Here is a 119044-nt window from a genome sequence, read left to right as displayed (position 1 = left end):
TCATATTCAGATCATGTTTTCCACTGTTGAAACCAATCAGTGCTACCTGATTCACCCATTCGTTCCACGCATCCTGGGTTTTTTGGGAAGCATGTCGAAATCTGTAGGTCTCGGGTACATTATTTTCACTTTGGCGACGATAAGAGCGCGCCTTTTTTCCAGTTCTTCCACAAAAAGTTTTAATAAAATTTTAGGATCTTCATTTTCTAAGAATGTTGGGTTGTCATTCAGACTATCGTGAATACCGACACTTACCGGTACATTTGCGCATGCACAGATGTTTTTGCTGATGTCAGCATAAATTAATATAAATTATAAATTGATGCTGATGACGTCACAGATTTTTCGTGCAGATATTACACGAAGTCATGGATTTTTTGCGGGGGTGTCGGGGGATATATGGAGAAGCGGTTTGTTTACGTTTGGACCCCAAAACTGTGTATTGAACCATCCCCTAAAACGAGGCTATTGTGAATATAGGCTCAAAATGTAGCAAGAAACGGATTTAGATAGCTCCGCCACCCGCCATCTTCAATTTACATGGGCTTAGTGATCCTTTTACAAGGCATGAAAACAAGAGAACGGCGCCAAATTGAAAGTAATAGTGATTTGGTCAATAGGTGAAAAGGCAGTATAATTTCTCTAAAAGGTAGGTAAAATATGAATTCCAAGTAAACTTACACCTTACCTGGATATATTTATAATATTTACATATACTTAGTATGTTCAGGGACAGTCGACGGACGACGACGACAACGTAAACAACAACAACGTAAACAACAACAACAAATCCCGAATTCTCCTAATCCGACAATTCCGGGAATACCAACATTCTCGAGCATGCGCAATAGCAACTAGCGGGAATAATGCTGACATCAACAAAATTTCGAGTATGCGCAATCAAATACTGGTCTAGAATCTTTTAGTTGAGATCTATATATAAATAAATGAATACACACACCGTGAAAGAGTTACACGCTATCGATTTTTTGCGGGGGTGTCGGGGGATATATGGAGAAGCGGGTGGTTTACGTTTGGACCCCAAAACTGTGTATTGAACCATCCCCTAAAACGAGGCTATTGTGAATATAGGCTCAAAATGTAGCGAGAAACGGATTTAGATAGCTCCGCCACCCGCCATCTTCAATTTACATGGGCTTAGTGATCCTTTTACAAGGCATGAAAACAAGAAAACGGCGCCAAATTGAAAGTAATAGTGATTTGGTCAATAGGTGAAAAGGCAGTATAATTTCTCTAAAAGGTAGGTAAAATATGAATTCCAAGTAAACTTATGTTGAATAATATTTGTTATGGTTCTGAAGATATATTTACTTCACAATGTACATACATAAATGTTTACAGTCAGCTTATATATAGTCTTTACATGGAACTTGCTAGAAAATACTAGTATACAAGAAAAAACGTCTAGTAAGAAACATCAAGAAAGTTCCAAGGTATGTTGTAGAGAGTTCAAGTACATATATACATGATGCAATGTCCATACTACATGAATGTTCAAGAATGTTCTGGAATGTTCCGTAATGTTCCAGTAAATATCTGACTAGAGTGTCTGTAATTTCAATAACTTACACCTTACCTGGATATATTTATAATATTTACATATACTTAGTATAGGCATAAAAAACATAACATAACCAAAACAGGTAAAAACAAGTATAAATATAATTGTGCACTACACAAGATCTGTCCAAACTTAAGGGGACACATCTACCGTTACCTCCACGTAAACAGAGAGTTATAAGACTTTACACTGTAAGCCACACGTAAACAAAAAGGTGTGTGCTCTGACGTTTAAAGATAAAACGAATAAGACATGTGTAAACGTTATGTAATCTCTGTACTTTTTTTAGTGCAAGAATGGCATCTGATGATCTAAGCCCCTACCAGGGCCTTTTAATATGAGAATCGGGAAGCCCATCGAGTTTCCCGGTAGAGCGGGGTAATATCAACTCGAGTTTATATGTAAATTTTTCATTTTCCATCCCGGGTTTATATAAGAAAAATTGGCGGGAAATTAAAAGCGGCGGGGTGTATATGTAGCATCAACACAAAGAAGATAGCGATACTGTTCATGCTTGAAACAACTGTGTTATTACTATTAATTATTTTTTAAATTTTTGAACAGTATTACATCATTTCTGACCTATTTAAATATTATTGATTCAAATAATAAAAAAAGAAGATATATTACGAGGTTATCATTTACTTCCCACACACTTGAAACAGGATAAAAAATTAATTTTAGATCATTCTCAATTATAATTTCAGTGAAACCTGGTGTTTTCAGCATGCTTTATGATCTTGTTGTCTTTTATTATAAATACACAATGATACAAAAACAAATATATCCATTGATTTCCATTAATAGTGATAATTATTTGCTTCTCTCAAGCAAACATAAATTTTTTAATACTTTGCCACCGGCTTTTTCTGTTTACATGGACAAATATTATACCGGGTCACTTGTCCGGGATCTCGGTTGAACGACTTTCCCGTTGTAACCGGAGCGGGAGGAATATGCACCATATAAACACGATTTTAATTTTCAGCGTTTTTCCGCCAATATCCTAGATCTCGGTCATGCGGGATATCTCGGTGGACCGAGTTTCCCGGTCTCACATAAAAAGGCCCTTAGTGGTGTTTTTATCTCTTTCCTATTATATCTAAATGCAGATTCTTTATAGAAATTTCCTAATTATCATTTACAGCCATTAGCCAAAGGAATTTAAATCTTCCGTAAAAGATACAAACGACTTTCTTTCTTCACTGCCTCTGCATGCTTTACTTTGTACTGTTGACGTAGCCAGCCTTTATCAAAATACTTTATATAATGATAGGGTTGGCAGCTGTTAAGAAAGCTCTAAGTTTCCGTGAGGATAAATCTATTTCTCACTGAATTGGGAAAATGTGTCTTCAAAGACAGTGTTTTTGAGCACGAAAAGCGTTTGGGCAAAAACAGGAAACTGCAATAGGGACAAAAATGGCACATCATAAACCATATTGTGTTTATGGAAGATCTTGAGGAGAGATTTTGAGGGACACAAGACTTCTTAGTGTGGTGGAGATATATTAATGCTCTGGCAATAGGGGAAGGAATCTCTAAAAGAATTTCTTAAGCACATAAAAGCTGCCATTCCACAATTAAGTTTACAACTGATTATAGAGATAGGATAATGTATGTTCAGGGACAGTCGACGGACGACGACGACAACGTAAACAACAACAACGTAAACAACAACAACAAATCCCGAATTCCCCGAATTCTCCTAATCCGACAATTCCGGGAATACCAACATTCTCGAGCATGCGCAATAGCAACTAGCGGGAATAATGCTGACATCAACAAAATTTCGAGTATGCGCAATCGAATACTGTCCCAGAATCTTTTAGTTGAGATCTATATATAAATAAATGAATACACACACCGTGAAAGAGTTACACGCTATTGCGAGAACCCGTTGACTTACGCGCTATTGCAAGCTACGCAAAGCTGACCTTGTTGCTTTATTGGAAATACCTCCACGGCCTGTTCCTGCTCACGAAGCATGTACACCAGATGCCTTGGATATATTTGAGCGTCAAGAGATGGCAAAAACCCGTCCTATTAAGAGTAAGATTGAGCCCCGGCTCCCCACACCCGAAGCTATAAGTACTTTTGAACGCCAAGAGATGGCTAGGACACGTCCAGTGGTAAAGAGTAAGCTGCGAGAGTGGTCTGATTGGCTTGTGGACTATGTACCGGAGGGTATTAGAAAGCCGGTGAAAAGTATATATGCATCAGCAAAAAATCGCATACTTGCTCTTTATGATGGGTTAAGACGGGTGAAGTTGAGGAAGAGGCAAGGGAGGATCATGCTGAAGACGAGCAACCGAGAAACCGAAAAAGCAACGAGAACCGGAGCAAGACTTCACGCCCCAGGAACATAAGCATGCTCACCATGGAACCTTTTGAAGTTTCTGCATCCCTGGCATAGACGGTACGGATGTCGATGGGTATTTAGGGATGGTGAGATCACACGTGAAAACCTTGGTTGAGAAGCAGGTTAAAGACATGGTGTCTGCTAAGGTGCAGTGTTCCCTCTGGATTCTCTGGAAAAAGCCAGTGGAGGGTTCCAACGAGTTTATCGAAGTCGATAAGGTCTTCCACAGCAAAATTACACCGGTCTTCTAGGGTACCCTCGTGGACGAGACGCTGGATACGATGTTTGCCCAAGTCAGGACGCATGTGGAGAACCCAGCGCTGCCCAAGAGCGGTTTTAGCATCAGTCGAATCATGCACCTCAACGTGCACTTCCACAAGCTCAGGCTGACGAGGGGTTCCTCATATATTGAAGCACGAAAGTGGATAGCCACCAAAAAGACCATCATTAACCCCGTGAACAAGGATGAGGAGTGCTTTAAGTGGGGTATCATAGCTGCTCTGCATCATGAGGATATCGGTGATCATCCAGAACGCGTGACCAAGCTGGGACCCTACACGGAGCGCTATAACTGGCAGGGCATCGAGTTCCCCACAAGCATCAAGGACATCCCCAAGTTTGAGAAAAACAACCCCGACATCGCGGTAAACATCTTGTACGTGACGGGGAAGACTTTCAATATCCTGCGTTCAATATCACGAACGACAAGAAGACCCACTATATAGCCTTTAAAAATCTCTCACGGCTATTGGGTAGTGAGACATCGAAGAACACGGCAAAAATGCACTTCTGCCTGAACTGCTTACAAGCCTTCCCAACAATCGAATCGCGTGATAAGCACTATGGCTACTGCAAGGACAACGAAGCGGTCAAGATCACGATGCCAAGCGAAAAGAAAAAGTGGCTCTACTACAAGGACGGTCAACAGCAGTTCAAAATACCATTCGCCATCTATGCAGACTTCGAGAGCCTGTTGATTCCAATGAAAGAGAATGCGAGGGAGACCAAGACGAAAAAGTTGAACAAGCACGTACCATGCGGCTGGTGCACATATAGTACCTTCGCCTATGACGATATATCATATCCTTTGTATAGATACCGCGGTAAGGACTGTGTGAAGATGTTCGTCCAACATATAGAGGATAAGGTAGAGCGTCTATACAGCACCTACCACCAGCATGACATGCTGCCTCTAACGGATGTGTTACAAAGAGAGCACGAAGCGGCAAAGACATGTCACATCTGCATGAAACCTTTCAATGATGACAACCGCAATGTCAGAGACCACTGTCACTACACGGGGCTATACAGAGGCGCTGTGCACAATCTCTGCAACCTCAAATACAAGATACCAGGCCACGTGCCGTGATCTTCCACAATCTCTCGGGGTATGACGCCAACTTGTTCATCCGGGAGCTCGGAGAGAAGTATGACACCCAGAATATTGGCTGCATCGCTGAAAACACCGAAAAGTATATCTCCTTCAACGTAAAAATCAAGGTATCCCTTAGATGCATGGGATATGGTGATAGTGAAACATACAAGAAGATCGAGATCAGGTTCATAGACAGCTGTCGCTTCATGGCATCAAGCCCGGAGAAATTGGCAAGCAACCTCATCGGTATAAACGCCGCAGATATGAAATGTCAGCAATGCGCAGATACATGTCTGGAATTTCAGAGCATCGAGGCCGAGTATGTGGCAAGCTTTTGGTGCAAGACTTGCGGCTCGAGTACCACGAAGCAGCTAGACATGGAGAGGTAAAAGCAAATGTACCAGCCATGGCAAGGTTCATCGACGGGGATGATTTCTTCAGACTGATGCTTCGAAAAGGTGTCTACCCCTACGAGTACATGAATGGCTGGCGATTCAAGGAGACAGAGCTACCTCCCAAGGAGGCATTCTATAGTAAGTTGAATATGAAGGGGATCAGCGACAACGACTACGAACACGCGAAAAAAGTCTGGAATTTCATCACTCCGAAGGGTGCTGAGGTCAACATGGGAGACTACCACGACCTGTACCTCGTCACAGACGTCCTGATATTGACTGGTATCTCCCAGAGCTTTTGAAACGTGTGCCTGGAAAGCTACAAGCTCAACCCTGCCCATTTCTACAGTGCGCCTGGTCTCGCCTGGAAAGCAGCGTTGAAGTATACCGAGATCAAGCTGGAGCTCCTTACGGACCCCGACATGCTCCCGATGTTCGAAAAAGGTATTCGTGGAGGCATAACTCAAGCTGTGCACAGATATGCCAAAGCCAACAACAAGTACATGGGGAGCAATATGATCCCAATGAGGAGTCTTCATACTTGCAGTACCTCGACGCCAACAATCTCTACGGTTGGACCATGCGTCAGGACCTGCCCACTCATGGATTCAAGTGGCTTTCGATTGTTGAGGCCTTTACCCAGAAGCGCATCAGCAAGCTCGTTGCTGACAACAAGCATGGTTATATCCTGGAAGTTGACATCAACTACCCTGAAAAGCTACACGACAAGCACAACGAGTTACCCTTCCTGCCAGAGCGTAAGGTGGTTCACAGGGTCGAAAAGCTGATACCAAATTTGGAACACAAGCAGAGGTACGTTGTGCACATCAGAGCCCTTCATCAAGCTCTAAATCATAGGCTCGAGCTCAAGAAGGTATACAGAGTGTTCCAGTTTAACCAGAAGCCCTGGCTGAAGGGCTATATCGATCACAACACGGAGCTTAGAGCCGCCGCCAAAAACGAGTTCGAAAAGGACTTTTACAAGCTAATGAACCTCTCGGTGTTCGGCAAGACTATGGAGAACCTGAGGAACCATCACATCATCCAGCTAGTCACGAATGAAGCTGCCTACACAAAGCTCGTCATGAAGCCGAACTTCAAGGGTGGGAACTACTTCAGCAGCCACCTCATGGGCGTGGAGATGGGCAACACGGAAGTAAAGATGAACAAGCCGGTGTATATTGGCCAAGCCATTTTAGACAACTCGAAAATCGTAATTCTTTCGTGTACCACATCAGAACAGAGGACTTTTACCGCGATATTGCTGATGATGTCGAGACACGTTTCAATACGAGTGCCTATAGCAAAGATGATGGCAGACCTCTCCCCATTGTCAAAAACAAAAATGTCGTGGGCTTGATGAAGGATGAGCTAAACGGTAAAATCATGACAGAGTTCATCACCCTGAGAGCAAAACTCTATGCGTACAAGAGTATCATGAAAGGGGGCGGCGATGGCAAGGCGAAAGGTGTGAAAAAGGGTGTCACGGCCAAATCCATCACCTTTGAAGACTACGTGCGCTGCCTAGAGGATAGCGTTGACATATACAAGACCTGGGTCTGTATCCAGAACAAGGGACATCAAATCTATACGCAGGAAGTGAACAAGCTGGCACTCAATAGAGCAGACGATAACAAGATCGTGCAACCAGACCAGATCACAACGCTCGCCAGAGGTCATTATCGCTTAGTGGCAAATAAATGATGGAAGCCTTGTTACTAATCGCTATACTCCTACCGTATGCTTTGATCATGTTCGGTTATCTGAAGTACAGGAGGCTATTAATAAATATGTCTAATCTCGCAGAGATATTCGATGAAGTCGATACACCAGCAGAAGACTTTGAGCAACGTGAAAAACCTATCAACAAGCGCCAGGATTTGAAAGATGCACGTAAAGGTAAACAGTACTTGCTGCCGAAGAAGTGTACAGAAGCCTTCCTTGACAAGGCCTCACCCGAGGTGATCGACAAGATACATTCCGATTTCATCAAACGTGAGCTCCAGGAGAAGGGAGAGAAAACTGCCAAAGCACTGTCAACCCACGCCATCACCATGTATGCCAAAGCTGTCAGCAACGTGGTGCCCCTCGATAGTCCTGAGGCTCTACGTCAAGACCTGTAAGAGGATCCAATTATCCGAGAGTCGATGGCTGATCTGGGTATATTAGTCTATTCAGCTTTTGGTAAGTTTCTCAAGCCTATTTTAGTCGCTGCGCATACTGTAAACCACCGCCAACTCTCCATGTCCAAGGTAGTTGAAGAACGAGATGATGAGAAGCAAGAAAAGAATTGGAAACAGTCTATCAAAGATACGCATGGACAATCGTGAAATACTAGATAGAGCAAACAATGAGGTCCTGTGCAAACGCAGAATACGAGCGCGGTATACGGACTGGTGTGGTGTTTACCGAGACTGTTACGCACGCGGTCTAATAATTTTGACACCAGCGGCTGATAGATTCCCCACCGCAGCATGTAATTTAGTGAGGGCTCCATGGATGAATGCGATAAGATACGCTGGCAAAGAAGTTTTGAAAGCCTCCTAGAGTGATTTGTTACAAGGTTTACGGCTTATAACAAATGAGTGAAGAGTCTACTAACAAAGTAATTACCAAGAAGAACGAGGGTCATGTTGCTGCTGGCAAGAGACTTGCCGAATGGAACCGCAAGACAAAGGCCGACTTGCAGAAGAACCAGGGCAAAAGTACTTCGCAAGAGGGTCAGGAACATGATAAAAGTACTTCGCAGGTTCCTAACAGTGCATACCTTGGTGGAGGCATCGTTGTCGTTGGCTGTTGGTGGAGTCTACTACATTACACGGAAGCAGCCCGCAGCGGCTCAGCAGCCTGTCGAAACACATGCACCAGAGCAGCGTCAGCCTTCAAAGCCTACAACCCAGTCCGATATAGACTTTTTCAAGATGACATAATCATAATATAAATTAATTCTAATGTGACCCCTCAGCAGAAGGAGATTATATACATGGTATATGAAAGCGTGGTTGATCTCGGCTTTACTTTCGCTTACGCCATGAAAGGGAAAAAGTTCCTAGGCATCTCGAGTCCCAGTACCAAGCTTGATACAAGCAACGTGATGAAGATGGTGGCCTACTTCACATCAGGTAGAGGTTCATGAGAGATGGCGGTAGCAAAGGGGTGGATACCTGCCTCCATAGTACCAAAGCCGAAATAGACCGACCAACTCGTGTTTGCTCCTCCAGGGGCAAACACGAGTTAACATGGAAGAGGTTAAGAAATGTTCAAACTGTAAAAGGATCAGTTCACCAGATTCCTTAAAGATGATGAAAAATGGTCAATTGACAAAAATGTGTATTAAATGCCTGAATAGTCTGAAGGCGTCAAAGGAACGGAACAAATGTATCCCACACAAAAAACAAAAACACCAGTGCAAAGAATGTGATTTCCCTGGGTATAAGCATATATTTTTTCTAAATAAGATTCGCAATGCCCTAAGGTATGATACAGAGGTAGCCTCTACGGAGTACCTCGGGTGTGATATCGTAACATTTATGAGGCACATCCAGGCCCAATTTAGAGATGATATGAATTGGGGTAATCGAGATAAGTGGGAATTTTATCATAAGATCCCGATTAAATACAGGGAGAATGGTGTTGCTCCCAGCGTGGAGGTTCTATTATCAAGACTACACTATACAAATATGCACCCATGTGGGTAAGTGAAAATCAAACCAGGGGCAGCCGCTTCATCTCTCTATAAGCGCAAGGTTCTATCTGCTACCGGCACATAGAATAAATATGACTCTCGATATCGTTAAAGATCCGTGCACGAGAATCTTCACAGGACCCACCTCGTGTGGTAAGACCCAGCGAGTGCTGGACTTGCTCGAGAATTAGTACAAGAGTCACTTTCACAATATAGTGATACTCTGTCCAACGATCCGCTGGAACAAAACCTACCTCGATAATCCATCGCTGTGGAAAGATGACTGCGTGTTCCTCGTAGATCCCGGGGATCAACTTTTCTATTGGATTGAGCAACTATCAAAGCTCCTAGCGGGAGAAGAGAGTCTGTTTATCGTTGATGACATGATCGCTGATGAGACTCTCAACAAGCGTCGACAACCCCTGCTCGAGCTCGCTATTTCAGGTAGGCATAAGAAGCACAGCCTCTGGTTGCTAACTCAGTCCTACACGGCCCTACCAAAGAACCTTAGACGCCAAAAGAAACAGTTGTTCATGTGGTATCCCCACGAAAGGAGCAATATAAATCCTATCAATGAAGAAACCAACATGATCAACGATTGGGAGAGCATCAAGGTACGGCTGAGCAAATCCAAGCATGCGTGCTTGTATATGAGATTGGAACCCCCTCGGACCTGGAGGATTTTGGAGTAGCACTGTCCACATCCAACTGGTTGGAAATACTCTAAAAAGTACAAGATGAAAAATACCGTTGAGTCCAAGATAAATCGTCTTTTTAGAGCCTTTCCAGCCCGTTCTCAATACACCCGCCAGCAGCTCAGAAATAACAACGGCAATCCTAACGATATCTTCATAACACTCGAAGGACTCAGGTGGATGGAGGGTAATACAAGGGACCCCGATATTCAGGGTAGACTGCGGGCACTTATAGATGTATATCATTAGATGGTGCCCTGGGGTGGGTAAGTATTAAGGTGAACCTGTGGCTCATCTTAGCTGTCAGCAAAAATTACGAGCATCGTCCTTGTATATACGAGCCCCGGATCCAAAACTGTAAGATAAAATGTCTTGTCTTGTAGCGGTTGAATTTAACAATAGCAAGTCACATACCGTAACCATCAACGGTCACCCTTGGACTCGTGCTAAAGAAGTAGTACAAGGCGCGCTGGAGTATGAAAAAGATACATCTAATACCATCCACAACCACTGCAGTCGTGAAAATTATGCCCACAAGTGGCAACTGAGCGGTTCACCCGTAGCGGGTGAACCGGTGAAATGGCCATCCGAATCGCAAAATTACGACCTCCACATCAAAGAGGAGGGCATGTACGAGCTGGTGTTTGGAAGTCAGCAGCCCAAGGCGAGAAGGTTCAGGAAATACTGCTGCAGCACAATGTTCCCAAAAATCCGTGAGAAACTGCAGCGTCAAGCCATCGAAGAAAAAGATATAGCTCTGGCGCTCCTTAATGATGATCTCGAAGACAGGGATAGACAACTTGTGGTGTTGGATGACGAGCTTGCAGCACAGTGCCAAGAAAATGCAAGACTCGGAGAACGCTACGTGCCACATGCTCAAGATCCAGGGAAAGACAACGTTATTATAATTTACCACAAGCATACGACACCTGAAGACGATAAGTACCACCACCTCCCATACTACGGCGTCCGCGTACAAAAGTGTACTATTCCCACTAAAAGAAAATGGCTCAAGGATCAATACCCTAAGTCGGAGGAGATCGTGCTTATTGATAATGCTAATGGTATGCATGCCTTTAATAGATTTAAAAAGGAAGGGCATGTGGAGCGATACATATGCCATTTCCGGCTTATCGACCTTATTCAAGACGAGTTATGCGATCTAATTGCCCCAGTACCAGAGGACTAGAGCATGCACACTTTTTTTGTAGCTCTTATGAGCCACAAAAACACGCCTGATAGACGCTGCCTGACCACTTCAGCTGTATGTTAAAAGGTAGTTAAATGTCAAAAAAAGATGGAAGCATATGTACAGAGCCAACAACTTAGAAACTTTTACGATAATCGGGTGCCCGTGCTGAGATGCCGCATCAAGGCAGGATCAACTACTGGTTATTGTTTACAGTGTTTGGAAAATTTTAGATTTAGGAGTGGGTCATACTACAAGGGGTTTGAATATTCGGATGATGACGAGCTTTTAGACAGAGTAGCATCTGGTGAAAAACCATGGGCGACAATCCCGGCGGAATATATAGATGATGATCTCGAAGATGAAGTGCTCGAGGTCGATATTGAAGACCGGGGTCTGCATAGCGTCTCCAATGAGGTGAACAGGCGGGGTGTGGTATGTTACGAGATTATCAAGGATTCTGAGTTAAAGCTCTCGGATCTGGCGGATCTAACAAAAATTGGCAACATACTCAAATTTCTTATTGAAGATAGACGCTTAGTTGACATCGACCTTGATATCGAACCTGATGTTATTTGCGGTATCGTCTATGGGTATCCGTTCTATACCGAGCCCCCTTTACTGTATTTATGGGATCCGAGTAATGATTTGGAGGATAAACCTTTAGAGGTACTCTTGAAAATACTCCTTACTAAGCCTTAACCTCCTGTGGCACCGACACATATCAACTCGGTTCTCCTGGTACAAGGGAACCATGAAAATGGTCTTCGGAATCGAGGAATTTACCATTGTTTTACATGCTCTGGAGGTACTTCAACACCCTCGCGTACTAGCATCAACTCCTCCGCCACAAAGCTTCGATCGGGCCCATCTGCCAAATTGTTTAACAGTCTTGTGCCTGTCACGATATGGTCCAGTCTATACGTTTTCTTGCTGCACCAAGCATCATTCGCGCGTCTTTTAGCATCACCATGCTCTTCGCCGGGTTGCAGGAGGTACAAGTATAGACCATCATCGGATAGAGGCTTTTCTTCGGGGTATTCTTGATTTGATACAAGTGGGACATCCTCGAGTTCTATCGCTTTTGAGGGTTTCATACATCATGGTTTTGGTGTTGTTCAAACTCTTGACAACAGTATACAAGTGTTTACCCCATGCACTCCTCTGTTCGTCAGTGACCAACTCTTGAGCATCTTGGGGTTTGAAGAGTCTCTCGGCAAGCATCTTATTATAGCTTTCGACGAACGCCGTAAAAGTGTGATGGTATTTGGTAGTTGCCCTCTTGATCTCGACACCCTTGGCCTCTGGAAGTTTGCTCACGTCTGATTTGAACTCCGAACCATTATCGCACTGGAATATACTCGGAAATTGTAAAGTTCCGGCCTTGTATATGTCCTTGAGCATGTCAGCGACTTAGCTAGCCTTTTTCGTACGCAATGGTCTGGCTACTTTGTACCTCGAAGCCACGTCGTTGCCTTTGAGGATAAACTTGTAGGTGCTACCATAGACTTTATCGTGGGGCATATAGAGCAAATCGAACTGGTGCATTTCGTTGGGCTTTGTAATTGTGAAATGTGGGTAGTTGATGCGCTTGGAGCCTTTGATATGTCTAAGCCAGAGCAGTTGACGAGTCAGCCAGTGAGTGACCTTGCCTGGATAGACCACTCTGCTCGGAGAGTAGTTTATTGGCTTTTCGACCAGTCCAGTGATGTTAAGGGATGTAGTAGATTTGACTTAGCTTTTCGGCCTCCTCTTCTGTTGGGATATGTGCTACGCGCTTTGCTGTTACTTTCGACATGTTTATTACATGTCGAAAAATGTTCTGCGTTGCATCTAGGCCCACTTGTACGCTGCAGAACCTAGAAGGGCCAGGGATCCTACGATGAACGTGAGCTCGCCGTCTTGTTGTTGTTTGGAGGGTATATAGTAGTCGGAGAGTTTCGGAGTTTTTTCAATAGTGGCAATATCGTACGAGCTCTTTCAAGCTTTCGCCAGCAAGATTCTTAAGCTCCCGCTGCTGATTATACCAATCGATCTTTGCCTGTCAACCACGTACCCACTGGGCTTGAGCAGCTTGAAGTTGTTCAATAGCTTTGTCATGTCGTTTACGCTCTTCTTCCCCATGTCCTGAAAGTTTGCTGAACAAAAAATTAGAGCCACTAAACGCCAACGCGTTAATCAACGCTCCTCCTGCCATTACTGCCAAGGTAGCCATGTTTATTTAGTACTCAGTGCTATGCCATCTGCCATCTAGGATGTTCAGCTGCGCATCTTGCAATAGATAGACGTAGCAGCGGATATACCCAGTTCCGTCAGCCTTCTTCGTCATTTGCAGCGTTATACCCTCACTACCCTCACTTGCAGGGGTCTCCCACTACCATGGAGGCTGTGATCAGGTGTCGACAAATAACGCATACCGCTCCATTAAGAACTGGCCGATGGTCATTTTGCTGTGTGCATCCCCGAAGAGTTCAAAGATCTGTTAGAGATGATCTTTTGGGAGCATGGCATGCGAGTAGAGTTTGTTTGGCTCGCCTTCCACCGTGATCGTGATCTCTTCGATCTTGGGGTTGTAGAACACTTCGTTGGCACCAGAGTAAGGCTTCACTTTCCCGGGATCTACGAACAATAGGAGTATACCTTCCAAGCTTTTTGAAGGAGTATCCATCTGGAGGTTATAGGATGTCTCGGCTTTTTTCATCATAACAACTTTGCTGCGGAGGATGCGTTCATAGGGTAGCGCGAGACGGCTGTAGCGAGACATCATAGCACTGCTAAGCCCGTCGTTTGTCACTTTATCAAACTCTAAGTTAATATTGGTAATTTTATAAGCGCCATCAGCTGGCTTAGCTGCCGTGCTTCCAGCAGCAGCCGTACCAGAATCTTTGATGATTTGATCATAGGGCGCAAAATGTATGACAACCTGTAGCCTGTCATATAACCCTGCTTGATAGAAAGGCAAGTCTCTAGTGAGTTCAAGAAATTTGCTGATAGGGATAGCAAAAGTATTTCCACATGCCGCCACGATCGCTTTTTCTTCATCATTTCCTACATGGTCGCTGGCTTTTACTTGCAGAGCCCTGATCGTCCCATCATTAGGGCTGATACCTTCGAGGATCAGGTTGTTCTCACGGTCAATTTTTGGGAGCCACAAGTCCTTATACACTGTGAGCACATTAAAATCGCTGATGTTCTGCACTTCGTGGCCGTTCAAGCTGATGCGAAGGTTCTGCACCAGGGCCTTGCCGATATTGCTAACAATGGTTCGTTTGGTGTTGGTGCCAGTAAGCTCCAGGTCAAAGAGGAGTTTGAGAGAGCCTGGGAAAATTACATTATCTTTACCCAAATTGGGTACGTCCACGTACAAATCTTCGTTCTGATTGATTGTGCTAGGGTTGTGGGAGACTTTGACACGTTGCCTCTTGGCTTTCATTACTAGCATGGTCTTTAGTTCCTTATGCGGATCAAGTTTGGTTCCGTGCATTTATTAATGGGTTGTAGAGGGTTGAATAAATGCTAAATAATCCAATATACGAAGGAGATGACTTTACGCCAGAGGAAGGCATTCAAGATCAGGATGATGATGTAACTTTTAGTGGACCTGACGATCCCCCTATCTCCACCCCAGCGCCAGAAGATCAGCCGGGGTCGAGCAGAGCTGGAGATCGTCTAGAGGATCAGATGTGGCAGGTGGTGAAAACAAAAGTCGACTCGCTTTACAAACACCTTGGTGAGGGGCTAGGACAGCCTAACGCTAAGCATTGCGACAAATTTGAAGCACGAGGTAATCAGCTCATCTACAAAGGCATAGACAAGGGCATAACGCAGACCGAAAATATTGATATAGAATCGTTGGGGGGGGGGGGGGGGGGGCTGAGAACATCCTGAGAAAAGTCTGCTCGACACTTCGTTTGGCGATAAAGTCCTCACGGATCGTGAAAAAAGAGAGCTTCATTTCTATGTTCAAACGCTCCAGGACGACTTGAATAACGTGAAAAGTAAGATGATCTTCTACGATGGCGAGCTTTCAAAAGCAGATGACAAAATCAATGGGTCCAACGTATCAGAGGAGCAGCAAATTATCTGGGATGAGGACCTCGATAAGGCCAGGAACAAACTTGAAAAGCTACAGGATGGTCGAAATGTGGCAATAGAAGAACATGGCCTCTCTGGAATCAATACCCAGCTCAAAGCGATTAAAAATACACTCATGAAAATCGCTGGGGACGACACGTCTCTGACCGAAAAACTCAAGATCATATTCAAGGAACAGGGGATTACTATCGTGAGCATAGTCTCGGCTGTTGGTCTACCATCGTGCTCGCCGTCACTGGAGGTGGAGGTGCTGCCGTAGCAGGTACTGGAGTAACTGCTGGAGGTGGTGGTAAGGGTTTTGTACGGAAGCAGCTTAAAAGACTCGGAAAATTTCTGAAGTATCTGGCTGCCAAAGCAGGTGCAGCCCTTCCTGGCATCATTGGCACAGTTGTCTCGTTCTTCTTTAAAGTTGCGGCGAGAGTTGTCGAATTCGCGGCTCGGCACTTGTACCTGGCCATCGCTGGTGCTGTGGGTATTGTTGTTGCGTATGTGGGTAACAGGAGCAAGAGGAGTGGTAAGGATCGATGAGAGTTTAATTTGTTGATCAACAGATTAAACTTACTTCAGCCAAACATACGCGAGGATCAGCCCTACTCCTGCTGTAATCAAGGCAGCTTTGTTGTCATCATGGGCTGCATCATCTCCGGCTCCGTCTTGACGGATAAGGTGATCATGATTTTTCGCGTTGCCAAGGCGTTGGTTACTAATGACCCCTATTTCATGATTTTGTGCTTGATCTTTGGTCGACTCGCTAGCGTTAATCTGCAGGTTAACACCAATAGAGAAGTAATCCTTGCTGATGAGGATCTTGTTCGTGAAATTTACGACATTCCCGATGTGAAGGCTCATGTCACTCGGGATCATGTAGACACCATGAGCTATGATGACTGAAATTCTTCTTCTTCTTCTTCCTCTTAATTTATTAAACGTCGGAGAAATAACTATGTACATATAGCTTCCTGATATAAAAAAATAAATAAATACATACTTATAAATATACAGGAAGCTAATCAAATCCGACAAAAATTTGTTTATAGTTTTATGAAAAATGTATAAAAATTATGAAAAATTATTTAAATAGACCGAGTGACTGAAATCATACTCTTTTAGTTTCGTTTTAAATTTTTTAAGGCTGTTACAACTTTTCAATTCGGAAGGTAAAGTATTCCAAATTTTAGGCCCCAATGAGCGAAGACATTTTTCCCCAAAATTTTTAGTATTAAAGTTCAATGTTTTAAGATTATTTAAATATTGACTTCGTACTGGCCTGTTTGTTTCGCTGCGTTGAAAGATGTCTAACATAAATGGCGGATTTAAATTATTAAGAGATTTAAAAATCTCTATACATAGATTTCTTATTTGCATAATTTTCATGTAGTTACTTTTGTTCTTGCTAGAAATGTACTTTTCTTTTCTCTCTGAATATCCGCTATCTACAAATTTTAGGGCTCGCTTATGGAGTTTTTCGACCCTAGAAAGTGATTTTGAAGATGAGAAATTCCAAATAAGTGGACAGTAGTTAAAGTTTGAATACACAAAACTTTCTACTAAGACACTCTTAGCTTTAAAAGGAAGTATGTTTCTAAATCTATACAAAGCATTTAGTTGCGCAGATGCTTTCTTGCAAACCTCATTTAAGTGCTGATCAAATCTAAGGTTATTGTCAATTTTAACTCCTAACAGTTTGACTGTGTCTTGCGAATGTATGTTTTTATCTCCGATTCTTATCAGTTTACTACTTGTGTTTTCTATCCTATCTTTGCTGATAATAATGCATTGAAATTTGTCAGGGTTAGCAATCATTTTATTTTCATGTAGCCATGCTAATGCCTGCTCAGACTCACCTTCTAAAATTTTAATGAGGTTTGGAATTGAATTGGAAAAGCTTGACAATGTATTATCATCAGCATAGTTGTGTAGGTCACTTCTGGTTATAAAAAGAAAAATATCGTTAAGAAAAATATTAAAAATTATCGGGCCTAAGATTGATCCTTGCGGCACACCTGAAAGAATTATTTGGAAAAGACTGTAGTGTCCGTTTATACGAGTAGATTGTTCTCTATTTGTTAGGTATGACAGGACAAATTTCAGGGCATTAATTTCAAATCCATATGCCTCAAGTTTAGGGATTAGTAAATCATGTGGCACGCAATCGAAAGCTTTTGATAGATCCATTAAGACTGCACCAACCACGTAATTTATATCAAGTTTTTTTTCCATTCTTCTAGTAAACGAATTAAGACATGCTGTGTGTTATAGGTTTTCCGATAGGCTGACAAAAATATTGAAAGTTTCGATTCTATGAAAGACATGATTTGATCCTTCATTATGTTTTCATAGAATTTTGAAAATACATTCAACACACTCAATCAACTTTGGATCTCGCGTTATTGAGCACGTCTTGGAATCGCCTTATTTCCTCGCCCGTGTCGCTAGGCCGGAGGATCAGATCCTCAAAAGTCGTCAAGTACAAGCGTTGCGCATCGATTGAACTACCTTGATTGCCGATGATGTTGGACCTCGCGTTAGCTTGGCTCTGAAGTATGAGGTAAGCGTAAAATCTTACGCTTTGGGAAAGTTTCTCTATACCTATGTGCGTGAGACCCTGGGAGGTTTCGAGAATCCATCGACTCCATGAATCTTTATCGAAATAGCTCGAGCCGCTGCCGGGGTAGTCTTTGCGAATAGCTTGCCAGCTACTGAACAAGGTTTCGTTCCTCCACTCCCTCTCGCTGTCGCTTACCCCAAATTCACGTGCTAATTGCTGGAACTTTTGCATGTTGAAAGGGTTGTTGAGACGGCGGAATCTATCAGAACCCGGTAGAGAAATGTCGAGATCTTGAAGAATTTTACGAATCTGGAAATACACGTGGAAGCGGTAAACGGAGCCAACAAGAGGTAGGGATGTGGTTAGATGCTGCATAGAAATACCACAAGCTGAAATTGCGCAGTAGATAGCAAAATTGAGCTGAGTGGACCAGAGGCTGAAAGGGTGGCTTTGCCAGGTATTCAACACCGCCCCAGAGTGGAACTCGTAGTCGACGAAAATGTCTAGAAATTTCACCATGAACGAGGACCCCTTTGCGTCAATAAAAATGTCTTGTATTGAGAGATCATCTCCCTTGAGTCTCTTGAGACTCAAGGGAGATGATCTCAAAGGCCCTTAAACATGAGTGCTATACCCATGTTTAAGGGCATACTTCGCGTTTGGATTATACGAGTAAATGTTCATGTTTCTTTAAAGAAACATGAGACAGCTGTATATAACAGACATTGCTAACCCCACTACATAGGCCAGGACACGAAGATCGCTCTAAAATCGATCAGCATTCGACCTACGTGGCTGAATATCTACAGTAACAACGATTTTACTATCCGCAAGGTAGGACCCGATCAGACGGTTACTCGAATTGAGATCATGAACGGTTTGTACAAAATAGAGGAATTAACAGCCATTGTAAACAGCCAAGCGGAGGGCAAGATCAAGATTTTAGTGTTGAAGAACGGACTCTGCAGACTCCGTGTCAATGACGGGTACACGGTGGTGATTCATCGACAACTGCAAGAGCTCTTGGGTCTACCCTACGATCCCGATAAAAAATACTATATGAAGTATACCATAGGTTACGACTTGTTTGCCCCCAGTTAGATGAAGATGACTGCCTACTGGATGGGAAAAAATCCAAGATATTAGCCCTGCTTCCTACCAAAGAGCTAAACGCTTGGGGGATATGTTGACGTGGAGTTTTGACACTCCTGTGTACCTTCCCTTGAAGGGCTCGACCGATCGTCTCGAGTTCATGCTGACAGACGAGTATCACCACGATAAGAATGTTTCGCCCGTGGGAATTACTATGCACTTAACCATAGAATAAATATGACTGACATTGCAAAGCTTTACCCGCCTTTACCTTCTGCACCTCCGGAGGGTACGCAGGAGGATACTTCACAAGTCTATAGATTGAAAAAAAATTGAAGAAGTGGAACAATACTTGCGAGATGACATTAAAGAGCGTGACAAGCTCGCTAAGAAGTTCAAGATGCATGGTACGTGGGTTCGATACACGGATCACGGGTTTCTAGCGGTAAGTGTGATAAATTCAGGCGTTGGTATTGGTAGCATGCTATCTGGGATAGGTGTACCATTGGCCGTGGCTATGGGTGGAATTACGATAGCCGTAGGTCTAGGCCAAGCGGTTCTACGGAACGCCGGGAAGAGGCTAGGTGTCAAGAGTAAGAAACATGAGAGCATCAGACTACTGGCGGAGACCAAGTTGAACTCTATCGTTGACTTGATCTTGAGAGCTATGGACAATGGTGTTATTAGCGACTACGAGTTCAGCCTAATCATAAGGGAAAAGCAAAAGTACACGGTGCTGAAGAAGCAAGCCCGACAACGAACACGCAAGATCGTGGACTCGATCAATGAACGGGAGAGACAGCAGCTTGTCGCGCAAGGTCGAGAGGAGGCTAAGGACGAGCTTCTGAAAAAACTTCAATCTGCACAGTATGTCAGCGGTACTTAGAGGAACCACCTGCTTATTCATAGATCTAGTGTGTTGATTACACACTAGACGATTTCGAGCACTTCTCCAGTATCATAGTCGATGACAAGGCCACCATCATATACGAAACGCCGCTGCTTTTCGGTGAGCTGTCTCGAGTATTCTTCGAGATTTTTCTGCCAAGCTATCCTAACGCAAGGTTGACAGAAGGGACCGTCTGTCTGTGTCGAAACGCACTTGCGGATCGCTTTGAGAAGAGGACCACCATTCCTAGTTGGATAGTTACGGATCTTTAGTGCTTTCGCTTCCTTTTTCAGTCGGGGGACGTTCATGTTTGTTTTGATGTGTTAGATCAACACACCAAAACCTCTCACATCTAGTCTAGTACGACGAAGCTTTCCTCATCGTCGTCAGAGTCGCTAAGGCATGAGGTGGTAACATAAAACTCAATATCCTTTTACTTGCTCTCTTCGAGGTATGTCTGGAGATAATAATTTTCGCCTTGCTTATTTATGCCGGCGGGCTTGATGATAGCCTTGCACTCGCAGCTGTCCTCCGGTACCTTTTTATTGTGGAAATCGGTCTTGATTTTAACTTTCTACTCCTTCAGCTTGACATTGAGATATCGCCCTTTTTTCAAGGGAGTAGTAGTGAAGCAATGACCATCGAGGGACTCCACCTTGAACAGCATTTCCTCATATTTTTCCAGCCATTCGGGGTGGTTGGTGAGATCAAATGACATGGTGAGCGCAGACCCCTCCGAGTAACGCGAGGCACCATTGGAATAGATCTTTCTGGGTGTCTTGATCAGTAAAGGAGCTAGTTTGTCACTATTTTTATAGGCAATCACGAAGCGTTCATCTTTGCCCTTGTTTGCTAGAACAGGATCGCTTAGCATGATATTTTCAACTTTTACTTCTTCGATATTTAATGGTTTCGCTTTGGCATAAAATTCCCTTGATTTAACAGTCTCGTTACCGAATTTGAACATCCTTTTATTTGTGGAGAGAAAATCCCAACTAGGGCTTAGTACAAGGACAGCTTCCACCATTATACGTGATGTGCTCTTGGTAACAGTACCAGCAGAGCAGCTTACCCTTTATGAAGAACCTCCGTCCGCAGGAGCATCTTTCGTAGGTGTCGAGCATCTTTTCGCAGTCATCGCAGTGTTATTTCATTTATTTACAATCATAAATATAATCCTCTAGGTCTTGAATTTTTTGTTCATTCTCCTTCTCCTTCTCTAATTCCGGTGATTAAAATCATATCACCTAGTTTTGAATTAGTATAACACATTTATTTATACTCATTCAAAAAGATTTTTCATCATTTATTCAAGCCGAGTATATGAATCTCACCATGGGTACACGTCCTGAGATCTGAAATGCTCCGGGACATATTCCAGTTGCGAGAGCATCCGTCTAACAGCCTTAGAGCACATTTCCAGGGTCTTGAAAGCTTCTGGGACATGCTTGAGAAGCCATGGATACTCTTGAACTGCTCTGGTACACATTCCTTGGGTCTTGAGATGATCCGGAACATGCTCGAGCAGTTGCAAGTACTGCCCAACCGCCCTAGTGCCCATTTCCCGAGTCTTTAAATGGTGTGGGGCATGCTCCAGCAGTTGCGAGTACTGCCCAACCGCCCTAGTGCACATTTCCCGAGTCTTAAAATGGTGTGGAACATGCTCGAGCAATTGCGAGGGGTATCCTTGAACTGCCCTAGTGCACATTTCCTGAGTCCTGAAATGGTGTGGAACAAGCCTGAGCATCCAAGGGTGCTTCCGAACCGCCCTGGTACACATTTCCTGGGTCCTTAAATGATCTGGAATATTTTGAAACCACTCCATCTTTCTTCTAGGGAAACAAAACCCCAACCAGCGATTTGGGGCAACCCTTTGATATTTGGGACTTTCTCCTACTCAATTGCGCATACTCGAAATTTTGTTAATGTCAGCATTATTCCTGTTAGTCGCTATTGCGCATGCTTGAGAATGTTGGTATTCCCGGAATTGTCGGATTAGGAGAATTCGGGGAATTCGGGATTTGTTGTTGTTGTTTACGTTGTTGTTGTTTACGTCGTCGTCATCGTCCGTCGACTGTCCCAGAACATACATTTTCCTATCTCTATTATTCCGATTAATAGTTACAATGATAAGTTAGTAGGGCAACAGGTACTCAGGGCAACAGGTACTTAGGGCAACAGGTACTCAGGGCAACAGATACTCTGGGCAACAGGTACTTAGGGCAACAGGTACTCAGGGCAACAGATACTCTGGGCAACAGGTACTCAGGGCAACAGGTATTTAGGGCAACAGGTACTTAGGGCAACAGGTACTTAGGGCAAGGAAACCTGAAAGAGATGAACTGTTGGAGATGCTTCTAGCTGCTGTCCTCCGGTCTTTAAATGGTGTGGGGCATGCTCCAGCAGTTGCGAGTACTGCCCAACCGCCCTAGTGCACATTTGCCGAGTCTTAAAATGGTGTGGAACATGCTCGAGCAGTTGCGAGGGGTATCCTTGAACTGCCCTAGTGCACATTTCCTGAGTCCTGAAATGGTGTGGAACAAGCCTGAGCATCCAAGGGTGCTTCCGAACCGCCCTGGTACACATTTCCTGGGTCCTTAAATGATCTGGAATATTTTGAAACCACTCCATCTTTCTTCTAGGGAAACAAAACCCCAACCAGCGATTTGGGGCAACCCTTTGATATTTGGGACTTTCTCCTACTCAATTGCGCATACTCGAAATTTTGTTAATGTCAGCATTATTCCTGTTAGTCGCTATTGCGCATGCTTGAGAATGTTGGTATTCCCGGAATTGTCGGATTAGGAGAATTCGGGGAATTCGGGATTTGTTGTTGTTGTTTACGTTGTTGTTGTTTACGTCGTCGTCATCGTCCGTCGACTGTCCCAGAACATACATTTTCCTATCTCTATTATTCCGATTAATAGTTACAATGATAAGTTAGTAGGGCAACAGGTACTCAGGGCAACAGGTACTTAGGGCAACAGGTACTCAGGGCAACAGATACTCTGGGCAACAGGTACTCAGGGCAACAGGTATTTAGGGCAACAGGTACTTAGGGCAACAGGTACTTAGGGCAAGGAAACCTGAAAGAGATGAACTGTTGGAGATGCTTCTAGCAAATTGGTAATTAATGTAACTTACCACCCTGCCTATTCGAAAGTTAAGAATGCTTTGTATGCTATTCATCTTCTTCTCACACCTGATCAGGAACACCGCGAACACCGCGATGTAATTTCCACAACTCCCATTGTAGGATGTAGAAGAGGTAAAAGCCTCAAAGACATGTTGGTACGTGCCAAGCTACCTTACCATTAGAAGTAAGGAAGTGTGGATGAAAACATTGCCGTGTTTGTGAATGTGTAAAGGAAACTAAATCTTTCTCAGACAAATCCTCTTCAGCTGTTTACAAAACTCAAGATAAAAATATGAACTGTAATTCTAGTAATGTTGTTTACTTAGCGCAATGTAAAAAGTGTGGCTTGCAATATGTTGACAGTACCAGCACAAAGTTTCTTCTTCGTTTTAACAACTGCCACAGGAAATACAGTTTTGACCTGTCAGGTTTCCTTTCAATCCGATTTTGAAAGGCCTGACCATAACAGAATGCAAGATTGGTCCTACACACTAATACATCAAGCACAATGCCTTACTTCTTTACGAAGAAAGGAATCCAACATAAGTTATACACATTCCAAGGTGTGGGATCTACTACGGATGGTGAACGTCAGTCTAGTGATTGCAGTGACAGCGAGGAATTTTAATTTTCTACCTATTGTCCAACTAGAGCTATAACCTGGTAGTGCTTTGGCGGTATTTTGTAATGTAGCGTGGATTTCCTTATGTTGTATTATTGCGTTTTAGTTATGTTACTTATCTATTGCAGTGAGAGTTTCCTTTATATCTTTCCACCTAAGTCCTTTATTATCTTTATTCTCTTCTCTTACTGTTATATTATTCACGATAGAACGGGCTAGCTTTTACTCTTTTCTTTTAATACACCGGTCCTTTATTTAGGCTCCCAAAGAACTTTTCTTTATAGCTTAACTCTGCCGTAGTGGCGATTTCTTAAACAAATGTCACACTATATTTAGACAGATAAGTTCACCGTAGTTAGAACCTTAATAAAATATATAAAAATCATCACGTGTACGAATTAAATTATCAGTAATCCTTTCTTAATTTTTCGTACTGCGCTGGGAACAAGGTTGCACTTGTTCCTAACTTATTATTCTTTGTAAATAGAAGATTGCTCATAGCAGAGAAAGAGGAGATATTTTATAAATTTCTAAAACAAAAGAACTCCTCAAATCAACAAAAACTTCATAAGCCATAGCTTTGTATTTCGAGTCTTATTTTCAATTCAACGCTAGTTGTTCGAGTTGTTCAAAGAAACAAAGGTGTTACATTAGGGTCAGTGAAGTATCAAAAAGTGTCGCCTGAAAACTATTCTATTATTCTAAACTCTTTTCTATATCACTTGAGCAACTAATTAATTGATTTAAAATTTGTATTATGTACCTACTTATGTACCTACTTACTGATTTCTTATAATTCAAAAGTATATCATTTAGCTGAATAAAACAATGATATGAGGGCTTTTCCTCGAAATATCCAAATTTTTTATTTCCGATTTTCATCTTCCAAACCCTTATCCCAGTCATAAAGTCTTGATACAATTTTTAACCCACGTTCACTTTATTCCAATGCACTCTAGAGTACGCCTTTAAAACGAAAGTGGGTCCCACACCAAGACGGGTAGGTTCACCACCACGACGGGTAGATTCACACACCACGACAGGTAGGTTCACACACCACGACGGGTAGGTTCACACACCACGACAGGTAGGTTCACACACCACGACGGGTAGGTTAACACACCACGACGGGTAGGTTCAAGCAACACGACGGGTTAGGTTCAAACACCACGACCGGTAGGTTCACACACCACGAAGGGTAGGTTAATACACCATGAAGGGTAGGTTAACACACCATGAAGGGTAGGACCAGTGTATATTGACGTTCAATTTCGGATTAAACGGTCAGATTAAACTAGAACAATTTTCCATTCATAAAAAGTTTTTAAAAAAATTAAAAAACGCATCAAAATTAAGGTTAGGGGGTTTAGAGCGTATAACAATTTATTTAATTTATTCGCTTACAACTTTTACCGGTTTAAAACCAGTGATGCGCGGGGTGACAATGTGTAAAGTTTTTCCCCATCTGGTTATGACCCGCTTATCCTGCATTTAATCATTTATCTGATTTTAAAAACAATACAACGCGTGGGAAGAGAAGGACGACCTGTTGTAATTACTGTCATCATTAAATATAGTCGTTAAAGCTTCTTAGTTTAATCGATTTCTATGTCTTAGAAACAAAAACGTTTTTAATTGTTTAAAAAACATCAAATCGAAACTTCTACAACTTTTGTTTAACATCTATAGTAAGACAAGCAACACGTATGTCGGAGAAACACAAACCTTGGATTCATCATTGTTGATAATCAGATCGCTAAAATGGAGGACAGTGGCGATGATTATCGAGAGTTACTCGAGAAACACCGAGTTGAAATTGTCAAAAGTTTGGACCTCGACCGCCAGTATATGCTAAGCCATTTGAGAAGTAAATTCGTTTTAGACGACGAAGACAGCCAAATGATTTTAAATGCTGGGTCAAGCAGACAGCAAAAGACATCGAAATTCATAGATATATTGGCTACAAAAGGACCACGCGCGTTTAGTTATTTTATACAAGGCCTTGAGATCGATCATCCACACTTGTATGAAGTGGTTACGGGCCAAAGACCTCTCGGTAAATGTAAGTAAAATTGTGTTCACGTTTTTTTGTTTACTAAACCCTTTCTAGCGAATTCGTGTTGTTTTTAGAAACTTTATAGAAATGTTTGTCAGTGAGTTTATTTTGATAAACTTTAATTGTTGATTTTGTAACATACACTTAAACGACAACTTTTGTTTATTCAACCAAAGAAATATAAATTTTCTTAAAAAAAATTCCAACAAATAGCAAAATATGATTTCCTGTCTGTTAACAAATTAAAATGGGAAGTTTGTGTTTTTATAATGGTACCTAAGCTATTACTACTTTGCAAAATCAAATTAGGGTTGTGGGTTGTTAAAAAACAAAAGTGATATCTAAAGTCGCCTTTGCTAAATCCCTTGGTTTTCAGGATACAAAAAAAATGGAAAAGAAACACAATTTGGGGGCGCAATTGATCAAGGCATTTTAGCCGACGCCTGTTCTTACCGGAGTTATCTTTTATCTTTTAAAAGTCGCATTATTCTTTAAGAATTACTAGGTAGATTTTGTCAATATCCTTTAATTTTTTAGCGCGAAATGCAACATTTTAAGACGAACCTAGCGATTGAAAACAACATCCGACATTTTTGACGAATTTAAATTCACTCGTTTCTACAACGAAAGTGATCGATTTTATCGGCATGAAACGATTTTGAAAACAGGTTTCAGTCCGATCGATTTAACAACTTTCGTTTTTGTTAGAAATCGCTGTTTTTGACAAAATTTTGCTTTGCCAACAAAAAGCGATTGGAATATCTTTGTTACACTCTTTTTTTATAAGAATTTCAGGTTAAAAACAATAGTTCAATGTTTGAACAATGGAGACATAATGTTTGAACAATGGAGACATAAGAATAAATAACTAGTCTGGTTAGAAATTTAATGTTTTACTCAGCAGCATTCTTTTAAAACACAATTCTAAGAGGTATGAAACATTTCGTGTAAGATTTTATTTAAATGAAATCACCAGCAGGGTGTCAGTAAGAATATTGCATTGAAGCCAGTGAAATAATAAAAACAAAACATTTGAAATATATCTGCTAGTAACAAGTTTCCCTTTTCCTGTTTCGGTTCAGGTGATTAACCTATAAATAAATTCACATAATAATGAAAAATCAACTACAGGGATACCTCAACCTTGAACCCAGGACTTTTTCTGAAACTCTGGTGATAAAAACAGAAAGCGAATTAGGCGAGGTTTATCTTATTTAATTAATTTGGTTTTGATGATAAAACCATCGTGTATAATGTACTTTCCCTTAAAATAACACAATGGAACGAAACTTGAAACTGATTTATCCTAATTAGAGATATAAGGCCGAAGTGAAATTAAGGCGAATTAAAATTCCACGTCGCAGTAAAAAGTCTGACCATTTACATAATGTTTACTTCAGGCTAAATTTAATTTTCAGGGAATGCACCGTAAAAGGCTGAATCTTTTGTGCGCGTGGATTAGGAAAACGCGCACTGATCGAAAATCGCATTTTACTCGGAGTAAATTGTGTATGTGAAAATTCGAAACTTGTTTTCACTGCAGTGAATTTGAAAGAAATGAAATGTCATCCAAAGTAAGTTTTACTTCACCCAAAGTGGTAAAAGGCTCATGTAAATAGCCATAAGAAACACGACGTGGACTGAAAAATACATCTTGTGTATTATCTCAAACTCGCAAGCAGCCAGGAAATTTGTTCAAGATAGAGAAGGCTTGAGGGAAAAGGGCAAACTCGTCCCCAGGTTTATTAGGTTTTTCTATACTTAGACGGAATCTGAACAAATCCGTCTAAATATAAAATTCCTCATAAGCCGTAGGGGCGAGGTTTTGATGCAGGGAATATAAAAATGACAATATATTTAATAGAGGAGGAGAGAAACAAATATGGTAGATGGTGCACATTGTTTGAGTTCCAAAGGATTGGCTGTCTTACATACACACGTCTGTGTATAAAAATATTATAGTTAAAAATAGAGAAAAAGTTAAGAATATGCCCATCTTGAAATTTTACTCGCATCCGAAATAGAATATAAGCATAAACAATGTACAAACTTGTATTCTATCATTGATGCTAAATGTCTTTTCTCAGATAGGAATAAGTTGGTCTAGCATAAATGTCTTAGCAAAAACGCACCCGATAACATGTTCCAACTTTATTATTAAGGAATTTCGCCATACTCTTGGTTTCAGCTGTGTCAATCTCTTCTTTGTTACCGTTATTCAATTCATTCGTCGATTTGTTAACCTACTAAATTGTTTTTACAGCTGAGCATTTTAAGAGAGTTAAACTGTTGAAACGAAACTAGTTAAGACAAAAAATTATTTTCTATCCTCTAATGAAAGAATGTTTATTATCAAGAAAATGTTATGGACGAGCTCATTAAACCAGAAGAAAAAAGATATATTGGATAAAGAAAATACAGACCACGCACTTTTGTTGAACACAATATTTTGATTTTGTGTTGAAAACAATAGACGTGCGCATCCATTCTTGTGGGACCATGGAAGTAAAACTAAATAAACAGAAACTAAATAAACAAAATATTTCTTTAAAAATGTTGAAACTAAAAAAGCTCGACCCCAGCACCTTTGAAAGCGCAGCGCCGTTGAGAAGTAAATAGTCCTGGGGATGAGGTTGGAAACTAGATAAGGGAATAGTTGGACAAACCGAAAAACAGTGCCTTTTGGATCTTGTGCTTCGAAAACATTTGTATGAATTTTAAAAATAATGCCACCCCATAACATCCCACCCCATAACATCCCATCCCATGACATCCCACCCCATAACATCCCACCCCATAACATCCCACCCCATAACATACAGACTTAGCAGATGATATTAACAGCATTAGCTTCATAATTTAGGATTAAAATTTCGTGCTTAGTTTTTTAGCATTTTAATTATCTTTCAGCTTTAGTCTCTAAAGAGGAATCCTGCGTCAGCTATTTTTTGTCATAGCTTTAACCAATTCTGTCTATAAAGCAAAAAGATGAATACTGGCCGAAGTACGCAGCTTATAGATCTATTACGATACGTGCAGAATTAGGAGACAAACACATGAAGTTTCCTCAGTTTAAACATTCCATGTTTTTAGAAAAGGAGAAAGTTTTGCCTATCAGAACAATTTATTACAATTGGCGCATGCGTTTGATTCACGTGACATTTAACAAAAACAAAACGAACTCCCCTTAAAAAATCATATAAATTGGATTTGTTAAGAAGTAATAACAGGTGCATAAAGTATACATGTCTGATTATTTTAAAGGGATAATACCACAGTACAATGGACACAACCTGCAATGTAGGTGAGTCGTTGTGGTATGACTGAATATAGTTTTATTCAAATCTTTCTTTTTTTGTTGTGTTATATCTCCATATAATAACTGTACCTTGTCTGTCGCACTAAATATTTATGCACAAAATAGTAAATAGACGTATGCACAATGAGCGAATTTCCACGAATTTTTCTATAGGCTAACGGGTAATGTTTATATGTTTTTCTATTCACCTTTCATTTCCAGAATTTTTATAGATACGATAGTGTGATAGCTACATTAGGGAAACGCATATTTGATGGATTATCTACGAATGAAAACAATTTCTTCATAAGTCCTTTAATAATAATAGTCGTATGTTGTTCAAAATGGTAACCACTTCTTTACTGTGTGTTAAGAATACACGAAATAGCGAGGCCCGGGATATGTGCAAAGGGACCAATCCGTAGACGGGATATGAGTGACGGACCAATCCGTGGACGTGATATATGCAGCAGACCAATCCGTGGGCAGGATATGTGCGACGGACCAATCCGTGGATTTGTCGCGGACAAACAACATGTTAATGTATCAATGTAAGGTGAAAACTGCCATAGTTGCGCTTATGTGATGTTTACTGTTGCAGATTGCTCAGATCGACAAAAACAGCATATAAATTCACAAAGTGAATAAATAAATACGAACATGATGATTCTCAAAACTAGAATATTATCTTTAGAAATGTTTATTCTTGTTTATTCAGATCCGAACACCACTCCATCACAAGTAATACCTTGGTCAGGTGAGACATCGTTACATGTATCATTTTTTATATTATTTATATTTTCAATTTATTATTATCAAGCCCAAAAACTCAAGCTATTACTTTTTAATATCGTCATAGTGTACAAAATCAAATTTCAGCGCGACGCACTCAGCGCTATCACAGTGTTCGTTGTTAAAACAAACAAACTCTAAATAGCGGCGATGCATTACAAAGTTATTCGTTGGAGAATGTGTCATAATGCATTTATGAGCTGTCAGCGCTCATAAATGTTTTTTAATCTCAGAAGCGAACAGCCAGGCGAAAAGCCCTTTCTAAATATTGCGCCGAGTTGAGCAGACGTGTCAATAAATTGAGGTGGACTTCCGTCACTTAAATATAAAAGTAAATATAAAAGCACATCATTCGATAGTGTTTGCATCCTGCCTGTGAAATGCAAGTTTTCAAAAACTCGCGAAGAAGTCTTCATAGAGTATAATAATCCTCCCCACCCATTCTAGTGTGTTATGTAGTTATATAAGGAAACATTAAAATAGAATTAAATGATTGATAGATCATTTTCGTCAACAAATATTACTTCCAAAGCCGCATTCATGTATTTCTGACACAAGGGCTGCATGTTCATTATTTTATTTTAAAAATTCACATAGAGGTGACCAAGAACATCATAAATTCCCAAGCTTTTTTTACTATTTTCCGCAATAATGACTCATGGGACAAGAGACCCTGGGACGACGAGGAAGTTTTTATACATATTTATATCGTTAAACATAAATATGACCGAAAACAAACATAGTAATTTTGACATAAATGCTTATCCAAAAACATGCTGCTAAAAATACATAGATGTGAATGAGACTTTAGGCTTAGAACAGGAGCGTGTAACGTTACCATGAAAAGTAAAGGTTTTTGTTTTTTACCAAATATGGTAGCAGACAGCATCAAACTTTTAATAATAGTGTCCTTGTTTACTCTGATCTGATACCCGTACCAATGCCACAATTGAATTAATGAAGCCAAGAATATTAAAAACCAATAGTTTATTAGTTAATTTCCATCATTAAAATGAGAACAATAGATGTGTTACACTCAACACTTAATACTCATTACACTTTTTTATTAAAACAATAAAACAATAAAAGAACGAAATAAAACAGTGGCAAAGCTAAACATTTATTGATATTCTATTTCGTCAAAAAAAAAAAAAAAAAAAAAATAAAAAAATAAAAAACATGGAAAAATATATTTCTTTAGCCTTAAAAGAAATTTGCACCGCACCAATTGCGATTTAGTGGTATTTGTACCTAAATTTTATCACATGATTGTAATGCCTTGAAAAATAAATTAAATTTCTTAATACTCCCAGGCTAAACATACATAGTTCTAATAAAAATAAAGTGCAATCTATTTCTTATTTTTTTATGAACAACTAATAATCTTGTTATTTAATTCACTATGGCAAAGGCAAGTTGTTGCCAAATATATAAGACAAAAGTAATGTTATCTCGTTGCCTTTGGTTACTAGCGACGGATACGTTAGTAAATTAAATATGGCTTATTTATATCTATTTGAGTTAAGTATGTGGCTTTTCATAACATTCAAACAAGTTCCATGCATGACATGGCTGATACAATTCAGTATCATCGCGAACAAGACGTTAGGATTTATAATTTTTATAACCTTTTAGCATTGTCATTGAAGTTATGTAAAAACTGTGTACAATTGCGGAACGATACACGAGAAGAGCACACGAAAGGATTCATACACACCCTTTAAAGGCCACTCAACATTTGCATAGACGAAAATTCAATTTGATGACGGTTGATAAAACAAATAGGAACGTTTCGCAGCAAAGCCATTTTTTATTTCAGTTTTTTGTTTCAGTTTTTTGTTATCCGTAAGCAAAAAGCTTACCTACCCTCTTGTTTTATACTCCCTATTAACCCCTGTTTTCCCTTTCTTTGTCAGTTTTAACCGATAAACAGTTGCTGGACTATGATCGGGAATATCTTGTAAAAGAACTCGCAAAGATGTCCGAAGCAAACACGACCATGGCATATATGCAGAAAAAGCTAATGACCGAAAAACACCTTGTCGAAAAGAAATACGAAGAACTTATGAACGAACGTGTCAATCAGGACGCTGTCATTAAAGACATGCAGGCCGAGCTTGATCGAAAACTCGAATCCTCAGTGAGAAAAACAGACGATTGGAAGGAATTGCAAAAATATGTTAACCATTGCCAAGATCTGACTCGAGATAGTGTCGAAAAAAGCAACATAATTATAAATTTACAATCCCGGCTTTTGGCTGTTACCGAAGATATCGAGAACAACACCAAGCGAAACGAAGAACTACGAAGGAAAAACGAAAGCCTTATGCAACAAGTACGGGATTTAACGATTAATTACGACTGGCAACGAACACAATCTAAGCGTTTATACGCGCAAGTCGATCAAAATAACGATGCTTTAAGAAAAGCCAACAGCACGCAGAATGAAACGTATCAATTGAAGTTCCAACTGGCACATGTTACTGAGGAGCGCGACGAAGCTCTCCATCGCATGAACGAATTTAAGAATGTTATGCAAGCTTTGAACGTCAAACTTGACATGTTGCAACAGGAGAAGAGTAGTAAAGAACTAACTCGTGGTCAGGTAAAGCTTTTGCCATATTTTTAAGCTCATTTTCGTTTAGCATAGAAAGTGTTCAGCAACAGTTGTACAACAGTCGCCGTCACCACTTAAATGGAAACACATGTTGTACAACAAAGTTGTAGCAATAGATTCAGGTCACACGATGAAACTGTGACATCAACTTATTATAAGAAATTGATCTACAAGGAACTTAGTGGCAGACCTACAAAAAAGAAAAGGAATTTTGAAACAGGAAAATATTTGCTCGTTATAAACAGCTTTAAAAGAAGGAAGTCTTAGTGGCTTATGAAATAGTTAAATAGTTGGTAGCACGTGGTAATTCTTATGGATTTCCGGTTTGCATGTTTGTGCATCTAGCAAAGAGTAGTGATTTTTAGTAGCTATTGTGAACAAAACACGTCATTAATTTAACCCAGGAGGATAGAAATAGAGAAATTTATATCTTCGTAGATGTAACAAACAAAAATCTTACGACGTGGAAGTATCCGTCTGTACTCAGATTTTCGCCCATCACACATATTTCCCACATTGCATTTCGTGCATCCTTGCCCGCGGTGGTAAATGTTTGAACGTGTTTTTGTAATGAAGCTTGTCAAGGGTTTAGTATTAATGTTTGCTCAATTCTTTTATTATCGCCAACAGATCCACTTGAGAAAAACACGTTAAAGAGTTAAAAGGCGAGCAAGGATGCAAACATTAATACTAAACACATTTAAACATTTACTACCGACTTTACTCAATTTCAAATCATTTATTAAATGCATGTGTTTTTACTGCAATTTGTTATCTTAAGGCCTAAATCACCCTCGCTCGCAAGGAATTTTGCCTTTTTGATAATAAAGAAAGACGGCCTTCATCTTTGTCTACAAAAGTTTGACCGCGGAGGTATATCAAAAGAACCTGCGAATATAACAGGGTGTCCGTTCCATTACCACCGGGATAATGTAGATTCTACACACCATCAGTGTTAACTTGTTTTACTTCTTTTAGGTATCTGAACAACACTTGCAGATGAAAGAAAATATAAATAAGCTTGAAGAAGAGCTAAAAGAGGAAAAAAACAGAGTCGAGTCGTTTCGACGTCGAAACGAAAAGTTGCGGCGGGAGATCGAAACGCACAAGGAACAACGCGATTTCTACCTCACGGAGAGAGAGCACGCAATAAGGAATCGTGACCAAGTCATGAAAGAACGTGATGAGGCATTGCGCTTTAACAAAGAGTTACAGAAATCCCGAGATGAGGCTGTGAGAAAGCAGATTGAAATGGCTTCTCAGTTTGAAAAAAGATCTGCTGATGCGGCTTTAGAATTAGGTAAGTGGCGTACCCATTGGATTTCATAACTGTTCCATTTAAAGCTCTATACACACTTTTTTTGTTATAAAAATATCAAAACTCTAACCAGGGTGGTTATTATTCTCATTTCTCTATTGTTATAAACAATAGACCTATTGTTTTTATATGTAGTCTCAACGTAATGTTCTTACAAAACGAATTCTTATAAGGGAGATTTTTCCTGCATCCTAAAAATGGGATTTTTGTTTACTTAGAAAACTTGCGGGAAGAGAATAAGAAAATGGAACTAAGTAAAATGATGTACCAGAACGACTTGAACAAATTAAAAACAGAATCAAAAGAGAGCAATTTAATTAAACCTTCTGATGAATCCTCCACTTTCAACTCCGATGATGAGACTCAAGAAGATGAAACGACGGTAATAAAATCTTTATTTTCAATTTTACTGGAAATAATAACTCTCATTACATGTAAAACCCTTTTTTGACCGGGGCGTTTATCGGGTTTGCTACTTTAAGTAAACTAATCAATTCGTAATGCATTTTGAAAAACAACAAAACTACAGTATACTCTCGTTAAGTGAGACCCCGGAAAAGTATTCCTTTGAACTTCCTTACCCTTTTCAAGCAAGAAAAATTTCGCTTAAGTGAGATCCTGGATAAGTAGGACGTCCGCTAAGCAGCACATTTTTTCTCCGTCCATTGAGTGTCCCACTTAACAAGAGTATACTGTACACTAAAATTGTGTTATACCTACTTTCTTTCCAGGGTGGATATAGAAGCAAGAAAAAAAGGACCTCATTAATCATTGTATAATTATATATTTTTTCATTTTAGGAAACCGCATACCCATGGAGGGATCGAACCAAAACAGAAGTGCTACAGAGTGCTTACAGAAAGCTGGACAAGAAAAACAAACCAAATCCACACCAACTGAAACCTTTGAAATACAGGGAGATGTTTATGGTGTACGATACACTTAGTGGCTTGAAGTCACCCGTCTCTGAAGTTATGGAGAGTCAATTGCTATTTACAGGCGCCAATGCTTCTGCAAAGGTGGAAAAGAGTGAGTTAGGCGTGACGAAAAAAGCTGACAAGAAGTCGAATACGAGACACCATTACCATACCATTCAAAACCTTTATCCGGTGAATACTGGGTACGATATGACGCAACATCTGCAGTACACAGCTGCTGAAGTACCATCCAACGGAGGTTTTTTATCAAAATCATTTGATGATTCGCAACACCGCAAAGTATCGCGACAACCTGCAATGAGTCCAGAATTATCCAAACGGAGGAGTGCTTCCATGCTACCGTTACCGAAGTCAGGTAATTTCTCAGCAAATGAATTGTTTGATGGAATGCCAAAAAGTCCAAAACCGGAACCAAGAGTAAGGGCTAATGCAATCGCTGATTCACGTAACACACACCGGAAATCATATCCAAACGATGAGGGAAAAAAAATGACGCGAAGAGCTAGTGAGCCGTGCTTGTATAGTGGTAATTAGAATTGTGAACGGTATTTATCTAAGCATGATTTGAGGAAAATGTAGGGGCGGAGACAGGAGACACATTTGAAAGTCCCGTTGTGTATATAACTGAAATTACTTGACAGTATTTTGTGATATTTATTAAAAATGTACTTTTATTAAAATACACTTATTCATAATAGGTCTTTTATTATTATTTTGTTATCCTGCTCAAAAGAATATCATTCAATTAAAATAATAGTAAAATTAGTTGTGATATGCCAAACGGAGCGCACGAATAGTACAATGCCATTAACCGAGCTCACGAATAGTACAATGCCATTAACCGAGCTAACGAATAGTACAATGCCATTAACCGAGCGCGCGAATAGTGCAATGCTATTAACAGAGCGCACGAATAGTGCAATGCCATTAACCGAGCTCACGAATAGTACAACGCCATTAACCAAGCGCGCGAATAGTACACTGACGTTTACTGAGCGAGAGAATAGTACATTGCCAATCATTGCCTTCTAAAATAGATGATAAGATTAGGCGCCTATTTTGAAGATAGACGAACAAGGATGACATGTGACTTTTCTATGCGATGCACAATTCTTCCCAACCGCTCACATATTAACAACCGAATTTTAGTTCTATAAATAACCCAACCAAGCACTCACCTTTTAACATCGAAATCATTAATACATTCAATTATTTTTAAAACCGTTACTATTTGGTCCAAAGGTTTTTCGAACTGAATACGCCACCCTTCATAGATTGGCTTTCCAAATAAAATCAAGTGGTAACATCTCACAAAAAAAACAAAGCGCACCCTCAGATAAGCGCATCAAAGTCTTACTATCACCGCTGATAAACGCATCAAAGTCTTACTATGACTGCTGATAAGCGCATCAAAGTCTTACTATCGCCGCTGATAAACGTATCAAAGTCTTACTATCACCGCTGATAAACGCATCAAAGTCTTACTATCACCGCTGATAAACGCATCAAAGTCTTACTATCACCGCTGATAAACGCATCAAAGTCTTACTATCACCGCTGATAAACGCATCAAAGTCTTACTACCACCGCTGATAAGCGCTACGCTTGATTACGCATTTTACGATATTTGAACTGACGTTTTGATTGTTATTGTGCAAACGAGTGAAATGGATTGTCTTACGTGCGAAAGCTGTACAAATAAAGTAACTTTTATTTTTGTCTCGTTCAGCCTTTCACTGTTTTGAATGGTACAACATTCCTATTTACTGCTTATGAAAAAAACCAACGTCGGTAAAACACTCTTTTATAGTTACAGTAATGTCGTCAGACGTCACGTCGGTTATCATAATTTGATCGATTAACGGTCTTTTCCAACATTCGCAGTTCGAATCTAATTGCTTTTTCTTCGGCATTGAGGTGGTTTTCTTCAGTCGAGAGGTGTTACTAACATGGTCTTTCAGTGTATTATCAATAGTTTTTTTCTGAGTGTTGGTAACACAGCTCTCCTTCTCTTTGTTTTCTAAAGTTTCATTAATGGTCAAGCAACTTTTATCAGGGCTTTGACCTTCTTCTAGCTCTTCTTTTATGTCGCTTAAGGTGTTTGTTAATTCTTCTTCACCAGAGCATACAGATATATCGCCATCTTCTTCCTCAACATCTTGTTCAAAACTTACGTCTTCCTAAATACAGACGGCAGGGCAGGTAATTTTTGATAAACATAAAAGAAACAGTAAGAAAATAAATTAAACAAAAAAAACGCAGTATGTTTTCTGGAGATTATGGCACAAGTCAAATTGGAAGAGCAATTTAAAAGTTCTTTTTTCTCTATCACTTTCTGAAAAAAATTTTCTTGCAGTACCAAAGAAATGAGTTCCAAGCTCTCTTTCTCAATGTTATAATTCACATAATTTTTCGTTGTCTCCGGAAAAAAAATGAGTACATTCGTGCATTCATAACGCGAAGCCAGCTCTGATGCGTTCACACATAAGTTATTGGCATAGTTTTTATTCCCCTGAACTAACTTCCCAGAAACTTTTTTATTTGCATTGACTGGCTAAGTTTCGTTTACTGCCAGATCAGGTTTTGTTCGAAAATCGACAAAAAACTTGAAGACAAGACAGGTGAGAATATACTCTATTTATATTTGTTGTTGACATATATTTTGTTAACGAGTGAATTGTTTTTGTATTTTTTGATTAGTAACTAGCTAGGTAGTGTTTGTGAACCATATCCACTAGCCTACTTAGCTCTGCTGTAGCTTTAGGCTAGCAAGCTAGATGTTGCTGACTTTTTGAGTTAATCAGCTCTAGCTGGCTATAATGTAAAAGTAAATGCAAAAAAAAACAAAAACAATCAGTGCTTGGCCTGCAAACACAGAACACATGCAGAGCGTTTGGTTGGTTGAACCCACTGATGACAGAGAAAAACTAACTAAGCGAACACTGCTAATTAGACGTACCACTCCTAATTAGCATAATAATCTAGCCTAAATTAGATGACGAATGCTTAATTATTCGAATCACCTACAGAAAATCGCTTGTGAAAAAGAACCAATCTCTCCCTTGCCTTTTCTAAATTGTGTACATAGCTACTACAGAGCCTACTTTAAGGGCAGAAATTTTCGCGATTTTGGCCCCTTTTCGTTAAAATTTCTGCGCAGTAAGAAATTTAACCTGAAATTCGCGAAAGTTATTTTCGCGAAAAATCAACTTTTTCCAAAATTCGAGAAAGTTTTTCCAAGTTTTAAAGGCCAAAAACTCCTAAATAACGAGGGCTCCGAGGACAAGGGTAGAAATAATAGAATCACAACGAAAAAAATAATCAGCCCGAAAAATGGCTCTAAAACTCTAACTCTAAAAATGGCTCCAAAGCACCACTCAATGTGAGGAAATCAGCTAAAAATCGAAAAACGGAAGGGTTTGAATATCTTCGTATCAGAAATTTCAAATTTCAAGACAAAAAACGAAGAGAAGAGGGAGGCAATAATTTGGTGAATTTTTTCTATATAATATTTGATTGTTATCCTATATCAAGAATTATTCGATAACAATACAATTTTTTTGCTGGACTCTCTTCTTCTTTTGTTGCTCAAAAACATTTCACGAATATCTCTACTCCCATGTCCACAATCTTGATCCGAAGTTGACTTTTTCTTTCTCTTGTTCTTCTTCGACGGTGTGGCGGGCATGCTAGATGACGGAGCAAGTGTCATCTTCTACAGGTTCTACATATACATATATAATTCTAAGTAGCCTGTTGTCAGTCTTGTTTGAAGCATTGTTAATCGCACATTTATCATGACATCACACTTGATTTCAAGTACACCTTGAATTAAAGGAGAGCGGAGGTAATGATTTGATGTCAGCTTGCATGGCATTGTGAAACATCGATCCAAAAAGTACTTTGTCACTCTTGTTATTTCTTTTGGCAAGTGTCTGTGTCTCCATTTTTATCAACTGTTTTTGTAACAAACCTGTTAAAAATATTATCTGGTTCGTAGACACAATCAAGTTGTTCATTCTCCTGTGGTCTAGTATTGCTACTTCTGGTTCTGGTAGAGCTACACGTTATATGTGGAATAGTGGTTTGTATATTTTTTGGAGTCATGTTACACAACTCTATCATGAAGACCTAGAAAGTGGCTTAAAGTTAGTTCACAAGTTGACAAATGATCATGTCCAACTGACACCTTTCTCTGTAATGAAAGTTCGTCTTGCCGCTCAAGTCCTTAGTGAAACTGTTGGTAGTGTTTTGAATCAATTCGGTCCACCTGAAGCAGCTGGTACAGGACAATTTGGTCTTATGATGGACAAATTTTTTGATTGTTCGAACGTAAAGAACACTGTTGAACATGAGTTGAAAAGAAAGCCATTTTTAAAGCCTTATGAGTCTGTTGATGATGTACGTTTTGCATGGTTGGATGATTTCCTTTCCTATTTTACATTATGGAAAGAATCTATTAAAGAGCGTGACGGAAACTTTACAAAAAATGCAAAATCAAATATGTTTATTTCTTGGCAGACACACGAAGGACTAAAAATTACAGTCAATTCAAGCAAAGAAGTTGTTAAATTCCTTTTAGAACATGGTGTACCATATATTCTTTCAGAAAGATTTTGCCAGGATGACTTAGAAAACTATTTTGGTAGACAACGTGCAATTGGATCTCGTCGTGACAATCCTTCTGTAAGAGATGTTGGGTATAATGATAATATCAAAGCAGTAAATTTAACATCATTGATGACACTCCATTACCGAAAAGAAAGAAGACTCAGTAAACCCAAAAGTTCCGGACATGAACTTAAACTGTCACAACGGCTATTTTTATAGCCACAAATTTAAAAAAACATTATTTTTTGGTTTCTCTTATTCTGAAAGACTAGAGATTGGCTTTTGTTGATGGTTCACTCTAGAAATGCCAATTTCATTTTTATTATGGAATTAGGGAGATTAAACCATAATACTACTCAAGGGTAAGTTTGTTTGTTTTTACAATTTTTTTCAACAAAGTTTAGTGTTGGTAGAATTTAATAATATTTACTATTTGAAGCTGCAAAAAATTACTATATAGCAGCAGCTATTTTTACTTGGTAAGCTAAGCCGAATAATGATTTTTATTAAGTGTGTGGCTATAAAAATAGCCGTTATGGCAGTTTTTAAAGTTCATGCCTGGAACTAAGTCAATCAGTGTCCCATGTCTGTGCTGCTGCTTGATTTCTTTATTTCAGTTCTCAGTGATCTCTTTTTTGCAGCCTTCTTAGCAGTTTCGTGTTTTTCACGTATATCTCTTGCATATGAAACACTCTGAACTCTTGTATACAACGTGAGCATATGTTCCAGAAGGTTTATACTGACTTCTTTGCTGACTTTTGGATCAACAGTATAACAAACACTATTACAGTTTGACAAAATAGAACAGTTTTTCAACATATCTTCAACAAGATCATGACATTTCAAAGTTGTGCTGAAATGTGAAGTTTTCGATCAAAATATTTTTTCACATTCTCGAAAAACATCTTCAATTTGTTTATTCACTCTTCACAATTCACCTCTGTCCCGTATACTAATGTCTGCGAATTGTCAGAGTCAACTTTTCACGCCTGTAAAATTAAAATAGCCTGCTTGTTGTAATCAGTACACTTCTTTGAGAAACGGAATTTTGTGTGAAGCTTTTGTACAATAAATCCAGCTATATATTGCAAACTTTTCAGCTCATTTTCAGTAATCGCCAAAACAGTATCAGGAAGAGACGCCATAACTTTATCGGTTCCCGAGAGATGAATTAAAATGTGATTAGCAGCTTCAGTTAATAAAATGTTGATTTAAGTCACATCTTTCAACTTTAAGGGTAGAAGATTATCCCCTAGTAAGCCATAAAAATAAGAATAAAAATCCTCAGCATCACCATGAAAACTTTCAATCGGGGCTTTATTTTGTTCCAAAGTTCAACAGCTTCATCAGTTGAATATTTAAATTTATCCTCTGAAAACATACATCTTGCTGATTCAGGTGAACATCTGTCACCAAAACATATCTCACCACTTTTTTTCATCATTAATTTTAATGTTAATGGATGTAGCTTCTTTAGAATTTTTTCTTCCTTTGACAATTTTGGTACGGACAGAAAAGGGCTAGCATCTGGCATTTCTGACAAGGCGTGCATAAAATTGCAATGTCTAGTTGGACACCTTGTGATTTACAAACTTTATCGCAATTTTTGGCAATGGTAAACCTCATCTTGCAGATTTCAACTTCTGTTACAACAGCATCTAATTCTGTGTTAAAATCCACATTATCTTCCAAAAAACCACTATCAATTAACTTAAATAAATCATCAAGATCATCTCCAGCCAAGTAATTCTCTCCTATTTGAGCCGCCGGAGGGTCGTCCGACACAACTTAAGGATAGTTTGCGCAAACAATGTCGGTGGTCGTTGCCTCTAGACTATCTTTTTTTCTTATGACTATGATCTGAAGTACAATATTTTGTTTAATAGATTTGAACAACGTTGATCTAGTTATTCTTTTTACTTTAAGAAATTAACCCATCCTTCTTCGTTTATTTTTTGCATAGAAACATTAAATTGATTTGCTATGTTTTGTTTATGAAACTCTTTTGTTTGATTAATATTTGATACATGTTGATGTATTTTCAGCTACTGTATATTATTTACTAGTCGGTGGCCGTTAAAAAAATTCACGGGTTCGCTTGTTCTTTTTATACCGCATTGCGTGCGTCTTGCTACTTGCAGTACCATTTTGCGTGACAGACAGACAGACAGACGTATACGGGTAATTTAATATAGATTCATATAATTGTTACTTTAACTATTCTTCCCCTCTGTCAATAGTGCTTACTTGGGTTTTTTTAAACTCTATCGAAAAAGATGGAGAAAGGTTCCTTCAAAGTGTACAACAGCTCTATGGAATGAAATGAAAAATGATTTAAACTCGTCAGAGAAGACGAAACTTAAGACTTAAGACCTTAGGTGTTGGGGTGACCGAGAAGTCGCCGTAATGCCCTACTACTGCTTCTAAAATAGTTGAAAACGAAACAAAAAAATATTTTAACATGTTTTTCTCAAAATAGCTATTTTGTGCTCCTGCCCAATATAACTTTTTGATGTCCGTTTTACATAAAATTTCCAGGAAATCTCCATCATTCAGTCTAAGGTTTGCTAGTGTGCATACTTCACAGTTTCAAGAGTCGCGAGATCTCGTACTGAAATTCTGACGCAATGAGTTTGGAGTCCATAAAATGAGCTAGTTACACCTATTCTACTTTTGTTTTGTTTTTACGTCCTCAGGATCCTCACATATATTTTTTAAGACGCAACTTCAATGCCAGGGCTTCTAGAAAAATGTGGAATCAGCTTGTTATAATATTTTTTGAATGCTACGGTACCGACAAATTTTATCATTTATCATTAGACGATAAATTTGTGTTTTTACTTTTTTAGCGCGTTGGCACTGTTAGGCCACGTCACTGGCCGAATAGTGTCATCAATTTATAATGACTTTTACTTTAAACTTTCGTTTGAATTTTGAAACTTTGACTTTGACATTCACTTTAGATTTTAATTCTTCTTTGCGAAATTTAGGCGTTGGCACTCCTCGGCCACCATAAACGTCCACCATAATGGTACGATGGAGTCGCAAACAAAACAAGACGTATGATATACGTAAACAACCTAGCAAATAAAGTTTACAAAAAGCTGTCTATCAAATTGTGATTTCTGTTACGAAGTTAGACACGACAAATTTTGCTCTTCAGGATAGGCAATAATATTTGTTACACACTACGCAGTTTTTTTTAAAATTGATTTGTGAGATCTTCTTGAACGGAAAATTCCTCGAAAAGTCAGTCTGGAGTAAACTGATTGACAGGAAGAAGAAAGACCACAAGCTCCACCTGAAATTTTCAAAATTCAGTAATTCAGTAACAAAAGAAAAAGCAAAATAAAGAAAAATAATATTCGATCTTAATTGTTCAAAAAAGGAAATAGCTGTAGTTAAAAAAATATATTACCAGAACTGTCACAAACAGCAAACTTCGTTAAAAAGAATCCTGTGAATAGCGTGGAGAAAAATAACAAGGAAGGAATCGGAAAAAATTCTCGAAGTGTTTCCGAAATCATATTTCACTATGTTGGCGTGTCATTAGCGTAGCGAAAAAAATTTCGTTCCCGTCATTATTTATATATGGTGGAGCATCTTCGTTTTTCTCTTACGTATTTTTGTGGAAATTTTATTTTTCGCAGACTACTTTCCAGGCATTTGGAGAGACCTTAACTTTACCAGTTAGTTAAATAAATCTTTTCAACACTTATCTTTTTAAAAAATACACAAGCTATTAAAAATGCACAACTATGAAACATCGAAAATGCGACCCAATTCTACAATTTCTGCTAACAAAAATACTGCCTATCATTCATTGTTGAAAGTCGCGCGATTGAAACGTTTATGGTCTTAAATGGCATTTAGTTGACAAAAAATTTAACATTTTGATGTCACCATCATGCTCGGCATACTTTTTCTGTTAACTTTGTCAAATTTTGTCGAAAATAAAGTAGTTTTAATTTTCAGGCCAGTTTTGGCCTAAAATGACATTTAGGTCACAAAAATTATGATGCCACTATTATGTTCAGCATAATTTTTTTGTTAACTGTGCCAAATTTTGTCGAAAACAAGTGCGAATTTTGGCCTGAAACGTCATTTAGATGACTTTCAAGTACTTAGAGAGTTTAGGTATGAAGTTTAAATCTGTGATGTTGCAATTGACCATTTGGTTAGTTAGTTACGAGTTGGAAACACATCCTCGCAGGGAAGATAGTAAAAAGAAAAAAAAAAGTAAAAATAGTTACCAAGATGAGATTCGAACACACGACTACTCCCGTGTCTGTGCTCAGAGAGGAAAAAATTTCCATTTTTGTAGGACTCATTTGCGTTTTAATACAAGCTCACGAGCTTGTAATAGTGTCATAGAAAAGTAACAAAGAATTAAAAAAAAAAAAAAAAAAAAAAAAAAAAAACGAGAAACATTTTGCAATTTTCAAGCAATAGAAACGAGGCTGACTAATTTAAGGGCGAAAAATTTGCGAATGAGCCGTGTTAAAAAATAAAGTTTTGCGAATCAATGCTCTTTGGAAACTTCGCGAAGATTGAACTTTAAAATTTATGCTTTTCTTTTAGCGGGCTTGAGCATCTTCACGTTATGTTTAGTGATTAATAGAAAATATCCATGCAATATAAATCAACAGAACGATACTAAACTTAATTTGTTTTTCATGAACATTGATCTTCGCGAACTCATAGAAAACGAATTTTCGCGTTGGTCTAGAATTATTATTAGTGTTTACACAAATAAACACTGCTGCTCGACAGAGCGCTCCTTTCCTCAATTCAAATTAGAATTTTTTTAATGTCAAAAAAACATTTCAATGTGTTTTCGATTCATTTCTAATACGTGTACCCTTTAAAAGTGGGCATCCGTTTAATCAGTGCAATACTTTTTACCTTTTTAAAGTTATAAAAAAATGCATCCTTCTTCCCCCTTTTGAGACTTATTCAGTTTTTTGGTGACCCAGTCAATGTTAAAAATCGTTGAAGCCCAAGTTATTCTTGGCTAGCTAGTACAAAATTTAATTCAAAATTCGCTGTATCTAAATTTTAGTTGCACATTTAACTGTACACATTTTTCCGTAAGTGTCGAACTGTCATAATGTTTTGTTTACATGGATTTATTCGACAGCGAGTTTCGAATTCCGCATGAAATGGTTGTGTTTTTAGACAGAACTGTTTCAAATTTATATTATATTATTATAAGAACACTTAAATCAAAATTCTTATTTTTTATTTTTATCAAACTTACACGGTTAACAAATACAATAATAACCTATTACCCCGTGCTGTACCGAAAATATCGCCCTCAGTCATTGCACCGACCTTGCACGCTCTTTCGGCACTTAGACCTCGGACAATATGGTAATCGGTTATTATTGTATTAGGATAGCCTCGCCAGTTCCTAATGACACTGTTATCAATGAGGGACCTGCAAATTGGGGTTACCTAGTGCATTTAAAGCTCCCATTTGAGTTGCGGAAGGCGTGAAAGCACAACAGCCACTCAACTAAACAACCGCGCAAGGTAACAAACCTATTCCTATGCTCAACGTTAGGTAAAAAAATTGATATACACTTAGGTATTACTAGTTTAAACCCTAGAACTTCTGCTCTGGAGGCGAACGCTCTACCAAAAAGCCACCAATCAATTTATGATGATGTAATGTGATGTAAATCTTTTCAATGATGCAATTGGTTTTTGACAAGATCAAGAGGTTTTGGGTGCAAATTTTAGGGAGAAAATCTGATAATGTATAAAGAACGCCATATTTGAAGATTTTCTCAAAATTTTAGGTGGAAACGAAGAGTTACCAATAATCAAGCGTTTCCTTTTTTAATATCAGATGTTGTATAATGCTGTTTATTTCAGATTGCAGAAATTATCTTAATTCATCATTTTAGTTATATTTTTAAGAGGGAGTCCAAATTTTAGGTTATTTAGTAAATTTTAGGAGCATCTCAATTTTTTAGATTTTAAGGAGATTTAGGGTTTAGGCTACCTCTTGTACCCATTTTTCACTGAATGTTATTGCCGCACCTGTAGTAATTGTATATTGCAACATCAAATATATAAATAGTACATACCTCAATTTTTGCTTTTTTATTCCACTTTCCAAATCCCCCCCCTCTTTTTCTTTTGCGTCCACGAAAAGGATGGCTGAAAAAAAAGAATGAACAGGAATAAAGAATTTTTTATTAAACAAAATTCAAAATTACAGTTATAGACACGTCTCACCTTCGTGGAAAACAATTTTTCGTAGATCATACTTTTTATCCATAAAAAATTGTGGGTCCCAATTTCGACGGATGAAATTTATGGTAAATTCAATCCCTGAAGCATATGGCCATCCTTCAGCATGAAAACATTTATGCGACATCATCCTTAGGTGCTTATATGTTATAACATGAGGTTCAAGAAATAGTCTGGTTTGTGAGGTTAAAAAATTAAGGCTGTCAAGTCATGGTTTGATACAAGTAAAAAACAAAACAGGATGAGACAGTGATGGGGACATACTGAAAAATAAAATAAATCGTTTCGAAGGCACCCATTGTAAAATTAATAATAAGACCATACCTTATTTTAAAAGACTGCAACAATCTTTCATCAAGTATATTTTCAACTGGTTCCCAAGTGTTAAATCTAAAGTTATAAAAAAGTAAGTCTATCTATCTATCTATCTATCTATTTTAAGTCAAAACTAATGGTCGCAGATCCCAATTGACGATATTTCATATGTATTTAACTTTGTGAATGACAGGCCTATGGTTTATTTGCTAATATTTTAATTTTTTAGGGGGTGGGATTTATTGTTTGTGGGTACCAAATAAACATAATGCCAATTTTAATTCCACTGCAGAGTTTTAGTTCAGTTCACTGTAAGAGGATACAACTGTTTTAAGAAGGGGTGTTTAAAAGAAGGGCGCGGTAGGTGAAAGTATTACAAAAAATTACTTGGTTCATAACAACATACATTCAAATAGTGGTAGTAAGAGGACTAAGGAGTTAGGATAAGGACAATTACTCAAAATAGATAAAAAAACATATAAAAACATGAAAAGAAATCTTTTATATTAACTACATAATTAAGTTATTCATTTTCAGTTCCAATCTATCTCAAAACCAACGAAATCACTAACAAATCATGTTGACTTAAATAATTATTAACACATGCACAAAAATCATAAAACCAATCGAAATTACAAATCTTACTTTGAAGAGTAACCCTGCCATTTGACTAAATATTCAGCCCTTCCCTGTAAAAAAAGAAAATAACGTTAATTCAATGATTATTATTAATATGTTGATCTATACAAGTGACTGTAGCACAAAGAGGCAACAGAAAAACAGTTTTTTGCTCTTAGGGATATTAGTTTATGTGTAGAAAATCCTAACACTATATAAATACCTACATAATACTTACAGAAATAACCTTGGTATCACGTTGTCACGTGATTTTCAAGCAAAAGGGTGGAATTTTTAGAAATTCAATCACAGGTTGATTAGCTTTCAAGTATTTAAGGTCAAGCGATTACATAAATCTTAAAAATAGGCAAAGCTTTGAATAATAACTTGGAAGAAACTGCTAACAACAGCCAAACTGTTTCAACAACGTTATATGGAATGGAACAGTTTGACCTAATCAGAAACTACTTGGACAAAAAATTTATTAACAGCAACAAGAATTCGAAACAGAGATTTACATTGAAAAACATGAAGGTTTCAGCATTTTGGCTATTTTTTTTTTTTTTTTTGCACCCTGTTCAGTTTATTCGGGCATGGGAGGGATTTATAGCGACTACTACTCGCTTAGTATAGTGGTCCCGGGGAGAAACTTTTCACCAATGCCCTCTACTATACAAGTCTTGATCAAATAGTTACCGAAGACTATTATTTCTTGGGTCCTTAGTTGTGCGATGCCAAGTGCTATTTGGTATTTATCAATGAATTCTGAAAATAAAACTCAACTCTTTATAATAAATTTTTTTGAAAATACAACATTTAATTGTTCACTATACTCTTTATGACCATTTTGTAGCACATTCAGTAGAAGTGTGCTATTTGCTCCTTGCTTTGTTAACACATCTGCTAACTGATGTTTGGTGGGAATCCACTTCAATTTAACTTCCTTTTGATTGATGCTCTGTCTGAGAGAAGCCATGTCACCTCTTAATCGCTTGTCTTCTAAAGCTTTGGTTAAATGTGCAGCTTCATACAAACATTTGTTATCTGTGTAGCACAAGATATTGTATTAGGTTGGTAAGCCAACAATAGAACGTGGCTTGTTTTTTCTATACTTAACGCATACTTTACAAGAGTGTGAGACATTATCGATCAATTTCATGATTTCACTCTGGTCTTCTAAAAAAGAATGCTTTAATGAGAGATTTTAATTTTTCAGCACTTGGATGACAGAACTGACGATGAAGTTTGACGATCTTGTTTCTTTTGGATTTTTCACTTGCACATAAAAAGGCAACTTGAGGAAGCATAAAGGTCATAATTCTTTTCATCTAAGGTATGCAACAGTGACCTGTGGTGGTAAATTTTAAAGGATGGCATTCTCCGAACATTTTAACAGTATCATTGCTAAAATCTAAAACTCCATTTGCTTTTCTCATCGATGTTTGACTCAAAAGCAAAGGTATTTCATTGGGAACAACTTCTGTTTCTAGATTAACTTCTTTTGAGCCAATGATTACAGGTAAGATTACTCTTTTTATGGAACAAACTGCTTCACTATCTTCAAATTTAATTCTTGTTCCACCTAGATACTCTTCTAGAAGTTTATCACTATCAATATTATCAATGAAACATTGGTAACAAGTGTTACGACAGACTGTTTTGGTACAACCACAGTCCAAAACTGCACATGACAAAGTTTCAACAACAAAGGATTGCATTTTACTTTCTTTAATTTTAGAAAAAAAAGTAACCTTTAAACGACTCTCCTCCTTTTTCACATCTTCAGACTCCTGATTCTCATAAGAATGGGGACAATTTATAGCCCAGTGATAAATGGACTGACAAATATTGCACTTGAAAGGATTTCCAAATTTATCAGGCGGATTCATTACTCTATTACTGAATCTGGTTTTCCTCAATCCATATCTTTGATTTAATGCTGTAGCCCTTCCTCTTTTAAACCTTGAACGCTGATATCCACCGCTTTTAGTAACGTAATTCTAATCTGTAGAATCTGCACTTGCCTGTAAAATAGGCTCTACCTTTAAATAGGCTCTACAGTATCACCAAATATTTTTTTTTAACTGTAATACCATTGGATCATCGTAATTCATTTATAGTTGCTCTAGCCAACTGTTGCTGCTCTGTAAGGTTAAATGTCAAAACTCCACCAGGAATTCCATATGGTGAACCTGGATTTTGTGACATAAACGTTCAAACTCTATAAGGTGATCATTCCTGCTCATTTCAGACAGTCGTTTAAATTTTTCATCCTTTCATCCTTCAAGTAAATTTTGTCCAATCCAATCCAGTCAGTAATAGCTTCTACCCGAGTTGTGGCACTGATTTGTTCAATTTCCAATTCTAATACTGCTTCTTTAGCTTTCCCTTTTAAACCTATGAACATAGCTGGCCCTTGTTTTTCCGCTTTTAGTTCTGTGAGAGCTTGCCATATTTGAACTTCTTTTTTCCATTTTTTGTAATTGGTCTCTGTATTTAATGATGGTGGGGGGACCCAACTTTTTGACATTTTGCTACGATACTTTTATGGCTCTGCTTTCATTTATATGTTTGTATTTGTAGTTTTATTTCCTGTTACTACAATGGGTATCTCTTAGTTTTATAGCTTTGTTCTCACATATTGTCTTGATGTTCTTGTAAAACAGGTTAGCAACACAGGAACACTAAACAATTGTTACCAGTTTACACTTTTTTAATAAGAACAAAAAAGAACATATGGATTCAGATGTCTAAAGCTTTAGAACATGTTAAGAACATAAGGGAACCCGAGGTCTAAAAATGTTGGACTTTATTATAGAGCTTAAAAAGTTATTTAACAAGTCCTTTTTAATTTTTTAAAAAGCTCTTTTTGTTCTCAAGATATTCACATTTAAAGAATTTTTAGATTTAATTATGTTGCATAAATTATGTCATATTTAAGTAATAGCAAATTTTGACATTTTCTGTCATCAGTAATTTTAGACCTGTTAAAGGATAATATGCATTCAAACTTTATCAATGCAGAAATAATATGAGGATGAATTGATTATCATAAAATTCTTTGCCAAAATAACACTTGTTGCTTGTCCCAGGTGTCTTAATGTTTTGCTGATGACACATTATTTTTAGGGAAAGTATTACGAACTAAAAGAAAAATTTCATGTTTATGTTCATTTAACGACATGACAGAACATCATTTAATGAAAGATATACAGGCCAATAGATTGTAATATTAAATTTCCAGACTTTACCCATACTGCTCTGTTTATCTTTGCTTAAGGTTACTGTAAAGGAAACAATTTTTTTTTAGGTTTTTTGCAAAAAATTCATGACATATAGAAAAAAAAATTCTCTTTCGAATGACATATTTTATATTCCATGAATATATTTGGAACATCCCTTTTCTCTTGAAAAAGCCTTTCCAGAGGTGTTATATCCTTCACACCTTCGACAAAATATGTGCAAAAAAGCTGAATAAATTATGCACAAAATGTTCCCGGATTTTTTTGTATAAATTACTGATTAGCGAATTATGACGATAGAAAGAAAAAAATATGCATTTTTTTAAATGATTATATATAATTACAAATAATTTCATAACAACGTTGTTACAAAAAAAAATACGGGAACCTTTTTAAATTTAATTTATGCTGAATATAATGGTGCAAAAACGAGAAGTCTGCGACCACGCGTTCCGAAAAAGAAGCCATTTTAAAACGTATGGTGAAAAAAAAAATGGTGTGTGTTTATTTCATTATATTTTCTTTTTGGAAATTTAACATCCCACGAAAATAACACCATCAAAAAAGTCTTTCATGAAGCATTCAAAAACAGAAAAAAAATAAATAAAAAAAATATAAAAGTATTGACAAAGGGTTTTTCTGAGACTACTCATAAAGTGATCTTTTTCCTTTACAGTAACCTTAACGAAATTGATTTATCAATTCTGAGAAATTAAAAGGAAAAACAGAATTGGACAGCAGAGACGCGCATTATACTCGCCCGTCATGATCAGAGGTCTGATCGGGGTGAAGCATTCTCTGTTGAGAATGAAATACGGATGTGCTATGATAAATATTCACCTATATGTATACACACCATCCAGATAAACAATCTGAGTTCATCACTAACATATTGCCACATGTAGTGTAGTGGGTTCGTCTGTGGCTCCCAGTTCTGGGGACTGCTGATCGAATCCCGCTCACTGCTTGGCAGTGTGTTAGTGATGAACAAAGTAGTTCTTCTTTAATATGACTTACACGCATTATACTCGCCCGTCATGATCAGAGGTCTGATCAGGGTGAAGCATTCTCTGTTGAGAATGAAATACAGATGTGCTATGATAAATATATTTACCTATATAAATTATGCGGATGTGTTAAGGTTGAAACGTTATTTCGTTTTCTTTGAAAGTTTTTACCTGTTTTTGTTACAAATCTGAGATTATAAAATACAGATGATTTTGCTCTTTAATAGAATTATGAAACGATAGAAAAGTTGTATTATTGTGAGCCAAACAAAAACAAATCTGGATATACAGTTCATGTCTTGTACATACTTAATTATCTTATATTCATACCTATTTAATCAGATCATGGAGATGTTATTGCAAACCAAGTTACAGATCCCGAGTTATTGGGTCATTGAAAAAAATTAAGAGGTCTGGAAGGAGCAAATGATTGTCAATTTGGCAAAAAATTTATGTTAAACAATTCACCTTTATAATGTCTGTGCATTGATAAAGTTTGAATGCATATCCCTTAACAGGTCTAAAATTACTGATGACTGAAAATGTTAGAATTTGCTATTACTTAAATATTACATAATTTTTATGCAACAAATTAAATTCTTTCAATGTGAATTTCTTGAGAACAAAAAGAGCTTTTTAAAAAATTAAATAACAACAACTTGTTAGTCAACTTCTTAAGCTGTATAAAATAAGTCCTACATCATTTTATACCTTGGGTTCCCTTTAAGGCTTTCTTAATACCAAAAAGTACTGAAATGCTTCTTTAAACCTTACAAGTAACAAAGATCATTTGGAGCTATACCTTCAAGTTGGGTGTTCTTATAAAAAGTGTATTAGCTGATGTCACAATAATTTCTGGATTATAGCAGGGTCAAAATAAGAAATCCCTTTATCAGTCATTATATATTTACAAATACAAGGCAGCATGGGGTCTTAGGTGGGGGCGCTGTAAGTCCTTGAAAGATGGGGGAAAGGGGCAAAGCCCTCCAAAATCGGTATTACTAAACTATGGAATTACCCAGACAGCCAGAATCAGCCAGCCAATTTTAAATGACATGCGCAACCGCGCCTCTTGACTCACTTTTTCGATGTCTATGCTGCAAAACTTAAATAAAGTGAGAGTGATGTACACCCAAAAGAATATTTCAAGGTTAAATATATATGTGGCGGGGAAATTAAAATAAAATTTTTAGTCAACCACGTATGTTGCACTGAACATTGTGTTTTCGATATTCATTATTTCCTTTGAAGAAAAAATTAACAGTTTTAAATTTTGTCCTTGCGAAAACTAATCCACGGAAAGCAAATAAATCTTCCACAGTAAGATTTTTTGCGAACATTATTTTCCCATGCAAAAAATAATTCCATTCATTTACTACAGAGAAATATATTTGATAGTAAAGAATTTTCTTTAGTCAAAAACATCAAGTGTGAGGATCGTATCATCACATCATGCTCTTTTTTAGGTATTTTTTTAGACTTGTACATAGTCAGTATAAATATTGAGTGTAAGTGATGTTCTGCCTCTCTAGTAAAACCAGCAGGATCTTAACAACTTCAATGCTTTAATTAAAAAATAATCTCTAAACCCGCCTTTCTAGTAAATCCGCCATGAAACGCTAATATACTGGTAATTTTGCCAGTCTAACTCCTAGTCTCCTCTGCCCTGCTCATCTGTCATGATGGTCGGTTGAATTAAGACTTAACACGTGTAACAAAATCATGGACTAATTTATTAATTTGGTACCGTCAGGGGCGCAATTTCATAAACAGTCTTGCCTTTAAATCCTTGGGCAAATAACAATGCTGGACTTTAAACAGATTTTGTAAAATAGGATAAAACGTAGCTATAATCGCATAGGGTTAAGAAAGAAATAGGATTTTTATTTAGATTTTTTTATTTACATGTAAAACAATATACAGTGTTGAAAAGCCATTGTTCACAACCACAAGATTGGTAAAACACACGCACAAAAAACTTCCACACTGGAGTGACCTTAATCATAATAGTAACATCAATAGTACTTAGTCTCAAGGTATGAAGCATGCCTTTTTTGGTTACCATTTATAGCTAGCTGCTTCTGTCTGAGTTTGAGTGGCCCTGTCTGAGTCTGGCTGATTCTGGGTGGTTCTGGCTGATTCTGGGTGGTTCAGGGTATAGTTCCATAGTTTATTAATACCGCCCCAAAATTGTTGCTATAATGTGATCTAAAAGAGCTTGAAATGTAAACACGTTGTGTTTTACATTTCTATGGTCTGTTGTTGAAACAACCAGACGTTATCTAAAACATTTTGTGTTCAGTGTGGAAAGATTTTAAAAATAAAAGAAAACACAGCAGATGAGGAAATAATTATAAGTCATACACTGGCCCTAGCAATCCACAGCAGTTTATAACGCTTATTAAAAAACAAAATGACAGTCATGTGTGGTGTGATTCATTGTTGAGTTCTACGTTCTTTAAATATTCAATTCAAGCTTTGAAGGTGGCGTCATGTACGTTAAAACTAAAGTATAATATCTTTACAGTAACAATAAAATTATTATCACTAATTAGATAGTCACCTGACCGAAATTGACAAAAAAATAGCCAGTCATATGCCAAATCTAGTTGGTCAAGACAAATGCCCAATCATTATTTCAATCTATGTATAGCCTTCAATAACAGTGTGTACATATCCTCAAAAAAAACTTTTAAAATGTTCTTATTTAATCATTATTATTATGATTATTATTTTTATATCTTTATTTATAGTTATTTTTACAAATGGTTCATAAAAATAACTAATACAAAACTATTGTAAAACTAAGTGAAAAAAAACAATGTCATGAAAGGTTCAACAAAATCATATCTTGCATGCTCAAACGATATCCTTCCAAGACCTTATGGAATGAGGAAAACTCTTTGGACTCATGCGCTCTGGCTGTGGTTGCTGAAAAAGATTGTTTCAGTTTTGTCCGTATTAATAGTAGTTTTGTTATTATTCAGCCAGAGGTCGAGTTGCGAAAGTTTTAACTCGACCAGGGAGACAAGTGTATCCAAGTTTTTATGGGACAAAATGATTATTGTATCATCTGCATACAGATGGTGGTAGTTTGAATTGATGACAGATTTTAAGTCATCAATATACTAATGAAAGAACAGGGGGCCCAACACAGATCCCTGCCACATCCCAAAAGCGTCATAATAAAGCAGATTTGATCTTGTTTCGTATACAAGAGCAGCTGCCTTTGGCCCGTTAAGTAAGACTCGAATGAGTCAAAGGCAGCATCTCTGATGCCAAAACACCATAGTTTTTTTTAACAAAATTTTATGATCAACAGTGTCAAAAGCTTTTTTAAGGTCAATGAGCACAGCACAAACAAAGTTTTGTTGGTCGAGCTCAGTAAGAATAAAATCAGAGATATTGACAACTGCAGTTTCTGTGGAGAAGAAAGCCGGACTGTCTGTCATTGAGGAAGTTGTGCTCAGAAATAAAATGAGACATTTGCTCATGCACTAATTTTTCAAAAAATTTAATAGGAATTGGTAAAATGGAGATAGTCCAATAATTAGTGAGGTCTGTTTTACCCTTTTAGTCTTCCAACATTCAGGTACATAACCAGTAAATAAGGATTTGTTGGAAAGACTTGATAAATGAATACTTAAAACTGACGAACCTGCTTTTAGCAGACGTGAACCAATTCCATCCAAGCCTGTAGCGTTATTAAGTTTTAGTGAACTAAATATTTTTTCAACACTTTTGGTCTCCATAGGAGCCCACCGAAAATCTGTCTGTTAACAGGTGGATTAACATTAGTAGTGTCAGAAGAAAATTTTGAGGCTAGTTTGGCACCAACACTGACAAAAAATGAATTGAATGTATTGGAAATTTCTTTAGGGTGAGAAATTTCTGTACCATCGTTTTATCGAGGTAGTATTGCCTGACTTATCAGGAACCAGTTTTTTTAGGGTTTTCCAAAGTTGTTTTGGCTGTTTTTGAAAGTCCTGCAAAACGTCATTATAGTACTCATTTTTGAGTTGATTTTTAAGACCTATTACCTGGTTCCTTTTTTGTTTGAAAGCTTGCCAGTCTATGATGGATTTTGTTTTTGATGCTTTCCGTTTTAAGAACTCTCTTTCTTTGATGGCTATTATTAATTCATCAGTGATCCATGCCTCAACACGGCCAGAAAATCTATGTGTTTTGAAAGAGGCATGTTTGTCAGCCACTGTTTTAACATTTTTATTCAGTTTCTCACATGCTTCATCAAGGTATAAATATGACCAGTCTAAATTCCTGAGGTCCTTCAGAAAACCCTCTTCACTGAAGTTCTTGTAGCTACAAACCTTGATATAGTTTTAGGTTCAAATTTTGCCCTTTTGAATATTCTGATCACATCACTGATGCCTAAATCCATGACACTAGTTTTAGAAATACAGAACTGTTAGAAAGAATCAAGTCAATAGGAGTGCTACTATTTTTGGTAACATGAGTTGGCTCCAAAAAAGTGGAGCATAATTCCTATATTTTGGAGAAAAGAGCATATTTTGAAAGCATGTTACAGTTAAAATCTCCCAAGATAAAAACTGCTTTTTCAGGGTCAGGGTCAGTCAGATAAGTTGCGTGACTAAGTGTAAATAGGATGAAAAATGTAAGCCAAGTGAATGATGTCGACGTTCTGGGGATTACAATACGGATGTTGGAAACAGAGCACGTTAAAAAATCTGTTTTTTTGTGCCGAAAAGCCACTGTTCACAGCCCTCTCCATTTCGCCTATGGCGATGTTAACGTCAAAGTTGTGACATTGCTACCATATAGACTGAGAGGGTTGCAAATTATAGCTTACAGATTTTGACTGAATCGTTTTAACTAATCAGTCACTTAGTCAGTCAAAAATCAAATAGCTATTACCCGCAACCCTCCCCATCTCAGGAGTTCTTTCTCAACTAATATTTGTGTTGTTCTACGAGGCAAGAATTGAACATCTGGATAAGTAAGGATCGTTTAAATGGAACTGCACTCATGTACATCCATAAGGAAATCATGCCTAACATAGATGCTGTTAGATCGATGTACAATGAGCAACCGAAGTCTAACCTTTTCATAACCCTATTTTTCCATGTAATTGGTTATTGTTTTTGTTATGTGTTTTATTGTCCTGTCCATGGCTGGTGTAATCATTTGATTCACCTAGTCATGTTGATAAAGCTTGATATTGGCAGAAACAGCAAGAGTTTGAAACAGAAAGAGTTTATAAATATTGAAATACATTCACAATTGTCTCATTTTATTGTAGTTAATCCCTATTAATCTCTGTTGTTGTTTTTGATTGGTAAACAGTTTAAGTTCTACATGTTTAAGAAACTTTTCTAGCTCAAATACGGAAAATTAAGAAACATTTCAGGCTAAAATTATTGAAACTTTAAGAAACTCCAGACTCAACCAAATGCTTAGGTTTCTTATAAAAAACGTGTAAGGCGGAGAGTTGTTTCTTATAAAAAATGTTCTTAGGAGATTTTCTAATAGCGTTTCTTTTCGTCAATTTTAAGGATAACTAGATGAATCGAAAGACAATTTTTGGCGATTTTTTTACCCGTAAAGCTTGAATTAGCAAAAGTTTTCCCACTTGGAGGGCTTACAACACCCAAGACCCCCCAGCTGGTAAAATCAATCCTTAGTCCAAATAGCACTAAGGTAAGAAGATAACAACATAATAATTATCACGGATTGTCTGTAACAGCGATGTATGGAACATTCCCTTTTAATTTTTATAGAATTTTGTGATCCATTTTTATCTAAGCAATCACAGTGTGCATGATAAAATAAATTGCAGCAATGGGGAGGAGATAGTTGCATGTGTCTTATTAATTGTATTTTTCATATTTTTAATGGTCACCTGTTGCTTGAAGGTAGCCAAGGTAAAAAAGAAAATTATCATCTATACATTTAATTTTACGTTTTTCAATATTTTTAACAGAAATTAATAATGAAGTCCTAGGCACTAGGTTGTGAAATACATGTCAATAATACCCGCCTTCTATACTGCTCTATTACCAGAAGCAAATCATTTCAATGTGCTTAATGTGATTGCAAAGATATAAATAGATTAGAATCACATTCAACACAAAAGAAAAAATTATCTCCAGAATTGTGTTTTACAAAGAATACGGTAAAAGTTTGCACTATTAGATTTTAGCAAGCATAATTTTAAACATATATAATAATAACATATATAATAATAATAATCACACCGAAGAAGGGTGGATAGAACAACTAATTAGGTTGGATTCGTCTAAACAAGAAAGAAGCTTACAACGCTGATAATATTTTTAATTTAAAAAACAACAAAAAAAAAATTATTTATATTTAAAGGCGTTATTCTGTCATAACATTAATTAAGTGTTATTATAATGTTTAAAGATGTTTCATGACAGTCGCGATGCGGATCCACGATAGATCGCGACTTTCACGATGCTAAAAAATTTTACTATTGCGACAGCATTGCGAATCTTGCGCAATGCGTACGATGCGCAGTCCACAATGTTAGGTGTTCTGATTCCAGTACTGTGGGTATTTCAAAAGGTGGCTATCCAAGTTTTCATTAACAAAAATCAAAACACCCCCACCTCATCTATTCCGGGCATTCCTATAGCAAAAATATAGCCATCAATTTATGGCGCCGTAGATTAGTGGTTATAGCTCTGGTACTCCGTGCGGGAGACCAGGGTTCGGTTCCTCTGGATGGCGATTCAACATGGGCAAGTGAATGTTACCATAGCCCTGGGTACACCCAAGCCATGTGAGGAAATTGGGAAAAAGGCTCACTGTGTGGGCCGTTGGATGTTGCCGGGAGTTGTCTAGTAGAGCGCAGGCCCTAATTGGGTTTGCGTTGCTTAAAATGAGCATTAAATACTGTAGGACTCAACATTTAAGCCATGACCCCTCCTATCTGTCTGTCTGTCTGTCTGTCTATTTTAACGTCATTGTCAGTGATGGTGTCATCAATTTTGGTTTCACAAATGGAGAATACATGGACATGTTCAAAAATATGAGGCAGTTTTTTGGCCAATTGTGAACATTTAGAGTGTATGTTACATAATTATCATTTTAAGTATCTTAGTCGCTATTGTAACAATTTGGTCATGTCTATCTCTTCAAGGAAGAGGAAAACTGTAACAATTAGAAATTCCCGTGAAAGTTGGGCAATCTGTCACAGAGAAATTAAGTGAAACATAATAAACAAAAAATGATAATAAAGTAACAAGATTTTCTTTTAAAAAAATGATACTAGTCTAATAAAGCCAAGAAAAATAATGGAAAAAGACCGGTTTTCGGAATAATGAAAGTTCCGGTTGTTACTATCATAAATACAACATTATTTGCTTCAAAAACAAAAAAATGATAATTTTGTAACACTTTGAAATAAAAAAAGTTACTTTTTTATTAACATTTATCCAAGAAAGCATAAATGTTGAATTTAATTAACTGCAAAAATAACTTTATATGAATTGTCATTTTTCAGAATCTTCAAGGGAAATCTTGTATACCAAAACAAAAATGTGATAATAAGGTAACAGAAATCATGCCTCATTAGAAATCTCCAAGATCTGTATATGTTACAAAATCATCATTAAAAGTAAAAGTAGATTGCTTTTATTAAGAAATATTTCTTCTAATGGATGCCTAACACACTGCAGTAGGGCACAGAAACAAAAAAATCATTTCTGAGTTCTTAAATGACACAGAAATGATAATTTTGTAACAACAATTTGAATATTGTGTCTTATATTACTGTCTTATATTACCACTTTTTGCTTTGAATAAAAAGGTTTTTTCAAAAACTAAATGACATTTAGGTGACAAAAATCAAAATTATAATGTCAACATTATGTTCAGCATACGTTTTTTGTTAACTGCACCAAATTTTGTCGAAAACAAATACCAATTTTGGCCCGAAACGTCATTTAGATGACTTCCAAGTAATTAGGGAGTTTGGGTACGAAGTTTAAATCTGTGACATTGCAATTGACCATTTGGGACAGTTAGCAGATGGAAACCAATACTATCCTCCTTTCAGAGGAGGATAGTATTTTTTCTCAAAAAATGCTGTAAAAGAAAAAAACGACAGCTTTAAAGAATTTCCTACGCCTTCAGGCACGGACATTCAATAAAAATTTATACAGAATACTACTATCAATATTATATAAACACAGTAAAAGTATCTTGACCTATTCATAATGACTAGTTTTACCTATTTACAAAATTTCACCTTATTTTGTTACATAAGTATCATTTGATGATAAAAAGATGTTTTTTCTGATTTTAGCAATGTTCACATTGCTGCCTCATACTGTTGAACATGTCCACATCAAGTTTGTTTGATGTAGCAGAAGTTTAAGATTTAGCAGTACGGCACTTTTCCCCGATCGGGGGTAATCACCCGATTGGGCGAGTCGGCGGCGGACACTAACTTTTTAATACCCCCATCAAGTGAGTGGCGCTTTGTACCTTGTAATCAGTGAATCGAGTGACTCTCCCCCAATCAATGTTACAACAAAGTTCACAATTTTGGCCTATTTTTCTACATTATAAATGGGTTCGCATGCTCAGAGTTTATTTTATATATGTGAAGCCATTACACCAATAACATGGTTTCTTATGTCTCTTACTCGGTTGCGCTATGGGGTATCAATCATTATTTCTTTCACAAATATATTTTTACATTAGTTTTTTGCTTTGGCTAGCCTAATTAATCTTATTTGTCCCGTAAGCTGTTTGTCACCTAGGCGTTTTGGTATATCCTGTAAGTATGCAGTAGCTGTCATCTGTACACGTAATAAAAGACTCAAATAAACTTATTATTCACAAGCTAGCTTCAGGACATCAAAATAATAAAATCTCTCCAGCATGTTAGCCAGAAACAAATAGTATTTTACCATGTTGTTGATCCAACGAAAATAAACATTAATAGCACCAGAACGGCATGGTGAATATGTTTTTAATTGGTGAATCGGCGCGAAATACGCATGTGACTTCATATAAACAAAATTGGCCCGCACTTTTGTCCAGCGGCTTGCCCTTTTACAGAACATTTTTTTTTCACAAAAAGTACTCACCCGATCCGGGTAAGTCTCAACTAATTTGGAAGTTGCGGACTCCCCTGATCGGGTGATTACCCCCGATCGGGGGAGACTCACCTGATCGGGGAAAAGTGCTGTACTGTTTAGCGTTGAGATGGGCCATTTTTAAGCCCTTCCCATTTCTGATTTCCTCAAAATCAAAGTTTTCATCAATAGTAATATTGATGTTGTCCAGATTTCGTCACCAAATGAATCCTCATTAGCAAAGGGCAAATTACGAGAAGGACAGGGACTGCAAACAAAAAATGTTTATCTTCAGGGGTCTTCATAAATTGTTGATATTTTTTATCAAAAATACTCTCACACTTTTCATGAGCCCATAATCCACACTTGTCACATAAAAGTGCTTTGTGTGTTTCTGCCACAGGTTTTAAGCATGAAGAACAGTGATATAACAGGACCTGGGTTGAAAATAGAAATATTTGTCAGGCACATACTTGGCTTAAGTTTAATGATAAAGTCATTAATTTTAATTGGAGAGTGAGCTGGTTTTTAGAAACCTTATTACAGGCAGCAAGTAAAGAGACAGAAAAGAAATTCCTATCTGGTAGACTCATTTCGTTGTTGTTGGATGAGCTATTTTTAAAAGAAGGTTTTGTATTGCTTGAAAATACAACAATCAGTTTTAGCGTAAATGTGGGGTTTCCCACCTGAGTAAAGTTGTTTTTAAGTCATAGGGAGATCATTGTACGGTTATGTGCTCTTCCAAAACTATGAAGGATCTGAGGCAAGCCCATATGATCCTTACGATGTTACTAAGAAGGAGCAGTAAGAACCCACAGCACAGCAAAGCTACCATGTTAGATAATAGATGGATAAAAAGTGTTGGGATAAAAACAATTTATTAATAAAAAACAAAAATTTAAAAACTAACAAAACAACAATTTAAAGAAAGTGTCTAAAGTTGGGCTTGCGTCCGCAGTTAGGTCAGAAGACTTATACATTGCTGATGACATGTGAAAATGAAACTTTCTCCTCAACTTTTGTAAACCAAAAATTATCAATCGATTTAGGACAGAGTACACAAAATTGTTTACTGAAAACATACATCCAATAAATGGCCGAGCATCAAACACCTATGTTCCGAACAACTATTTATTCTAGTTCATAAAATGCTTCAACATCAAGTTCCTGATATTTTTGATGAATGTGTCAAAGTGTTTCAACATGGAAAGAATACTCATGGAAATGGAAAGTGTTAAGGGGTCATCTACAAAATTCGTAGCAATTTGTATTAAAAAAATATGGATATGCTATACGAATTTTCTTTTGCCATACAATAATTGAATTCGTATGAAAGTTTTCTAAAATCATATAAAATTCGCATGAGTTATAACCACTAATCTACAGCGCCAAAAACCAATCCTTCGAAATTCGCACGAACAGCGTTTAGAGATTTGAACATTTGAAGTATTAAGAACGGCGTTTAGAAATTGTTAATGTTTATTTCAAAGCTAGCTGGATAGCGAAAAGTTAGATTTCTATGAAGAAACTATTGAATTTCCGCGCCCAAAGGCGTAGGAAATTCTTTAAAACCATCGTTTTTTTCTTTCGGAACATTTTTTGAGAAAGATTTCACGTTGCTCCGTCACAGATGTAAACTTCGTACCCAAGCTCCTTAACTACTGGGAAGTCTCGTATTGATGTTTCAGGCCAAAATTGGTATTTGTTTTCGACAAAATTTGGCACAGTTAACAAAAAAAGTATGCTGAACATAATGGTGACATAATAATTTTGATTTTTGTCACCTAAATGTCATTTTAGGCCAAAAATTGGTCCAAAAATTAAAACCACTTCATTTTTGGCTAAATCTGGCACAGTTAACAAATAAAGTATGCCGAAAATGATGATGGTACAAAAGTTTGATTTTTATTCTCCTAAATGTTATTTCAGGCCAAAATTTTATTTTCGACAAAAATTGACACAGTTAATAAAAAAAGTATGCTGAAAATGATGGTCACATCAAAATTTTGATTTTTTGTCAACTAATGCCATTTAAGACCATAAACGTTTTAATCGCAAGACTTTCAACCATGAATGATAGGCTGTATTTTTTGTTAGCAATTTCTTTTAAAATGTGAGTTTATTATGACACGTTTCGTTTTGTTTGCGTTTGTTGTAAGATATAATGTCACTGGTGTGCTTTATCTTCAGAGGTTCATGCACCAAACCCCTTCGAATGTTTGGCACAATAACAAAACGAATTAGCAGGTTTTCATCAAATATTTTGGTAGCGCGCGGAAATTCTTAGAGCCCCCAGGGCTTCTTGTATTGAAATTTATATTCGCAATTGGAAAATCTAAATAATTTGTATGAAAATTCGTATAAGTAAGAATATAATTCGTATCACAATTCGTATGAAAATCGTATAAAATTCGTATAAGATTTTTTAAAAATTGTATAATTAATTAACACTATACGAATTGTATACAATTTTTATACAAAATTATAAGCAATTAAATTTGGATACATTCGTATAAAATGTCATACGAAATTTGTAGATGACCCCTAAGGTAAAGACCACTCTTCACCAAATCCTAGCATCTTTTATCCTGCCACACAAATGTTAAAGCCAATGAGCTTTTACCGCTAAAAAGTAAACAATAAACGCTGGGATCCATCTATTATCTAACACAAAAAAACAACAAGGTTTACATGCAAAATCTCATTAACTATGTCGTAAAAAGGGGAATGAAAAATTTAGTTTACTGCTAGTTAGCTCACCTTTTTATAGCGCTTTTTAAGTATTTTTTCGGCTGCAAACACCTCGCCAGGTACAGTGGCTGAACTTGTTTCCATTTTTGCGAAGCGAAATTGTGGAGCACGTTTGCTACACGCGAGGCATACCAAGAGAATTATTGAGATTCTCAAAATGTTGATAGAAAAAAAATCATATGAAATCAGGCCAGGATAAAGAAATAAGACTAATATTTTTTCACGAAAAGGTAGATTATTTTTTTGTCTAATAGAACAAATTAGTTTGTGACGAGCAGCTCTAATAAAAGTTAGCTAAAAATGTCAATAAATTGGCTTTGTACCCCCTGCCCCCGTCTTTCGTACCCCCGTTATTTCCCGATTTTCCGTTTGCCGGGAGCGAAAGACTGGGAAGTACACTCAAGCAATCAGAAAACTTCGGAAGCCGAGAAGGGTCAACCCACAAATATATTTCAAATCCACAAATATATTTCAAATCAGTAACAGAATTTTTTTGAAATCCGAAAATATAATTCAAATTCAACAATATATTTCAAATCCAAAAATATATATCAAATCTGCATATATATATTATGGCGCGCCTGAGGGGACAAAATTAAAAAAATATTTTGTTATTTAAAAAAAGAATATTTTTGTAAAAAAACACTTTTTTACTTATTTTTTGAAATTTTTAAAAAATAATAATGAAAAAACAACAACGAATAAACAAAAAGATATAAAAACAATTTGATTTATTTTATTGTTCATTTTTTTGAAAAAAAATGAAAAACAGTTGGAGAACATTTTTGTCCGACGGCCGGGCTCTATCAATCAATCATTTTTGTTCGACAGCGTAACCTGTTCTGCAAATTATTACTTTGTTCGCCCTCCTGTGGCACTTCTAAAATGGCGCAGAAAGAAAACAACATGAGCTCTGCACTTGAAGGCCTCAGCAACCTTGTTCGTGCTTTGGAACAGCACAAAAAGAAGCCCGAGCAGAACAGCGAATCAAACAATGTTGAAGAAGCTGTACATTTACTCTTCCGTCCAAATAGACAAAAGAAAAATGGTAAAAAGCTACGTTATTTTGTTTCACAAACCACTTTCAGTTTTTTGGTTTTGTGACTTATATAGCTAGTAGCAATCTAGCTAAAAACCAAGTTACAATGACTACAATATATATTTTTCCCGAAAGAGCTGGTATGGGTAACAGCTATTTTTGTGACCTTTGTAATGTCATTTTTGAATTATTTTAGAACACGCAGATCGGAACACTCTCAGCAGACGATTACCATCTTCCACCAAGAGACCTTTTACTAATACCAATAGTAATACTTCTAAGCGAAGGAAATCTGCAACATTCATGAAAGATCTTGTGTTAATTCCTTCACCAAAGATTAAAGTTATACCGAAAGGTGAATTGAAGGAACATTTACAATCATCAGGATTTATTGTTAATGCCTTCGAAGTTTTACTTGAATCTCAGGAGGAGGAAATCAGAGAAACGATTTTTGAAAAGTTCCAAGATAAACTTCCAAGCAAGAATCAATTTTCATTTATGAAACCTGTACATAAAAAATTAATGAATCCTTCAGGCATAAATAACATAAATGGAAAAGTTTTAAAGCATTTGTCTTCTCCTGGTATAAACGGGTGCATATATATCAGGTCTTTAATTGACATAACTAAAAGTTATTTTAGTGCATTCATCAATTGCTATGAAGAGGAAGAAAAGGTTGAATCTGACAGTGACGATGGATTATTAGAAACGCCAGCATTTGGATTAATTAAAGATGTAAATAACTATACTTCAACAGGCCAAATTGAGTCATCATCTCAAAGTTCATCAAAGGATCTTGTGCTTGAACAATCAGAAAAAAAACTTGGCTGCAGTACAGAATTTGTGATGAAGAATTTGGTTGATATTCGTACAATTCATGCGGCAACAGGGAACAAACAAAAAATTTCAATCAACAGGTCAGATACATATTTAAAAACCACTTTAATTCAACATAAACGTGGTCAAATTGACATATCTTACTTCCCAGAAGTAACCTTCGAAAATGGAGAAGAAGGCATGGATGCAGATGGTCCAAAAAGGGAATATTTTTACATATTACTTGATCGATTGATACGTGGAGAAGGAAGCATTCAATTGTTTGAGGGAGATATAAATCATAAAGTTCCTGTTCACAATGAATGCCACTTGGACAGTGAGTTATATCTCTATGCTGGAAAAGTTATTGCACATAGCATTCTACATAACGGAGGACCAGTTATTGGTTTATCTCCTGCATATGTCCATTTTTTGATTACTAATGATATTGCAGAAGCATATTCTGTTGTAACAGATCAAGATTTTCCAGATTTTGAATTACGACACATAATGCAGCAGGTGGTTATAGTATATATTCAGTACTATTGATTCTAACTTATTATTATTTGACTTTTTATAATGTTTTATGTCATGAATTTTTAGATGAGAATGTTAAATTTATAAATTTTCGTGTTTTTTTCAGATACGATCATGTGATGATGACAAAGAAATGTTTGCATATCAAAGTAATGATTTCTTACAGTGTGAACTTAAAGCTGCTGGATTTGGGCATTCCATGCTTACAACTAAGACCAAGGACACAGCTTTGTATCTGTTAACTATATATTGCATCTTTAAAATGAGACATGAAGAAACAGAGCAACTACGAGAAGGTTTTGAAACCATCTCCCTTATCAGTGTGCTAAAAAACAATCGAAGCATTTGGAAAGATGTATTTCAATCCACATCTGAAGTTGTGATTCAGGCCGAAGATCTTTACAATCAATTTAAGTTACCTAAGGCGATAAAGGAGGCAGAAGAGAAAGCACTGGTGTTCTTTAAAGACTATGTTATGTCATTAGGTATATAATTATTTTAAATTTGCTGCAGTATATATAAAATCATTGTTTCCAATGTTAGAATGGCAATCCACTTTGTAAAAATGTTATTTTTGTATCTATTTTTGTATTTTGTATCTCAGCAAACGGCAATGAAGATACAGTTGATGAAGGTATTTCTATTTTGTATATTTTTAAGTTACTAAAATATGTGTCATCATTCTACTTTACATTTTTACTTTCTAGAAAATTTTTCCAATTTTTTATAGGACTATAATTTGTATTTTTAATATTGTTTGCAAGTTGATGTATTTCTTATGGGTGTAAAATTTGCAGCTTCTTTTTATTTTAGCTATCACAACAAAAGACCTATTAGTATTTTGTTGCTCTTCGCCAGTTCCTTTAGAAAATGGCGTTACTCTAAAGTTCAACAGGAGAGGTAAACCATTGCCTGATGCAGATACGTGTCTTTCGATACTTTCGATTCCAATTTGTCATGATGCATATAACGATTTCAAAAAGGCAATTGATGCTACCTTACGATTACAAGGACAGGGTTTTGGACGTTTGTGAGTTTTTAATATATATATATATACATGTTTTTTTTTCTTTTTGCCGTCCTAAAACGTCCAAAGTTATACAAACCTGGAAGTTTAAAAAGATTATTATATAAGATTATTATATATTATATAAAAAGATTGTTATATTATATGTTGACATTATGTTTTATTTTGCATTTCTGCAGTTTTTCTTTACTTTTCGTTATATAAAAAGGAGACTTATTGACTTAACTAATTTTCATAATGCTAATAACAATAAAAGGCTTGAAAGTTTTTTACGTTAGTGAAAAATATATGTGTAGGATACTATGTTTTGTTAGTGATTACTAAAGTTTTTGTTATTTAATACGAGTAAATGTGAACTTCTGATTAAAGTATTTCTTTGATACACTAAAATACATTTTTGTCTCTGTTAAAAATTAACAACTTTTTAACTTTACATACTCCTACTATCAAGTGCCAAATAAACGCCAACCCACCAACCGAATTAATTTTTTGACCCTTATGTTCCATCGCAAGAGCTTAAAATCGTTTGTTTGTTATTCGACCGTACATCAGCTTATCATAGCGCATGTACCAATAATTCACGAGTTTGAATGTACAAGTTTATTCCGTGATTGTGGTCTTCAGAAAGTGGGTCAATATTTTGCATAAAATTGTCTGGTAAATTCAGAGCTATCTCAGGAACATTTACGTTGTTGATCGAATCTATTAAAGGAGCTGGACCGTCAAGTTCGACTCCATGTGTACCAATGTTTTCATTTTCCTCCATTATCTGTCTCAAACCGTTATCAGAAGAATGCCAGTTCATATACATGCCTTGAGTCCACAGCTGATACGGCGTTCTATTGCCTTCAGTTGATAAAGGATGATTATTCCACTGCTTCACAAATTCCTCGCAAGCACGATTAATTCTAGGCAAAAACACGCTATGCAATGCGTACAAATCTACATCATTTACGGGGTCTAACATTTCTTGCTGCTCCATGAAATAAAAAATGCCTTTAAAATAATCAACCACCTGTATGACTAAGTCGCGCCAAAGCCTTTCGATTCTTTGATTATGCATTGATAGTCCAGTTATGACAGGCTTACTGGCCACACCAAAGTGTCCTAGCATCCATCGTGCCACTTCAATATTTTCTATACCGTGGTCAGTGCGAATTCTCCTAGGGACATTGTATTTATTGATGGCTTCCAGAAATAGATCTAATACGGTAGTGCTTCTGTTATTTGAATTACATCTGAGAAATGTTACTAATCTTGAATAACCATCTATACATCCGTGAAACACAATGCGCCATCTAATTAACTTATGATGACCATCCATATGCCTAAAAGAATATTTTAAGAAATGGATATGGGCATAACGCAAACACCGTTTGTTAATTAGGGAAACTTACTTACCACAGCGAATTTGGAGATTTCACATTGTACCTCCTTCTTTGTATACAATTCCTTCGTCTCATCACCCTGCTCAACGCGTCTACCCTCATGATTGATTGTCGCAATCTTTCTCTTTTCACCTTAATATGTTTGCTGGTAATTGCACCTATTACCATTCTTTCGCCGCAATTTGGGAGTATCAAAAGCACTTCTCGAACTATTTCATCGAGTTGTTGATCAGTTATGTCTGAATATTCTGCTTCTCCAAAAGGTAAATCAAATTCTTTACGACGACGACAGAGTGTTTTGATACTAATACCAAGCATTTGAGCAATGTCCTTCCATTGATATCCGATCTTTTTCAAGCTAATGACTTGTTCCTTTGGCACTTCATACTTTGGTCTGCCAACCTCACCAGTCACAGCTCTAGGACTAATGTAAGCATTGCTTTTATCACCACCTCGACAACGATGTTTCACTAGTTCTTCATAAGAATTTTGTAGTGACCTAATAACTTCTGGTATACGATCACTTATATCAGGCACTTGTAAGTACTCTAAGTATATTGATGCTAAATTCCATATAATTTCGTCAAACTGAATGTTGTAAATTTCCTGCCCGATTTCATTCAAGGGCAAAAACCTGTTTCTTTCTAAACCATTTAGAAACGTAATTGCAGCTGTAACATGTGGAACATATACCGCCATCATTGTTTTTCTAACATCTTCATTTTTGCGCGGAATTTTAAATAAAATGCCGAACAGTCATACTTGTCGAAATTTTGATTGATTGATTGACAGGTGCCACAAAAAAAGAAAAAAACATTTTTTGAAAAAAGTAATAATTTTTTTCAACTAAAAAGAAAAAAAATTGCGAAAAAATTTTTTTTTTCGTATTTTTTAATATATTTCAATATCAAAAATGTTTTTTTCTTGCAAAAAAGTTTTTTTGTTTATTTTTTGGGTTTTTTTAATTTTGTCCCCTCAGGCGCGCCATAATATATTTCAAATCCGAAAATAGTTTAAAATCCACAAATTATTGTGATCAGCGAAGCCTCGTGGCCATAATGGCATAATGGCGGCTGCAAATGCATGCTTTTGTTTTTGTTGTGGAAGAGAATTCTACTTAATAGAGTTGTTCTGTCCTAATTGTGGAATGGAAAGACGTGCAATAAAAGCTGAAACTGCAACACACAACAAATGTGTGGAAAATGTTATTAAATATTACTTTAATAAGGGAACTGAGTACAAAAAGATAGTTATATGTATTTGAAACATTACAACGAGATTGATATCAGTGTCAGAACTTTAAAACGCCGTCTAAGAGCGATGGGCTTAAAAAGGAATGAAAAACCTGACGTGGATTCTTTAATTCGTCAAGTTATCAAAACCGAAGGTTTAATTACAAATGGAGTCAAGGGTTATCGAAGGATTTGGAACAAGCTACGTGTGATACACGGCGTTTCAGTAAAACGTGACGAGGTTATGAAAGTTGTTAGGGAAATCGATCCGAAAGGCTCTCATAACAGACAGGCACGGAAACTTATACATAGAGTATATAATTCACCCGGGCCAAATGCTGTATGGCAAGTTGAAGCCTTTTGGATTCCCTATTCATGGATGTGTAGACAGTTTTCCCCGCAAAGTCATTTGGTAAAAGTTAGTTGTACCAATAATTAATCTGTAATACCTGCTCACTTTTTCTTAAACGCTCTTGACGAATTTAAAATGTCTCCAGATATAGTACGAACTGATTGTGGTACTGAAAATGGTCTAATGGCAAGTTACCAGTCACTTATTCATAACAATGTTAATGCACATAAAGATGGAACTTCACAGTGTCACCAAAGGATTGAAAATTTATGGTCTCCTTTTAAGCGAACATATCCAACTTGGGTAATTGACTATTTCAAAGATATGGTTGAAAGTGACGCACTTCGCTTAGGTGATCATTTTCAAATGGAATGCGCTTGGTTTAGCCATTCTTGGTTAATACAATCAGAGTTAGATAAAATGAGAGATGAGTGGAATTCACACACCATAAGAAATTCCAGGAACGCCAAAGTATGCGGAATACCAGATGAAATGTTTTATCTTCCAGAGAGTTTTGACTATAGTTTCTTTTTTACATATACATACTTCTTCTGTAAGCTACTGCAATATAATAAAAGTTGTGATAAAAACAAACAAAAAAAAACAAACAGAACAATACACCTTTCCCGAATTTCATAAATTATAATAATTATGACGTTATCTAAAATTTTTAATGGTTCTTTACTCTTCAAATAAGAATATTCAGATAGAATATTAAATTATCATGACAAAAATTAAGTTTTTAGAGCAATATAATATTCTGGTTGGATTATATATAGATTTAAAGAAACTAATTATTTTGAAAATGAGGCTATTCTTAGGAATCTCGGCTATATGAAGGGTTTGACCGTAATTTTCAGCTTGGAATTGAAGCACTTAGCGAATAAAAAGATTTACGAAATTAGGTAATTTGTTCTACCGTTTGCTAAGGAACTTAGGGATATGAATCATTTTTAATATTAACCTCTTTAATTGAGTTTTGCATAATTAGGAAATTCTGGAAAGGTCTATTAGAGCCAGTTTCCAGTTTTTTTCAGAAAACTGTCTGAATTTTCTACGTTCTTTGCCTTTAAAACATTCAAGTGGAAATTCACTACAACATAACAAAAAATATAAAATCAACAAAAGATAGCAAGTTTAAGGTATATTTTGCAATTTAATCTTGCTGAAGCAACAGCCATTGTTAATTGCGAAGGACATGGTCCGTCTCATTTCATCTTCTGTTTGATTGTATATCGTATCCTTTGCATAAATAAAGGTCTACTTTTGAAAATGGCTTAGCTAGCTCCTTTTTGTATTTGTCAACAGTAAAAACTGTTTTTGTCCCAGGTATCATTTCAACCACTTTCTGGTCCGGGTATAGCAAGACATATTCTTATAGACCACAGAAAAATAGGTCATGGTCTGCATGCTTTTTGTTTGCAGCCTTCAAAACAGTAGCTGCTGAGGCATCCCTAGCAATACGCAGAGGAAACTTAGATCCTCTAACACAATGGAGCAGCCCTTGTTCATTCTCTCTCATAATTCCAACGTTAATAACAACACTTTCCGTAGATGTTTTACTGTGTAAAGATACAACCTTTGCTTTCTTGCTTTTAAAAACCACCTTACTACTATTACTTCCTCAATCATCGTCACCCAGCTCTTTCTTCTCCATTGATTGTATTTGTCTTTCTCCTTGAGAATCGTGATGTTCTTTCATTTGACTTAATTCGTTGATAGTCTATCAATGACACTTCCTCACTGTGGACAGGACTTTCTGCTTTCTTTTTTTTCCAGAAATAATCGCTACAAAATTCGATTTTCTTCCCACATGACGAACAGAAACGGTCTGCCATGCTTATTTACAAATCATTTCGGGCACATGTGACTTTTTGCAGGGCAGGGCTCTGGGAGAATTGGATTTTTAAAATATATTTGTGGATTTGAAATAATTTTGCGTTTTTGAAAAACATTTGTGGATTTGGAATATTTATGCGGATTGAAAATATATTTGTGGATTTGAAATATATTTGCGAATTTGAAATATATTTGTGGATTTGAATTATATTTTCGGATTTCAAAAAAATTCTGTTACTGATTTGAAATATATTTGTGGATTTAAAATATATTTGTGGATTTGAAATATTCCGTAGAAAACGGCTATCGGCTACCTTAAGGGAAGAAATTTTCGCGGGAATTTAATTTCGCGGTTGATCAAAACGATTTTTTTCGCGGAATTTAATTTCGCGGTCGAGAAAAAAATATAATTTTCGCGGTCGAGAAAAAATAGTCTTTCTAAATTGTTAATTACTCGTTACATTCATCATCGATAATGAAGTCAAATGCGTTTCTATCAAAGTCTTCTTCGAACCCCCATTCTGCATCATCATCATTGTCGTCGTCATCTTCATCATTTTCTACGATTTCGTTTACGTATCCTTCCCGTATCTCGTCCGATACTTCGATGAAGCTGGGCTGGTTAGCAATCTCATCCGGTGACATAGCCAACGGCGCTATCTCATTAAACGGGTCGACGCTTGGTAGATTCAACTTTCCTTTCTTTATCGCATCATAAATTCCAGCAATTTTCCAACCTTTAACAATAACATCAACACCAGCTACTGAGGCGATGTGATTGTAGTAGTCCACAATCCAACTTGCATGTAATGGTTTCATAGTCGTTAGTTTGAACTCAATGTTGATGTTTTCCACTTTTACTCCAGCATCAAGGGCGTTCTGAACCTGTTGTGTGTACCAATCAGAAAACTTGCTTTTCATGAATTTCTTGCAATGGCCGTTTACTGTTAAATCCAGCGGCTGGAATAGATGGGTCATATTGTTGGGTACCATGATGAAAAATATGTTATTTCGTGTTAAGTGAGACGTGACTTCGTCGGTGATTTGGCCACGAAACACATCGAATACCAAGAGAGCTGCTTGGTCTGGCTTTCCCAGTGCTTCTCGCTGAGCCTTGACATATGGTAGAATAACCTCATCGATAACTTTTATTGATTCTGCTGTATTACTGAAGTGTTTTGGGTTAACACTCAAGCTAAATGAATCAGGGAATTTGAATCTTGGGAGACTTTGGGTAGTCTTTCCGCCGTAAATAAGTTGGATTGGTAGGAAGCTTCCATCCAATGTGACCACAAAGGTAGCTGTTATGCAACGTTTATCAGATGAGCCTGCGATTCCGATAGACTTTGTGCCTTTTTTGGCCAATGTATGGTTGCCGCTTGGTACGTACTTGAGTGGAGTTTGGTCCAAATTCATTACGAGACTGTCTGGAATGTTATGTTCTTCGACAAGGGATACGATATCATGCAAATAGAGTAGTTGTGCTTCTTTTTTCGCTCCTTCGGGTATTTCGACCTTTCCTGTTGTTTTCATGCGTTTTACAAACCCCATTCTTTGAAATAAGCTCTTAGCCCAAGATGACGAATCGAGATCGATGTGTGCTAAATTTAACTGTGGGTTTCGTGCAATTAGAGCTTTGGCAACTGATACCGCAATGGCAGACGTAATTATCCCCCCTCTGTTTCGCACCGCCAGTAGAAATTTTTGGACCATTTGGTCCAAAGTTCCTAGTAAAAGTGGTCGACCTCTTCTGAGAACTGCCAACTCACGTCCGACAGAACGCTTCTCCTTACTCGCCTTTTTTACCTCGTCTTGATACAGTTTACACCACCCTCTAACAGTACTTTCGTTCAATGGTTGGCTTCTTGATGAAAATTTCCTCGTAGCAGCAGCGGGGCCGTGGATTGCAGCATATTTGCCGATATTAAATCTGTCTTCGTTTGACCATTTTTGGTAGGACTTTCTGTTGGTCTTTCGAGGAGTAGATGCGGCTTGGGCAGCAGCTTGGAAATCTAACGGTCCTAAACCTGATTCTCTCTGCAAGTTACGCGACGATTCTGAAAAATTAAAGGGATATCTGGGTATTACATTTGTATCAAATAAATATCAACTGCTTTAGAATTTTAATAATTCTAACAAGGCTTTAAACTCGGAAGATTTTTGCTTAAAAAGTAAGTATTACAATATGAAAGTTAATAATAAAAAGTAGTGTTACCTGAACTTGACATTTTTCTTTCGTCTTGTTTTGTCTTTTTCACATGAACGCGTTTGTTTACATGTGTCAGTTTATCACCCAAACTCAAGAACACGAGTGAAAGATATTTTGATCGATGAACAATACAAATATACAAAATTTGTGGTTTAATAGACCATTTCTATATATCCAAAACGAGACGAATTTCTATTAAAAACTTTCAATGGTTTTTTTTTGTTTCGGGAGAGCAAATAAATGAACATTCGAAAAGAAAAATTTTCCAGACAACAATTTTCCCGCGTGTTTATCCTATTGTTTGAGGGGGAAACCCTTCGATGAGAGCAAATAAATGAACATTCGAAAAGAAAAATTTTCCAGACAACAATTTTCTCGCGTGTTTATCCTATTGTTTGAGGGGGAAACCCCTTACTCGCTGAAGTAAAGGAGACTGAAGTAAAAGAGAGTCAAACAATGAGGACAAACTTATTGAGACAAGAAGGAAACAAGAAAGTACAGAAGAAAGTTACTGTCACTGTAAGATGGCGTACAGTAAAGTTTTCGAATTTTCAGCAGCAGTAAGAGGATACCATTATTATAAAAGCTTTTGGAATCCTCAGAGAGAACAATTTCTAGAATGTCATCACGAGTTTGGAAATCCCTTTGATCGTTTCGCGATCAAGGTTTGCGAAATAGGAGATACAAATGCAGTTGGTCATCTTCCACGAGAGATCTCGCGTGTTACAAAATTTTTCATGGATAGAGGAGCAATCGTTAATGCCAAGCTTACAAGTGAACATTATAGACGCTCTCCCATCGTTCAAGGCGGTATGGAGATTCCATGTAAAATCACAGTGAAAATTGCTGGTATTTGTATTAACCTTCTGTTGATGGAAAAATATAAACAACTTATAGAGGAATTGTACATTGAACCCAAGAATGAGGAAAATCTGGGATCCTTTTTACAACCTAATAATGTGACCGAGGAAAGCATCAATTTACCTTCCACTTCATCCCAATCGAAGAAGAGCAAGTCCAAAGATGAAGCGAGCAATCAGAAAGATATCCGAAGTTTTTTTAGCAAGACCATTAGCATTAAAACAACTACTAAAAGGCGAGATGGCAAGAAGAAAACGGAAAAGATTATCACGATTGACTCTGATTGATTAATGAAAGTTTTATTGATTATTGTAATTCTTAGAGCATCTCTTATGTTAGAAAAGATACTTTTATGTATATGCCATTTCTCCATTCTCAGTTTTCACTGAATTTATAATTCCAATGCAAATAAAATCAAAAATTTTCGCGAGAATTTAATTTCGCGGTCAACAAATTTCGAAAAATTTCGCGGGAATTTAATTTCGCGGTCGGTGAATTTTTAAAATTTTCGCGGGAAGAAAATTTCGCGGTTTTTTCCAAAAACCGCGAAAACCGCGAAATTTTCTTCCCGCGAAAATTTCTTCCCTTAAGGTAATTTAACACAAACACATGGTTTATACCAAGTCCTGATAATAATTGCATAGCTGGCATGCTTTGTTCCGTACGAAATTGACCCGTTGTACGAGGTTGGTCATTTTTCGCGCTTGTACGAAGATGGGCAATTTTGTACGAAGATTGGCATTACAATTGCTGTACAAAAATTATGCAACTAATAATTTGGTTTAGAAATGAATATCTAAGCATTGCTAAATACATTTAGTAAACATTATAATATCTTAAATATTCTCTGAACGTTAATTTTTGACCATTATTATCTAATGATTGTACCAACTTCGTACAACCTAAATAACTGTGTACGAGGTTGGGCAACGTCATTGCTCCCACTTAAAACTTGATTCTTTTTATCCATACCAACTTCGTACGACTTCAAATACTATATACGAGGTTGGGCCTACTTAACTTCTAATTTATTTGAATTTTTCTGATTCGAACCAACTTCATACAACTGAGATAACTTTGTACGACGTTGGGCCTACTTCACTTCTTCTACTTAGGTTGAATTTTTTTTAACAATACCAACTTGGTACAACTTAAATAACTGTGTACGAATTTTACTGTGTTGAATTTTTTCGAACAATACTAATTTGTACAACTTGGAATTTTAGTAAAAGAGAGACAGGTATCCTGTCTAACATCAACGCTGCTCTGTACCTCCATGATTAGACCTTTTAAAAGCATACATCATACATTAATGTCCAACGAAACCCTCATAATTCGCCATTTTTAGCGTCAACAAATAACTGCTGTGGCTATATTCGCACTTATTACAAGCTCGTGAGCTTGTATTAAAACGCAAATGTGTCCTACAAGAATGGAAATTTTTGCCTCTCTGAGCACCGACACGGGAGTAGTCGTGTGTTCGAATCTCATCTTGGTAACTATTTTTACTTTTTTTTTCTTTTTACTATCTCGCCCGCGAGGACGTGTTTACAGACTGACCTAACGAAAATTGAAATTTCGAGAAATTTTCTATCAATATTATTGCCTATCCGAATAGCAAAATACATCGTGTCTAACTTCAGCTTTTTATAAACTTTTTGGCGAGGTTGTTTGCGTATATCATACGTCTTGTTTGAATACTGTGGCACCTTCTAAATTTTTAAACTTAACAAAACACAAAAAATGTTTTAGCTACCTCCTAAATAAAAAATATTATTTTTACCGGAGAAAAGCAAAGAAAAATAAGAAATATAATAGTTAATTGCGTAAATATTCAAGTTCAACGCAGAAAAAACGGCATTTTATTAAATATATTTAGCGTTTTCTGCAATGATTTAATCAAACTACATTGGTGACAAACTGTTTTTAATGATGCAGTTGAAGTTGCTAAGAGTTTGTTGTTCGTGCATTGCCGTAGGAGGCAACTGAACTATGCTGTGGAGAAACAAATACTTTTTTTCGTTGTTATATCTTCGGCTATTTTTTTCACGTCTGATCGCACAAGGCCTAGGGACTTTTTATGTGCGATTTTACCACGTCAAATAATTGCCGACGCGAAGGTACATGTTTTGAAAATATGTCGGTAATTAACTTGGCAAATGCGAGTGCCGTCTCAAATTACAAAGGTTGTAACCGCCCTTAATCCTATTCGTGCTGGAGGGGGAGGGGTGATGCAGCCCCTTCCACCCTTCAACTTTTTCTATGACTTTTTATGGGCTTATAGTCATACCTTGATATTTGCCTTCCAAAATATATCCTTTTGAAATAAAAACCATACACAAATGTGTGACATGTTCAATGATCAGTAACTTTCAAAACCTGTGTCTCAAATAAAAGTCCTTTGAATAAAAATCATGCACAGCTTGCGTCTCAAATAAAAAGTCCTTTGAAATAAAAATCATGCACATTTTATTTTTCGTTTGATTGCTCAGCTATGTGAGAACATATGCAGAATTAAAAAAAATAATTGTTCATAAAGAACTTTATGCAGAATTAATAATTGAAAAAATAATTGTTCGTAGAGAGCTTTCGTTTCACTTGCCGCGCGAAGGTATACGTTCTGACTATGCAGTCAGTAATAATTAAAGCGCTGCTGAAATAATACGTAACAGGGTCACGTGCCACTAAAAAAGACTGGAGCTAGAATGAAAATTTTTAACGAAGAAGAAGGTCGAAGATAACCAAGATTGCGGTCGAGCGACAAGAAAAATAAATATTTAAAAAGCTATATCTGGAGTTACATGAAGTTTTAACAAAAAGTAAATATATCATTTAGCATTTCTCATGCAAATCTTTCAGATGAGTCCAACTTGTAAGAGTACCTCGGGATCCCTTTAAGTTACAGTTAAAAGTTCTTTATATTTATTAGAATGAAACTAGGACTTGCGTGTGCACTTCTATGTATAAGAGCTATTGTTGTAACTTGTAAAATATCGATGTGATTATGCCTGTAACATGGATGATGTTTTGAAATAATTTTTGTCGTTTTCCTATGGGTTTCTATGGTTTTTTGTTTTGTTTTCTAGATCATCTAGCTACACCTCGGAAGGCTAGAAGTTTAATTTATAGACAAGAACGTAATTTAACTACATGCGAGACGTGATTAAACAAACAAATTAAACCCTATATGATGTTGTCATTATTATTTTGTAAATTTTTAGATTTAAAAGATTGGATTCAATTATTTACAAAAAATAGAAGTTAATTTTAAATGTTTTGTATTGTTAGACTGCTTTCACAAATGTTCAAGACCCACGCAATTAAAATTTCCAGAAGATAAATTTAGTTTTATTATTTTCTGCACCCGTTTTTGTCTGATTTTTTCTTGCGTTGTTTTAGTGCCTACACAACTTCTGAACTAAGTCCTACATTGTTCTCACTTATGAAACTTTACGGTAGTTTAAAAAGAAGTGCAAGAAAATTCAGATTCTGGTTTGTCCTTTTTTTCTAACAAAATGCAGACTCAGGTTGTTAGTTGTAAAAACAGTTTTGTTCCTATTCATCGGAAAATATTTGGGTTCTGTCCTTATACAGTTGTTCTTACATAAAAAAGCGCGTAGTCCTGTCACATTTCCTAACAATTCCTAAAAATATATACCAGAGTAGGTTATTTAAATTGCTCAATTAGTTCTTGCAATTTTCCCGAATGTGGTGGCTCCCCGAAATTAAATTCTAGTGTAGCAAAATTGTATTTCGGCAAAATAAAAATTACGCTAGAGAATTAGTACGCCGTTTTCGCAAAACTGAGTGTCAAATGATCCTATGTTTTGTGCCATCCTGACTACGGAAGGGGGGAGGGAGGGTGCTAACAGCTTCAAGGCCCATATCCCCGCGAACATTGCCGCCTCTGGTTCTTGATGAACAAATTTTGCTTGCAACTTGCGAGAATGCTTCGCAACTTTTTTTAATTTCTAGTGTGTAATGTTTGTTAGGGCACACGGCAATGGTAATTATCAGATTGAAATACATAAATTCATTTTGGTAGGTGTGACGCATATTAAGGAAACTAATTCCTAGAAATAGCATAACATTTTTTGGTTTGGAGCTCATATGAAAGAGCTTGAAAGGTTGTGTAGCAATTTGAATATTTTTTTTATAATGTTTGATTGGTTCTTTAGAATTTGGAATAAGAAGATTCACTAATTATCCATAATGTCATGAGAGTATGCTCTGCAAGGTTGTTAATTTAACATTTTTGAAAAGCCATATAGAGTTAAAAATGTTCTCTGGTCCTTCACTTTGACGGGTTTTAAACATTTTACATAATTTTTTTTCATTACCATAATTATGCTCATTGCATATTCATGACGTCACAGTTTCGCATAATTAGCGCTAATTTTAAGACAAATATTCGAGAACGATAAAGATTTTTCAAAAAAATAAAAAGAATTCTACACAACTTTGAAAGATGTTTCATTTGAGCAGCTCAACTTGATTTTTAGCGGGAGGTAACCTTTAATAAGATATCTCTTATAATAATACAGAGACTGTGTCTGTTTGTAACAGGCAAAGTACATATCGTCATTTTCCTTTGATGTCGCCGAGAAACTTAGGTCTAATATGTTAAATTTTCTGACGTTACAACGCGACGTCAATAACACTACTTTAACGTCAAATATCCTATATTAAATCAATGAAGTTATTACAGTGCACCGAAAATTTTGAGGCCAAATAACTTGAAGACGAGTTGGTGACGTCAATGATTTTTCACCGCGTAGGTAACTAGGGAGAACCTAGGACCAATTTGGGTAATTTTCCAAAACCTGGTTCCCCAATCCGTTTCCGAATGGACGGGTTGATGACATCATCACAAAACCTTTAAATCCAAATATCTATGCAACTATTTCTCAAAAGTACGTGATCCTATACATTTTCTTGATCATCGTTTCAAGGCCTATACGATAAAGGTAACAGGGATATAAATTTCGGAAAAAATTTTTTCGCGTTTTTAACAGGCCATTGCTGACGTCAGCAAAATTTTTAACCCCTTATATGTCCTTAGTCGTTCGTAGAAAAGATATGATCCTACATTATTTTGATCAGCGAACGAATAAACTAAATTTCGCCATTTTTTTTTTTTTTTTTTGATTTGCAATGCTGACGTCAAAACGTCTTAAACAACTAACTTTTTCAATGTTCTATTGCCTAAGTGGATTTTTCCACGGGTCTTTATCGACTAGTAAACAATAAATGGCAGTTTTTTAACATATCTAACAGAAGATATCGGCAATGGCCTCCTGTGTCTTTCTTCCATAGCTCAGCACTACGTATAATCCCTCAGCTGGAGAAATCAACGTTGTTATTCTGTTATTGTGAGAGTGCAAAGGTTACCGTAACAGCTTTTGTTTATACTTATTATATCATATTATTTTACATCGTAATAGTGACCAGCTTCAAGACGGCGAATAGATTCGGACCACCATTCTTTTCTCAAGCCTCATACTTTGGCAAGAGTGGGAAAGCTGGGGGCAATAAAATGGGAGAATCAAATATTATCTTGTTTTCACTCAAAGGAACCGACCTTCTTCTTGCGAAGAATATATCAAAGTAAGGCTTTTATATGTCTTCAATTTTTAAGTTTATGTAATTTCAGGCCTAAAACAAAGCAAACATCAATTATGTTTGTTTTTGTCCTTCTTACCAGCTTTTTCCCAAAAAAACATTTTTTTCTCTTTTTGAACTCTCTAGAAAATCAATATCAAAGAAAAGAGGCAGACCACTTTCTATTTTGATATAGTTGTTTTGATTTCATTTTGAGAACAATGGACATGCAAGCACAGTTGTGTACATCAAACAGCAGCACTCTTTTACAGGGTAAAATGGCTTTAATGAAGATTAAAGATTTTTTAGGTAGAATAAGATCAGAATAAGATCCAAAAGGAACTGGAAATAAATTTCAACTACCTTATTCCATGAAATTAAGAGTCAAGAAATTAACGCAAATTATATTACCAGTCATCAAACTAAGGGGTCGTCTACAAATTTCGTATGATATTTTATACGAATATATACGAATATATACGAATTTTTGCTTTTAATTCGTATAAAAATCGTATACAATTCGTATAGTGTTAAATAGTTATACGATTTTTAAAAAATCTAATACGAATTTTATACGATTTTCATACGATTTTCATACGAATTGTCATACGAATTATATTCTCTTTCATACGAATTGCCATTCGAATTATATTCTCTTTTATACGAATTTTCATACGAATTATATTTTGTTTTCAAACTTTTAAAATGCGATCTAAAAAACATTTCTATCGCCGTTTTTCGTTTTAAAACTTTTAAAATGCGATTTAAAAAAACATTTCATTCGCTATTTCTCGTTTTTAAACTTTTAAAATGCGATCTAAAAAAACATTTCTATCGCCTTTTTCGTTTTTAAACTTTTAAAATGCGATCTAAAAAAACATTTCTATCGCCGTTTTTTGTTTTTCAACTTTTAACATGCGATCTAAAAAAACATTTCTATCGTCGTTCTTCGTTTTAAAACTTTTAAAATGCGATCTAAAAAAACATTTCATTCGCTGTTTTTCGTTTTTAAAACTTATACGAATTTAATTTAAAACTTATACGAATTTAATTTAAAACTCATACGAATTTAATTTAAAACTCATACAAATTTAATTTAAAACTCATACGAATTTAATTAAAAACTCATACGAATTTTATACGGTTTTAGAAAAATTTCATACGAATTTAATTATTGTATGGCAAAAGAAAATTCTTTTTTTGATACGAATTGCTACGAATTTTGTAGATGACCCCTAACACGGTTCAATGAATTTATTTTGAAACAGGCATTTAATTAATGCGGTTGAGCAAGGTTGTTTTCAAAAATGCATTTAATTAAAGCCAATTTGAGAGTATGCGATATTAGACAAAGCAAAAATTATGGCAACAGTCAGACTCATGGTAATGAAGCGGTCCCCTCTATTACAAGGCGGTTTGGAAATCGAGAAAAGGTTTTCGTTGTTTGGAAAGACAAGGTTAAAAATCCAAAACATATAAAAGAAAAAGTGCTTTTAGGTAATTTTTAAAGAAAAGATTGTATATACAAAGCTATTTTAAAAAAGATCACTGAAAAAGAGAACACCGTTGAGCTATCGTCTGATGAGGAGGAAATAGTAGAAAATTTGTAAAAAAAAATTTTTATGTTTTTAGGCTTTTTTATATTACAGTACCGTCCGAATATAATGTTACATGTGCATGATAGTTATCACCTTTACATGAGCTTTCAGTAGCATCAGAAATTTTGTTTTTATTATATATCCATTGTTAAATACATGATCTATTTTTGCATGTCAAAAACAATAGAGTTTTTGTCCCACACGTGAAATTTAATGATCGCATGAAATTTTCGTGTGGCTTATTGAATTTTATAATTGCCACAGCTGCTAAGGGATTAACACAAAAAATGTTGTTGTTTTGCACACGAAAGAAATGTTATATGTTTTGTCTATACATGCAACGAGTTATAAAATTTAAGAACGACGATAGAATTGCTTTTTTAGATCGCGTTTTAAAAATTTAAGAACGAAGAACGGCGATAGAAAAGCTTCGTTAGATTGCATTTTAAAAGCTTAAGAGCGAAAAGCGGCGATTGATATGCTTTTTTACATCACATTTTAAAAGTTTAAAAACAACGAACGGCGATAGAAAAGCTTCGTTAGATCGCATTGTAAAAGCTTAAGAGCGAAAAGCGGCGATAGATATGCTTTTTTACATCGCATTTTAGAAATTTAAGAACAAAGTTTTTATTAAATATTTATCTTGAAAAAACTTATTTTTAGCGCAATGAAAAAAATAAATATTCCTGAGAATATATAAATAAAACTTAAGAAAAACACTTGCAAAAAAACTTTTATTTTTTATGATTATAAATTTCTAAACTTTTGAGCACAGTAAAAAGAGTGTTAGAATTATTCCCAAATATTATAGTTGATATTTTGTGATTGTTAACACATTTAAACAATAACATGCATGTCTTAAATTCAAACAAAAGTTTTTCGTATATATTATTGTTAACACATGCACCTATAGGTAATAATAGAAACATGCAAAATACGTGTGATAACAATAGACACATAAAGTTTTTTTATGTAAACATGACATTGTTGTGCGACATCATGAAATGGGTGTACATGTAACATCACATTCAGGCAGTACTGTATAAAAAAGTCTCCAAACTAACAGTATTTTAATTAACGAGTCATGAGATTAAAAGTCTTTGAATTAACACTGCGTTTAATTAATGATCATTAAATTAACAAAAATTTTGAAAAACCGTGTTAATTTCATGAATAATTTCAAAATAAGGTAATTCTTTTTTTAAAAAAAAATCACTAAAATTTTAAACGAATATTTGAATAGGTTTATTTGACAACTGTGGCTTGTTGTTTTTTCTAACTACAGAAATGCTTGTACATGTGCAAAAAAAAACACAAATTTGATAGAAACAATGTATATATTTTTATTAAAATGAGTAAATACAACAAATTTTGTATGCATTGGACATTTATAGAAATTTTAAGGATTGGGTAAGAAAGCAGGTGCCTCCTTCATGCTTCGTCAAATGCACAAATATCTAGTGTACATCCTGAGCATCAGAATATATGCCTTATAGGCATCTTTTATGACAGATGAAATTCCGTAAGCATCAGGCGCATCGACATGTCCTGAGCGTCAGGCACATGCTTATCGTGTTTTTATTCATACCCTGAGCGTTAGGTGTATAAGAGAATTGAGATGCCCTGAGCGTCATACCGTGTGTGTCAGGTATATATGAGAAAATTAAGATGCCATGAGCGTCAGGAGATCAACCTACTCCTGAGCGCCAGACACATGTTTCCTATTCAAGTGATGATTACAGTTGAGATGCCTTGAGCGTCAGGTGCATTGACATGCCCTGAGCATCAGGTGCATATTTCCTATTTAAGTGATCATTACAGTTAAGATGCCCTGAGCGTCAGGCGCATCGACATGCCCTAAGCGTCAGGTGCATGTTTCCTATTCAAGTGCTGCTAATTAAGATGACCTGAGCGTCAGGCACATCTCAGTGAGCATCATATATGTTTCTAAGTATGCAACTCAGAACAGCAAATGTGGTGAAAATACATACGTGTCCTGGCGTCAGGTACGTTTCCAAGACTACTATGACTTGTATCAACACATAACTTTTCTAAACGGCTGACAAAGGAGGCCCAGCATACCTAAAATTTCCCTATATTGAGAAAATGAACAACAAGAAATATGTTATTTGCTATAATTTTAAGATATGGCGTGATACTAATACAATAATAACCGATTACCCGGGGCTGTAGCGCAAAATATCGCCCAAGACCAAGTGCTGACCGAGCTTGTGAGGTCAGTGCAATGACTGAGGGTGATATTTTCTGTACAGCACAGGGTAATCGGTTATTATTGTATTTGTTAAACGTCTAGCTAAGTTTCTAAAAATAAAAAATAAGAATTTTAGTTTAGTGCTCTTATAGTAAAATAATTCACTATCACTACATTTGTTAACACTCTGGGTCAAATTTCGAAACAGTCCTGTCTAAAAACAAACATTCTATTTAGAATTCAAATGTCCCTATAGAATAAAACTTTGTAAACAAAACATTACGATGTTTGACACATACAGAATAATGTGTGAGGTTGAATGCGCAGCTAAAATTTAGTTACAACGAATATTGAAGTAATTTTTTTAACTAGCTAGCTAGCCAAGAGTAACATGGCCTTCAACGAGTTTTATATTGTCTCGGTAACCACAAAGCCGAAGGAACGAATCTGAAAATGAGAGGAGATGTATTTTTTATGATTCCATCGCCCTGTATTTAGTATTTTTGACAAAACTGGATATCAGATCATCGTTTTTTTATGGAAAATATAACTAGTTAACTAGCCATGTTGAAGAAGCATCCAGACGGAATGTTACTGAATCTGGTTATTTTAACTGTTTATTGTTTTGTTTCTATCCTATGAAAATGTTTTTATCGATAATTGTATTGTAGGAGTTGGATATATAATCATTTCCAATGCTTCTTAAATAATTTTTTTCGTGCTTGTTTACATTTTAAGCTACCATTTTTCTTGACGACGGGCAATTCCGCAAAATATTGGCCCGTCGTCAAAAGGGCTAAGCCAATCAGAATGCTTAGAAACCCGTATTGCCCTAATTCAGACGGTTAACAAAGTATAATAACACAAATCGACTGGCACAGTCATATTTTATTGCAGCATCATTACAGCTGATATTACATAATACAGTCGTTAAGCAATGCAATAAACATTTCATATACAGGCTTCTCATTTTGTAAATATGTGCTTACGTGATAAATCATGTACGCCAGACGACGGCGTTACGCAATTGCATAGTGTATATACCTAATTTGCTTCTGGTACGCAATTTTTAAAATGGTTATTTATTTGTTTAACAACGCACATGCAAAGGATGTTACGCGTGCAATATGGGATTTCAAGGTTAATCTTTGTCACGCATTCATTTTGTGGTAGAAAAGTGGGGGACATTTTGAATCGCGAACCCCAAACACGATGATCGATGGAGATGGTGGAGACCGTCCCCTAACGTTTTGTGACATGTTGAGTGCAGCAAAGTTTTAGCGATGACACCGTGCTTTGCGGATGATCTAATGTAATAGTGGCCATTTTAAAGGTTTGTATAGGTTGTTTTTTGACTTTTTTGTTTTGAAAAAGCTTTGTATTGTGTTTTTTATATGTTTTTGCATGTTAAGATAAAATTATTGTCACGCTTTCTGCCATGTATGGATCCTAAACAAACGAATCATAAGATTTTAGCTAGGAACGTATATTTTAATATATATATACCTTAGCATTACTATTTTTTTCAGTTTGGTATAAGTGTTGTTTATCCTAGCTAAAATTATTGGGTTCCGACTATCTAGCTATGCTTATTTACATCTGGCTAAAAAGTGAAATAGTCCTATGCAGCCATAGTTTCCTTTTTCATGCAAAAAGTATCAACCACGTGTAACAAAACTGTCATTACATGTAGAAGACTTAAGCTAAACACTTTATACATAAAGTTACCTCAATTTTCCGCTCCATCGTTTTTACAGGTCGACATCTATTGCATTTTTGTGAATCTGCTAAATTAAAATTTAAAATGATAGCCATGCAACAATACAGAGAGCTTAAGATATTCCCGTTACTAATGGCATTTCTCCACAAAACACGCAGGTATAACGGACCCATGCAACATTCCCAGTAAGGTGTGCTGGCTCTTTCCAGTGTTTCTATTTAACTGAAGTTTTGATAAAGTTTTGTTTTGGAAAAGGGTATTACCCCTATATGGATGTGTATATATGGACCTTTACTAGCCACTCAGTCTAAGATTTTTTAAAAAAAACACAAAAGATTGGCCAACTGAGGGGTTGTAAACTGTGTTCTTATGTCAGCTAAAGTTGTAGGAATGTTATTTTTGAAAAAAATTGTGCGCTTCACTCGATTTACGACACACTGCATACCTGTACTAAAACGCTTCGCCTGGATGTGTGGGCACAGTTTACATTTCTTTTTAATCACTTTAACAGGTGTTGAACGCTGAGTAACACAGTTACTTGTGGCTTAACCCAGTGTTTCATCGCCGGGTCCCCTGCCTAGTTATATCAAATTATTCGTGGTGTAACAGATTTTGATCCTAATTTGAGAATGATACATTTTACATTAATATATTTGAGAATGGCATTGATGGTTGACATTGACGGTTTTGACTACCTTATGAAGCAAGCGAGAAGTCCACTGTTCCCCCCCAAAAAGATACTATTGGCAAAAGGTTGGTTGACGGGTTGCTAGAGCATTATTAGAAATTTTTCTATGCAGTTAAATCAAGCTCTATTAAGAAATGAAAAACATATAGATGATTTCTTTTTAGTTGAAATGTGTACATGGTATTATCTGCATGTAGCCTGTCGTTTTACTTTTACAAAATTCTTAACAACAACCTCATTTCAAGGATTTTAAATGATGATTAAACAAAGTATATTGGCCAATATTGTTTATATTAATTTTAATCATAACAAAAAACTCATAAAACACACTAAAGGTAAATGAGAAACAAGAATAAAAGCTTTAATCTTTTTGAGAAAGAAAATTTCTGTTGAAGAACATTGTGATGGATTTAATTAAATATTAACAGAAAGATATTGTGCATATGCTTTCTTTTATAACTCTTGTAAACAAACTTAAATAACCATGAAGAATGTATTGTGCAATATTTTCTTTTATGCATTTTTCAAAAGATCACATATTGAGAAGGCAGAGACAGGTATTTGTCCCATACCCATGCATATTTATTTTTTGTATGTTTTTCTTACAGTCAGAGATTAAATCTTTAATTCCTTGTTGGACAAGTTCTCATTTAGTTACCTGATGGTACAAGTGTTAGCCAAATAAGAGGGATGTAAATGTTCTTGTGACACTCTTTTGGTATCTCAAAATTAACATGGACAAAATAGTAACGCGAACCAGGAATAACTCGGATTTTGATGTTAAACCAATACCACCCAGTCTAGTGCTCAAATGTAGGATTTTTATACTACATAGGTTTTTTATAAGAACTTTAAATTATAAGTAAGGCTGGATGAGCCTTTTTTTATAAAAACACATCGAGACTACAATCGTTCTGTGATTATTTTTAAGCTTTGTGGATAAATTACAAGGCTAAAATGACCGGCATCACATGACTTTGCTAATTCTTTGTTGTTCACCTTTTGGTCACAGATGGAATTTTGTGGCCAATTTAGAAGCCCTGGACGAAATGCTTTTGTCCTATGCTAAGTTTTTTAAAAAATCAGATGTAAAGCAACGTCACCACCAACATAGTAACCACCCTGCCAGGCAGCTTAAAGATAATGTGACGATATGTCACATTGACAGTGCTTCCCAGATTTTAGCGATATATGAACAAATGAAAGATTTATAGTCGCACATACCTGACTTAACGGTTTACAGACAGCTCACAAACTTACCGCTATTTAAAGAGATCAGAACTAGTGTTTCAATGGACATTCTTAGGTACCAAATTCTAATGTTTCTCTTTGATGCCTTCATGGTAAACTGGAATAACGTTTTCATATAATCTTTAAAACACAAAAAAGTTTAGCTATTATATTCTTATCGCACGTGTACAATCCAGGACGTATTGTGAAATCCGTTTTAGTCCTTCGGAAAGTTCTGAAGCGGGGGGATGTCACATGGCACTGGAATTCTAGTTGAAGTTGAGGGTGCATTGCTTGTATAATCACACATGCGAAATGAGAAAACAATTCAGAAAGGGAATTGAAATGATTGATATCAATGTTTGTAGTGTCGGAGACTGCATATATACAGACTGTTCTATATTTGTATTTATAAGGCACAGAGTGAAGTGTATATAGCTTCTTTGTATTTAACTATATTACGAGACACACATGTTATTTCTTGTCCTGCTGGTATCTCTTATTTGGCGGCGAGGATTGGATTTTATAAAAAAAAAATTTACCACAACATTTCAGAAACATTGTCAGATCAGTACAAATACGTTTTCCACTTTGAATTCTTGTACCGTTTGGAAGAAAACTGTTACGCTCAAGCTGTGTCGCTCGCCAGGATCCGCCTCTGCCATTTTTTTTATTTAATTTGTGCTACGGCAACGACTTTACGTACGACATCACCACGCTCAACCAAATCAGGCTTCAAGTGTTGTGTGCGCAAAACATAAACAAATTTGGCGCATGCCTTAGGGAATGTTCGTTCGTGTGTGCAAGAATTTCAACTACAAGATCACGAAGAAACTACTTCAAACATACACAAGCGTTGGTGTATGTGGGTAGAAAATTTGGAATATTGTTTTACTTTTGAAGGACTAGATACAGTACCGACAGAAGATGGGGCTGTCTCACCAGAAGTTAAGAAAAAAGCAGCGCTCCTAGCCTTAGGCGGGCATCAGTTGCGGGAGCTCTACAACACCCTCGAAGATACAGGGACGACATACACTTAGGCAAAGAGGAAGATCGAAGAGCATTTCAAAGGTTCAAAGAATCTCACTGCAGAAAGATACAAATTTTTCTGCATGAGACCGCTATCAACTCAAGAAACTCATGATCAATGGGTTACTCGTTTAAAGACTAAAGCTAGAGACTGTGAGTTTGATCAAATGAACATGAAGGAATGGTTGAGTTGTGTCATTATTGTGGAGAAACGACACCACACAAAGGAAGTTGCAATGCGAAAGGTGCCACATGTACATAATAACTGTGGCAAGAAAAATCATTTTTCAAGAGTTTGTGAAAGCAAGAAAGTCAACTTGCTTATTGCACAGCCACAAGGAGGGTCATTTTACGAATATGGACCAACAGAAATTAAACTTGATGCAGTGAAGGAGAAGCTACGAACCACCAGTGAAAACTATCCATCTACTGTAATCAAGGTAAACATCGACAACACCAGGATCACTATGCAAATAGATTCGGGGGCAGATGCAAATGTAAACACTTAAAACACATTCCTCTTTGATCAACCAAGGCAAAACTGCAACCATACAACTCAGTTACATTGCCAATCAAGGGGGCATTTGAGGCACAAATCACTGCCAACAACAACAATGTCCAGGCTACCTTTTATGTAACTGCTGCACAAAGTTTAATGGGCAAATACACAGCTTTCGATTTAGATGTATTGGCTATCAATGTAAATCATCTTGACAACCAACAAACTGTAAAACAGGTATGCACCCAAGTACAATATCTAGATTATAGAGAAATGGACAAACATCTAACTCCCATAGAGACATCGATTGAACTTGAAAAGCAGCTTGAAGTTACAACACACAATCAAGAACAGAAGGTTGATGCAATCATGCACCACTTTGATGTAGTATTCAATGGCATTGGGAAGCATAAATATCGCGAGGTTCACCTTCATATTGATGAAACAGTGTGCCCAGTTGTGCAAAAGCAACGTCATATTCCGTTTGCACACCGTGAAAAGTTGGAGACTCTGTTACAGGAGCTTGAAAAGGAAGATGTCATTGAACGGGTAGAGGGACCAACTTACTGGGTCTCCAACATTGTCATAACACCAAAAACCGATCCATCACAAATTCGAATGAGTATTGACCTGACTACCACCAATAAAGCAATTCAACGCATGCGTCATATCATACCAACGATTGAGGAACTTAGATACAGAATGAATGGGCATGCCATTTTTCTAAGCTGGACATGAACCATGGTTATAATCAATTTGAACTTGATGACTCATCTCGATACGTCACAGTGTTTTACACTCATAAAGGCCTACGTCAATTCAAGCGACTCGACTTTGGCACCAATTCAGCTGCAGAAGTATTCCATGATGAAATGACTAACACTTTAGCTGACATCCAACAGGCTGCTAACATCTATGATGACATCATTGTATTTGGTCGTAATCAACGAGAACATGATTTAACATTAATCCAGGTTCTACAACGACTAGCAGACTGTGGATTAACATTAGGACGATCCAAATGTAAACTTAATGTGACATCTGTTAAATTTTTTGGTTTAATATTCTCGGCTAGTGGTATATCACCGGATCCTGCCAAGGTAGCTGTGCTTGATGCCATGACAGCATTCTCAAATGCAACAGAAGTGAGATCTTTTCTAGGCATGACTAATTTCAGCTGTACCTTTATTCCTGGTTATGCCAACATTACTGCACCTTTACGACAACTAACATGTAAAGGCCAAGTTTTTGAGTGGACAGAGGAGTTCAGCACTGCATACAACAAGCTCAAGGAAGTTTTGAAGCAGCACACAACGATGGCTTATTTTGATCCCTGTAAGGACACCAAGCTTATTGTAGACGGATCGAAGAAGGATGGTCTTGCTTCTATCCTTGCCCAGAGAGTTCCTCAAGACAACATCTTTAAGCCTATTCGTTATGACAGTAGAGCTACTACACCTACCGAAAGGAATTACTCACAATTAGAGATTGAAAGTCTTGCTCTCGTTTTTGGAACAACGAAGAACCACATATATCTGTATGGGCTTCCCCAATATACTGCCAGTACAGATCATCAACCTTTACTAGCCTTTATAAGCAAACGAAGCAGGACATGCCAGCACGTATTCTGAGGCATAAACTAAAACTACAAGGCTACAATTTCCAGTTAATACACGAACCTGGTTCAGTTAACCCATCTGATTATCTTTCTCGCCATCCACAGCAAAAGCAGGTCCATCCCAACAAGAAAGTAAATTTCCTTTATACTTAGTTACCAATGCTGTCATGAGAAGTGATTCAGCTATTACCACTGATATGATTGTGCAGGCAACGTTGGAAGATCCAACGCTTCAATCTCTTGCCATTGCTGTACGACAAGGATACATTGACAAGAGGCAGAAAGAGCTACAACCCTACAAAGCCATCTTCAAAGAAATCAGTGTGGACGATTCAGGTATTATATTGCGAGGAGACAGGATCATTATACCGTCACAGCTACAACAGAAAACTGTACAACTAGCGCACGAAGGCCATCAAGGCATAGTGAAATGCAAACAACTCATCAGAAGCACTATGTGGTTTCCAGGAATAGATGCTATGGTGGAGGCATCTATAGCATTTTGCAACCCGTGTCAAGCTGCAACAGATACGAAGCAACAAGAACCAATGAAAGCTTCTTCACTACCAGAACAACCCTGGATGAAACTTAACACTGACCTTGTTGGGCCAATCGAGGGTGGTAATGAGTACCTACTAGTTGTATAAGACATGTATTCTCGGTACCCTGCTGTAGAGGTCGTTCATGCCACATCTGCACAATCAGTACTGCCGGCCATGGATCGCCATTTTTTCTTTTTTTGGAATTCCGGAATATCTAGGGTCAGATAACGGCCCGCCTTATAGTAGCACAACATTTGCAAGCTATGCCAAATACATGGAATTCAAGCATGGTCTGAAAATACCCTTGGCACCATGGACGAATGGCATGATAGAGAACTTTATGCACAATCTCAAGAAGCTCTTGCAAACGTCTTTGCAGGAACACCTGAACTGGAGACACGAATTACAGCGCTTACTGCAGGCATATCGGGGCACTCCACATACAGTGACGGGTCGCAGTCCAGCGGAGGTTTTATTCAATGGCAGACAATACAGAACCCGGTTGCCTGCAGCACGCCGCGCTGAAAGGTCAAAGTTCCACACCGAAATATCAGTCAAGCAGGAGGCAAGGCAAACTTCGATGAAAAAATATGCAGACCAAAAAGCATATGTTGCAGAGAGTGAGCTACAAGTGGGTGATTGGGTTGTGTATCGCCAAAAGCAACAAAAGAAGAGCGATATGCCCTACTGTGGAACCCCACATCGCATTATCAAAAAGGTTGGCGGCAGAGTCACTGCAGAGTGGGATGGACATGTCATCACACGGCATAGCACCTTCTTTAAGAAAATTCCTAATCACCCAGGGAAAGAAAGGAGTCAGAAACTATTCACGAAATCAACATCTGTAGCAGACTGCGATATACCACCGTTAATCTGTGAAGGAGAAGCGGACAAAGACGCAGTAACCAGTGAAGATGAAAGTATGCAAACTGTGGAGTATGAAGTAAAGGAAGATTGGCATAATCTTGATCAAGAAATTACGATGGAACAAGTTAGAAGAGCTATACGTGAAAGAATGGAGCCGTCTAAGCTAACAGAATACGAAGTAGATCTCCCAGAGTCTTTGAAATAAAAAGGGGAGTAATGTAGTGTCGGAGACTGCATATATACAGACTGTTTTATTTTTGTATATATAAGGCACAGAGTGAAGTGTATATAGCCTCTTTGTATTTAATTATATTACGAGACACACGTGTTATTTCTTGTCCTGCTGGTATCTCTCAATGTTCAATAACACATCTTAGGAAGTAAATGACGCTTCACAAGACCAAAATTCAGATGTTGATAAAAGAACACGACAAGCAATATTAGCAGAAGATCCTGAACTAGTTCTTATTTTAAGACATATCAATTAAGGGAGACCTGGCGACAGTTTTTAAGTGTTTCTTTGAAGCAATGGAAGAAAAGGTGGATGAAAATACTTCTGCTGACGAGAGAAGGCATGGAGTTGCTCGCTTCAGTGACTTTCTGTCTTTCTCTCAAAGACAGAAAGTCACTCAAGCGAGCAACTCCATGCCTTCTTTCGTATACATGTAGATTTGCTTTAAAATTTAAAGTGCAATCCAGACAACTATGTGGTTCACACATAGACAGCTATTTTTGTGCTGCACTGTTCAGATTTGAGAGAATACACTGTCAAATACAGGGATGCAGTCACTTTTATGCGTTGTTGACAAATCCAAAATAGATTATGAGGATACAAGCCTAGCACTGTCAACAGGAGTTAGGGGGGGTGTCTATTGTTCCTTTAACTCTGGACCACAACATGAAAGGTTTACTAACACCTTCTGTCTGTCTTAATGTTAATATTCCTAAAACGTATGGCTAATTTTATCATGGTCAAGTATCAGTAACATTAAAAATTCTGTGTTAAGCAAATTCACTGTTTCGTCATACTTGCGAGATCGAAAGTTTGATTCCAGATGCTAAACCAGCATTAATGTTCTTTTCTTATGGTGGTCCTGATCACCATCTAAACTATAAAGAAAGCTGTAACTATAAATAACTTAACCTGCATAAGTTGATAGCTGAAAGGACTGTTAAGAGAATCATGTCCCTTTTGAGCTTGGATGGCCTATCAAAATGTCGCTTTTTTTTCCGGAATATGCCTATGCCGATGCAAAACAAAAGTGAAAACTTTGTAATGACATTCAAAAGTTGTGCTGAAATAATCCAGAAATCGCGAATAAATGGTGAACCTCAATAATTACTACACTCTAGGAGTAAAAAACAAAGTTTCATTGAAAGATACAATACCTTAAGTTGGTTCTCCATCTCCTTAAGACAAAATAAATGACATGAAAACGAATGTAATACAGGTTATTGATCAAAGTATTACAAAAGGGAGCTCAGCAAATGGATTTAAAGGATTCTCAATTTTGTAAGGAATTCCAGAAAATGCATTGTCGACAGAGTACCTACACCTTTCAAATATGCAATTGTTAGATATTTTTTTAATGTCAACCTTTGCGAAATCCAGTAGAGTAGCCATAGTTACCTGATCCAATGTTAAAATACAGTGACCATTATAAAGCATTTAAAAACTTAGTTTGGATGGAAACATCAGAGAAAGACATGCCAAGCCCTAAGTCTGTTGCCGAAGTGTTACAGGTATACATTAGCTCTAAGAATTTCTTTTGTAAGTCCTTTTTCATTATTATATAAATATCTTAATTACAGGCTAAAAGAACGTCATGGTGCATTGACATGCTTTAGTACTCATTTTTCATTGCAAAGTTCTCTGTTTTTAGATTTGCAAAAACACCTTCCTTGTTGAGCAAAATGAAGGTTAACAACGTGTTTTGAATGCAACAAGCCACGATGTGTGTACAGCAAAACTGCTCTTATTATTTTTGCCAAAATAATTTTTATCATGTTGGTACGCAAGGTCGTAAAACCTGCGTGTGTAAGATCTAATTTTTGTATCGTTCTGCAAATTATTCAAGCCATTTTACTTATGTGTTTCCAGTGAACAAAATAATTGTAAAGTGACATTCAAGCGATATTGTAAAGTCAGTGTTTCCATAGTATTCTAAGATAAGCATTGTTGCTTCTATAGAACTAAAAAAGGTTTTGTTTAAATAAAATGGATGCAGGCATTTTTGGGCGCTGTTTTCCGTCAGAGGGTGCTAGCCTTGTCAAAAAACCATCAATAAACCTCAAATATAATCACAGTTGTTTCGTTATTCTTTCAGAAAGTCTCTAATGTTATCACAGTTGATTTCGAACTTGTGAATATGCTGTGACACCTGCCGGAAATGAGAAAAAAATAAATTTATCTAATTTTTGATTGTTTTTTAATTCTTTTGGGGAAACAATTCGCTTCAGAATTCGTTTCAAATTTTTTAAATTTTTTGCTGAATTCCTTTTAAATAGTTTATAAGAATGTTTCTTGTTCATTTTTCATTCGCTTATTTCCAAAAACAATTGTTTAAAAATTGTATCAGATCGTTTTACCATCGTTTCACAAAATGATAACGATTTGGAATAATGATGATAAGATCTTTCAATATGATTGGGGAGACGATCTCTTAACAAACCTGTCTGAAAATATAGAGAGAAAAAACAAAACTGCTGCTAAATAGTTTGGAATTGTTACTTATGTGAAGATCATTGTAATGTAAGCACAATCTTGTTCTTTTTTTTCATATAATTACACCCAGCAGAATTACCTTACTTCCACTGAAATCTTGCTGATCGTCAATTCTTGCATTGTTATGTGTAAGTATAGGCCTGGTCAGGAAAATGTACCCCATGGATCGCTGAATTTCACAAGTAAATTACCTTACTTGAGTGATCCACGGACAATCAGCAAAGGCTTGCTTAAATTATTTTGCCTGAGTGTTGAAAGTCGAAAATGCATGCATCCTTTTCCTTTCAATAAACTTTATAATCAAGAATTTAATAATAAATAAATTTTTGCTATAGATTTTGCTGTATTTTATTAGAAAGTCTCCAGTTTTTGAAATTGGCTGATTAAATCATCCCCTGACTTTTTTAATCTTGAAGTTTTTAATTTTTTAGAAGATTGAGCATATCACTTGGAACAATGGAATGCAGGTTATTTGCAAACAAAGGTAGTGTCCATTTTCTCCCTTGTATATTGTGCAAAATTTCATTAGGGACACCTGCAAATATATTTTTATTAGACCCAACCATATTAATTTTTTTCCTATTTCAAATTCTCATTGTAAATTCTTCACTGCACTATAGTGTAGAGCGTGAACACAGATCAACGTTTCCAGACGATGTCATAAACCAGGGGTGTAAATCCCACCTGCATGAAGCCCAAAATGACTTATGGTAAACCTGATGTAAATCATGTGTCTGCATGAAACGGATTTTGCATTAATAATTCTGCATAAATTGTGTCACATTTAAGTAATTACTCTAAAAACAAGGAAAAGACAAGATCATTCTAGTTCTTTGGCTTAGAGAAACAGAAAAAACAACTGTTTCAAAGAAAGTCTAACTAAGCAAGATCTTCAATTGACCTTCCAGTTTTCAATTTTTAATTTGGCCCATATAATTTTTTGTCATCAAAAATTTCATACATTTATCAACGTATTGCCTTAATTGTAATTGTTCGATTGTCTCAGACCACTTAACATTGTTTGTGCAGACCCACAAAAAAGTACCATTTTAAATCATGGGAATTCGTCCTGGCTCCCACACACGTCACTATTTATTTGTGTAAAGACATGCACGAAACTTTTAAATTGCATAACACTTGTTCATTATTAAGTAGGGAAAAAATATACTAATCTTTCAAATAAAGGCCTCTTAATGAAGACAATAGTGCCCACAGAATAAAATGCGTATGTTAATAAGCGACCTCATAGCCTTTTTTCCTTACGCAATTTAATTTTTTTTCCTCAACTACAGTTAAAATTAAATTTATAAATGATAATTTTCTTTTTTTTTATCTTCACTACTTCCAAGGAACAGGTGGACACTGAAAATATGAAAATATATTAAAAATACAACTAAGAAGACACACGCAACTACGACCTCTCCATTGCTTTGATTCATTTTACCATACTATGATTCCTGAGATATAAATGGATAACAATAATACATAAACATTAGAAAAAAATATTCTGTACTTTTGTTTATTATACTCATACTCCCGAAATGTGTATTTCTTCGCGATTGACACAAAGTGATCCTTAGGATCAATGCTTTTGATTAGCTTTTACATTTGGTCACATTGATACATATTTCTCCTCACAACTAGTATTTGTGGCGACTGCAAATTTATTTATAATTTTGCATACTCGGCGGCTATCACACCATGAATTCTTATATCTGCATTATGCATAGTTTTTATGTTAATCAATTCACCTTTATTTTATACGTTAGGCATTTTATGGAACACATTATATACCAATGGTCTGGGGCTGAACAACAGTGACATAAGTAACTTTTATAAAGTCAAAAGGAATGACACCAGAGCAAAACAAAGAAACTTGAGCCAAGTCAATTAGCCAAGTAAAAACATAATGTATTTTCTTGTATGCATACAAATACCTTCCTACTCTTATAAGATATTTTACTGAAACTTTTTAAAACGTGTTTGTGTTATTCCCACAAGACAAACTTATTTGTGTATTGTATTGGAATGCGCTATTAATTAAATGTAAAAAAACATTGCAGAGGGAGAAAAAGGTCTACATACATACTCACAAAATGAAAAATGAACTCGCTTTATACAATATCTTCTTAACTTTCTAAATGTACAAAAAGTAAAAAAAAAGTTAAAATAAGTACAAAGAACAATTAGATTTGGAAAAAGTCTAAAATTTGTGTTTATTCCTACTAAACCTTACTGCTTCTCTGCACAGATACACCTTTCTGAACACCTGTATATTAAAAACTGCGTCTGATCAAGCGTTTTTTTCTGTTTTACTTCTTTCTGTTATGAAGTATGAAACAAAACAAAAAACATTGAAGAAGTTGACTTTGTTTTATAAAATATCAAAAATAGTATCCCTTTAAAAATAGTATCCCTTTAAAAATAGTATCCCTTTAAAAATAGTATCCCTTTAAAAATAGTATCCCTTTAAAAATAGTATCCCTTTAAAAATAGTATCCCTTTAAAAATAGTATCCCTTTAAAAATAGTATCCCTTTAAAAATAGTATCCCTTTAAAAATAGTATCCCTTTAAAAATAGTATCCCTTTAAAAATAGTATCCCTTTAAAAATAGTATCCCTTTAAAAATAGTATCCCTTTAAAAATAGTATCCCTTTAAAAAGATCTTATGTTATTTTGAACAGCAATTTCAAGCTCTACACTCTGTAAAGATTAAAATATATTGAAATAAAAATTGCATGTTGAGCAAATTAAATTTCTGCCTATGTTGTCTCTCTAATAAAGTAAGTGGATTTTTCAATCAGTCAAGTAACTTTAAAGTAAGTTGTGTTATATTTCTTTTATATGTGTTTTCATTTCTGTGATTATATACTTTTTATGCATCTTCCTCTCATAAGGAATTCCTCGCCTTAATATTATGTTCTGTTTGTAGAAACAAAGCTTACTATTGAAACATCGGTGCGAAACAGAGATGTTTACGTGTTGCAAGTTATGGATAAGTAAGTTAATATTCTTTTTTATAAGAACAATATTATAAGAAAAACGGAATGACAAAAAAGATTAGAACAATAATAATAAGCCGAAATTTTTCTGATTTATTTATATTTATATTACATTATATTTGAAGGAAGAATTTTTAAAGAATCAGTTGTTGTTATTTTAAGCAAAAAATTGTAATTTACTGGAAAAGAAATTAATAATAAAAGCTGAAGCCGAATTTTCTGATTCTTTTAACAAATAATTTACATTGACAATCAAAATAATCCAATTACCTTGTTACCTTCGTTTAATCTTTTAAAAGTATACTAATATATATGTATTCATTTTCATTTTTGCAAGGGAATAATTATATTGTTCCGTAATAAATATTTTTATGCTAAACATATACTTATTGCATTTGCTTTGAAACTTTTAAACCCTTCTATTGTAGCAATCCAAACGATTGTATCATGGAACTCTTAATGATGTGTTATGCTTTGAAAACTGCATGTTGTAGAAAAGTTATTGGTAAGCCCTCACAGTGTACAGTATGAATGATATTTTTCCTCGTTTTAATCCTAGCATACCAAAAAAAAATCCATGTATTTTGATTATATTTGTAGAATGAAAAATGGGGAACAATTCTTGTCATTCATAAGGAAAATAAAATTTAGTACAATCAAAATTTAAGTTACCAATAAATGGTAAAGCAATGCAACAGTAAACACAACATTGTGTTGTTATTCCCCATTAGGCTACTATGAACCTGTTTTAATTAATGCATTTTATTTTTACTCTTTTTTTGATACTGTGTATTGCAAGGCAGAATATTAGAGAGCTTAAGCACGAACGACGGCGATTGAAACTACGGCGTTCATTACATCAAAAGTAAATTTGCGCATGCTCAGAAATGACGATTCCCTTCGTGGCGTATTCTGCTTTCCGTAGGCAATGTTAAAAGATTCTGTCCCGCTTTGTGAAGACTACAACAGACATGAACAAAGCCAAACAATCGTAAATTCAGAAAATACGTCAACATTAGAAACCTTTTTTACTTTAATTAGCATTTGATATTTTACTTTGCAGAGAAATAGTTTTATTAGAACATTTAAATACAAAAAATCAACAAAGGAGAGGGTGAAGCGTGGATCAAAGTTGCAGATTCGCTAAATAAAGTTGAAAGGCCAACTTTTTATGTGGATTAACATAAAAAGTTGGCCTTTCTTGAAAAAAGGTGCACAAAAAAAGTTTCACAACATAAAAAAGCTTCCGGTATATCCCCACCAGAAACAGAACTGGATATACTTCTTGATGAAATCTTGCTGAAAATTAAAGAGTATGAAGAAATTATAGCCAATGAAGATATGACTCCAGAAGAAAAATGTGAAGGGGAAGAAACTTTGGTTAAAGATGTGCTTCAAAAATGTATGGAAAGTTTTGCTGAGCCGTCTAAACGACAAAAAGATACAGAGAATTGCGATGAAGCAGGAACTACCTCAGAAAGAAAAAGATATACTAGAAGTAAAACACTTTAATATCTTCGTTAAAAAAATGAGAAAGAAATGTATCTGAAGAACAAGAAATGGAACAAAACAGAAACAAGCAAAACCAGTTTCAAATGCTCATAAAACAGCAACAAAAAATGCTACAGCATAATCAGCAAAAACAGCAAGTTCAGAACATGCTGCCAATGCAACAGTCTTTAGTTGCATTAATGCTAAAAATTACAGACAAAATGTGATATCTTTTTTTCACCTACATTAATGTATTTTCTTCCTTAAATTCCGAGAATCTTTCTCTTTTTCTATAAATTAAATAAATTTCCTGTGTCTTATTGACTGAAAATGTGATTAATCAGCAGATTCATTCAAAATTCTGAGAAAATTCTTGAAATATACAAATGTGAGTAAACAAACTTAAGCAAAAATAAAGATGTAGTTTTCTATGGTTACACAAAATAGTCATGCAAGGATGGTCTTTCGACGTCAAAAGAAGCTGAAGTTGTGTTACCATACAAACACACTCTCACGTTATGTATAAGAGCACATGTCAAATACATTTTCCCAACTTGTACTCAGCCCGATTTTTAGGTTTTTTCGAAGTCAAGAAAGGCGAAATAGTTAGCTATGTCCGCAAAAACCCATTCAACTGCAACCCTCACTTTACTCATGGACTGATTAAATAATTTTTGGTTATGAATGGAATGAATCACTGTGTATCTTTCTGAAGCGTTTTGCTTATCCTTGCGGGTACAGAGACATGGTTGGAATATTTGGACGATCTGTTCCAGAGTTGAGCATCATTTCAAACCATATAACGGATCTAATACATGGCAGATATGGCCATCTTCTATCAAGTTATAACAACTGTTATAACATACAATTTCTTCAGGTACATGCAAAGCTTCAGCTAAACAGTACACATCGTTTTTCAAAAATCAGAAATTAGCTTTAAATCCATCGTTGGATAACAGATCTAAGTCAAAATGATCGTAATTCCAATAAAGAAATTCGGGATTAGTTGACCTGTGCATGTCATATAACCAGAAAAATCCTGCTAATTTGATAAAAGTAGCCCTTCTCTGACATCTCGTAAGCAGGGCATCGCGTTTGTTTACATTTAAATTTTGACAATCTTAATTTTTTTTTTGCTTAACGTCTTTTAAATGAGGGGAGTACATCGTACTAGACCCAGACTTCTGAATTTTTTAGACGCCTTAGTTTCAATCGCCGTCGCCCTTGCTTAAACTCTCTATTACTAAAACGATTTTTCCAGTGAGAAGTATTTTACGAATCGCTTTTTTTACAAGATTGTTAAAATTTTAGGCTCATCTCTGCTTCAAATCATTCGCTTGCTTTACATTTGCCTTTACTCAAGTAATAATAAAAAGATACATTAAATTAGAAAAAATAAAATATCAATCAAAGTAGAAGTTGTTATTATTAGATTATTAAAAAGAAATTTTTATTTATAGTTATGGTTCCGTATTTACCATATTCTAAGCAAAGTAAGATGAGAAATCGTGGTGCGATACCTGCCAAACTACTCGCAAAATTACTATGTAGAGCAGGTATATGTCGATATGTTACTCAATTATCTTACATATTCTAGTCATCAGGTTTTTATACTGTCTTTTTATTAACCTTTGCACGAAGTGGCAATTTAGCTACCATTTTGAACAACTTTGAGCTTTCTCATTAGGTTTTCTGTTTTTTTTTAAATTTTTCTTCTTGTCTTGCATTTGAAATGTCTTTTTGTTAATTAGCAAATATTTCTTGGGTTTAAGGCAATAAATAACAAATTAAATTTTGATAAATTTTCTCCCTGATCTTTGTCAGAGCACCTTCAGATCACAAGTCTTTTTGTTGTTTATTTTCTTAAAAAATTTTTATTGGGGGTTGTATACACTCTAGGTGACTTGAAACATCATATAATTTTAAAGTAACTCCTAACTTTTATGTATATTTTATGTATATTAATCTTGGAAACTATATCTGATTTTAGATTAAAACGATTGATCAGCAGAAAGTTAAGAAAACGTTGTTGAACGTTTAGAGATGTAAAAGAGATGAAATGCTACCTTAATTCTACCTGAACTTTGCAGGCTCACTTTTTAGACTGTTTTTTTCAGGCATGGATCACATGCTGACTATGGATCTTCACTCTAAAGAAGTTCAAGGATTCTACGACTGTCCAGTAGACAATCTTCGTGCATCTCCTTTTTTGATCCAATACATTCAAGAAAGAGTAAGAATTACTTGGTTGCTGTGTCTCACACGAACGAAACTTATTTGATTTTTATAAAACAAAGCCTTATTCGTAACAATTAAATCCACACATTTCTTCCGTGATTGCAGTAAATCCTACAACGAAAATGATTCATCGTAGCAGTTTTCAGATTTATACCTTATTGTTATTATTAGGTTTTTTCCTAGATACCAGACTATTTCGAAGCTGTTATTGTAGCTAGGCACCCAGGCGCAGCTGCAAGGTTAGTCAAACAACTTTTATAAGTATTTTCTATTTTATTTTGCAAGCATGGAACTTTGCAACTGGGTTTATTATTTTTCTTGTGTGTTATTGTGCATGCAATATTTCCAATTTTTTAAACAACCAACAATTGGATGGACTTTGTAAGCACAATTGTTGTAAGGCAAAAAAAATTATCTTCTTAAATTATACGCTTTATGATTTTCTGCTGAAAATCTCTCCTTGTTAAACACATTTTCTGACTACCTGCTGCTTCCACGTTGATCGAGATTAGTACTGAACACTTTCAGTGTGAAAAACCATGAGTTTAATAACCAGCTGAGTCATGCGTAAGATAATAAAAGTGTGAATCGTTCTTTTCTATTTAGCATACAGTTTGAGAATATTAATAGTAATACCAGGTTTTTGTGTTCCCCACATAAAATTTGTTGGTTCCTACCCAAGTATTATTTTTGAGTATATTTCTAAAAAAGTCTTACATTTTGACTTGAGTCTTGTCTGGCTATAACGTGTTTCCTTTGTATTGTATTTATTTTAAAAATAATTGATTGAATATAAAATCGATGTATTCCTATGCACGGAGTGGAGAATTGCAACAACCAGTGAATAAACTTTCTAACGATAATTCATCACAATTGTTAAAATAGAACAGCAGCTGTCAGGAGACTGAGTTAGTTTAATGAAACTTTTAAATGAGATGGTTTTAAAACCCACTCAAAGTTTGTCTCACAACCATCAGAATTAGATCCCACCTAAAGTGTATGTTTTAAGATAAAACTTCTCGTTATTTTATCTCTAGTATAACTATATGCCTCCAATAAAATATTCAGATCCTACTTTTGATTTTTTTTGTTCACATTTACGAATAAATGTAACTGTGGTTAGTTTGTTCCACAAGACAAGCTATTAGTCTATGTTTAACTTTTAAGGGCAAATTCCTTTGCTGAGCGTCTTCAGCTAAACATTGCTGTTCTTCACGGAGAGCAAGCGCTAGAAGAGTCTGACCAATGCGATGGAAGAAACTCCCCACCTGCTGCAAGGAGAGCTCGGAGTCGCGCGATATCTGAAATGTCTGACAGGGATTGCAGTGAAATTACAGTACCTCTAGGTATATATGTGCTCTTTTTTTATGTACTATATCATTTTTGAAGCCATCTTTTATGAGTGGTATATCCAGTGTTCCAGAACACTGGACCCGTGTTGGTCTTTTAAGTTTTAAATATCAATCAAAGCAAACCTCTATCCTTAGTAGAGCATTTTAAAGAAAGTACATGTTTATTCCCAAAGATTTTTTGACTAACACTTAACACAGAACTTGCTCAAAAATGGAGATTTTGTCTAAGTTTAGCTACTGTTTTTCGTTGTGTGTGTGTGTGTGTTAATGTGGATTAATCTCTTATAGAACTCTATCAACGCCAGTTCTCGAATAATGGAGTGTACTCCTTGCAGTATTCGTATCTCGGTAAGCGTCCTTGGATGCTGCCAACTATGCATTAAACATACTCACATAGTTATTACTAACGTCGCTTCCTCTTTTAAACAGTTCCCTCTAACAAACTGCACCCTTTCATAAACTCACCCTTGCTGCCATAAACTTCATCAGTTTATTTCTACCTAAATACGCCTTTGCTGTGTAGATCTTGGTACAGGGCCTTTTAAAAAGGAGTTGAATTCTTAGGTAATCCACCAACGGCCCTCTCCCACAATTTTGCGGTCTGTCTTGGGAAAGTCATTGAAATCAAAAGCTTTTCCACAAAAAAATCAGTGAGGTAAAGAAGGATGGAAAGAAGCAAGCTGGAAGGAAGAGAGGGAGGGAGAAAGGGAAAGAGGAAGGGTGGGAGGGAAAGAAGGAAGGAGGGAGGGAGAGAATAAGTAGGTAGGGAGGAGGATCGGTGGGTGCGTGGATGGGTGGTAATTTATGCCACGGGTGTTCTTAAAATATTTTTACGTCCACGTTCATAGCGCGCCATTTTCGCGAATATGTTGTTGTCTCTCTATAAAAGCAATCTTTACAATTTACTACAATCCATAAAAATGATTCACAAAATTCAATAGTCACGAAAACGATAAAAATGCGCCAAATTTTTTCGTGCACTTTTTTTTAACTCTGTTCATTCGTCAATTGCCAGGTATGGTCTGTTATAGTTACTGCTGTGTTCATTGTGTTTTATTCGAAATAATAGTTATACTCTCAGACGGCAAGCACGTCATATTCCACTGATTTTATTTTACTTATTGTGTCATTTTAGGTATGCCGACGAAAGTTAAAAAGCCGTTAACAATTGTGGGCGATGTGAAAGGAAAGATTGCAATAATCGTGGTAAGAATGTTACCATAAAAACATCATTTTAAGAGATGAATTTCTTCACTGGTTATTTATCTCGGCGTCTTTATTTAACCAAACATTTTTCCGATTTTTTTTTACCGACTAATTTATTATAATTTTTTTGGCCATTTTTATTGATTTTTGAATTTAATACCTTTGAGTCAATAACGGTTAAAGAGGTAACACGAAGAACAGCCTTGTATCAATATCTGCGCTCATCTTCTTTCTAAATAACATTTCAAGTGAGCATAGCAGAGAAAAAAGAGAGCTTAGAAGAAAATTACGAAGCAGAAGTTAAGGACCAAAACAGAGAACATATTCAAATAAAATAAAATAAAAAATTGACTGATATATACAGTTTTTATTGTTCTCCTGTTGAGGTTTTATTGAAAGGAAACAAGCAGCAAAAAGCGACTAAACTCAAAAATTTAATCAGGCAAGAGTAAGAAAAAATTTTGCCGCTTTTTTATCGAAAATATGAAGCCTTTGAATTTTTATCCTATAGGTCGATATCCTAAACTTTTTGTAATTCTTTTTTCACACATTAACAACATAAATTTAAAAAAAATATATTTTCGGAAATGTTTAGACCCTCTATAAACATTCAACTAAAAAATAATAAGATAAATAAAATTCACATTTGTTTTGACTTAATTTCGCTGCAACGAGACCTTACAGAGCTGAGGCATGACTTGTTTGGAAACATTTGTATTTGTACTGTAGGAAGATATAGTGGACGACGCAGCCGTCCTGTGCGACGCAGCGAAAATATTAAAGATGGAAGGTGCCAACAAAATTTATGTTGTGGCTACCCATGGCTTGTTTTCTGGTGATGCGCCACGGGTTTTAATGGAATCACCCATTGACGAAGTATGAACAATTTGTTAAAAAATTCTAATTTAGGAAAAAGGTTTGTTCTGTTTTGAGGTTTTAAGCTCATTTCAGCTTGAAAAGTACATGGCCATTTGGGATTAGGGCTTTTTGCATTCAAGTATATTAATATCTCTTACGTAAATGTTTTCCCGCAATATCAAATAAATTTTGCAAACAAAAATATAAATGACGAGCATCTTAAAATATAATTTAAGTTTTTAAAGTCTAGTCATTTCTCCTGTGTTTTAAAGTTCTTTTAAAAATGTCGTAGCTGTTCTCTTTGAGTATTCTTTTTATAAAAGTTGTGACAGTCATGAGGAATGCTTTGCTATGACATGTAAGTGATCACCCTCACTATTCCACAACATTTTGCTGCACTACCTGAATTTATTAAATTTCTCATTTATCTGAAGGGTGTCAACTTTTATACTTTTAACTTGGGAGAATTTTATCTTCTAAATTATGCTGATATTTTCGATGCTCCCCAGCTGGCAAAAAATCGACGTTTAAACGACCTTTAAAGGAGGTCTTAATGTCTTAAAAGCCGCATATAAAAAGACGTCTTAAAGAAATAGAGGAGAGACGTTTTATAGACGTCTTGAATGAGTTTGACGATGGTTACATAAAGCTTTGGTAACCTCGCCTGGTTTTTTAATGTCTCATCAAATAAGCAAGGGTGAAAATAAGTAAAATTTAAAAAAAAACTGAAAAAAAGAACATACCTACAAACATCTCATTTCTGCGAAATAAAAACAAACAAACAGAACTATCATTTTATTATTTTACCCAACCAGAATTGATGTTTAAATTTTTGAAATGTGGGAATCTATTATGTTTTAAATAAATGCCACTATATAAATTTAAATGCTGGTGAAAATAAACTATACTGTCCATTAGTACTGGCATTAGAGAGAAGATAAATCGTGTGTTTTTAACCATGTTTTTAGTAGCTCCAATATATTTAAATGTGCATACATCTTTGGAATTTATAATATACTGTTTTTGCTTCTTTTTTTAGAAACTATTCTTAGTCTATATTTAGGTATTGATTTTTAGGTGATTGTAACTAACACGGTTCCTCTTGAAAACAAGCTTCCCAGCTGTCCAAAGATACGTTCAGTGGATATTAGTCCAGTATTGTCAGAAGCCGTGCGACGTATTCATAATGGCGAATCAATGTCCTACTTATTCCGAAATATACCTTTGGAAGATTAGATATGGCGGGATGCAGTATGGTGGAGAAAAACAAAAATTAATGACGCAAAAGTTGATGATAGTTTTATTAAATTCTGTGCCGTTTGCGTCATGTTTTTATTTGAAATTGAGGCATTCTAGTGTTCCGCGTGCAAATATATTTTGTCTTATTTTTTTAGTTGGGGCGCTTGTGTAGGTATTATCAAGTTATCTCACAATCCCAATTAAGTTTTATTTTGTAAAAATGAAAACAAACCCAATTTCAATTGGTTTAATATCTTCTTCATTATGATGGAGAGTAAATTATGCACTGACAAGATGTTCTTCTCCACGGGGAGTTTTTTAATCCCAAGATGGCGTCGACGACTGTGTCGTGTACTGTATTGTACACCCCTAGTCAACCTATATTCTACGTCCTTGCATACTTTCCATAAACTCAGCATTTTCTTGAATAAAATGTTTTATATTTTAGTTCAGATTTGTGTATCAAGAAGTCGTGAAGAAACTGTTTATTACGACAGAATCGAATGACATCTGACGAGTTTAATTTCCCACCCACGCTGTCATAGTCTTTCAAGAGCACGTCAAGTCTTGTCAAATCTTTATAAACATACAAGCAAACATGCTATGAGCAAACAATCTTAATGAAGGGCAGTGTGACCGTGCAGTTGTCTCACTGAGAAAATGAGGCCAATACTATTAAACTAATTAATTCACGCGTTCACCCGTTATCACCCCCCCCCCCCCCCCCCCCTACTTCGCTATTGCGGTGCCAGACAAATAAAACACGGGTATTATTACCAGTAGGCTAGGATCTTTACCAAATCGTGAAATTTGTTATTTTGCCATAACGTTACGTTAATTTGCTATAAAAGTTTAAATGAAAAATTAACAATCAACTAAATTCTTGGAAAAGCACAAGGATAATGTGAAACAAAAAGGAAAAGAAACGAGATGTAAAAATGTTTTTTATGGTTTCCTGATGTTAAACAATGTATTTGCGTACTTAAGATAAAAAGAGAATGAATGTTTCTTGCATTACTAATTTTTTTTTGGTTGTGTTGCGAACCATCACCGCAAATTTCCTGTCCGTAACAATCTTAACTGTTATTTTATAGTTGTTTTTGTGCGCTTATTTTTTTGTGTTAGCTACGATCCTGCCCAAAATATGGAGACGTGTTTTTTTCCAAAAGTCTTTGTGTGCGATATTTCGGGGCAACCTAACTTTTTAACATGCCAAATGTTCTGCGACTTGAAACAAGGACCTGGAAGTCAGCACCCTGTTCTGTAATTTACTCATCATAATATTTTCTCTTATATTTCGGATTCATTTTATTAACAGGTTCCCCGCCATTCTCTGCGGCAGAGGTGACTCCATGGCACAAGTAGGTCTGTTTGACAGACATACTTGTGCAAAAGTGGTTTCTTACGTTGAAGATCATTCTTTGGATTCATAATCTTAGGAAGTCATTAGATTCCTTTTAGCAAACGTTTTTTCTGTTTTATTGTTGCCACTCAAACTCTTTGTGCCCTTTAATTTTCGAGGCATTATTTGTAACCAGACAACCAGACGCCGAGTAATGGCCAGTTTTCATGGAGTCAACAATACTAGGGCTTCTTTTCTCCTCTTTCTACACCGACGTCCTTTGTATCAAAAGGAGAAGAAGTCCTGGTGTCTAGGTTGCTACGGCGTAGTTTAAAAAAAATAGAGAGCTTTTACTTTCTTTCTTGAAATAATAAAAGTCGGGTAATAATTGCGGATAAAAGTCTTTTAAAGTTCTGAAAAGACATTTTTTACTTTCAATTTTACTTTCAAATTCCATTAATGATATATGAAACACCTACTACCCGTATTAAGAATATTGTCTATACTTTCTAAACTGCAAAATAAAACTATACAAAATATATATTTTTCTGAAAGCTAGATAAATTTCCTATCGAGTAGTGTCATTTGTGTCACAAAGTAATAAACTGGGAAGACGTAAAAAATTATTAAACACCTCTTGGAGTTGAAGCTAAAAGGTACTCCACTTGTTTCCATTAGTTTAGCTTAAGAAGTTGTTTTTCGTGTTAATAAAATCTTTATTACAAGCTCGTGAGCTTGTATTAAAACGCAAATGTGTCCTACAAGAATGGAAATTTTTGCCTCTCTGAGCACCGACACGGGAGTCGTGGTGTGTTCGAATCTCATCTTGGTAACTATTTTTACTTTTTTTTTCTTTTTTCTTTTTTAAAAAGATAAGACAAGTGTTCAAAACACTTGTTTAACTAACTAGTAAATAAAGGTGTTTCCACCAAACTTTTTAAAAGTGAATGTAGGCAGAATTAACTGAATTAATGAATTTCGCAAATTTTGGGGTTTGTGGGTTTGTGGTCTTTCTTCTTCCTGTCAGTCGGTTCAGCCAAGACGGACCCATCGAAAATTAAAAGTTCGAGGAATTTTCCGTTCAGGAAGGTCTCACAAATCAATTTTGAAAAATAAGTGTGTAACAAATATTATTGCGTATCTGAATAGTAAAATATGTCGTGTCTAACTTCGTAACAAAAATCCCAATTTGATAGACAGCTTTTTGTAAACTTTATTCGCGAGGTTGTTTGCGTATATCATACGTCTTGTTTATTTTAAAGGAGAGGCGAACAAGAAACTATTTTGTGGCAGCCAGAAAATAAATTTTAAGCGAGAGACAAATACATATAGATTTCTAAATCCTAAAATCTGCTAAGATAACTACTATAATACCAAATAAAAAACTATATTTCACGACTAACTACCTATATATCTTTCTAACAACATTTTTACAGAATTCCATGGGCTGCATGGGGTGAAAATAAGTAGGTTTTAAATGTACTTTTTAGTAAAAATCAAAAATAACATCTTTTACTTGAGATAACCAAGAATATTTTACGTACTATAGTAGTAGCAGCTTTTTATAACCTTCGTTTAAACTTCTCTGAACTAAAGAAATATCTGTCATAACCAACAACAATATTTTTTCATGTTTTGAGTCCCTTTTCCACAACATACTACCAACTTCGAACGATAAAGTTTTTTATCATGAGATGGCGCCAAATTTAAATAAATATACAGACCGGAAACCTTCAATAACAAATCGAACGTCCAATATGGTGGCTTCATCTTTCTTCTTTGTTTTTTTACTTTCTTTATCTTTACTCGCTATTTTATTGGCAAGTTAAGTAGTACAAAATAATAAAAATATGTTCTTTACATGTTGTTCAACATTTTTGCCATTTTGATCTTCAACTTTTTCTTGTTAAATCACTTTGTATACATTGACCCCGTGACCATCACAAGAAAGAGAAATATATCCCATTGTTTTTTAAATTAGCCACCCGTTTGACAAATGCGTAAAAATACTCAATTATAAATAATTCAGCACTCACAAAAATGTAAACAAAATGATGTATGGTTTATAGTTAGAGTTTATGGAGCAGGCGAGCAAGCCAATCAGTCTGGTCTTTAAAATCAACACTTATCATAAACTTTTATTCAGCAGCCGTGCCGCAGCGCAGTTCGCCCCTCCTTTAAAGAAAAAAACATCGTTGAAGAGCTCCGGTATGCCCAGAACAATAATATTTTAGTATTGTCTCTACATTCTCTTGTACATTTAAGCCTAAAACGCGGAGGTGTATCAGTGATACACCTGATTCAAAAATTGTTCTTGAGATAATATTTACACTTGTAAACAAATTAAATTTTATTAAAAAAAAACAATTGTTATTTTATCTCTTTTGTGTTGAAAATTTACCCTTTTTTATTTAAAGATTTAAGTGATGTAAAAATCGAAAATTTGGCAAAAAATAAATTTAGGTCTGTTATAAGGCCAGATAAAAAAGTTCATTATTCTTTTGTAGTACGACACGCATTTGTGTGATGGACCAAGGTGCACTTCAATCTCGTCACCACCCCTATTTTTTATTTTTGATTCCAGACAGCGATATCGCTGTCTTGATATATATAAAAGAGCCAACAGACGCTCGGCAAGAGGTTGGACGTGCTTACAAACGCGTTCAAAAGAAGAAGGCGTTCTTCTTAATGAATTTTAGGTCACGATGTGGCGTTAATTCGAAGGAAAGCGTTTAACCAATGTATTCGGTTTGCGGTTGAGGAGGTAGTGCCAAGGTAAATAAAACAGCTGATTTTGTACAGTTATTGTTCAAATTTTTCCGTAAAATCTATCTAAACATTACTTTGTTAAATACTCATTTTTTCCCTCCCCACACAGGATATGTGCGAACAATATGTGGTCCGTATCTTCGGATGAATCGCCGTCCTCTAAAGCGTTTCCATCGACGTCCGCGGAACCTCCAACGCCGACTTCGCCATGGTAACGCACGGGGATCTTCTAAATTTTCATCTTCTTCTGGAAGGTCTTCTGTAATGTGAACATAAAACAAGAATAAATTCAGGGGAAAAACGATTTAAAAAAAACAAATTAGCTAACCTCAGCCTTAATCCCAGGGCTTTTTGTTTTTTTTATATCGCAACGGCGAGACGAAAGAAAGTTCTTCGCCGTTGCGATAATAAAGGCAGAAAGAAGCTCTGGGGTCGAGGTTGCCGTGTGCTTTGACGTCTTCCAATTATAGCGATATTAGAGAGGAAGAAAACACATTTTAGTTGCAAAAGACCCGGCCGGAACTTTAATAAATCTAATACATAAATTTCGTTACCACAAAGACTGCCACATTTTGAACAGAAATACTTAATAATTGAAATGTTTAATAAAGGGGCCAAAGTCCACAATAAGAGCATTTGTATGATCGGAGAAACACTAAGAGAAGTTTACCATCAGAGACGGTAATTTCATCGTCTTCATCATCACTTAAAAGATCTTCAAGTTCTTCGTCACGTTTTGCTTCCCTTGCTTCTTCAAGATAGTCTCTATAATCTGAAAAAAAATACATATGGTAAATATACAATATTAAATTAAATGTATGAAAAACCAGGGACAAGTATATATTGTAAATTCTATTTTTTAACCTGCGGAGGAATATGTGGATACGTAATTCGTGCATTCGTATTATAAAGTGGTAATTTTAGCACACATTGTAAACAAAATACAGCTATAAAAACAAGACATTTTTAATACATGGTTTTTAAGATTATAGAAAGGTTTTATAAATGACAATTTGATTATTTCTTATGTAATACATGTGGTAAGATTAAAAAAATAAAAAATATTGTTGTTGTTACCTGCAAGAGTCACGCCTATAAGGACTAAAAAGCCCAACACAAAAATTAATCTCATTCTAAAAATTTGCCTTCCTTGATATCCTGACACAAAGGGCGGTCCAGACTACCTAACGTCCACTTATCCAGCTTCACGTATTTATACTTATCGCCATCACGTGTTCTTAATTTATTTATTTATTTATTTTGATTCAACACGAAACCTTTTATTTATTCTTTTGTCTGCCACTAAGTGTACTTTCGGTGATCAAATTACTTTCAGTTCAAAGCTAATGTTTGCATTCTTTGAAAGTATCAGAAGACAAATTTTTGCTTGAGGTTGAAGTAGCACAAAAAGACAAACAAATTAATCTTCACAGTAAAGTCAAATAAATAGAGCTTCCAGCAATTATTTTCTACGATGTACTAGTGAATAATAGAGAATTCGCAAATAACGCTAACGTAAAGTTAGTAAAGTACAGAGAAGAAGTACAAATCCTATCGTTATTCTATTTCGATGGAACTAAAATATTTGTAAACATGGCCAGACTGTTTTTGGTTGTAGCTACCCCCTGTTTAGTCCTTTGCATTTTCGTTTTTTTAGTATAAAAAGGTAATAAAAAGGTAATAAAATCAATATTCCCTTTCGAAAAATAAATAAATAGTTTCACCATTGGAAAGATTTTCGTTTTTTTAGTATAAAAAGGTAATAAAAACAACAACAATTTTTTGATACAATAAAGGTATACCGTCACCTTAACAATAATCTAATTATCCAACCTCGTCACCATTCCTATTTTGTCAGTAAACTATTAACGAATGTTACGTTAAAATTAAAATTTGTTAGATTAAAAAGGAGAAGGGAAATGTATGTATGTATGTATGTATGTATGTATGTATGTTATCACGTGTGAATGTTGCAAACACGTGAGGAATAAGTTTGACATTTGTAGATAAGCATAGTAAGAACGCACAGCAAGAGCTGACATGAAATTTCCGATACATTTTTTCGAAGTAGTGTGAATTTTAATCTTCAGCATAAACAGTTGCGTTACCAAAACTTAAGTAAAATTTAAGTAAAATTTAAGTAAAATTTAAGTAAAATTTAAGTAAAATTTAAGTAAAATTTAAGTAAAATTTAAGTAAAATTTAAGTAAAATTTAAGTAAAATTTAAGTAAAATTTAAGTAAAATTTAAGTAAAATTTAAGTAAAATTTAAGTAAAATTTAAGTAAAATTTAAGTAAAATTTAAGTAAAATTTAAGTAAAATTTAAGTAAAATTTAAGTAAAATTTAAGTAAAATTTAAGTAAAATTTAAGTAAAATTTAAGTAAAATTTAAGTAAAATTTAAGTAAAATTTAAGTAAAATTTAAGTAAAATTTAAGTAAAATTTAAGTAAAATTTAAGTAAAATTTAAGTAAAATTTAAGTAAAATTTAAGTAAAATTTAAGTAAAATTTATGTAAAATTTAAGTAAAATTTATGTAAAATTTATGTAAAATTTATGTAAAATTTAAGTAAAATTTAAGTAAAATTTAAGTAAAATTTAAGTAAAGTTTAAGTGAAATTTGGCACTACAATATTTAAGCATTACGCAGCAGTTAACGAAGATGTAGGTTCTATAACCAACAACAGTTTCTCCTCTGTCACATTCTTCAGTAAATAGAATGAGTTCATTCTTACCGTTATTCTCATATATGTTTAACTGTACAATAACTTTTTTTAAGAAAATTTTTTTTCCTAATAATAATAACAGACTAGTAAAACCGTGAAAAGTCTTAAAGGTTTGCCCGTCAGCAAATTATTTACTACGCGGGAAACTAGGAATGTAGCTGCGGGCAGCCATTTTGAACATACAAAACACAGCTATTATTACAACAGAGAAGAAATATTTTACGCAAATTGTGCAACGCATAAGATTTTTTGTTATACACTTCTGTTTATCCGCGGTTAACATTTGTTTTGTTTATCATAATAACTAAGTTGGCGACTTTGAGAAAATGCGGCGGTTGTACATGTACTTACATGTACTGCCCATATTTGTACTTTGTAATTTAAGACCGCAATTTGTGGTCTTTTCTTGAAATTTTGTGACTTTGAAAATTATGAATAATATCGACGCATATACATTCTTAGAAATTGTATGGTATTATGCTTTAAATGTCTCTCTGTGTTCGTGAAAGTTTATCTCACACATCGCATGTTTTTCTTGTTGCATTTGCTATAACACAAAAGGAACAGGATCTTCGTAAGTAAAACAAGAGAGGAAACATAAACTGTTCTATCGACAGCATACCTACAACCGTGGACATAAATATATGCGGACGCCTGAAATATATGCCGGTCCCTTTTTAATTAACTTTGCCTGCTGCCAACTCCGTTCCCAGGGCAGTTTGATATACGAGACCGCGTGAAAAAATAATCCTGGAACCAGGCTGGTCTGTTCTGCTATCTGATTGGTTTTTTTAAGTTCTGTTAATTATGAAAATAAGTTAGGTTCTACATAAAAAAATAACAGAAGGAGAAACGTTTGTGTTTTTTTCTGGATTTATTTTTGCGAAAAAATATTTGGCTTTTTTAGTGGCAGGTAGAACAGATATGTTTAGTACTGAGAACGCTGGTGGTATTTTTATTACGATGGGAGGGTAAGAATGTAAAAGATATTAAAGCTTGGACAAAATATGCTGCTGAACACAAAAACATTTACTGGCACATCTGAAGACAGCAATAACGTACTTCCAGGAACAATTTAGGTAATTATGGCGTCACACGGCAGAGTGAATTTATTTAAGGAAAATTGCCAAATGTGAATATGCCATTCGAAAGAACACAGAATAGAGCAAGAAAAAATATAAAGGAAGACAGTAAGATTTTCAGGCGGTAACGAGATATTAACGTCTCAAGTTTGAATTATGACGTCATCCTATTTACATCTTGAAGTACAAAAATAGAACATCTGAGATAAATAAAACCGTTATAGCATCAGTTTCTGCATCGTCACTTTCATTTATATCGCTATTTAAAGATGACGATCTGTACGAAGATCCATTTATATAGTTGTTGTTGCGAAACACAAAGGCTTGTTTTGCATTCTGAAGATTTGCAATTACAGTTAATCATATTTAAAATTTCAGTTGAAGCGGGTTTCCTTTACATTTACTGAATCGACAGTGAACCACTATCATCGGCGTCCCAACCAACTCCAGATGGTGGTGGTATATTTGGTGTCGACTGCACAACCTCGTCCCCAGGGCATCTTGTATCTTTTCTGACACAGGGACGGCGACACGAACATGGCCCTGGAGGAGGCTGGTCCGATTATGAAACCTGATTTGCGCGAAGGTGTCACATAATCATTGCGTCACAAAAAACATTTTGGCGAGACGGGGAGTCTGGGACGAACATGAAAAAGCTGTTTGTATTTTAAGAAATGGCGGAGGAACTATAGCACAGTCTATACCATTAAAGAATACCCTTCTTTAATTTTAGTGTTATAATAGTAAAGCAGGGAGGTATAAAAGTTTTTTATACCTCCATGGGTAAGCCACAAGTTAAATTTTTTGTTAATGTTGTTGTTTTCTTCTTGTTGCGCTAGCATTATGAAAAATTTTCCCTACAAGCGTTTTACTCGTGCCCAGACTGCGCTGTATGAAAGTTGGTATTAGAAAGCATTACTTAGCAATAAAAGTGCAAGAAATAACATTATAAAGTGATACTGCTTACATGGAAATATTTCAATAGCTGGCAAAGTTTAATAAAACTAGAAAAGTAGCGAGCTAGCACACTATACCTAGCAAACTATCAAGATAAGAAAAAAAGAAAGAAAATCAAATTGTTTCCAAGTGCCCCAGTTTAATTTGCAGCTTTATGCAGAGAATGACATTACATAAAATTACTAGCTAAGGGGACCTAGTGCCGCCCATGTCCTTTATAGACAAAATAATTTTGCACACAATATGTTTTTTTTTACAAAATACTTATATCATTACGTTTTAAATTATTTCAGGTTGTGGTTAATGTGCACGTGTTTTATTACTTTATATATTTTGGTTACCAAAAAGAAATATAAAAAAGCCAGTAGGTTAACCGTCAGAGTCATTTTATCATCGAATGCGCATTTATCGGGCATAATTCAAGAAAATTCAAAGTACAATCTTTAAAAAAATAAAGTTCTTGACTTGAAATTTGTTATGGACTACTAACACGCTATATAGAAATTTCAGAAAATCAAGCAGAACCATATATTAAGGCACATTTTAATTGAGCGTTCAATCTGTCATATGGTTAAATCCAGGATGCACTGAAGATAGTGGTAGATATTGAACAGCTCAGCACTGTCATATATTAGCTCAAGACTTTTAATACTAATTACAATGGTGAATATAAAAAAATAACAAAATAAGTCCACACCAGGTAGTATATAGTGTCCTTTTCAGTTGAAAGTCCCATGTAACTTCAGTAAAAATTAAAATGTTTTTGACAGCATATTAATTTTGACTAAGATACAGGTTATATATGAAACTTTGGTTCATTGAGTCAAATCTCGTTAAATATTACACCAAGAAACACTGTGCATTTGAGGATCAGGTGATGAGGCCTCCTCCAGGGTCATGTTCGTCTCGCCGTCCCGGTTAAAGAAAAGAGACAACAGGCGCTGGGAACGAGGTTGTCGACTGCTAAGATTCTTTGATAATACGTACGAATTAACAACATATGCGAACTCAATATACTTTATTTCAAAAACACAACTCTTCGAACACACATTCGGAAAACATATATATACATACTAAATATCATATCTCAAAACCACACTCCCCCCTACGGGCGGTTTACTACTATAATGTCATCTTAATCTATAAATCCTATCTGTACGTCTTCAGAATTCTCTTCTTCACGTATTCGTATCCTTTCACTTGGGAGTTCAACGGGGTGAAGTTTGTTTACCAGTGTGTTTACAGATCGTGCAACATTTTCGTCGCATACTCGACTTTTGCAATTCGTACGTCTTTGCCGGTTATTTATGCAATTACTTTTCCAAATATCCAAAATGACCGTTTATGTCTATCGTCATCAATTAATACGATATCGTTTACGGGAATAACATTTTTAGAGGACTGTATACAATGTTTATGTGTTTCACGTAAATTTACAACATATTCGTTCAACCACCTATTCCAGAAGTGATTTAATAAATCGACAATATACTTATGTCGTATTATTGGATCATCGTTTCGGTCACCTTTTTTACCGTATATCAAACTACTGGGTGTTAAGATTTCTTCATTCACGTCGTCATTAATAAATGTGAGCGATTATTTAGTATCCTTTCAATTTCTGCAAGAAATGTAAAAAGCTTTTCGTAGTTTACCAAAGATTTACCTAAGCATGTTCGCAAAAATATTTTTACTGACTGAATCAGCCTCTCGAAAAACCCATCCTGCCAGGGGCCGACTTCGACGTTAAAAGTCCATTTGGTGCCATGTGTACTAGCAAATTCTTGAGGCTGAGTACTAGTTATTACGCCCCACTTTGTAATACCTGCCCCACTTTGTAATACCTGCCCCACTTTATAATACCTGTTCCACTTTGCAATAACTTTTGCTTCACTTTGTAATACCTGCCCCACTTCCAGGTTATTGACGTGACCTCTTTTACATCAAGCAACGTGACAAAAAGGCTTAATCACCTCGGGTGATCTACAAATCAAACTCAGATATTGTAAATCAATACTTTACCTCGATCACAGCCCTCTCAAGTTTAATAATAAGAAAGGGGGACCCCATCCGTGTATCAAAACTTCCATTCAAAAATAATGGCAAATCAATTTTGACAGATTAAAAAAAATTGATATTAACAAGCCAAAAATCAATTTTCAATTTTTTCGAAAAATTAAAAATTGACTTCACCTTGAAAAAATCAATTTTTCGACAAAAATGAAAATTGAATTCGAAACAAAAAATTGCGTTTAAAATTAATTTTCTAAACCATTAATGCGAAGTAATAACAAAGAAATGATGTTCTAGAATGAACTTTTAAAACAAACTCTGCGACAACGCTAAAATGTATGTGCAAGACAAAGAAGGGGAATGAACCAAGACATCTGGCACGGGGGTTTGATATGATTATCAACATACGCGTGCTAAGTGTTTAAATATTTCTTTGGAAATAATTTTGTTTGCATTTCCGAATTCAAATATAGAAGCTACGATCTCAAAAAAAGCCATAACTGAGTTTGTCAAAGGAGGGAAAAGTTATAAAGACTATCTGGATTACTTCAATCTCAAAATCCTGGCATAAGAGGTTTATCTGAACGATCAGTTCGTCGTTTTTGTTGTTGGAAGAAGTTAATAAATCAAAGTTGTTCAACGAAGAAATTTAGATACGAGTTTTAAAAACGCTATAATTTTCTTTATCAATTTTACAGCACAAAGAGTGGATGAACTACATTAAAAATTAAATTTTTTTTATGGAATTTTAGTTGAGAACTTTAGTTGTAACTTTTCCGAATTCAAGGTATTTAAAAATCCAATGTCCAAGTTATGCCTTCTTGATGTACTCAATATTTTGTGAACAAATTGTCGAATTTTTTTCACTTCTTGAAGTAATTCCCTGTCCCCCTGGTTTTTTGTACTTTTTCGTTTCCTTGCGAGAGGTGACAGGAAGTTCTCTTCATCGCTTTCTTGTTGCGTAAAGATGCAGCATCTGACAATATTTCAATTTTCTGTTTCCGCACAGCATACAACTTTCTCGAGCCAACTTTCCAAAAAGGGATGCCTGTTAAAGATGATATATATATCATTATTCTTCTGTTACATTTTACAAATGCAACTTATTACACATTAATCTACCTCTTGTACTTTCCTCATTATAATACCTCATACCATTTGAGCCCAAGATTTCCAAGTCGCTTTCTCCCATTTGAGTACGCACATTACGAACTATATAAAGTAGATTTGCTTGATCATCGTTATAAATAGCCACGTGTGTTGTTAGATTATATCTATGGCAGTTGATGGGTGTCCCATTCGGGTCAAGGTCAGCTGTAACAACCTTTACCACTGCCAATATACATCTCCTAATTCAATATTATTGGATGATCGAAACTCTGCGATTAATAGAGAGAGGGTTGAAAAAAGGATTAGGTGAACTACTTGATTGTTGCTGGTTAGTGTTCACCACAACACGAAAACGTCTTTCAGTCTCATATTCGTCTAGATTAAATTTTCCGCTGGTGTTGTCAGGGAACTCAGCTCTTCTGTTACATGCATTTCGGTATATCGGCAAACTGAAAGCAAAATTATTGTTTCAGCAAAGTTAAAATAAAGGATTTAGTTACACACTCTTTTATATAAGAACAATTTTAACACGAACCGACAAAAGGATTAAATCATTCCCCTCTATAAAAATTGAGAAGAATTGAATTATCCAGACAAATATGTACACACTTTTTTCTAATAATCATACTTTTTTGTTTGAGCCTTGTGGATTCTTAGAACGTTGTCATTTCGAGCCTCAAAAGAATTTCTTTGTGATAGCTACGTAAATTAATGTTGGGAAAATCCATTTTAATTTGAACTTTTATTTGGTGTCTGATGATCAAACTTCAGAATTATTCATACATTTTCTCAATTTTGAATCTTGAGCCTTGATGATTCTTTACAAAGAAATCCAATAATTTCATCTTTTTGTTTCATGTTTTTTAAATGCAATTTTTTGATTCGAAATCAATTGATTTTTTCAAGGTGAAACAATTTTTAATTTTTTCGAAAAAATTGAAAATTGATTTATGGCTTGTTAATATCGATTTTTTAATCTGGCAAAATTGATTTGCCATTATTTTTGAATGGACGTTTTGATACACGGATGGGGACCCGACATCAGAAATAAACCCGAGGGCGGGGTCTTCTTTCCCATGCCTTCGCATTTAATTTATTCGACATGGATAACAATTTTACAACAACTTACGTAAATGATTGCGAACATTCGGGATCCAATATTCACGTCTAAATTTAACCAGTGTATCTTTTGAACCATTATGTCGGCTGAAACATGGGCATCTCATATTATCAAGTTTGTAATAATACTATCCTTGGACAAAAAAATGGGATACTTTGTAAAATGAGGCAAAGGTGCATACTCCAAACGACTGTGGGATTAAGTTTAATTTCGCGGAAAGGGCCAAAAACCGCGAAATTAAATTCCGCGAAAATTTCTTCCCAATATACTGAAAAAACGTTTTTTGCAGAAGTATGCTTTACTGTAAGCTAGTGCAAGCTGATGTTTGTTTTATATT

The 119044-nt window shown here is 35.9% G+C and overlaps 7 protein-coding genes across 10 annotated transcripts; 4 read left to right on the top strand and 3 right to left on the bottom strand.

The window, feature by feature from the left end:
• The first annotated feature begins 4722 nt into the window (after positions 1-4722).
• On the top strand, positions 4723-7415 carry LOC130648531 (uncharacterized). The gene is made up of 5 exons (XM_057454584.1): positions 4723-5088; positions 5223-5500; positions 5578-5977; positions 6061-6887; positions 6950-7415. Exons 1-5 carry the CDS (start codon positions 4723-4725, stop codon positions 7413-7415), a joined length of 2337 nt encoding a protein of 778 aa, XP_057310567.1.
• Positions 7416-25185: 17770 nt separating this feature from the next.
• On the top strand, positions 25186-35378 carry LOC130649265 (caspase recruitment domain-containing protein 11-like). The gene is made up of 6 exons (XM_057455516.1): positions 25186-25724; positions 29735-29773; positions 31725-32413; positions 33404-33725; positions 33962-34125; positions 34544-35378. The coding sequence occupies exons 1-6, from the start codon at positions 25424-25426 to the stop codon at positions 35213-35215; spliced, it is 2187 nt and encodes a 728-aa protein (XP_057311499.1). The 5' UTR covers positions 25186-25423; the 3' UTR covers positions 35216-35378.
• Positions 35379-36314: 936 nt separating this feature from the next.
• Positions 36315-62716, bottom strand: LOC130649273 (chromobox protein homolog 2-like). Its single transcript, XM_057455526.1, has 5 exons — positions 62582-62716; positions 46514-46557; positions 45878-45943; positions 45388-45460; positions 36315-36861 (listed from the first exon to the last, which is right to left on the bottom strand). The coding sequence occupies exons 1-5, from the start codon at positions 62654-62656 to the stop codon at positions 36445-36447; spliced, it is 675 nt and encodes a 224-aa protein (XP_057311509.1). The 5' UTR covers positions 62657-62716; the 3' UTR covers positions 36315-36444.
• A 531-nt stretch (positions 62717-63247) lies between these two features.
• Positions 63248-66217, top strand: LOC130649267 (uncharacterized). Its single transcript, XM_057455517.1, has 5 exons — positions 63248-63620; positions 63808-64946; positions 65071-65449; positions 65569-65598; positions 65778-66217. Exons 1-5 carry the CDS (start codon positions 63458-63460, stop codon positions 65996-65998), a joined length of 1932 nt encoding a protein of 643 aa, XP_057311500.1. The 5' UTR covers positions 63248-63457; the 3' UTR covers positions 65999-66217.
• Positions 66218-66343: 126 nt separating this feature from the next.
• On the bottom strand, positions 66344-68220 carry LOC130649269 (uncharacterized). Its single transcript, XM_057455519.1, has 2 exons — positions 67393-68220; positions 66344-67319 (listed from the first exon to the last, which is right to left on the bottom strand). Exons 1-2 carry the CDS (start codon positions 68079-68081, stop codon positions 66548-66550), a joined length of 1461 nt encoding a protein of 486 aa, XP_057311502.1. The 5' UTR covers positions 68082-68220; the 3' UTR covers positions 66344-66547.
• Positions 68221-79005: 10785 nt separating this feature from the next.
• On the top strand, positions 79006-106602 carry LOC130648361 (phosphoribosyl pyrophosphate synthase-associated protein 1-like). 4 transcript variants are annotated; one of them, XM_057454387.1, is made up of 13 exons: positions 79463-79479; positions 94633-94685; positions 95971-96099; positions 97135-97201; positions 97633-97709; positions 100156-100251; positions 100813-100928; positions 101117-101172; positions 102101-102279; positions 102574-102633; positions 103421-103491; positions 104221-104367; positions 105427-106602. In XM_057454387.1, the coding sequence occupies exons 4-13, from the start codon at positions 97194-97196 to the stop codon at positions 105583-105585; spliced, it is 969 nt and encodes a 322-aa protein (XP_057310370.1). In that variant the 5' UTR covers positions 79463-79479; positions 94633-94685; positions 95971-96099; positions 97135-97193; the 3' UTR covers positions 105586-106602. The 4 variants fall into 4 exon arrangements, with proteins under 4 accessions (XP_057310367.1, XP_057310368.1, XP_057310370.1 ...); XM_057454384.1 differs by lacking the exon at positions 95971-96099 and having other exon boundaries at positions 79006-79479; XM_057454386.1 differs by lacking the exons at positions 79463-79479; positions 95971-96099 and adding an exon at positions 84222-84616.
• Positions 106603-109722: 3120 nt separating this feature from the next.
• Positions 109723-110936, bottom strand: LOC130648362 (uncharacterized). Its single transcript, XM_057454388.1, has 3 exons — positions 110777-110936; positions 110370-110471; positions 109723-109958 (listed from the first exon to the last, which is right to left on the bottom strand). Exons 1-3 carry the CDS (start codon positions 110829-110831, stop codon positions 109786-109788), a joined length of 330 nt encoding a protein of 109 aa, XP_057310371.1. The 5' UTR covers positions 110832-110936; the 3' UTR covers positions 109723-109785.
• Between the last annotated feature and the right edge of the window lie 8108 nt (positions 110937-119044).

Source organism: Hydractinia symbiolongicarpus, chromosome 7 (assembly GCF_029227915.1).
Source record: "Hydractinia symbiolongicarpus strain clone_291-10 chromosome 7, HSymV2.1, whole genome shotgun sequence".
Classification (NCBI taxonomy): Eukaryota; Metazoa; Cnidaria; class Hydrozoa; order Anthoathecata; family Hydractiniidae; genus Hydractinia; species Hydractinia symbiolongicarpus.
The sequence above is the reverse complement of the archived record's forward strand: the minus strand, read 5'-3'. Positions and strand labels throughout refer to the sequence as shown.

Excerpts from the sequence above, each read along its gene's own strand:
- LOC130648531 (XM_057454584.1), top strand. The coding sequence starts at position 4,723 with ATGCACTTCTGCCTGAACTGCTTACAAGCCTTCCCAACAATCGAATCG. Across the intron at positions 5,978-6,060 it reads ACCTGTACCTCGTCACAGAC|TGCGCCTGGTCTCGCCTGGA; the intron begins GTCCTGATATTG and ends CCATTTCTACAG. Across the intron at positions 6,888-6,949 it reads GTAAAGATGAACAAGCCGGT|AACAGAGGACTTTTACCGCG; the intron begins GTATATTGGCCA and ends GTACCACATCAG.
- LOC130649265 (XM_057455516.1), top strand. The coding sequence starts at position 25,424 with ATGGAGGACAGTGGCGATGATTATCGAGAGTTACTCGAGAAACACCGA. Across the intron at positions 25,725-29,734 it reads CCAAAGACCTCTCGGTAAAT|ATCCGAACACCACTCCATCA; the intron begins GTAAGTAAAATT and ends TTGTTTATTCAG. Across the intron at positions 34,126-34,543 it reads CTCAAGAAGATGAAACGACG|GAAACCGCATACCCATGGAG; the intron begins GTAATAAAATCT and ends TTTTCATTTTAG.
- LOC130649273 (XM_057455526.1), bottom strand. The coding sequence starts at position 62,656 with ATGGAAACAAGTTCAGCCACTGTACCTGGCGAGGTGTTTGCAGCCGAA. Across the intron at positions 46,558-62,581 it reads TTAAAAAGCGCTATAAAAAG|GGAAGGGCTGAATATTTAGT; the intron begins GTGAGCTAACTA and ends CTTTTTTTACAG. Across the intron at positions 45,461-45,877 it reads TTGCAGTCTTTTAAAATAAG|CCATCCTTTTCGTGGACGCA; the intron begins GTATGGTCTTAT and ends CTTTTTTTTCAG.
- LOC130649267 (XM_057455517.1), top strand. The coding sequence starts at position 63,458 with ATGGCGCAGAAAGAAAACAACATGAGCTCTGCACTTGAAGGCCTCAGC. Across the intron at positions 63,621-63,807 it reads AAATAGACAAAAGAAAAATG|AACACGCAGATCGGAACACT; the intron begins GTAAAAAGCTAC and ends GAATTATTTTAG. Across the intron at positions 64,947-65,070 it reads TACGACACATAATGCAGCAG|ATACGATCATGTGATGATGA; the intron begins GTGGTTATAGTA and ends TGTTTTTTTCAG.
- LOC130649269 (XM_057455519.1), bottom strand. The coding sequence starts at position 68,081 with ATGATGGCGGTATATGTTCCACATGTTACAGCTGCAATTACGTTTCTA. Across the intron at positions 67,320-67,392 it reads AAATCTCCAAATTCGCTGTG|GCATATGGATGGTCATCATA; the intron begins GTAAGTAAGTTT and ends ATATTCTTTTAG.
- LOC130648361 (XM_057454384.1), top strand. The coding sequence starts at position 79,409 with ATGGGAGAATCAAATATTATCTTGTTTTCACTCAAAGGAACCGACCTT. Across the intron at positions 97,202-97,632 it reads GTGTTGCAAGTTATGGATAA|CAATCCAAACGATTGTATCA; the intron begins GTAAGTTAATAT and ends CTTCTATTGTAG. Across the intron at positions 102,634-103,420 it reads CTTGCAGTATTCGTATCTCG|GTATGCCGACGAAAGTTAAA; the intron begins GTAAGCGTCCTT and ends GTGTCATTTTAG.
- LOC130648362 (XM_057454388.1), bottom strand. The coding sequence starts at position 110,831 with ATGAGATTAATTTTTGTGTTGGGCTTTTTAGTCCTTATAGGCGTGACT. Across the intron at positions 110,472-110,776 it reads TATAGGCGTGACTCTTGCAG|ATTATAGAGACTATCTTGAA; the intron begins GTAACAACAACA and ends ATTTTTTTTCAG. Across the intron at positions 109,959-110,369 it reads TGAAATTACCGTCTCTGATG|AAGACCTTCCAGAAGAAGAT; the intron begins GTAAACTTCTCT and ends TTCACATTACAG.